At 42.2% G+C, this 144179-nt stretch overlaps 2 protein-coding genes and 4 long non-coding RNA genes across 12 annotated transcripts in view; 3 read left to right on the top strand and 3 right to left on the bottom strand.

Moving 5' to 3' along the window:
* MID1 (midline 1) overlaps positions 1 to 36578 on the top strand; it is a 285842-nt gene extending 249264 nt beyond the window's left edge. For all 5 annotated transcript variants that reach the window (XM_081197048.1, XM_081197049.1, XM_081197051.1 and 2 more), the window contains 8 exons: positions 6110 to 6205; positions 15731 to 15838; positions 20513 to 20661; positions 26194 to 26321; positions 26734 to 26877; positions 33222 to 33383; positions 34093 to 34300; positions 35312 to 36578. In XM_081197048.1, the coding sequence (XP_081053174.1) occupies positions 6110 to 6205; positions 15731 to 15838; positions 20513 to 20661; positions 26194 to 26321; positions 26734 to 26877; positions 33222 to 33383; positions 34093 to 34300; positions 35312 to 35660 (1344 nt within the window). In that variant the 3' untranslated portion in view covers positions 35661 to 36578. The remainder of the gene's footprint in view (positions 1 to 6109; positions 6206 to 15730; positions 15839 to 20512; positions 20662 to 26193; positions 26322 to 26733; positions 26878 to 33221; positions 33384 to 34092; positions 34301 to 35311) is intronic.
* The window catches only part of LOC308588649, a 45368-nt gene extending 2916 nt beyond the window's left edge, over positions 1 to 42452 (bottom strand). The window contains exon 1 of the long non-coding RNA XR_014008861.1: positions 41820 to 42452. This is a non-coding gene — a long non-coding RNA (uncharacterized lncRNA). The remainder of the gene's footprint in view (positions 1 to 41819) is intronic.
* Positions 14268 to 34084, bottom strand: LOC308588635. Its single transcript, XR_014008846.1, has 3 exons — positions 33628 to 34084; positions 23776 to 23901; positions 14268 to 14879 (listed from the first exon to the last, which is right to left on the bottom strand). It is a non-coding gene; the product is annotated as an uncharacterized lncRNA (long non-coding RNA).
* Positions 42453 to 47974: 5522 nt separating the features above from the next.
* On the top strand, positions 47975 to 52665 carry LOC308588638. Its single transcript, XR_014008849.1, has 5 exons — positions 47975 to 48097; positions 49483 to 49778; positions 50702 to 50807; positions 51001 to 51151; positions 52390 to 52665. It is a non-coding gene; the product is annotated as an uncharacterized lncRNA (long non-coding RNA).
* Positions 52666 to 101143: 48478 nt separating this feature from the next.
* CLCN4 (chloride voltage-gated channel 4) lies at positions 101144 to 141813 on the bottom strand. 2 transcript variants are annotated; one of them, XR_014008820.1, is made up of 13 exons: positions 141690 to 141813; positions 134633 to 134784; positions 133733 to 133832; positions 131634 to 131821; positions 124236 to 124358; positions 123721 to 123927; positions 123539 to 123619; positions 121748 to 122293; positions 117617 to 117803; positions 116827 to 117225; positions 114397 to 114613; positions 109318 to 111177; positions 101144 to 102246 (listed from the first exon to the last, which is right to left on the bottom strand). XR_014008820.1 is itself a non-coding variant. In XM_081197027.1 (12 exons), the coding sequence occupies exons 2-12, from the start codon at positions 134774 to 134776 to the stop codon at positions 111087 to 111089; spliced, it is 2283 nt and encodes a 760-aa protein (XP_081053153.1). In that variant the 5' UTR covers positions 134777 to 134784; positions 141690 to 141813; the 3' UTR covers positions 109299 to 111086. The 2 variants fall into 2 exon arrangements, 1 of the variants encoding a protein (XP_081053153.1); XM_081197027.1 differs by lacking the exon at positions 101144 to 102246 and having other exon boundaries at positions 109299 to 111177.
* On the top strand, positions 138267 to 140507 carry LOC308588631. Of its 2 annotated transcripts, XR_014008840.1 has the most exons (3): positions 138267 to 139014; positions 139130 to 139594; positions 140354 to 140507. It is a non-coding gene; the product is annotated as an uncharacterized lncRNA (long non-coding RNA). The 2 variants fall into 2 exon arrangements; XR_014008841.1 differs by lacking the exon at positions 140354 to 140507 and having other exon boundaries at positions 139130 to 139704.
* Positions 141814 to 144179: the final 2366 nt, after the last annotated feature.

Here is a 144179-nt window from a genome sequence, read left to right as displayed (position 1 = left end):
TGAATTTTTCTGTCCTTTTTGTATATAGTTAAGTCTTTATTACCCAATCTACAAAAAAGGGGTGCTTTCAAGAGTGTGAGAAGTCATACTAAAAGGCTACAGCATCACAGATTGTGCAGCCTCACTGTATATATCATCATCATTCAAATAAGGCTTTTGGAGTTGGACAGCAATTAATTTGTAGTGAAGCTAGGGGCTTTTTTTACTTAGCATATGTATGTTATCAGGCTTTAAGTGGAACTTCAACTCCCTATTGTCTGTCTGAGCTTAGGAAGATTATAAGGTTGGATCCAGAATTAGTCAAGTTTAGAACAGACCCGTTTATTTAAATCAGTAGGAATGAATATGTCAATACCAATGGGGTCAGATAGAGGTTGCCTAAATGTGACTTGCATGTCAGAGACCTCCGTCCCAATGGAGTGTTTTCGTTCAGGGCACTTTCCAGATACATGAGTTGCAATGTTGAGGCAGACAAAATTTTAGGTGCTCTGGTGGTTCCTAGATTCTACTGATGCTTTTAAGAGTAGTAGAGGAAAAGTACTTTGTTAAAATCTGTTTAGCCTTCCAGCAACTTCCTCAAACACCTGTGCCAGTTTAATTGCCCCTGGAATGGCACACTATGGCTTAAACTTTAAAGTCGGTGTGATTAAATTTTAGCTACCGCATAGGCAATTCATTCATCACCTAAAAGGCATTAATTATATGTTGCATAAATACTGTAGGCCGGGCTATACAGCTAATTATTAGCAATGATTATACTTAAAACTATTCTCTGTGTGTCTATTGATTTGTAGTGATTTCACACTTTTCTTCTAGATGGACAACATATTTGTCTTCTCTGAGTTATGTGGGTATTAACCTGTGTTAGAATCTGACTGTGTAGGGTAGGATAATGAATGTATATTACTTGTTACGGATGAATTAACTGATGGGGGAATTGTATATGTGATTAAGGAGGCAGAGGACCAATGAAACAGGCAAAAAGCCTGAGGACAGTTCAAAATTGCTGTCTGGTTTTTCTCTCTTGAGGTCAAGGATCAGAGAAATAACTGTTTTGGGTAGGGGAAAGACATTAAGCAGAAACAGTCTTTTTTTGATGAAGATAATGTAACTTTAAAGGACTTATAAAGCATGCTAGAAATGGCCAGAAAAAGAATTCTGTGTTCTGCTCATGGCTTAATCTCTTCATCTCCTCTGCTACTCTTGAATTTTACATGTAAGTTTTAATAAGAAAAATCAGGAGAATAGAATATGTATTAATTTAAATAGAAAACATTAAACATTGAGACTGTAGGCTCTTTTGTATTACATTTTAAATTTTAAAAAAACTAGTCCTGGCCAATTAATCCACTCCATGGTTTCTTATTGTGTTTTTCCCTTGAACTGCCAAGGCATCTTCTATTATTAGCCATATCAATATCAACAGTGTTATTGTCCCTCAGCATCTCTAATATTAAGCTTTAGGCATTTGAGGCTTGGCCTAAATTGACCCACTGCAAATATAGCTGTTCCGTAAAAGAACGACTACAGAGAGAGCCAAAATCCTTCCGAATTATACACCTCCAGGCCCAATTTTCACCAAGTCAAAGGGCTTGAATAAAATATAATAAATCATAGTTTTAAAAAAACATTTGTTCACCTATTCACTCTAGTCCTTGGTAGCCACCCTTCTTATCTCTGAAGCAGGGCCTAATTTAGCTTCTCTGTCCTATGAATCTCACATATAAAAATAGAAGATGCTGCAACAGAACATTTTAATCTTAAAGAATCTATAAATGATGCTCAAAAATTTATATACATATTGTGGAAGGTATCGTTCAAAAATCTGTGGGGTAACCAATGTGATGCCTTCCATATGTGTTTTGATGACAACTCAATGAACTCCAGCTACCAGGGTTTCCCAAACTTGGATCTCCAACTGTTTTTGGACTACAGTTCCCATCATCCCTGACCACTGGTCAGGCTTGCTAGGGGTGATGGGAGTTGTAGTGCAAAAACAGCTGGAAACCCTGGTCTCTGGTTAGAGATTATGAGTATTGTAATCCAACAGCATGTGGAGGCCGCACAATTTTGGCTGTTCTTAGGTGTTTCACATGAGTATTATGAAGGAGACTTTGATGGTTAAGATGTGAACAAGTACTCAAGCAGAAGTCTTCAGGGTTGATTCACATTATATCAACTGAAGATAGGAACGGAAGTAATCTACAGTTGCTGATTTCCATTCTCATCATTCCTAAAATCCTTTTCCCTGAAATCTGGCTTGCTATTCATTGTTCCAGAGGTTTAGTAATATATATGCTAAAGCCTCCGAGTGGATGTTGGCAGCTGTGAAACAGTGGATGGGATTGTAAGCGTCCACATGGGTCTGCCAGACTGAGAGATGAGGTATTAAATAAATAAAATAGTAGATAAGAAATATAGGGAAGGTAACTTCTGCATCTAATAATCCCAGTCTCTTCCAGAACTAAAATAAATGCCTTTCTTTCTTTCTCCCCAGGGAAATGGTTTCTTCCAAGTAATTCTTTAGGAGTGAGGCAGGGAGCAATGGGATGGACAAAGAATAAGCAAAATTTCAAAATCTATATGCAAAGAATTCTAAAAAATCATACTTTAAGAGGAAAGTAACAACAGAATTAACCATGACTAGGCAGTTAACTGTGGGACGCGGGTGGCGCTGTGAGTTAAACCACAGAGCCTAGGACTTGCTGATTGAAAGGTCGGCGGTTAGAATCCCCGCGGCAGGATGAGCTCCCGTCGTTCGGTCCCAGCTCCTGCCAACCTAGCAGTTTGAAAGCAACCCTGCAAGTAGATAAATAGGGACCGCTTTATAGAGGGAAGGTAAACGGCGTTTTCGTGTGCGGCCCTGGTGCTGGCTCGCCAGACACAGCTTCGTCACGCTGGCCACGTGACCCGGAAGTGTCTTCGGACAGCGCCGGCTCCCTGCCTCTTGAGCAAGATGAGCGCGCAACCCTAGAGTCGGTCACGACTGGCCCTGACAGGCAGGGGTACTTTTACCTTTAGGCAGTTAACTGCAGCTCCATTGCTGATATGGCACAGTGGACTTGTTTGACACATCAGTGCACAAATAGTTGAATGAAAACTATTCTTTATTTATGTCATATTTATTTCATAACATATACTGTTTGATTGTAAAAAGAAAAAAAAGCTCAAAGTGGTTTGCAAAAACAAAACCACACATTTACACATTATGAAAGATGGACAAGCAAATCATCAGTTAATAAAATATACAGAGTGATTATAAAACACACTGGACACCTGCTGTGGTGCAGGCATCAAATAACTGCGCTAACAGATATATTTATTTACTTTTAGAAAAAGTATGCCCAACCTTTCAACACTTTATGACCGTATCTTGCTTTCTTCCACACACACTGCTTCTTTAGATTGTGGGTTAGAGTCACATCAGTGCAAAGCAGCACCTCAGTTGCAAGTACTATTTGATATAAGTCAAAGAAAATCCAAAACTTCTATCCCTCAAAAGGGAAACAGAAAACAAGTACTAGCAGTGCAATACGCAGAGAGTATACCTAAAATGGAGCAAGAAACAAAAGAATTCTATTCTACAAAAAGGAGTAAATGCTAGCCAAAGAACTAGATGGACATAAAGGAATTTTAAAAAAAATTCTAGGAAAATAGGCACTTGGGAGAAAGGAATTCCATTAGTAAAAGAAACAGATTAAATTACCGGTGATACAGCACTGAACTGAAAGGACACTGAACTCCTTTCAGTAGGGAAAAAATGTTGGGCGTGATGAGTATCATCCTTTTTCTTATTAGGAATTTTAAAAGCCCTCCTCTTATAATTTCATTTAACAGGGGAATGCTGCAAAAAGGTGGTCTAGCTGTCATATTAATCCAAATTAAATCTTTTTAAAATCTTTTTAAAATTAGTACCGCATTATTTGTGGTTTTAATTCCACAGATAGTTTAATTGCTTTTTTATTAGTAAATTTTTAATGTTTTTAGCTAATTGTGTTTTATTTATTTTACTTTAACTGTGCTTAATTTTCATGAGCTGCCCAAAGTCTTGGTTTTGGGGGGGGGGGAAGCAAGATATAAAGAACAGCAACAACTATTGCCTCGGGGTGGATATTTATGTTTTCTAGTATCATGTTCTAAGGGGAAGGGGAAATCTGAATCCAACACCCAAGCAATCCAACAAAGCCATTTATTTTCATGTCTGAAAGGAATTGAACTAAGAACATCAAATGAAGGTCAGTGTTGTGTAATGGTTAGAATATCAGACCAGGGAGTTGCAAGTAAACTAATCAATATCTCTCAGCCTAACCTACCTCGCCCTTATTGTGAGGATAAAAAGGGTAGAGGGCTATGATGCGGGGGGGGGGGGACTTAAATAAAATATTTGGGGGGTAAGCCCCGCCTTGCATAATCAATCACATGACACAGTGAACACACACCATTTGAATGGCAATGCCCATCAGTTTTGGGAAGGCCCAGCTCCCTCAAATATTTTATTGGGGGGGGGGAGATCCCTTGGCCACTAGGAGTTGGCTCCTATGCTATGATGTATGAGTATGTAGTTCCTTGAAGAATAGGAGAATTTAAATGTAGAAGCGTAAGAAACCATTTTATGAGCTATAACTAGGATGCATACCACAAATTGCTATTAGCAGAATCAATATATCAAGGTTAATGGTACCTTAAGTATGATAACATTGAGCAAACATCTGAATTTAATATAATAAGTGAAATAAATTATCAACAAAGCATTCTAAAAATAAGTCAAGTGTAAATCAAATATTATTTTTGTGGTGGGTTGTGTTTTTTAATTGTGTGGTTTTGGCATTTAATCTAGTTAATACTTTATATTATCCTCAGTCCTTGGCAGATAAGCAGATATTATGCTTTCCCAGAGAGAAACACAATAAACACATTATATTTGTAGCAGATTTTCCAGTGAAATGCTTCAAAAATAAAAGTTTTCAAAGGTCTCGACCTCAAGGGCATTTATAAAATAAACAGGGATGTGGGAAGCCGCCATATCATACCAGGCTAGAATATTTGTCCACCTGGCTCAATATTCTCTGCTCTGACTCCGGGCAGCTCTTTCATCACCTAGTGCCAGGGTCCCTTACAATGGCAAGCATTGACGTTCCCATTCATGTGCCCAGGTGAAAGCTAATAAGGATCATTGTGTATGTCTATGAATGATTCAGATGTGTAGCCCTTTTCAGGGAACATGTGGAGGGAGACAATTGGGACTGTGCAGACTATTTCTGCTCCTGACCTATACATGCATTCATCTGGGAGTCTGGGAAGACCCTACATACCATCATAGGCCCTGGTTTGGATCTCACGAAAAGAGCCTGTATCCTGAATATGCCTAAAGGTAAAGGGACCCCTGACCGTTAGGTCCAGTTGCGGATGACTCTGGGGTTGTGGCACTCATTTCACTTTACTGGCCGAGGGAGCCGGCGTACAGCTTCCTGGTCATGTGGCCAGCATGACTAAGCCACTTCTGGCGAACCAGAGCAGCACACGGAAACACCGTTTACCTTTCCCTCCAGAGCGGTACCTATTTAGCTACTTGCACTTTGACGTGCTTTCGAACTGCTAGGTGGGCAGGAGCTGGAATCGAGCAACAGAAGCTCACCCCGTCCTGGGGATTCGAACCACTGACCTTCTGACTGGCAAGCCCTAGGCTCTGTGGTTTAGACCACAGCGCCACCCGCATCCCTTGAATATGCCTAAGCTATAGTTAAATTGAAATGCAGAGGTTGGAAGTGGCTACAGCAAGCAGAATCCCACTCTCAACTCCATGTATTTATTATCCACAGATTTTTACCATCTGTGTACAGGGCAACGTATTTGACTAATTTGAAGTCAATGGAAGTGTTCCTTCTGTCAGTAACCTAGTTTAACCATGTCTGGTGCCCAGTATTTTACACATTCTTGGCTAAAACTGAGTCCACTTATGTGCTACATCCAACAGTGCAACAGTGCCCAACTTTAGACCGATTTACTGCGATCTTGGATGCTTTTCCATGTATGTACTGTATTTAATTATAGTTAAGAATGGTGCAAGATAATAAATCTCTCTTCTTTTTCATCTTTTTTTAAAAAACAGCAAAACTTGGAAAGTAATCTCACCAACCTTATCAAGAGAAATACTGAACTGGAAACACTTTTGGCGAAATTAATTCAAACTTGCCAACACGTGGAGGTGAGTATTTGCTTGTGTGCGTTCGTTTTAGTTACATATGTCATTTATGTGTTGAGGTTCAATGTTAAAATGCTACACAGAATTGGACCTAGTAGAATTTTGGTATTCTAGTTACAGAGCCATCAGGAAAATGCAACATTTCCTGTAACATTTTAATTTTAAAAGCCCACACAACCATGTTTACATGGGGGGGGGGGCTTTCACACTTTTCACATGACAAACATAAGTTTGCTACTAAGTGCACCCTCCCATGCATTCAAGAAAAGGAACCTGGCAGATTGTACATCCCTAAAATAATATTTATTTATTATTAAAAGGGTATTATATGGGCAAAAGTAATAATAGGCAACAAACAGCATGAAAGGTACCACTGCAGGCTTTGGCCCTGCAATGCCAAACCATCGGGGAATCATAGAAATGTAGAGTTGGAAGGAACCACGAGGATCATCTAGTCTAGGGTTTCCCAGACTTGTGCTAATTTTGGACTACAACTCCCATCATCCCTAGCTAGCAGGACCAGTGGTCAGAGATGGTTGGAATTGCAGTTCAAAAACAGCTGGATACGCAAGTTTGGGAAACACTGATCTAAGTTCATGCAGAATGGTGAGTCAGCCCCAGGAGCTTCACCAGATTCTGGTATGAGCTGAGTATCCTAGAAGCTAGTACACAAAGGTTCTGCAACAGATGGATTGATGTGGACAAGGCTTCCTGGGAATAGGAAAATGAATTCCATATTTACCATGTGTTGTGTCACATTCCAGTTCTGTATTATGGCAGTATTTCATAAAGAGTCACATATCTTCTGATTTTGTGTGGACCCCTTGAGTACCTTGATGGTTCATTTGGTGTCAGAGAGCCAGGAATACTTTGAGAAAGATCAGATTACTATAAGAAATCTGTGTGTTCTTGGAGAAAGTTTATTTAATCTGGAGGGTCCAGAATGTGCTATTCAGGAAGAAATACGTTCAAAGTACAAACCTGAAGAACTAGATAGATGGTCTTGACCTACAGAATGTTGCAGCTGTGTGACAGGGAGAGAAGGAAATACCAAGTCCTTACTGAACAATTTAACTATAATAACTCATGTATCTCAGTTCAGCCCCAGAATGACAAGTACAGTGATCAATGATTTGGTTGTTCTTGATCAGATCCAAGCCATTCCCCTGGCAATAAAAGCTTAGTAAGCATTCAGTGTAGTAATCATTCACCAACAACTTCACCACCGTTCAAATCACTGAGCTGGTTCCATATTTGGGAAACACAATTATTTGCCACCTGTGCTCCTTCTCTCTTATTATTACAATTCCTATAATAAACCGAAATCGTGCTATTAATACAGTCGTACCTTGGTTTTTGAACAGCTTAGTTCTTGAACATTTTGGCTCCTGAACGTTTGGCAGCCAATCAGAAGCCACGTTTTGGTTTCCGAACATTTTGGAAGTTGAACGGACTTCCTTTGACTTCCAAAATACAACTGTACTTATTATTCATATACACTATAGGTGACATCTAGTGATGTCTGCCTACTCACACAATGAAAATTTGCCCCTGGCGTGCGATTTCTGCTCGCATCCGGGAGCAACTACAGAAACAAGCAAATTTTAAAATAGAAGTAGTGTTGGTCCAGGACTGGCAATTTTATTATTAGACTGGTATTCTTCACTAACTGACATGTAAAAACTAAATAAATATATATTGTGGGAAGCCATTGTTCGGTTGATATCAGTACTTTGCAGCATGTGTCAGCAAAGGGCATAACCTCATATGTGCCTACTGTGAAAGACAGCAGTGTTTGTTGTATGTAACCAACCATTTAAGAAGTCCTGGCTGCAAAGTGGGGAGTTCAGGTTTTTGCATGTTTATTGCAGCCTAGTAGCAGCTCATCTCTGAGAACACAGAGAGCTGCATTTCTGAAATAGCAGATCTTGTGGAATTGTTGAGGCTCACATTCCTGAGGGCCACAGCTTTCAGTTACATCATCCTTCATATTAAATTAATATTAAAAAATCATATCCTGATGCACATATAGAATTGATCTCTGGTGCACATGTTAATCCTGGTGCTCGTATAGAATTTGTCTCTGAGTGAACTTCTTTGATTTAAGTGTTACTGATATCTGTGGGACTTAAAAGCACTTGCCTGAGGGCTGGATTGCAGCCATTTTCTTTTTCTAATTTCTGGCGAGGCTATTGTTTTTTAAAAACAATATTTTTCTCATTGGCTTAATTTTTATCTTTTATGACCTGAATATAAATAATCTTCCTTTTAATTTTATCCTAGACCCAGCAATTCTTCCATTATAAAGATACAGCTGCCATACTGTAAGCAGATGTGTTGCTTCCCTTTGATCTTAATTTTACAGATTCCTCTCCATTGCCAAGGCACAACAGCTGCATCTCTCATATATCACTTCATCCTATTTTCCATAAAGTCACAATAGGAAGCTAAATCCACCTTATTTACGTGCTACTATGAGGACAGAAACCTCTGGCTGTTTATACGAGTGATATTGAAGCCATTTTTTAAAAAAGCACACCAGCTCTTTGCAGATGAAATGAAAAGGCTACATTAACCGGAACACAATTTTTATTTTAAAACAGCTCCTTTTGCCATTTGGCTCAATACGAAAATAACAGCAGTGGCCACATTTGGGTATTCATCCCTGGCTTCACAAACCATGAAGAACCTGATTTGCACTAAGCCAGAGTTCCCAGTTTTATCCAAACCAGTTAAATCAGAACTTGGTTTTATTATCATGGTTTGTTACTCAATATGAAATATGACAATAGAGGGAGGGGCCAAGGAGGCGTGTGTGGCCATGATGCTCGTCTGTAGCTTCATAAAACATGGTTTATAAACTATGATTTACAAGCCATGAGTGATCATCTGGATGATACCATTAAGTCTGGTGCATGCAAGACTGAAAATAACTCTTAGAATGACTTGGAATACTATATATTTCAAAAAGACACTTCCACGTATGAAATATATGAAAACCATAAATAAAACATGTGCAGCGCTTGGCTACGTTTCTCATACCCCAGCCCTAACACCCCATGTGAACATGTTAATCTGTGGCAGTTCCAAAATGCACATGCACTGAGTGAATATTCAGCATAAGCAACTATAACATGATGATTTGCATGGACAGCCTGGTATCAAATCCTCCTGTGTGTTTATCGTGCACATTAAGCTGCGCATTTCTTTGCCGACACCCCCACCCATCATCATTGACCTCTGCTAATGGGTGGGAAGAAACACCAGAGGGGCAAATTCAAAATGTGACTGCTATTTTCACATGTAGCTCTGCCCTAATTTCCTCCTTGCTTTTTAATCTGTTAGCCAGCTATCTGCCCCTCAAGGCTGGCAACAACAATCAGGGTGAATTCATTATTACATGGGAGTTCCTGAGGTGACTCACATCTCAGATATTCCCCGTATAATTTCTCAAAGGAATGGTAGAAAACTGAATGCTGCTAACAGTCTCCCTCCTTCTCATTGCGGAGCCTCATTTGTGATGGTGAGGGGGGCTGTTTTTAAACGTTTTAGGGTTTTATGAAAAGCATGTATTATTTAGCCAATAGAATGGAGTTGTTTCAGTCTGTTGCACAGCAACGTAATCAGAACACAGCTGTGGAAAAATCTGGAACAATTAGCGGAGAGGAGTGGAAGGGAATATATTTTCCTGTAGATGATTTAAATGCTTCCAATTCAGCCAATGTTTTCTAACACTGATTTAAACACACACACACACACACACACACACACACACACACACACACACACACCATGAATGTTCTTACAGAATTTTGTCATTTCCTCCCACCACCCTTGATTATAGAGAACAAGAAAGACATTTCATGTATTTCTTCAACTCAGCTGTGCCACTTCTAATGGAAATATATATTTAAATTGCTTCAGCCTAGACTCTGTATATAAGGTGTAGGTCAAAAACGGTTGTTTATTTTATGTCCAAATTCTGTAAACCCACAAAAACAAAGGAGGGCCGGTTATGTTCATAAAGCTGTCCTTCACTATGACAGCATCCCCAAGATAGGCAAATCTTCAGATCGGGATAATATTACCAGAGCCAGGCATGTTAGTGGCATTTAGAGGTACCTGGGGTTTCTCTTTCTTGTCCGTCAGCCAAATTAAAAATCCCCAAAGAGCAGTGGAATGTGAGAGACTGAAATAGAGATGGAAAAAGTTTAGAAAAATAGTATTTCATTACAAATAATGAAAATGCCAATACTTAAAAAGGCTCCAGCTTCTTCAACAAAGAGTTCTTTTAAGTTTCACGGCTAAGTATGTCTCCCTTCTGTTTTCCATGAAATGGGCTTAGAAAACTTCTTGTTTGTGGTTTAACAAAAATTAGAACTATGCGGGCTGGGTTCTACCCAATAGACTCCATTAAACAATAAGAAGCCTTTGTTCACTGCAATAAAAATAATGCACACTGTGTTTTCATTATGTGGCCCAGTGCCAGAGCTTTTACTTTTTCATTCACAAACTGAAATTTGGGAATAATTTAATAGAATCTGAAGCAAGTTTAGAAGCAGAAAAGAAAGCAGCCAGCAGGAAGGATTTGATGGTAATCCTGTTAATAGGTCATGTTGATCAGAACATAGACTAATAATCCCTTTTTATTATCTGATCATTGGCATGTATCATTTGAAATCCAGAATGTTGCTTTGGAGGTTGTTTTGGCACACACTGTACCAAAGCATGCGTGATGGATCTTTGTATAGTGTGACAAAGTAATCAACAGTGTGTTTTAATATTTAGGTTCACCTTAAAACTAAAAACAGAAATGCCAGAGTCTTGCTCTTTCAGCATCTAGAGTTTGAGAAACAGCATGTGCTTATAAGTGCAATACAAATCTCTTAAGAGAAAAGCAAAGGATGGGAGAAGATTGAATTTAAGTTAATAGAAAGTAACTGAAAGGGGATAAGAAATTATTAGAATTCATTCTCAGAATAACCATTTCAGTTTATAGTTGCCTCAAGGTATCCCTGAACCAGTAATGAGTAATGGTAAAGTAAACAACCAGATAGCCACAAATTGAAGTGAACTATCATGACCCTTAGAGTCCAGCCACAACTAAGGTAACAGAGTCCTCTTCTGAAGAGCTAAACTAGGTTCCTAGCTCTGAGCCTGATGCCGGTGTTTAGGTAACCAGTGACTCCCAAGCTGGCATGCCATAAGGTCAGGATCCATAGAACCAGAACCAGGACCCATACAGGCACTTTCCCCTGAGGAAACCAAGCATCTTCCACAGTAACCTACCAGTCCCAGTAGCTATGAAATGCTTATCTTTAGGCCTGTGGATTGGCCCTTTCAGAGATGCTAGTTTTTGAAAAAGGAGCTGAGCTTAGGAGAGGTGCTGACCATTCCAACATGAGCAGCCACACCAGCAGAATACCATGGCCAATGGTATCAAAAACCATGGAGAGATCAAGCAGAATTAACAAGGACATACTCCCCCATCTCTCTTCCAACAGAGGTTGTCATACAGGGTGACCAAGGCAGTTTCTGTGCAAAAGAAAATGGATCTAAGCCCAGGTTGGACTGGATTTTGAAAATCAATTTCATTCACACAAGCCTGGATCGGGCCATGACCACCTGTTCAGGAACCTTTTCCAAAAATAGTAGATTAGCACCCAGCCAGTAATTTCTTAGATTTTCTGAATCCAGAAAAGGTTTCTTAAGGAGTGGTGCTGTTTCCTTGAACCCAACAGAGCCCACCCCCATTTCACAAGGAGACATTATTTACCTTCCTGACCCAGCCAGGTATTTGAGTTTAAAAGCATAGGTACATAGAATGTTTGGTCAAATTAACAAATTTAATTTGTATATGAAGAGGTAAACAGAGCACTAATATTGCCTGTGCAATTTTAGCATAATCATATGGGGCTTCAAAACAGGGCTGATTAATTATTTTTTTGTGATTTATTTTTTCTTGATGCATTTCTATTGTAATATGGAAAATCTATTATCCTTCTCATACTAACCATATCATAAAATAAGAATGAAAACATCTGCATACAGATGTGTCTTTAACTCCTTCATTTCCCTTGTGTATTTAATATGAACAATTAGCAAACATTTGTCTTGCTTCTTTTCCTTTAGCCCTAAGCATAATTGAGGTTGTTGTTTTTTAAAATCTTTGGCAAGATAAGCAATAGAAAACTGCTTGAAGGAAATGGAGTTCATACCAATGTGGTGATAATTAGTGATCTCTTTACACAGTGCCTAAGCCCTTATGAGGGAGTTCAGAATGTTTATCTACCAAGCTAATGAGAGAAAGAGATAGCGTGTGGTGTTTTGCCAATTATTGTGGTGTGATTAATTATGTGGCATGTATTTCATTTGGTTTTAGTACAAGCAAGCCATTATGTGATTCTCATAAGAGACGTTTTATTACAAGTGTAGATATTGTATATGAGTTTGTAAATTCAGCTGGAATCAGAAATAGGCATTTACACACACACAAATAGACATATATCAGGAGAACCTCACATTCTGTGCAATTCAGCAATTCATTTCTTTCTTATAGGTCAAGCAGCTGTGGGGAGGGCAGGCAGTTGGGAGCCAAGAAAATAACTGTTTAAACTCTTTTGTCCCTAGTCTTCTATTGAACCTCATGCAAAGGAGCCACAGGAGAGTTGCAATCCATAATGCCATTATTCATAAGATTCCCATTTTCCATTAAGAATTTTAAGAGATCACACACAACAGCAGTTTGACAGCCACAGGCAAACCATGGTTTAGTGTTACGGGTGGAGCCTGTCCCAACAGCTTGGCTGTGGCTTTACTGCCAGCAAAACACAGCCTGAAGTCAGATTTGTTGTTGGTTTGCAAAACTTGGTTTTCAAGGGAATGTACTAAAGCTAGCTACAACCTGAATGAGAAATTCAACAGTTGATGGTGGTAGGACTTGCTGTAGCACACGCCTACCAAATGCTGCCTCAGCAAGGGCATCTGGGTTGATTTTAGAAAGATACGTCTCAGCCATTGGTACCTATTTAGACAGTTGCTTGTGATTTGCCAAACATTTGGAGTAGATGACCCTTGGGGTCCCTTCTAACCCTTCGATTCTAAGATCTGCTAAGGATTCTATGTCCACCATAATACTTTCAGTTTATGCCCACATATTACTTTCCCTAGTTAAACAGAGATGTTTATAAGAAGCAGCAAAATACATTCCACTTGGAACAAGAATGAATGGTTTCTTTTGCCTTTGTCATGGTGTTGTTTGTGTGCTCCAGCTCCTTACTTATACTCTGGGAATCGTGCATTTCTTTATGCTTTTAGACATCTTTTTTTGCACCAGTTTTCCCCTGCACAAAGGAGTCACTCAAAGCACCTTACAAATAAAAAGGAAACAGAAAAGCAGCTGTAACCCAATAATTGAAACACAAACAAAACTAACAAGCCAGTCTTAGCAAACAAAGTTTAGATTTACAGAATAGTATCTATTCTCCTTTGTTTGTTTGTTCAAATTCATTATCTTCATTCAGAAAAAGGTTGGAGAAATTTGCCTAAAACTACACAATTCACTTAACAGCACATCAATGCCATCCTTATCTAGTATTTATGCTGGAGCAACCTTTGAGGTTATGTTTTGCAGCGGGTTAATGTTGCAAACAGTTAATATAAGACCTGCCTGAGATTGCCAGAGCCCTGAAAAAGGAACGCTTTGGTTGCACATTATGCAGCCAATTAGTAGACCATAGACCTCTACCTTTCCAGCCAAAGTGGTTTTTGAGATTTATCTGTGTAAATGTCAGAACTGGATCACATTTCCCATTACCTTTCCAAAATACTAAGGAATCACTGAGCAAAACACACACACACACACACACACACACACACACACACTTACCTGTCAGAAGCTGAGCTGCTGTGCTATCACATGAAAATGTTTACAAACAGCCTTACTTCTCAGTGGGAAGTTGTCAGCTTGTCAGAATAGTTGACAAAGTGCAGGTATTTTAAGATAGTGAAAAGTTAGTGTGGCATGGCGGAAAAAAACATTAGATAGATTCTGCTGGCTAGATGGGGAGAGTTAGGCAGCATTCAAACAACACATTAGTCCATTATCCCAATGTTTCCTTACATGATAATTTTTATGTGTGCTTTCACACAACATAAAAGCCACTCCTGGAAAAGTAGCAACAGTTTTAACACTCATTAACTCATTTCTGCATTACATGGTTCCAGGAAGAAGAAGAAATGTTTTCATCCCTGTTATCCGGGAAAACTGTGGGAGTTTTGTGCCATAATTTCCCCATGGTTTTCCTGGATGACACAATTTGATGAAATTTGGGACAGTGTTTCAACATGTGGTCCTTTCCTGCCGTTTTCTTGGGAGAACATAAGGGCACATGTGCATAAAGGGTGATGTCAGGAGCTGGAGTCAAGCGTAGGTCGGCAGTCAAAGAAAAACACGGTGCCAGTGAAGTTAACTCTTTATTCAAGAAACCAAACCAGCGCAGGCCCAGTGATCCTAGAAATGTCTCCCAGTAGGTCTTTCTCCAACAAGGCCATTGCCAGGACTGAATGTCCCCATCATCTCCCCGCTTCATAAAGCTCCTATTCTCCAGGGTCTTTCCTAAGCAGTCACAAACTGCACCTGCACACAACTGTTCTGTCCTCTTCATCTCTGCATGATCTAGGAGTCCAGGAGGGAGGCGAGTTAGTCGCAGCAGGAGGGGAAGACTCCCTAGCTTCTTCCGCAGCCTGCCTCATCTCTGTCTCCTGGTACCCCCTCCTCTCCTGTCTCTGAGTCTGGACTGCCCTCTGCCACAGCCTCTTCCTGCTCACCAAACCCTGTTACCTCTTCTGCTTCCAACACCTCCCCCTCCCAGGCTGCTCCTCCTTCTCCCTCTGACCACACATCGTCATCCCACCACCAGTCCCCTGGCTATGAGCCTTCTTCCCCTGGGTTTGCCCTTGAGGGTTCCCCAGTTGGTGGCTTCCACCACTCCTCTGCACCCAACCAGTCCACAACAGGTGGTGACATGTTTGAGGATGTCCGCTGCTGTGTCACACCACACTAGCTAGCTAAAATCTTCCAGATGGAAGCCATATGAAGGAAATAATCTGTGACTCATTATCAGTTAAATGACAGGCCCTTCTTCCCATGGTGATTTGTGAGGTCATGGAGAGACACTATTAAGTCACTGCCATCATGTGAGTCACATCCACAAGTGGCATGTGTCAAGGTTAATGCAACTAGTGGCGCAGTTTCGTGCAGAGAGGATTATCGATTGATATTCCATTCTGTGTCCCTAACCCACCAGTTTCTACTGTAAAAACTTACATGCGTGTCTTTGCAGGTCCCTACTAAGTAAATAATGTTATAATTCTTATTTTTGCTAATTTCAATGAGAACTAGTCGTTCAATTTGTTACTTTGTGAAAATTAAAGTGTCTAAAACGTGACAAAAGTTCAGTGAAAATGGAACTTGGTTTTACATCATAGACTGATGCTTTTTTATTTTTTTATTTTTTAAAAAAATAGGTGAATGCGTCCCGACAAGAAACTAAACTGATGGAGGAATGTGACCTGCTTATTGAAATAATCCAACAAAGGCGTCAGATTATTGGAACCAAAATCAAGGAAGGGAAGGTAAGAATTTTTACCTTGGAAGTCCTCAAATAGATTAACATTCTTGATAAATGCTTTATGTTTTGTGACTTCTCTGACTTCTTGTTTTAGTATTCTGCAAAATATACACAAGCCCTTGAAAACTCCTTGGCAGTTACTGCATTTCGTAGAAAGAAGTGCCTATGCTGTCACAACTCATTAAGCAAACGTTCAGTCACCATTTAAAATCTACTGGATGCTATAATGTTGATAGTATCTTGTGCAATTTTTATTTTGCTGTTATGCTGTCTTACTGTTTTAAAAATGCATGCACAGTTTCCCACCCCCCACCCCAAGATGGCGGGAGATGTGTTTTTAGTTTACCAAAACTGCTAATACTGCAGTGCTTTAGCAAATACATTTTGTGTGCAAACTAAAATATGAAAGTCTTGTTGAAAATGCTAACCTGAGATATCATAATCTTCAGAAAAAAATTATTCTGTAGATAATGTAATTATTTATTAAATGTATGTATACAAAGTAGCTTTGCCGACATGAACCTTAAAATCAAAACAAAGGGGAAATCATGGGGGAAGACCAGGAGAATCTGAGAACAGTAGTGGAAAATTACAGGTTATATGTTACAGAAGGGAGAAGGCAATGAAATATTTTAACGCATTGCAAGGTAGAAGGGGTTCAAGTTAAATGCCATTCCTTAATCACTGTAGTACAGCTATTTCTGATGTCAGCCCATTGTGTGAAGTAAGTATCAGTTATTCACCCAAGCTTTAAATTGGTTACCTAGCTAACTGTGAAATCAGTTTGACCATGATTCCTGTTGCTTTTAAGTGCAAGCCATTCAATCTTTAACTGCTAAAGTAGCTTGAAGAAGTCAAACATAAACTCTCCCTGTGTGGGAAAAGGCTTTGACAAGAAATAAAGTCAGGGGCAGGTTAAATGGTTCACTTAGCTGTCAAGATATTCCAATTAACTTAAAATAAAAAGCCCTGTAGGCAAGAGCTGACTCAAATATGCTTGAAGACCACCTTTCCCCAAGTTTTTGTTTGACAGGCCCTGAACTTCTTTATGCTACAGATGGGTAGCCGTGTTGGTCTGCCATAGTCCAAATAAAAAAATTCCTTCCTGTAGCACCTTAAAGACCAACTAAGTGGTCTTTATGCTATTAGCAAAATACAGCTCCCTCCAAGATTTCATGTGACAACCTTCTGTATAATCTCCTTGGTTACATGATTGCAGTGGAAACCCACATTTTTGCACCAAAGTTCATGGCAAACTTTCCATTAAGTCAGGCAGGCCTGCTCAGACCCAAGGTTTGTGCTGAAGAGAAGGAAAAGGCTTATTAGTATTATTATTGACAGAAGTGATTCTTGTTCATTGCTTTATGCCATTGGGCTATGAAAGAAGTGCTTTAACAAGCCTGAGACGCTGCTTTCTCAAACAAGGCTTGTACTTATTCCCAAAGTCTCTTTTTCTGCTGACAGCAGAAGCACAGTTATTTTCCAACGAAGGGCAGTGTGTCAGTACATTTTTTCCGGCAAATTAAGCAGGTGTTTCACCAGCTGGATTAGCAGTTTGACCACATGGTTAAGCAACCCAGCAGATTTGCCATACCCTGCCTCTAGGTTTTAGCCCTTCATGTGGTCCCACTGCAAGCTTAAAATGTAACACAAGACATTTCTCTGGTAATGTGCTGAGAAGTAAAAAATGATAAGAATGTTTGCCCACAATGCTAAAAGAAAAAAGCCTGGTGCTCTTCCAATCTAAAAATGTAGCCTGGCATCTACATTGTATGGATTTTGACATGCCACCTCACCAAGGCAATTGGGGGAGTTGAGGTACCCTTTTGTAAAGGGAGAAAGCTTTCTGCTGTGAGCTTGTATAGTTGTAATATTTTTAACATATAAGCTGTCCTGGGGTTATTTATGATGAAGTAAGTATAGAAGTTTATTGAATAAATGAAATGTGAATTTTTAGCATTGCCTTTGGTAAAGTTGAAACCTGCACAACTTTTCTTAGATAATTTCATGGAAGCTCAAATATATCCAGAAATGAGTATCAAAGGTCTGCATGGTTCAGCAAAGAACAGGAGGAAATGAGATATAGGCTTTATCAACTGTTTCCAGATATCTGCTGTTGAAGTTGCTTTTGCTTTGTGGGATTATTGCATTTCCACCTAGAACTGGGTCTGTTTATATTTTGTACCTGGGTAAAATACAGTTATTTCCCCCAAAAATGCTAATAGCAATGTAGAATTTATCTGTGTGACTGTCACACGTACTCCCTAGCAGTTAAGTGACTGCATTGCTTATCCCGTTTTTGGTATTAGAGTATTTTAAAAACAATCACCACTTTCTGTTTGGATATTCAAACCAATTAGGCTAATACTTAATGAGTTATCACCTCACAATACTTTAAAATGTTGATCCACCAAAATACAGATTTAAGGAACAAATGTAGTCTCTGCTGCTGACTAGAATATAAGTATAAAAACAGTTACTACCGTATTTTTCGCCCTATAGGACACACTTTTTCCCCTCCAAAAATGAAGGGGAAATGTGGGTGCGTCCTATGGGGCGAATGCAGGCTTTCACTGAAGCCTGGAGAGCGAGAGGGGTGGGTGCGCACCAACCCCTCTCGCTCTCCAGGCTTCAGGAGATCCCCAGCGCCAGCCCCACAAGGTCGGGGGACAGAGGGAGGCGGAACGCCGCCATCCCACTGTCTCCCGAAGTGGTTTGGAGGCTGACGGCGGGGAGAAGAGCGCTTCTCCCCGCTGCCTGCCCCACCACTCCGGGGACAGCAGGGAGATGCAGCACGTCTCCCTGCTGTCCCCGGACCTGATCTCAAGGCGGGCGGCGGGGAGAAGAGCGCTTCTCCCCGCTGCCTGCCCCGCAAGCTCCAGGAACAGCAGAGAGACGTGCTGCATCTCCCTGCTGTCCCCGGACCTGATCTCAAGGCGGGCGGCAGGGAGAAGAGCGCTTCTCCCCGCTGCCTGCCCCACAAGCTCCAGGAACAGCAGAGAGACGCGCTGCATCTCCCTGCTGTCCCTGGACCTGATCTCAAGGCGGGCGGCAGGGAGAAGAGCGCTTCTCCCCGCTGCCTGCCCCACCACTCCGGGGGCAGCCGGGAGACGCAGCGCGTCTCCAGGCTCTCCCCGGACCTGATCTGAAGGTGGGAGACGGGGAGAAGAGCGCTTCTCCCCGCTGCCTGCCCCACAAGCGCCTGGGGGGGGGAAATAAAATTTTTTTTCTTTATTTCCCCCCAAAAAACTTGATGCGTCCTATGGGCCGGTGCGTCCTATGGGGCGAAAAATACGGTATTTAAAAATGTAAGGGTGTTTTAAAAAATAATCTACAGAACACTAGTGTTGTTGGCAAGAATAATCCTTTTAAATGTTTTTTTGTTACTTCATCACCTATAAGAGGGGAAGGCAGGAACCAACCAACATTGACTTCCTGGTGTTTCCTGTGGCACAATCCAGGGTGAACTATAGATTCTTTAAGGCACCAATTCTAACACACACACACACACACACACACACACACACACACGGGACACTTCTGAGGAAACTTGTTCAGGATTCAGTGTAAATGGCAGTCCTCATTTTTCTAAAATGAAATAGAATTAAAGTGGTTTTGACTTAAAGCTTACTTTCAAAGAAATACTCTGATGGTGGACTGCGGACATAAATCTCATGTTTGTTGTGGCCTTAAAGTCAGGATACATAACTCTTATCTTGGTTAATTGTCTGCCAGCAGAGTCATGATATGCAATGTTTATTGCTTAATAAGTGCAACCCTGCAAGTATTTTTTGTGTTATCTTTACTATAAAATTCCAAGCTTGCTGCCAGTCTACTTAATTATCAATTTCCTGTTTTTTAAACATGTAATCAGAGCTTAATGTGTTTCTTAGGTCCAGAGTTATTAGATTTCCTTCCTCTTCCATTTCCATTTGGAATATCCAGCAATGTTGATGCTAATGACACTCTGCTGAGGGGGGCTTCCTGTGATCTGGGGCATTGCAGGACAGTATCTTCTATCAGCTGTAGATAGGCAAGCTTTAAATTCACAACTTCAGATAGTTTCCACTTACATTTCATTAAGTGCCTGCCTGCCCCTGCTGCAAAAGTTGTGTGCAGTATACACATTTTCCATTCAATCACAGACAAACATCACAGTGTTTTCTACTTAACTAAATTCAACCCAAGACAAAGCTGAAGAAATAGAAGCATCTGAGGCTTAACATTTATTTTATTGTCAGTTCACATGAATTACTCCTTTCAGTCAGGTTATATTCTAGGGTCACTTTTCCCCCCCTGTAAACAAGCTCAGGAATTTATAGCAATATGTAGCACACCTTGTAAGCTGCTTTGAAAACATCATTTTGGAGGAACTGGCCATCACAATAGACTTTTGTTATCTGAGAAGCAGAGACCGATGGGAAGTGACGTTTCCTGCCATTGGAAAAATCTGCCAGCTGTGCTTACTTTGGATCTCCCCAGTGAGGAGAATAAAGCTTTTACTTGGAACAATATAGGCTCAGAGAGAGCAGGTGTAAATGGTACTTTTGCTTCTTAGTTAAGCCACTCGCATTAGCACCCAATTTATGCTGTGGCCTTGAAGAATGGTAAAATTGTAGAAAAGCATGGTTTTTGAATTCATGCACCTGACTTTTTTTTCTTCTCTCCCTTTTTGCAGGTGGTGAGACTGAGGAAACTCGCCCAGCAGATAGCTAATTGCAAGCAGTGTATTGAGCGCTCCACTTCTCTGATCTCACAAGCTGAGCAATCTCTGAAGGAGAATGATCACGCACGCTTCTTGCAGTCTGCTAAAAACATAACAGAAAGGTAGTGTCACAAGCACACAGGGACAACCCTGCTGGGTCAGGCCAGACAGTGAAACATTCTGGTTCTAACAGATTCCAGTCAGGTGGTTCTGAAGATCTTCTAAAGTACAATGTGGCTAATCCTCCACTGTTGCTTGTCTCCAGTGGCCAGTACAGTCATACCTTGGAAGTCAAATGGAATTCGTTCCAGAAGTCCATTCAACTTCCTAAAACATTCAGAAACTAAAGTGTGGCTTCTGATTGCCTGCAGGAGCTTCCTGCAGCCAATTGGAAGCCGCAGAAGCCTCGTCGGGTGTCCGTCTTCCAAAAAAAGTTCGCAAACCGGAACAATCACTTCCAGGTTTGCAGCGTTCAGGAGCCAAAACGACTGAGTCCAAGGTGTTCAGGATCCAAGGTATGACTGTATTCAAAAACAAAATGCCAAACATTGTTGAGAAAACTGCTTCTGGAAATACATAGGAATCTGCAAGGCTGTAGATGCTTCCACATACAGTGGTACCCCGCAAGACGAATGCCTCGCAAGACGGAAAACCCGCAAGACGAAAGGGTTTTCTGTTTTGGAGGCGCTTCGCAAGACGAATTTCCCTATGGGCTTGCTTCGCAAGACGAAAGCCCATAGGGAAATCTCCGGGGACCTCTTTTAAATGCTGGTGGTGGGGAGCAAAGCCTTTCCCCCCCTCCGGCCTTCAGAAGAGGTCCAGGAAGGCCGGCGGGGGCCGAAAGGCTTTGCTCCCCACCGCCAGCATTTTAAAAGCAGTCCGGGATAGCAGGGAAGAGCTTCCCGCTATCGCGGACGGCTTTTGAAGGCAGGCGGGGGGGAGCAAAGACTTTCGCCCCCCGCCCGCCTTCAGAAGAGGTCCAGGACCTTTTCTGAAGGCGGGCGGGGGGCGAAAGTCTTTGCTCCCCCCTGCCTGCCTTCCCGGGAGAGCGGAGAAAGGCAGCGCGTTTCTCCGCTGTCCCAGACGGCTTTTGAAGGCAGGCGGGGGGGGCAAAGACATTCGCCCCCCGCCCGCCTTCAGAAGAGGTCCAGGACCTCTTCTGAAGGCGGGCGGGGGGCGAATGTCTTTGCTCCCCCCTGCCTGCCTTCCCGGGAGAGCTTTTGAAGGCAGGCGGGGGGGGGCAAAGAAGAGGTCCTGGAAGCGATCGTGCGCGCATCGGAGGAGGAGAAGCCTTGATCTCGCCGCCGTACCTGCGCTGCTTAGCTCCTGGATGCCCGGACCAAGGAGCAAGGCGCCCCGATCGCCTGCTTTCTTCCACCCCAGCCCCCTGCGGGATCGATGCCTGGAGGATCGCCGCCTCTGCAGGGCTCTCGCCCGGAGGTTTCCTTCCGTGAGCTCCAGGCACCGATCCGCTGACGGCGCCGGCGAAAGGGGCCCGCCCACATCAGGACGGGAGAAAGGGAAAGGCATCACAGAAAAACGAAAGCCACGCCTTGTCCCTTTCGACCGGTTCAAGTCCCTCTCTCCCTTCGCGGAGGCTGTCAGAGTAAGCACGGCTTCTCTCTCACCGTCTGGGCTGCGTCTCATTCACAACGGTGTGCTGAATGCAGAGGGAAAGGGCACCTCTCTGCTCTGTCCCCAGGCGCAGCGTCTCGATCAGGTCCTGAGAGGGTCGCTGTGCCTTTAAGAGTTGCACGGAAGGCAGAATTCCGTGAGGTGCAGCTCTCCCCCCCCCACACACCCCGCACGCGGGAGCAGCTGCTGCATCGTTCACCGTTGTGAATGAGACGCAGCCCAGACGGTGAGAGAGAAGCCGCGCTTACTCTGACAGCCTCCGCGAAGGGAGAGAGGGACTTGAACCGGTCGAAAGGGACAAGGCGTGGCTTTCGTTTTTCTGCGATGCCTTTCCCTTTCTCCCGTCCTGATGTGGGCGGGCCCCTTTCACCGGCACCGTCAGCGGATCGGTGCCTGGAGCTCGCGGAAGGAAACCTCCGGGCGAGAGCCCTGCAGAGGCGGCGATCCTCCAGGCATCGATCCCGCAGGGGGCTGGGGTGGAAGAAAGCAGGCGATCGGGGCGGCGCCTTGCTCCTTGGTCCGGGCATCCAGGACCTAAGCAGCGCAGGTACAGCGGCGAGATCAAGGCTTCTCCTCCTCCGATGCACGCACGATCGCTTCCATCCGAGGCGGAGGCGCAGGCGGGCGGGGGGCGAAAGTCTTTGCTCCCCCCTGGCTGCCTTCCCGGACGGCTTTTGAAGGCAGGCGGGGGGGGCAAAGACTTTCGCCCCCCGCCCCCCTTCAGAAGAGGTCCAGGACCTCTTCTGAAGGCGGGCGGGGGCGAAAGTCTTTGCTCCCCCCTGCCTGCCTTCCCGGGAGAGCTTTTGAAGGCAGGCGGGGGGGGGCAAAGACTTTCGCCCCCCGCTCACCTTCAGAAGAGGTCCAGGACCTCTTCTGAAGGCGGGCGGGGGGCGAAAGTCTTTGCTCCCCCCTGCCTGCCTTCCCAGGAGAGCTTTTGAAGGCAGGCGGGGGGGGCAAAGACTTTCGCCCCCCGCCCGCCTTCAGAAGAGGTCCAGGACCTCTTCTGAAGGCGGGCGGGGGGCAAAAGTCTTTGTCCCCCCTGCCTGCCTTCCCAGGGGCTTTTACATCGCCCCGGACAGCGGAGAAGTCCTCCGCTGTCCCGGGCGATTTTAAAATGCCGCCCGCCAGCATTTTAAGATCGCCCCGGACAGCGGAGAAGTCCTCCGCTGTCCCAGGGTTTTTTAAAATGCTGGGGGTGGGAAGAAAAGCCCTCCCCCCCCCAGCCTTCAGAAGAGGTCAGGGGACAGACTGTCCCCGGACCTGGTCTGAAGGCGGTTTCCATAGGAACGCATTAATTGATTTTCAATGCATTCCTATGGGAAACCGTGCATCGCAAGACGAAAAACTCGCAAGAAGAAAATACTTGCGGAACGAATTAATTTCGTCTTGCGAGGCACCACTGTATTTAATAGAATGGTAGGACTGATGTTAAAAATATTGCCCTCCAAGTGTTGCTGAACTACAACTCCCATCATCCCTGACTGTTAGCTATAGATGTTTCTCAACCCTATCATAGAAGAGGGTTTGACAAATCATAAAAATGTTATACTATCAGTTTGGAGAAGCTATATCTAATAAGCAGACAACAAAATACTACTTACATTTCACATCCTGTTTTAACTGGGCAAAAGCTTCATTTCAAACTCCAGGTTCTTTAAGGATCCCAAATTTCCTGCAGCTATTTGAATTGGGTTTCTTTCTTTTGCATCATGGTAACTACATTTCTGCTTTAAAATATAGAAAATAGCAATATGCTGTTGGGTTGATAAGGTACAGAAAAGAACAGAACAGAACAGCCCCTGAAAATGCATTGCTAAGAATGTGCACAGCGAAAACCTTGTATTACTTCTGTGTTTTCATTTGGGTCAACCATTTCCTCCAATGGAATCTTTCCTCCCAATATGGAGGATATATTTTTGTCAGGATTAAACTCCCTTTCCATACCTGTTTTGATCCCAGTAATGGGGTCCCACTCCCCTGGCTGCAAGTTATGTTAAAAAACAAAAAACAAAACTGTGCATGTTAAATGCAAATACACAATTAATGTCAAATCTAGTTTGATCCACACACAAGCTTAGGTCCCAGACCTAATTTTGGATTTTTTTAAAAAAAATAAGGATGGTAGGCTCTATTAGTTAACCTCAGGAGCATTTGTAACCAAGTTGTGCTTCCACATACATGGGAGTCAAGACATTCAAAATGGTTTCTGCTTGGAAAGTATTGCAAGCACCATAGAAATCTTATTAGTAGTTGCACCCAACTAAACCGTGTACAGACAATATTTAATAAATAATTATACTTCTGCTTCAAAGCCATTTTGGCAAGTAAGTGGTATATAAATGAGTTAATCATAATTATAAGGCAGTAGCTACATGCACTCCTCAGGATGATTGTGTAGGAGCTACCAGCATGATGTCTGCTTTATTTAGACAGCATGTTTGCCTTACATGTCTTTTTTTAGAGCTAGGGAAATAACTGAACATGGTTTGGAATAAGTGGCTATTTTTCAGCATTCATCTGAACCAGAAGAAGTTACCCAATTCATGAAAATGCATAATTCATACTAAATTTTAGATGTCATAAGCTGAGATTGAAGTCATTACCATGAGTTTTGAACTTGAATTTTCAGTACTAGGTGGAGAATTAAATCTTTCATTTTGGGAAATCGGACCACTGGAGCAATCAAAACATTTTGCTTTAGTATATATTATGAGTGCAATTGATTGAAAGTGTGTAGCTGCTTCCAAACAGGCAAGATTGGCTTATTCCCCACCATACAAGAAGGAAGCTTATTCTCTATGCCTGAGTGAATGTGAATTTTCTTTTGAATCTTCTCAAAACACAATAATCCACTTACAGTTCTGGTATGCGTTGTCGTGTCTTTGAGATCCCCGACTGAAAACTTCATTGCATTATAAGCTTTCTTACAGTGTTGAGACTTGTCCAAAACTAAATACAAGCTACAAAACAAACAAACCTATACAGCTTCCCACCCCCACTGACATTAATGAAATATTATGGCTTTAGCTTCACTCAGCAGATTGCAGAGTTAAAATGGTGTGGCTGCTATAAGCTGGAGAAGTGTTCTACACCTCTCTTTATAGAAAGAAAATGTGTGAACACCTGGAATAGCATGCTAGTTAGTGGAGCTGTGTTAAGAAAAAGTGCAAAAGAACACCTGCCAAAATCATTTTCTACAAGAAATAAATACTGCATGCTTCTGCAGGGTTTCTTGAATGGTATGAAATAAAACCCTCATTCTGATGTTTCTTTCCAGCACGTTTAATGCTTAAGCTGAATACCAGTCAAATTTTCAGCAGGATAAATAAGCCCCATTCAGTTTACTGTGTTGCAAAAAAGATATTGTGATGACCAAAAACGGGGCCATTGTTCACCTCATTCGCCCCAGTCTTAACTTGAGATGCTTTTTTTTTTTTAACAAAAGCAACATAAGTATGACATTACTTTGAGTAGTTTTGATGCTTGGCAATATGACCCCTGCAGTGAATCTTAGAGCAACTACAGGTTTGTTTGAGCTGAAAGAATATTTCTTCCCTGTGTCTTCTTTCTAAAATAAGATAAGCTGGGGCTCAAGACTTTCTAAATTTGCCTTTTTCCATTACTAGCAGCAGGATGTGCCGCCCGCCCCCCCCCCCATCACATTGGCTAATAGGGACTGTAGAGTACTGCTTTGCCTGCAGGAGGCCTCAAGTCAAGTCCCTGGCATCTCCAGTTAAAAAGAGTAGGTAACAGTTGGTGTTACCAAGACCTGAAGAGCTACTGCCAACCAGAGTAGGAAACACTGCACTAGATAGTTTGTCTGACCTAGTATAATATGGACTTTTTCTGTGTTCCAATGGCCATGGGAATATTTATTGCTATTTGGTGCAGTAGAAACGGCATTCAGCACACTTCCCTCCCCTCCCCACTTGTGTTATGTATGTTATGTACCCTAGACATCGAAATAATTTCCCAGCCTGAACCCAGGCTCTAAATAAGCCCTGTTTCTTCCACTGCAGAGTCGCCATGGCAACAGCATCTTCCCAGGTTCTAATTCCTGAAATTAATCTCAATGACACTTTTGACACCTTTGCGCTAGATTTTACCAGAGAGAAGAAACTACTGGAATGCCTTGATTATCTTACAGGTAAGATTCTAGAATGTATAGTGTATGTGTATGCATAGATCGATTTGATTGATCGATCGATATCTCTCTGTCTATTTGATTAACCCACCCAATGCCCAAGCCAAAAATCCATTTACATCTCTAATCAATAAAGTTGTGGCTATTTCTAACCAAGATCATTGTTTTTTCATCGCATCTTACATTTAGCCACTGCCTGGGGGCGGGGGGCAACTGGGCCCACAACATATCTAGCCATTTATTTATTTCCCTGTGAGTCCCTCCCCCTTTCCCCCCAGAAAAAAGCACTGTGCATAGCTGACAACTTTTTGAACATAATGCGAGAAGAAGTGAATGTGATAAATGGGATGAATAATTGGAATGAAGGGGGGCAGTTATGTGACAAATGTTAACAGTTGCTTTTAATTTTTCACAGCTCCAAATCCCCCAACCATTAGAGAAGAGCTTTGTACAGCTTCTTATGACACAATCACAGTTCACTGGACGTCAGATGATGAATTCAGTGTGGTTTCCTATGAGTTGCAGTATACTATTTTCACTGGGCAAGCTAATGTAGTTAGTAAGTACAAATCATTTTATATCTCGTGTTTGATTTTGATTTCCAACAAATCACAAGCAAGTCCCACCTTGGTAGCTCAGTCGATAGAGCAGGAGGCTCTTAATCTCAGGGTTGTGGGTTCGAGTCCCACGCTGGGCAAAAAATTCCTGCACTGCAGGGGGTTGGACTAGATGATCCACAGGGTCCCTTCCAACTCTACAATTCTATGTCTATGTACCAAGTCAAATAGAAAGACCCTAAAGCCGTTCCTCAATTTATGTCAATGCTTCATGTTTTGCCTGTAATGTATACAGTAATGTATACAGGACAGTGGCAATACTCTCATCAGTGTGTTAACAATACATCAACTATAGATACAGCAATAGAAATAAATCTAATGGGTGAAATCCAAAGCTTTCTTTCCATTTTTGGGGTGGCTTTTGATCTAGCAGAGTCATCTACTAACATAAGGAAATGGGAGGAGATTTACTCTGCAGTGGTCTAGATCGGTGTTCCCCAACCTTGGGCCTCCAGCTGTTTTTGGACTACAACTCCCATCATCCCTCGCTAGCAAGACCAGTGGTCAAGGATGATGGGAATTGTAGTCCAAAAACAGCTGGAGGTCCAAGGTTGGGGAACACTGGTCTAGATGATCCCTCAACCCTCTGAAATAGTTTTAGGGCAGGCATGTCCAAAGTCTGTTTCGGGAGCTGGTCGGTTTAATCTGGCCCTTGTGGCAGTTTATATCCTGGGGTTAAATCCTAAAAAAAGCACCTTACCAACTTCAATCCTAAAAAAAGAAGCTCAACAACTTTGGGGTAAAATCCTTCACTTCATCAAATCTGGCTCTCTTCGGGAAAAAAGTTTGACCACTGGTTTTAGGGGGACATTGGTGGTTGCAGGAAGAATGGGGAATTGAAGAAAGCTGCTTTTCCTTCTCTTACATTAATGGATGCCTCTGTGGATAAAAAACCATTCTGTAGGTGAACAACATCATTAGATTTTACGCAGAGAGGTGTTTTGTTTCCTTTTTTGTTTTTTTAAATCAATCTCATTTCCATAATGGACCTGTTTATTTTATCACAGATCAAATTTAACTTGCTAGCCCTCACTCATCAACATCATGCATCTGTCAAATATCATTATGTCAGTGATAAAGCTATACAGTTTCTATTAGTTTATGTTATTTAAATTATTGCTTTTTCTGAAGTATTTAGTGATGACAGAGCATTACTTAATGCTGAAGGTGAAAAGGTTTGGGTTATGGAGTTTGTGTATATATTTTATAAGCCATGTATTTTTTCCTCTGAATTATTTTTCTTCTCCAAATATTAAATGGGAAAATTTTTTTTTTTGTTCTTGTTAGTAGTAAGATGTGGTGCTTTTTATTTAATTGTTACTGTCTGTTTGTGTATTTTGCTATTTATTTGTGTTTATGTGGCATGCTTTTATTTTTGTATGCAACCTTAGACATTTTAAAGTTTTTTAAAAAGCAGCTGGTCCATTTTATAAATAAATCTGTTCCTAGAGATTCTTTGTTGAAATATAGGATTGCGCAGTCATGCTATTTATGCTAGTTTGGACTGAACGTCAGGAGTGGAGTAGACTTCTGCATGCATTCTGATCTAGGTTCTAACATTGATGACCATTTGCTATTTTGAACTATTGTATCTCCAAACTTGAAGTAAACTCTCTATTTACTGATGGAAAGGCATTGGCTGAACCAGTCAACAGGTGTTTTAGTTTCATGGTTCAAAACTTAAGACACCTCAGTAAATATAGTGGTGTGATTTGAATTGCGAATTCTAAAATATTGAAAGCATATGTCTAAAAGCTTTCATGAATTTTCCAGATAGCACTTAATTTACATCAATGATGTCTAAATGTTTAATGGAGTTGCGCAGGAAAAAAAAATATATGGAAATCTTCCTTAGGCACTTGAAGTCTGCAGATAGCCTGACTGCAAATAATCTTAAGAGTTCTGCAAAAGAATTAGAGCAAAATAGATGAAGTGAAGAAGACACGGAAAGGGCTAGATGTTTCTTTGGTTAATCGCTGACAAGAAGAGAGAGCTAAGTGATAAGAAGCTGCGCTTCATTCTGTCTGACCCATTTCTATGCATGGTACTACGCTGACGGAAGGCAAACTGGAGGATGGCGGGAAAGACATTAGGTCAGCTGAAAAGCACTAGGGTAGAACTTTAGAACAAAGCTTCTGCATTGTGAGAAAGCCAGTGAAGGATGCTAGTCTCATCTTTATGAAATGTAGCTTAATATTAATTCAGTATCTTGTCTTAAAGGGGTTGGGAGGCCAAATATTTATTGTATGTCATGGTTTGACTAACCCAGCAGTTATACCAAAATGTGGGGTTGTTAATTGCTGCTTATTGCCTGTGTGGCATATACTAGTCAGAGTGTCAAACTAGGACCAGGGAGATTCAAAAATTCCCATGTGCAAGGTTCTTAGATGGCGGTGTGGTGTTTGGTGAGTTTTCCAGTTTCCCTCACACCCTTGTGCTTATAGAAAGATTCCTTTTTTGAGCAGGAATCAGACTTGTGTATCTCTGGAATGTATTTACTTTCCCGACTGGCTTCTTTTTCTTGCTGTTTTCAAACTTTTGCTCTAGCCTGGGAAAACAAAACTGACCTATGGAGAGGAAAAACCTTTTCCTGTGTGGATGCTTGTTGCACCAATATTATTACTGTAACTGAAACAAGTTAAAATTTCCTTCTTACATTTTTGCAACATTGTGGTCTTGCAGTTTATAAACCAGGAGTTTATTATTGTTTCTCTTTTTTGAAAGTGACTAAAATTTGCTAGTAGTCACAGATAATCTGCAGCCAGGGAGTGCATGGCTCATGCTTGAGAGGCTCATCATCTTTGAAGAGGAAGAAGATAGCATAGCAGACCATGTGCAACTGCCATGGATTCATTCCCTAGTGACACCATGAATGTATCATTCTTGATATATGGCCGCACATTCAACTTAGCTTGCTCACTGCTCCGGAATTTGCTCTGTAGAACTGAATAGTATTTAGATGTGAAATGTATTTAGTTGTGTGTGATTATTTTTTAAAGGGATCACTTCAGAGGCTTAATTTCTTTGGGGGTGGGGTGTAATGCAGAGATGGATTCAGATAAACAAGGGGTGAAATTTGTTGTCAAAATGGGGTTATATCTAGACAGGCTTTTAGCGTGCCTCTTGCCATAATGTAAGAAAGGAAGAGCTTCACTGTTTGTTGAAAGCATAGATTCCACTGCGATGGGAATATTTCTGTGATTATGAACTCATCATATGATAAGGTGCCATAGGTTCTGAATTTCCTGGACATAGCCAGCTCATCAACATTTGTGTCCGGATTTTCACATTTTGAAATATGGCAAACCCTATCATATGAAGATTTATCTTTGGTACTGTGGATTGTATCCAGTTCTAACCCTACTCAGAATAGATCTATTGACATTAATGGTCATGGCTATCCTAGGTTCAGTAATTTAACAGTGTACTTTGAATAGGACTTAGTTGGGTACAACCCGTTTGTTCTACAGAATTAACAACAGATTGAAGGCATATTTACTCACAATTATTTCCCAACACTAAAAATGCCATAGGGTATGAAAAAGTGTGGCCTTAAGCACATGCGGCCAGCACATACATCTATTTTAAGCAGTGGCTCTGTGTCCATGCAGAAGTCTAGTCACGTGAACCATTGCTGATGTACAAATTTATTTTGTAGACAAAATTGTATGGCTGTAATTTCCCACTCCCACAATGAAGGCTCCCCTTTGTTAGCTACAGCATGCGAAAGAACTTAATACATTCATGGCGCTCCATTTCCTATAGTTGATAATGGAAAGTATTTGGAGAAGTTATTGGGTCAGTTATGTGGGGGGGGTGTCCCCCTCTTCCTAAATGAACATTCCATACAATGATGCATGTGGATTAAATTGTACCAGACCAGAAAATATGCATGGGTTCTGCAAAAAAAAAAAAAACCTTGAAGAGCTTTCCTGAAAATCTCATATTGATTTTCCATTGACATTTAGTTTATAGTATTTCCCCTGTGAGAAACATTCACAAATCATTGATTGGTTGGTGGGTGTTCAAAAACTCATGAACTCCTTGCCCAAACTGATATTAAAATAAATAAATGTAAAAGACATTTCAATTAAGTTCCTTTTGAAATAGCTTTGAAAACAATTACTTGTCTTCTGAATGCTTTGGAATCAAAGTTACGTAAGTAATACTTCATTTAGCAAGTAGCTGTGCATGATGTACTAAAAGTTACAAAAAGCAGAGCAGAAGAGAGGACTGCACTGAGCATATGCTATCATCACATTTTTTGAAACTGTGCCTACGACGGTTTTTATTTATAAAGAAAACAATCTTCTGCCATGTAGCCACTACACTGGTAAATTAAGAAACAGCCAGCTTTTGGAAATCCTGAAATAAGACTTTGTTGAAGACGTCCATTGATCTTATGGATGCTGCAGTTTGATTTCCAATCCCCGCTTGGGTAGACAATTATCCTAAATCCTTCTTATGTTCATTTGTTTTCTTTTAATTTAAAAAAATATTGGTGGCTAGATGCAGAAATGGTTATGCGGGCAAGGGAGACACTGGTGTCAGAATGCAGAAATTATTTTGCAAGTTAGCTGGGGATTTAAGAATCATAATGGAATGGGCATTCGGATGTGCATTCAAGGTAGTGCATTCAAATTTACTTCCCATTCATAGGTAGTGGTTTAAAAAACCCCAAAAACCCAGGAACCTACCTGTACATTAGGGTCAGCCTCTGGCTCCCTGCTTTTTATCATCAAAGACCTTATTTTTAATAAATGCATTAAAATACCCCCTTGACAATTTTCAAAATGTATCTGCGTTCAGCAGATTTATTTTTTCCTAACCTAGTGTGAGACCTGAGGGGAAAGCTTCATATATGTCTGTCTCCTTCTCTTGATACACTTTTTCCACTTCCATAAATGAGATTTGTATTTTAAGTGCCAGAAATGATCAGGAGATTATATAGTCTTCCTGTGACTTTTGCACTGTGGGTGTTGTTCATTGTCTTGCTGAAACATTCCATTGTCCAGCAATAGGGGGATTTGCAGTGAGAATATTTTTTTCCCCATCTGCTTTTTGAACTTCAATAGCAACAAATCCTGGAGAAGATGTTTTATGAATGATTTACCTCCAGATTGTAAAATGAAAAAAGAAAGAAATCCTTCTTCTCTTCCTGCCTCCAGTATCTCACAAATCCAGCACGATAACCTTGTTACAGTCAACGCACTATTCCAGTCTCTAATTTGCATTCCATTCATTTTCTAAAATGTGGCTTTAAAAATGCATTATTGTACCACATGTGGGAACTTGCTCTCCTTGTTTTAAAGCCCTGCTTTTTGAAATCAGAAACCTGAATTGACGGGCAACAGTAGTACTTCACAGCTGCTACTTCTGCTTGTATGCCTATGGCTCATAAAACTGGAAGGAGTCTAAATTTTTGTCTAGTTCAATGTCACAGCAGTAGCACAAGCCTGAACTGTATCCTACAGACGCTCATCTAGGGAAAGAGAATGGAAATACAATTCTAGCCCTGTTCAGCCTATGCCACTGGGTAAGGGAATTTATGAGCTGCTAATTTTAATTTAACTGAACAGAATTGAGGACACATCCCTGCCCTCCAAGACAGTCTCAAAAATGTGTTGGGCTAAGCCACAAAATATGTATAGAAACTGGACCAGGACATCCTCAAATGTCATCCATATTGACTCAGGAGCTATAACTGTTTCCAGAGAACCCTTCTGCACTGAGCTACTTTTCTTGCGTGTAAGGTGATCTTTTTTAAAAAAATAATTCATTTTCTAATGTATATAAAACATAGAGAACAATTACAACAACAAGATGGGAATTAAAGGATGAAAAGCTAAACTATAACATAAGAACATAGAATGTACATGAGTTACAATAACAGAGTCCAAGTAAAGACTATCAACTTTATCCGATCAAAAGGTTGTTTGGGCAAGGGGACAGGATTGGCAAATAGGAGACAATTCACCATGGACCTCTCAGTTATGAAAGCTACACTACACTCCCATTTAAAATGCCAGTTTAAAAATGTGTGGGTCATTTACAGTTGGCCACTCTGAACAAGTATTTGCGGTTTGAAATCCTTTAAGAAATAAAGCGTGAATCTGTCCTCGGTGAGTGGACAATTCAGTTGGCCGTGTTCTTGCTATTTAGAGAAGCAAAGAGCTTATTTACTTTTGGATTCTTCAGTGACATTTTTCAGGCTCACCTCATTGTTCAGGTGCATTCCAGAAATTCCTCCATGGATTGGACTAATGGTTTTGATTTGAAATTGCAGGTCTGTGTAATTCGGCCGACAGCTGGATGATTGTTCCTAATATCAAGCAAAACCACTACACGGTGCATGGCCTGCAGAGTGGCACCAAGTACATATTTGTTGTGAAGGCCATTAATCAGGCTGGCAGCCGAAACAGTGAGCCAGGAAAGCTGAAGACAAACAGTGAGTAATGTTGCATCCACCCCTCTGTGCACTTTGTTTCCCCCTCATCCCAGTTCCACTCAGCCTGAGACACTTCAGAAAGATACAGAAGACCTCATATTTTTAGCACTTTCCTCAATTGTGGGCCATTTGTTTCACTCGGCAGTCATGGCTGCTAATGTCCTTCAGCCTCTGCATTCATTTATGGAAACTAATTTAGGCTGCCCTCCTCCTATAAAGCCCCGATTTACTCTGTAGAACTTACTTTTGAGTAGACATGCATGTCCCTGCCCATCACACTTCACGGTCTGTGTGGAGGAATGAAGAGGGCTTCAGATGTCAATCAAAGTCTTCAAGGAGGCTTATCCAGAACAAGTCAGCCCTGGAGGCATGAAAAAGAATAGTTACTTCCTTGTGAATAGCAGACAGTTTCAAACGCTCCACTTTAGTGTCCCAAGAACCAGAGCAAGGATGGGGGCTGTGCAGATGCAACATGGCAGGCATGATTAAGAATGCGTAGCCACCAGGGGCAAAGAAAATCCTGTTTCTTCTGCAGCACTGGCCCTAAGCATAGTCCTTGGTTTTACACTCAAAAAGGAGCAATAGCAGTCATTCATTTAAACACAAGGACCATCACTCACAGATCGCCAGCAGCTAAATTTAATCTTGTGCAACAAACAGGCTTCAGGATGCAGCACTCATTCAGTCTTTTATCTTGTTCCAAATCAAGGCCAGCCATTTAAACTGGATCCCAAGTCTGCCCACAGGAAGCTGAAAGTATCTCATGACAACTTGACAGTGGAGCGTGACGAAACCTCTTCTAAAAAGAGCCACACACCTGAGCGCTTTACCAGCCAAGGGAGCTACGGGGTAGCGGGCAATGTATTTATTGACAGTGGACGGCATTACTGGGAAGTGGTTATCAGCGGGAGCACATGGTAAGTACAACACATGTTTTCCTTCATTTTTGTGATGAATAGAAGCTCGAGATTGACTGCATTTTCTTAAGTGATGAAATAACTATGGTAGGAAAATAATAATAAACATTAAACCATTATTTAATCTCCCTGCCTGCCCGCCCCCCAAAAAAGTTGGTGGTTATCAGTAAACATAATATGTGATATTCAGCACCTAAAACACTATAGTAGCCCAAAGGTAGCTGCAATACCATCTCTGTCCATAGACTCGCAGCTTATTCTGACAAGACCTTCAAAGACAAGGATGGATCAGGCTTCCACCTCAAACAGGTTCTGGACTGGAACAGAAGTGGAGATGGCTCTATAGCTTATTTTATGGAAGGTCCTGGGCCCATTCCAGAAGCACATGGAGTTAGATGCTCCCACCTCTTACACCTGAAAGCCCATGGCACTCCAAGCATGTACTTGCCAGTGCAGCTGCATAGGTCTCCCTATAGTTGCAACAAATGCTTTGCATCTCATTTCCTGCCCAGGAATCAAGGGATTTGTGGTCCAGTGGGAGATTTCTGGGTGCAAAGATACGTTGTTTGCCTCCTTTATAATCCTCTAGGCACCAGTCAACTTCTTTAGAGACCATCTCCCCATTCCCTTCCCTGAGATAAGCCTTCGTTGCAATCCTTGGAGTCAGGAGGGCTAGCACCCTGAAGAATTTGTGAGCCAAGCAGCATGCTGTCTGGCCATCGCTGGTTTCAAAGGAGGGTCACAGAAAAGGAAAGCAAATATCCTATGCAATTGCATTGTTACAGCAAATAATATTTGTGGCAGTAAGATGTGCATGACCTGTCTTTCAGATTGTAAGGAAGAACATTAATTAAATATGTGTTGACGTTTTTGGTTAGCCTTCAGTTCATGAGAGTACGAAAGGCACAAACAGAAAGAGGCATGCATGTTACTGCAGAGCACAGTAGGTTAAAGTGCAGAAGACTGCATGAAATGGAAAGTGCATTTTCTCAAAGCTCATTTGTTTTGCAGGTATGCCATTGGCATTTCTTATAAGTCGGCGCCAAAACACGAATGGATCGGGAAGAATTCTGCCTCGTGGGTTCTTTGCCGCTGTAATAATACGTGGGTAGTGAGACATAACAGCAAAGAAATTCAGATAGAGCCTGCACCCCACCTTCGCCGTGTTGGAATTTTGTTGGACTATGACAATGGTTCCTTGGCCTTTTATGATGCTTTGAACTCCCTGCATCTTTACACGTTTGACATTACATTTGCACAGCCTGTGTGCCCAACGTTCACTGTCTGGAATAAGTGTTTGACAATAATAACGGGGCTTCCCATCCCAGACCACTTAGATTCCACAGAGCATATGCCATGATTGTTGCTCAACAGAGATGGATGATGAATGTCCAGTATCCCTCATATATACTTCCCACCGAATTTTGACTGGAAAAAAAATATTAACAGAAATGCATTTCATACAAAAGCGACCCTAAATGCTTCAAGCCAGGACTGAGAATAATGGGATGACGTTGTCAGTCTTTACTGTTTCTTTTGTATTAAAGACAAGATAAGGCTTTAATAATTTCTCAGAATGCTTTTGTATTTAGTCTCTTTCAGGAAAATTTATAAATTATTTATATATTAAAAAAAGAAAGAAAAGGAACCCTAATTTGGATATTTGCATTTGGGCACCTCATAAGAATGACTTGTTTTTGCACATTAAGGGCTCTGTCACAAAGATTTTATTAGCTGTTCCCCGTATTTTGATTTTATAAAAGAGAGAACAAGTTGGAATTATTTGAGAGGAAGGATGCAATACGAATGGCTTCCGTTTTTGTTCCTACGGTACTTTCGTAAGTGCCGCTTTTATGACATGAAACACCTCTTCATTTGGAGCACATTAACTTCTACATCGAGAAATGTCAGCATTCTAAATCAACCAGCAGTCAACGTTATGGATCGCAATTTCCTTTCCTACTGATCTTTCACCTTTGTCACTTTTTAAGGATATGTACATTTGATTCTTTTTTTGTCTCAGATAACCAGGACAATTGAGAGAGGTCTGGCTGCATTTTAAGTATATAAAAAAAGTACCACTCGAAGATCAAGTTCTGGTGGTACTGATGTGGATTCACATCATTTGAAAGGTACCGGGAGCACCCACATATGCTGTGCTGCAGATGGGCTATGTACACCTGATTAAAAACTTAAATGTGAGCATTTTGTTTTATTATGTTATATAGTGTATCAATAAAAATAGCAGAGGTATCTGTTTGTAAACAGTGCCAGGAAAGAGGCTGCACTTGGGTGTATCATTGTGTTGCATGCTTGAAGGGGCCTAGGGCTCTGTCTACTCCTGCTATACACTGAGCAGCAATGTCACAGGAGTGACATTGCCAAGGCTTATTTGAATGTAGTGGAAATGAAATCACGTATTTTTTCTGACCCTGTGCTTTTGCTCCTCCTGCTTTTCCACCTGTACTCGGTGTACACACCATATTCAGCGTGTAACTTCCCTATCTGCAGTACCCCATCAACCTGTTCCACTATCATGGGTCTTCAGTGAAATGGATACAGGGACAGAAAAGCCTTGTCCATTTCAATAGCCGTATAGATGTGCGTGTAAAAACATGTACATGCACATCAGCACAGGTAAGCTTGGTAATTTAAAAAAAAGCAAGGCATGTATAAAAATCACCAAAGCTTTTCTTGTGGGGAAGATGAAAAATATGCTTTCTCTATAACACATCCATCCACAGGTGGGATGACATAAACACAAGAAGACTGAGTGTGATTTTAAATAGAAGTTCCTGACTAGGCATCAACTGATTTAAACACCTCACATGAGAACATTTAAATGTGAATTTCTGTTTCTTATACAGGCACCCCTAACATTACTCCAAAATGATTTATGTGACACATGTGAAATCCATTCAAGGAGTGTTTCGTTTTTAAAAAGATAGTCTGGGTAACAGGGCAGAGAATAAAAGGTTTGAAGAAGACCTCGTTTAAAGCGATAGGCAAATAAAAATAAGACAAGACGTTGATCATTTCCCTAATCTAATGCTTCCCTGTAATGTGCTTGGTAAAATGCTGGAATGCTTGGAATTCTCTGCAGATCTTTGCCCTGTATAAATATGACAGCATTAGTCTGTGCGCTAATCTCTGTGTTGGGGGGGGGGGGATCAGAAAGTACACATCACTTCACTTCACTGCATCTACAGATATTAAACTAATTAAGACTGCTATCCTATGCCCACTTGGGAGTGAGTCCCATTGAACTCAAGAGGACTTATTTTATAGGACATGAGTATACACTGCAAAAATAGTTTGCATTGGTATTCTCCTGTTTCTTTTACAATGAAGCTATAATGAAGTTTTAACTTTTCTTGCCTAGGATTTATTTTTAAAGAAGCATGGCCCACTTTTTAATGGCAATTGTACAGTGAGATTTATATTCCAGCACTACATTTAAACAATTACATTCCTTTAGCGAAACTTTGTATGAAATTAGTGTGTCTTGTAGCAATGTCTGTTGCACAGATCAACTAGCTACAAATTTAGGCTGTTGACTTGTGTGTGGGTGTGTTTTAAGTTAAAATGTAGGTGGAAGAGAAACTCTTAATCGCATCATTTGAACTAGAAAGACTATGGGAAGAATTCATCAAACCAGCTGTTTTTATGCATTCAAACATCCATGTAAACATCCGGGGCTTGCACAAACAGCTCCTTAAAAAGACATTTTATCTTGAATTTCTGGTCTGAAGAGTTCAGTGTTTTACTAAGGGCTTTTTCCATGCAGCCAGACTTGAGGTGAAGGGGCCATGCATGCAGACTTGGTTGGGGATGAGGCTGATCATGCGCTCTCAGGGTTGCAATCCTTTTTTAAAAAAAACATCTACTGGGTCGTAAGCCACTGAACACAGTAGGATTTGCTTCTAAGCAACATGCATATTGCTGTTTCACTGAACAGCATCTGTTTTAAATTGATTCCCAAGGTTCTACGGCACTTTGTGAACTCTATGCAAAAAAGCCAAAGGAAAGAGAATGCCAGATGTAAATAAAAGTGGGAACTTGAATAGGGTGTGTTAGGCCTGAGCTTAGCTTACGAGCCCCCCCCTTTTTTTTTTTCCTTTTTTTTGCTTCCTGTAAAAAGCCTGCCTCACTGAAAAGGTCCCACATTCCTATTTAACAGTATATTGTTGAGAGTGGAACAATAGTTCCTTCCCCCAAAGAATGTCTCTTCTGTTTTAGTAAACCCAACAGTTCCCGCCCCCCATTATTGCAACTGGAAAACAGGATCTAACTTCCAGAAACAAATTATTAAATTTTGAAGGGAACAGAGAAGGCTAGAGATTATATTACTTCATGCAGACTGAGCAACTGCTGCTAACGCCACTATTTCCTTGGTCTGTCGTTAGCCTAGGAAAAACCAAGGCTGTCTACTGCTGTTGTATATGCTATTCCCTTGTCACTTTGGAGGTTGAATGTGCTGTTCTTTGGACGCTGTCCATCCCTAACTAATACCCCATACGGACATTATCATGTTGGTGAGCAAGATACAGTAAATCGTGTGCGTCTTCTAAGCAGGTATGTTTAAGTTGACCAAGTTCCTTGGCTGTTTTTTCCACAAGGACAAAGAGGGAGAGGGCAGGTGCGGAAGAGATGTGGCCACTCATCCCCCCCCCCTCCCCGCTTTAATCCCCCAAGAAGGGATAATTTTATTATGCTGCGGGAATGTCTTTCAGCTCTCTGCTCCTGTCATGTGAATGACAGTGGTATTAATAAAAATGTCTTTGTGAGAGAGCACTTTATGAGAGGGCAAAAAGGGGTGAAATGCTGTGAGAGACAGCTCACAATTAGATGGCAGGTGGAAGCTTGCATCTCCCCAATAGCTGGGTGTCCTGCCTGCCCCCCCCTTCCTTTCCCCCCTGTCATAAGCAAGCCTGCACAGATGAATCCATCTGTTGCTTTCTTGCCTGAGCCTACCCTGCATTCCTAAAATCAATGCTTGGGGATGTGTTTGAAATCCTAAACTACACAAAACCAGTGGGGTAGGAATGCCTGTTCCCCCCCAGGGCTTGAGTTCCGTCTCGCTCAAGCCCGGATTCCAGCGGCCCTTGCTTCAAAGCAATTATTCTTGATTTACATTGGTGTAAGTAGGGAAGGGGCCCAGACTGTTCATCTTGACATTCCAAAAAAACAAAAAAATTCACATAAACATAAGCCCCACTCTGCAATATGAACACCAGCATTCTTCTCCAAATGGCATCTGCTTAGCAATTGTTAGTTTTGCTTTTTTAAAGAATCATTGGAGCTGATGGATGGCTAAGCAAGCTTGCTGTGTGGCCTGTAAGCAGTTCCCCTACATGCCAAAGATTTGGGAATGCTCAGTGGTTAGCTATGAGGGAATGACACGCATGGGTCTCTCAACCACTCTCCTCTTTACAGGTTTATGTTGTCTCATCTGACAAGAGGTTAATCTTGCTCTCCAGTTACGCATCCTGGTAGAACAGAGTGAGAAGGGGGTTCTCCATTCAAGTTGGTTTCCCAGCACCGAATTGCAGCTCTGTTCCTCTCCCCCAGACAGGAATATAGGTAAAGAAAAGGACGGGAGCTGGGGAGATTGTCCAGGGAAAGGTGCATCTGGCCCTCCTGTGCCAATGTTCTGAGAAACAGCCCTACTAGAAAAGCTAACCAACAAACTGAAACTGGTATGGCTTCACATAAACAGCCCAACAAGACAACAACATGAACACTCCAACAGCATACAAATTGATATGGCTAATCTGACCTAACACCCCACCCTCCTCCCTTTCACACTCACAAACAAAACTCACTGCAATCAACTAAACGCAACCATAAATGCATGCTCTGGGCTCTCCAACCTCTGGCACAACAAACAAAGCAAAACAGATAAATAAAGAACCAATTCCTCCAACGCTGACACAAAAACTGCACATACACTAAGCAAAAGAATGAGAAATCGCTACACCCTTCTTTCTCAACCCCCCCCCCCAATGTCTATGGCATCAATGCCTCACACCAAATGTAACGGACCTGTAGAAAGGACTCTATGAATTGAAGACAGAGATGCATGTTAACTATGAAAATCCATTGATAAGAACTTTGGGTTTTTTTTAAAAAAAAACCTCATGTAAATAAAGCATTTTAGTGCAAATTACTCCTAAGATACACATTTTTGTATGCAAAATTGCTTAACATGCCCCCCCCTCTTTTTTAACCAAAAAATGTTTCTTATCTCTGTAACTCAATGTATAAATATAGGAGGAACAGCTTTGGTTTGGTGCCAGTAATAGAAAGAGGCACAGCTTTTCTACAGCTCCCAAGTCCCCCCCCCCCAGTCATTAATGATTGCATATTTTAAAACATTGTAAAAACTAATCCTGGTAGTTAGAGCTTTTTTTTTTAATAAGGGGGAGAAATACTGTTCATTTTTATTTAAATGAATGAAGCGAGACGGCACTTGTCAGCTAAAGTAACAAGAGTTCATTTGATACAGGGATTTGGAAATAATTCTGTAGATTCTTGCTCAGGGTGTCTCCTTTTATGCGTGTTCTCATGCATTAATGAATTCTATAATCACCGAACCAAATTGCCTTTTTTGTGGGGGGTGGGAAGGGGAATTGAATGGGATCCTGAGGTCCCAACTGCTTGTATCCTTTAGAGATCACATGGCATTTTTTTAAAGAATGGCAGAGAAGCAGCCCCACTATTCTGGCTCAATGCCTGATTTCGTAATTGTATCCCAAAGGTCTGCAGACAGGTCCCTATATGCTTTATAGAAAGCCCTGGGCTGAAGAGGTCATCTTCTCAGCAGGCCTTTTTCACTTCCCTTGGCAAGATCTGCAAGAACTTAGCAGCAGGGTGGGCTGAGTGCAAATGAATGGAACATTCTAGGCCCTGCTCGAAAGCACTCCGTGTGAACTGCCTTTGCCATATCTTGCCAAACTGAATAGTTCCACTTTGTGGGAAAGCCTCACCACCTCATGGAGATCTGGACTTCTTCCAGTATTCAGATGGAGAACAGCAGACACTTTGCTATGAGAGGAGACCCTCCAAGCATCCCTATTTTCCAGGGACAGTCCTGGATTAGTATGTGTGGAGTTATGCTACCCCCAAGCCAAGGAAATAAGTAACTATACAGCCTTTAAAAGACATCTGAAGGCAGCCCTGTATTGGCAAGTTTTTAATTGTTTGATGTTTTACCATGTTTTTATATGTGTTGGAAGCCGCCCAGAGTGGCTGGGGCAAGCCTGCCAGATGGGTGGGGTATAATTATAATAGTAAAAGTAAAGGGACCCCTGACCATTAGGTCCAGTCGCGGACAACTCTGGGGTTGTGGCTCTCATCTCACTTTATTGGGCGAGGGAGCCAGTGTACAGCTTCCGGGTCATGTGGCCAGCATGACTAAGCTGCTTCTGGTGAACCAGAGCAGCGCACAGAAACGGCGTTTACCTTCCCGACGGAGTGGTACCTATTTATCTACTTGCACTTTGACGTGCTTTTGAACTGCTAGCTGGGCAGGAGCAGGGACCGAACAACGGGAGCTCACCCTGTCGCGGGGATTTGAACCGCCGACCTTCTGATCAACAAGTCCTAGGCTCTGTGGTTTGACCCACAGTGCCACCTGCATCCCACTTATAATAATAATAATTATTAAATAAGATGTTTCTAGTTTCATCAAAGGAACGTTGGATGGTATGTGAAGCAGTGAGATGTAGTAGCCCCAGACTCAAATCTCTGTTCATCCATGAAGTTCACTGGTAAACCCTTGGACCAGTCACCAACTCTCAGCCTAACCTACCTCACAGGGTTGTTGTAAAGTGAAACTCTTCCTCATAACCAGAAGAGAATCATGAGGGTTAGTCTGTGGCCAGGAAAATGTGCTCTGCATGATCAGAGTCACCTACTCCATATGTTCCAGCAAGGCAAATTGTGGCTCTGAAATAGATTATGAGGCTAGACCTGGGGTCAAATCAAGCCCTGCCCTCTGTGTTGTCTTGAACCCTCCTGACACCATCCTTGGCAAATGTCAGAAATAGCATTTTTTTGGCTCACATAACTATCCTAGCGTGTCTTTTGAGAATGCAGCCGGCATTCACCTAGTCAACCTTTCTGAATTCACCAATCACCATTGATTAATACAAGTGTCTGCCATAGATTAAATCTGCTGGGGGGGGGGGATTCAAATAACTGCCCCGTTATATCAACCTGACAGTAAGTGTCTGACACGTTTTGTACAAAGACGATTACTAGACCAAAGCCAGACACAGCTTTGGGCAGGGCTGGGAAGTTTATTATTTCCCCATCATTATATGCTAGTCGGTGTCAACCTAATAGTGGGCCTGGTTTCATATTGCTTGAGGTGGTAGCTATAAAGTGGTGCTCTGACCTCCTTTGGGCAGTCTCTCCTCATGATCTCAACTGTTAGGAGACAGTGGAGCTGTGCACTGTTGCCTCACAAACACTTGTGTCCCATGCCAGCTCTCCCCACCCATGTTTTACACAGAGGAAAAGCCCACAGAACCCCCAAAGTCTGCTCCTGTGAGCCAGAATTCTGTATGTTCTGGATTCTTGCTCATGAAGGAGGCCTGGGAGCACCTGGTAGGTGTCTCCACCATTTCAGGCATCCCTCCGCCAACACAGGAACAGAAGTGGAAGAGTTGGTGCAATAAACAACTGACGAGACAGTAAGACATGGGTGTAGACAAGGGGGGAGACAGGGGAGCAGCTCCCCCCCCCCATCAAGTAAAACAAAAGAAATGCTTAGCTGATCAATCACGTCAGTTCTGTCCCTCCTAACAAAAATCTTGGCTACGCCCATGCAGTAAGAGTGTGCATGACCTCATGATTTGCTTCCACAGGACTAATTTCCAGAGCTTAGAAAGTTCATTTTAAAAAAGGGACCAGTTCTCCTTCAAGTTCAATGTGTCTGAAAAGGAACAAATTCTGGTTCACGTTCATCCCTTTATAAAGGCAACTAGTTCAACTCACATCCAATTCAGCATTGAGGATGTTACAAGCTGCTATGCTGGCATATAATATATACTTAAAGGGGAGCTCACCCCATCGCGTAGATTCACACTGCCAGCATTCTGATCAGCAAGCCGAAGTGGCTCAGTGGTTTACGTGCCCGAAGATTAAGGCTTTCTGGGAAATGATATATAATGAAATGAAAAAGGTACTTAAATGTACTTTCCCTAAGAAACCAGAGGCCTTTCTCTTGGGCATTGTCGGCCAATTGGTGTCTAAGAAAGATAGAACTTTTTTATGTATGCTACAACAGCAGCAAGAATACTTATTGCAAAGTATTGGAAGACACAAGATCTACCCACTCTGGAAGAATGGCAGATGAAGGTGATAGACTACATGGGACTGGCTGAAATGACTGGCAGAATCCGTGACCAGGGGAAAGAGACGGCGGATGAAGATTGGAAGAAATTTAAAGGTTATCTTAAGAAACATTGTAAAATTAATGAATGCTAAAATGTTGAAGTTTTAGACAAAAGGGGATTACAGCTGTAAAAGATTAAGTAAAAGAAAAGAATAAGGGAAAATTCGATAAAACTAAGGGGTAGGATTTGTTGAAACAAATTTGGGAATTGGGATGCAGAAAGGGGAGGTATGGGGAAGTCGGTGAACTAAGGTTTAAGAAAAAAGGATTTGAAGTTATATATGTTTTTTATGTGTTTGTTTGTTTTGTATTGTGTAATGTTTGTGTTTATAAAAAATGTGAAAAACCAATAAAAATATATATATAAAAAAAGAAGTGGCTCAGTGGTTTAGACCAAAGTGCCACCTACTCCACTCTGTCCCAGCTTCTGCCAACCTAGCAGTTTGAAAGCACACCAGTGCAAGTAGATAAATAGGTACCGCTGCGGCAGGAAGGTAAATGGTGTTGCCATGCGCTCTGGCACTCATCATGGTGTCCCGTTGTGCCAGAAGCAGTTTAGTCATGCTGGCCACATGGCCCAGAAAGCTGTTTTTGAATGAACACCAGCTCCCTCAGCCTGAAGCAAGATGAGCGCCACAACCCCATAGTCGCCTTTGACTGGACTTAACTGTCTAGGGGTCATTTACCTTACTTAAAGGGGGCTAAGGAAACATTTAAGAAAACACAGGTGAATATGGTTTGTGAATTGTGTGGTGTAAGAAAGCCTACCTTAGACTGCAAAACTGATAGATGTGAGTGAAGCTCTTTAGGTTTTCTAAGGAATGACTTAGAAAATCTAGAACGTAGATTTATCTTTAAAGTATGTCAGTATGATGAAACAAGATATATGCAGCTAAAGCATAGTGTAAACCAAAACCACCTGAGAGCTGGAGACAGACTAAATAAAATTTAGTCCAAGTTCATTTATTTTCAACAAAATGATTGACAAGAATTTTCTGATAAGAAAAATAAATAAACTCTAATCTACCATGTGGGACAAAAATGGGTTTGATATCTTTATTAAAAAAAAGCTTTGCCGAGGTTGCACTGTTGGGGAGTTGTAATAAACAGGATGTATTCATCCTTTTGCCTCGCCTTTCCTCCACTATATAAAAAGACACAACGGTGTCTGTTCTTTACATTAAATATATGTTGGGAAGTAACACCATTGCCCTACAAATCTGTTTTTTACAGTTCAAAATGAGCGTCACCAGCATGTGAAGAACCAGTGTGGTGTAGTGATTAAGTGTGGTAGACTTGTAATCTGAGGAACCGGGTTCGCGTCTCCCCTCCTCCACATGCAGCTGCTGGGTGACCTTGGGCCAGTCACACTTCTCTGAAGTCTCTCAGCTTCACTCACCTCACAGAGTGTTTGTTGTGGGGGAGGAAGGGAAAGGAGAATGTTAGCCGCTTTGAGACTCCTTCGGGTAGTGATAAAGCGGGATATCAAATCCAAACTCCTCTTCTTCTACTACTACTACTGTGTTAATTTGATGTTGTCTACATTTGTATCCTACATGGCCCCCGCTGAGTTCAGGGTGACACACATAAATGTGACTAACCTCACAATATCCTCCAAACAACCTTGTGAGGTAGGCTAGACTCAGAGAGCAAATGGCCCAAGGCCAGCCAGTGAACTTCATGAATGACCAGGGATGTGAACCCAGGTCTTCCTAGCCAAGGCTGAGCATGCACAGGTTACTACACTATAATTGTCAGCTGATTCCTAATCAATTGGGTAGTAGCTGTGTGTACATGTAGATAGAAATCTCTGGTGGGTGGAGATATCTAGGATTCAGTAGAAATTGGCAGGGTGAAGCAGGTGGGGCAGCATTCCTTACTTGGCTTCCCAAGTGCAGAGGTCACTACCAGTAACTGAGAGGGGAAGGGCACAGGTTGGCATGGTACAGGTGCAGCAGAACCAATCTGCCACTCCTGCTGCTGCTCCTGTGCCACTACTGACCACTACTGTTAGGATCAACACAGTTGCATTTTTGGATTCTCCTTTGGAGCATGCCTCCACAGTGAACTCCCATGCTTCCGAATGTACTGCTCTTTCACTGGGGTTAAGGGATGCTAGAACAGACCAGAGATGCCTGTGGCTTCATTCACATGCCAAGCAAATGAATCGTGCATGTGTCAGCTCCCGGGAAAGATGGATTATGCAGGATTTCTCCACACCTCTCTAAATCAATTGTATTAAGGAATTATCTCTGAGTCATGAATTCTCCACTTGAAAAATAAGGAAAATGTTTAATAACAGCTTTGCAACACATTCCTGGACACTTGCGTCACAGATGCACTCTGTGCAATGTCCGTGAGGCTGCTCAGCAAGCCCATGCCGGAGGGAGAGCAAGCAGCTAGTCACCTATTATTGCTTTTCCAATGAAGTGCATATAATTTAGCCGAGCCAAGTATAATAACAGGATTTATGAAGCTCAGACATTTTTCCTGGCAGCAGCACACCTACAAAACATGGTTAATCATTCTTCAAACTGGCATTCCTTATCATCGTGTCGGTCATGGCGAACTCCTATGGTATTTATAGTTCTCTTATGAGGTTGCCTTGTTTTCTTTCCTCAGTCAGTCAAGTCTCTAAAGGTTGCAGGATTCAGGCCGTGACCCAAATAGCATTTGTTTCCCTTTGTTCTGAGAACCTATGAGGTTTAGAGCCCACCAGCACCTCATTCTGTCAACTCAAAACTTCATTTAAAAGTCTGAGAACGCAGCCATTGGGTGGGGGCGGAGAGGTGAAATCCATGAATTTTTTGGAATGTTTAATCATAAAAATACGACTTAAAAGTAAAGGTACCCCTGCCCGTACGGGCCAGTCGTGTCCGACTCTAGGGTTGTGCGCCCATCTCACTTAAGAGGCCGGGGGCCAGCGCTGTCCGGAGACACTTCCGGGTCACGTGGCCAGCGTGACAAAGCTGCTCTGGCGAGCCAGCACCAGGGCAGCACACGGAAATGCCGTTTACCTTTCCGCTATAAAGCGGTACCTATTTATCTACTTGCACTTGGGGGTGCTTTCGAACTGCTAGGTGGGCAGGAGCTGGGACTGAAAGACGGGAGCTCACCCTGCCGTGGGGATTCGAACCGCCGACCATGCGATCGGCAAGCCCTAGGCACTGACGTTTTACCCACAGTGCCACCCGCGTCCCCAAAAAAATTACAACTTACTCTAGTTCAACTCTCTATTCCTTCTGCTGCACTGAGGAAATGCTTCAATATGACCGAATCTAGTAATAATATTTCGAAAATGAACTGTTGCCAGTTGCGTAGCGTGGGTTGTCAGCACCCGGGGCAAGGCAAGTAATTTGCGCCCCCTAACCCATGGATTTGCGCCCCTAACCCGTGGATTTGCGCCCCCTAACCCTAACCCCCAGATGTTGCGCCCGGTGCAGCCGGCCCCCCCTGCACCCCCCACGCTACACCACTGACTGTTGCTGACTTTGTGATAGTAAGAACTTCCTTCTACCACGTCCATCTGGTTCAATAGTGTCTGTGATGAATGGCAGAGATCTTGCCCAGTCCTGCCTGAAGGTGCCAGGGATTTAATCAAAGTAGATGCTCTCACACTCTCACCAAACGGCTCCAATTGTGTGACTCAAGCCTCATCAGTTTCATATAATGTTGTTCTAGGAGAATCAAATTCTCATTATTCTAAATGATCTCTCATTATGAGCATGCAAACCTGCACTTAAGCCAGGGCTCATTGCTGTGCCAGCCTGGAGCTGGTACCACAACTGATCCAGATTGAGCCAAATCATCCTCTCCCCACAACCTTCCACTGTGCCTGACATGAACAGCTCTACTAGAGATCTGGTAGTGGTTCTGCCAATCCACAAAGCCCTGCCTGCAGAGAGGGAGGTTAGAATTATATCATACTTCATAGTGAACCCTCCAATAAAAAGAACACTCGTGCCATTAAAAAAGTCTTAAGAAATTAGGCTGGTAAATCTTAAATGCTAGAAATTAGTGGATGAGGTTGACTTGAAGTGGTGCCCCGTTTTTATTTTCTGAGGACATCATTAGCTGCTTATCAGTGATCAGTTCCCACATGGCTGAACTACACTGGCAATGCCAATAATATGGTTCTCTCCCCCCCCCCCCCGAATTGTCACTCCATGTCATAGTTTTGTTACTGAGCAACAGCATGCACAATTGGTGGAGTGGGAGTGGCCAGCCAACCAGAAGAGTCTCTGAAATGTACTTGCCTGGAGGCAGAGTTAACATCTGAAATCAGGTTGAGTCCTAGAGTTGGGCAAACGGCATTCCACGTTGTCCGTTGGTCCAGGGGTCAGGGAATCCAATGATCAAGGGTTCAGGGGTCAAGATGAGCAGGAAGCAGCAAGGTAGGCCAGGAACCACAAACATTGTTACCAGCATCAGACTGCTGCTGGCAGCTCTGCTTAAGAAGACTGAACCCAGCTGGTTCTCATCAACTCCTTCTCCTCAGTGTCCTTGAAGGCTGATCAGCCACAGGTGGAGTCACTCTGCCTTCTCCCCCTTCAGGCTGCTGTTCGGCAGGCGAAGCTGACTCCTGGCCCATGGTGCCCCAGTGTCTTGGATCAGCACTTATTTTGTGGGGAAAGCCCACACACTTGGTTCCCACCCATGTGGTTGGATTACTCACACATAATCCCAGCTATGTGGGATCCCAGCTACCTACTGTTCCCACGCAGTTGAGAGAAGGCATATGAGTTTAAACAAAACTGGTGCAAAACAGGAGAGTATAATTGACTATCCCATTTAATACTGTACTATTTCATTGAGAAGATTCTGCACTCATAGGATTACAACTGATGCTGTTAAAGTATCAGAAAAAATAAAATCATTTGTCTTATTTTGGTTTCGGGAGCAGCCATTTTTTTAAAAAAAAGAGAAGAAACATCATAAAAAGTTTCATAGGGATTTTCATCCATGGCCCAACTTTCTTTTCTCTTGCCTGTAAGAGACACTACTAAAGAAGTGAGGAATTTCAAAGGGAAAGGTTCGTAGTGATGGCATGTCTAGAGGTTTATTTTATATTGTCCTATTCCAAGAATGCTCTAAACATGCTGCAAGAGCCACAGAGATGCTGCAGTGCTCTCTTCTCATTGAATAACATGTAGCAGCCTCTATGCAAGTGATGTCATCATGTTGTGCAATTGCACATGATTGGCTGCATCTGTTGGAACTGCAAAAATGCACATTGTGATGTGTATGTCGGATATTATCTGTCTCTTAGCAAATGGGTTGTTGTTTTTTAACTCAAGCTTGTTCTGTCATGCAGAATTATGAGGTCTTCTCTCCACATGCACTAAACAAAAGGAAAGACTTTTATTTTACTTTTCTAAAAACAGCCTCACATATTTGAAGGCTTATATCAGTGACTTAGAGACAGTCTCTCTCTCTGCAGTGTTGGTGAAATTAAAAAACAAATATTTTATATGAAAAGTAATGGGAGGGAACACATATAAACACTGAATCATCTTCTGCTCTTAGTGTTTATCTTAAGATGTAATTTAGTTTAATGGTAAAAAAAAAAAAATTCAAAGGAGAGCTCTTTCAAAAAGCCACAGCTCTTGCTCATACTTCCAGATGTATACTGACACTCAGCTTTCAAAAGCATTTAGGATATTAAATGTCCTTAATCATTTTAACGGTGGTTACATTTAAGCTTCAGGATCCTTGTCTTTTTCTAGACGCCAGCTTGATAGCCTGTTAAAAGCTCAGGGAGGCTTTCTACATTTTCCAGTGAACTCCTGGAAGGCTGTGTAAAAAGCTCTTTTGAAAACCCAAACCCAGTTATGGGTGCTTCAGAACTTTGAAAAGTTGGCAGGAAAAAACTCTTCCTCTGGAAAGCTCCATGCAGGCAAGTCTTTAGCATATGTACCGCCGGGGTGCAAAGATCCGCCCTGCGCCCCCAAATTTAGTTGGGAATGCCGTCGTTGAGTCTGACAAGTGCCGTCGTTGTGAATGACAAGCACTGCAGCTGGCGCGGCACATCTTTGGTAAACGAGCACACAAAGTCGAAAGTCCTTTAGTGAAACAGTAGGTATACATTTCGGTAATACCTAGATATATATGTATTTTGTTTTTCTAGTTTGATCAAAATTATTTATTATTTCACAACAGGTAGATAGTTAAGAGCTTAGGCAGCTTCAGCGGCGGGCACCTGGCACCTACCAGAATTGGGCGCCTAGGTGCCCCGCACCCCTTGCACCCCCGGGTAAAGACGGCCCTGGCTCCATGTGTGTATAGGGAGCTTCTATGGAGTATAGGGAGCTTCTATGGCGTTGACTATCTCATTCACTTCTATTATGCCCAAGCAGGGCCGACCTGTCCATAAGGTGGCCTGCAGCAGCTGCCTCAAACAACAAAGATTCAGATTCCAGTAAGATCTGACAAGAGCTCCACAAGATCTCATGGAGCACTTGCAGGATCTCACCAGAAGCCGCACCCTGCCAAAGCCTCATTTCTCCTGTGCACCGCTCCCACCTCTCCCCTACCCATACCTGGAGAAGGGGCTCCAGTAGCAGTGGCCTGGTTCCAGTGATATCTCACAGACCTTTGGCGAGATCTTGTCAGAACCCAGAAGCTGCCACTGCACAACCTTCGTAAGTGAGGCCTCAGCAGGGGGGAACTGAGGGACGGCACGTTCCCAATTTGCCTCAAGCAGCAAAACAGGATGGGCCACCGCTGTGCCAAAGTGACACATATGCAAGGCCACCCTTCCATCAAGATGAATAGACAGCTCTTGTAAACGAGAGTATACGGTGTGTTCATCACATCAGGGATCTTCCCAGTTGCTGGTATAGAAAGACAGTGCATTTTTCAGATTAATTGAAAATACTGCAATAGGTAGTTATAAAGGAAGTTTGCATAAATCATTCATTTAAAGTTATTTCAGTTATTACCTCACTCTTTTGTCAAACAGCATCTTACAGAAGGCTATTGGGATATTTCTTTTCCAGGGCCAGAGCTGCTGGACTTCAGCAGCAGAACTGGGTCAGGTGTTTCCTCTGCCAAAAAGAAAAAGAAAAATGAGAAACGTTTTGCATAAATTATTCTCCTGATCAGGTAATCCACAAACAAACAATGGAGGCTCTTATGTGTCTGGTTTAAAATTTTAATCTTGGTCATAAAAAAATAGTACCCCAATGGTTCTTGAAAGCTCTCTTTGTGAAAGAGAAATTTAATAACCTTGCTGCACGTAGACCAGGTGTTCCCTACTAACAAGCTCTGGTGATAGAGAGATGTTTCATTTTGACAGTGACGTCTCTGAGGTATTCGATTGCACTCAAAACATCGTCCAGATGTGATATCTCCCAGGATTACAGAATATCTGGTCAAACCATATAATTTTATTACACTACGGGGTTAAACATACTGAATGGCAGTGCCAGGGAACATTTGGAAACACGGTAAGCTTGATGTTCAATGTGGGAAAATTTCAAGGTGTTTAATGGCTTCATAAAATGGCACACTTTTGTCTCAGCCTATAAGATCAGCAGTAAATTCTTGCATTACTGCTGCTGTAAAATGCGGTAACGGAAACCCCAAGTTGTATTATACGATGCCCCTGAGGTAAAAGTAAGGGATAGTTTTCCCTTAGAGTGGCCATAGGAAAAGCCATTAATTACTGGAACATTGGAAAGATCTAACCAAGGTTTAGCCCTTTTAAGCCCTATTGATTTAAGTGCAGGCCTACAGCTAACTTTTTCATGCAACGACAAACAGCTTTGGACAGCTTTGTGTCCAAAAACAGCAAGGGAGATCAGGAAGAACCTGTTATGTGTAAGGTCACAGGATGAAGCAGCAGTCTCCCAGCACCACTTTCTTGGACTGACCAGAAAGGATTGGAGCCACCTCAAATAGTGCCTCCCATTCCAATCCTAGATACCAATTTTCGGAGGTGAATGAAGCAGAATTCACCGGTGCCTTTTGCAGGTTGACAATATGTTCATTGTTCTGTTGAAAACAAAAACAAAGCTCCGGTTCTTTGATACTGGAAAATGCCCTGCCAAGAGTCTCCAAGTTGTTGTCTAGTCATGATAAATTTGTACAGCTTTCAATCTGGTGCTCGCTGGCAATGCTCTAACTTTAATGAAATTCACATTGTGAAAATCCCACACAACACTTATAACTATCAGATATATAGGTTTATTTTTAGTAAACACAATGAAACTGTATACTGTATATCCAAATGAATGACCGGCCACAGTTGTTTCCTGAAGTAACTGTTGCAGGCAGAACCACTGCCAGGCTATTATCCTTTTTGTTTACTTCTACACTTTTTATTACCAGTAGCAATAGGTCCTCCTTATGGACAAGCATAGAATAAGCATGCTGAAATGGTAACATGCTCTACTTGCAGAAATAGATGACGTATAGGGAAATCAGAGCACAGAGTGAGTCAAGAGAGTGATATGATCACCAATGTAGTCCATTAGAGTTGTCACTATGGGATCTTTAAGGTTCAAATCCAAGCTCAGCCTTGGAGTCACTGAAAGGCCTTTGGCAAGTCAGTCCCAAGCACCGTAAGTTTTGCAACGTGTACCATAAAAAAGTTAATGGCCAGCTTCTAGGCTGACAGGTCTCCTGCCAACATCCCACTATAAAAACTACCTCCACCCCAAAGCATATTCATTTGCCTTAGCAGAGTCGAAAGGTGAACCAGGAATTGAAATGAGTTGAAAGAAAATCAACATCTGCTGGCAAGATCTGGAGCTCTCAGCTTACCTCTCTTTCATGTCATGATAAGTGAACCTACAATCAAAAGAAGGGATGGGCAGCAATCCCAGGACAATAACCTGTGGATCTTGGTTGTGTAAACAAGCCATCGCTGAGTGCTTGCGAGGAAGAATGCCAGACCAACCAAAATCACTGATTTACAGCCAGGTCCCATTTGTCAGTTCCTGTATCTAACCATTAAAACATGCCGATTTCAGCCTTGATATTACTTGCAAAGGCGAAAGAAGAAGATTCTGCTGAACTTTGGGAGTCAGAAATGGAGCCACAGATGGAGGTTGTGGCCCTGCAGGAACATGAACCTTTGGAATTGGCAATTGACTTTCGTAAAAATCAGACTCGGAAAGATGAAGTTTCGACTGGACATGGGGGGTTGGATTGACCCCCCTGAACAGGGACATATGGACTTTCCGAGTGTGGTAGTGGATTGTGAGAGGCTTGGAGATATGGGGATCCCAAAGTTTGGAGGGACTTTGAAACATGCATTTAAGTACTACATGGAACTCAGTTTGGACTGTGGAAAAGGGACCTTTTGGTTGGAAGGAGGTAAAAGCATTATTAAATTGGAGACCACACGTGTGAAAAGAAAACATGAAGAAAAACAGTGGAAGGGACATGGAAGGGATTTAAGAACCTCGGATATAAGATCACCAGGTTAATGTGCTAGCTTAATGGGATAAATGGACTGACAAACCCGGGACCTGGGGGAAGGGACGTTGGATGAAGACTTTTATCTTTTGTTATTAGGACAATTTTATATAATTGATGAATATTAGAAGGATGCATGAAATGAAATTGCTTGGCTCTGGTATAAAAGTTTAAGGGATTAGGAAAGAATATAACAGTTAAGAGACGTTATCAAAAATAAAATTTAGGTTAAGGTTTTTTATAAGACAATGAGGAGAATAGAGTAAGGTAATGTAATGAAAGATTAGAATAGGGTAAAAACTTGATGGTAAGGATTTGCTGAACTAACAAATTGAACTGGAATACAAAAAAGGGAGGGATGAGGAGGTCTGGGTAAATAAGTGTATGAAGATATGTTACAAAAATTAATGTGTTTTTAACTGTTTCTATTTTTTATGTTTTTTTCTTTTTTGTTTTTTCATTTGTCTTGTTATAATTTGGAAACTTTAATAAAATATCATTTTTTTAAAAAAGGATATTACTTGCAAAGGCAAACATGCTATTTCTAATATGTAGTCAATGAAATCTGCTCCCCCTGCCCAGCATTATCATTGTGGCAGGTGCACTGCAATGTCTTGGGCTATTCTGTGCTTTCCATATGTCTCTTTCCGGCTGTCTAGCAGCCTGTCCCTCTGCAGGACCTCGGAACGCAAATGGAGTTTGGCTATTACCTGAAGAGTTTGATTGATTGGCAGGGCCGCCACAGGGTTCAGAGAACCCAAGAGTGTGGGGTGTAGCAATCTGTCTGCATTGACAAATGGAGCTTGTGTAAGCATTGGATGCCATGACAGGACCACTCCACCATGAACTTAGACCTCATCTACATACATAGATGAATCGCCTAGTGTAGAGTTGCTTGGAATTCAGGATTCAAGTAGGGCAACGTCTTTTTCAAAAAGTCACAACAATTTATCCACATGTGTTGATTAGAACCATGACTTAACTCATTTGCCAGCATGCCGTGTTTGACATTGCTTCAAGGTCCATGTAAACAATTTCTTTAAATAAGTCACAAGAGGAGTTTAGCAGAGAAGTCGGAGAAATGGTGTTAGTGGGAGAACTGAAAACGAGAGGAGTTTCGTTCATCCATTATTTAAAAATAAATAAATAACTTTTTAAAAAAACCATTTCTCATATATCGTGCACACACACATACTTAAATACCATTCTTTTATCACATTCTCCACTAAAACCTGGTGGATGTGTGTTCATTTTGTTCAATTTAACATCTGCTTTTGACACTTAAGCCATATGATATTCATTCGCCATTTATCATCTTAATGGTTAATCATGTGGCTTGGTGTGTATATTAGATTTAAGTTTTTATCTCCATAATCTTTTCTCTTTGCCATGTGTAGATCAAGGATTTCACATTCTTTGCTTCAAATAATGGCAAACCTCAAGGCTCAGTACCAGTTCCTATATATCTTTGATTATATTCACGTCCCTCTTGAAGTGTTGATTGGGTCATATGGCTTTCATTTTCCTTTGTGCTCTGATGATATTCAGATCGGTGGTTTCTTTAACCTTTCCTACTGAGGTCAGTAACTGTATCTTTGAGTGTCTAACAGCTGTCTCCTGCTGGACGTTTTATAACTTTTTGACATTAAACACAGACAATTTGGAGGTTTGGTTAATTGAGGCTGACAGTTTCCATTGTATGTTTGGGTCAGATTTCACAGAGTAGCTCAATAACTCAATAGCTAGGAATCAGAGTGATATTCTTGCCACCAGCTTGTTGTTTTCATCTAATACTTACATTCCACCCCCCTCCAAACCCATAATAATGTCACCGCCAATTATTTAATATCTCAAAAATTCACTGCATTCACTTATCAGGAAAGCATTGTGTTATCATCAGCTAAGACCAACTGGCATTGTATTTATTTATTGCAAGAGTAATCCACAGCATGGTTAAGCAGTGACAGGATGTGGCAGAGCAGTGTAGCCACTGCTGCATCTACCGCTCTATCACACATGTCAGGGGGTGGGATAGCTATAGCAATGGAGCTGGCACAGATTGGGTCTTCATGCTGTCAAGTAACAGCATGGAGGGGAGTCTGCTCAGGATCCAGCAGATCAAGGGTCAGTTCCTGCCCTGCTGTTCCAGGGCTTTCTTCAGGCTTTCTCTCCAATGTTTGCCCATCTGCATTTTTCAGCAGGTGGAATGGGGAGCTCTGTGATAGTTTAGCTGTTCTGAGCTGGGTGAGTTGAGATCTCTGCCCCATTCTACACTCCCCAGCATAGCAGTTCTATACCTACTGACGCAAGTCATAGTCCACAACATCTAGAGGTCACCACGTTGACTACCCCACTCCGCTTTACTGAATGGAGCTGATGGGATTTGTAGTCCAAAACATGTGGAATGCACCAGGTTGAGAAAAGCTAACCAAGGAAACACTAGGTCTGCATATGGAAAATGAGGTAAACGGCCAATATAAATCTCACACGTCAAATTACAGTAACTGAACGACAACTACAGTTTTCTGATTTCTATTTGTATAATTTTCACTGAGCCAACTTGTTTAGTGCAGGGTTGAATGGGGAAGCTTACCATTCAAGCATTTTCAACCATTAGCTGGGATGTGCTTTGCTGGAACTCTGTATCTTCAAATATCTAAATGCCTAAAAGGAATCATTAACTATAGATCCCGTGAAATACGTGTGTTTGTTTTTCGTGTTTAGAGCCTATGATTCTTTTACATTTATCGCTCTCTTTTATATTTATCTCTTTCTTTCTATAGTAAAAGCATTCTTAACCGATGAGATTTAGCTTGCTTTGGTAGATACGCATCATTGGTCTCTAGTTTCCTCTCTTTTGGACAAAAGTCCTGACATTACTTAAAGTGAGGAAACTTTACCAAAACTTTGCAATTCTTCCAAACTTAGGGAAAAGTTTGATTTAGATTTCCTTCCTCAGGAAACTGAGTATTATGTAACCAATAAATAATGGATCATCGTAAATGTGTTTTCTTTGTCCATTAGAGTCACATTGTTTTTGCATGTCAGGTTAGGGTTCCTACTGGGTCGTGATGACAGGAAAGAACTGTTGTTAAGACAAAAGACAAAATAATGCATTGGGCTTTTGGGGAGTTAGCTCTGGTCTTCAGTGGTTCTTGAGAGCTGCTTGGCTGCAACTTAATTTTTGACGGTGCCTCGGCTGGGCTGTCAGAATTTTAAACATTCCTTCCAGGAAACATTTTCTTTGATTCCACAGTTTGGCAGCAATAAAAATGGGATCTTAATTTAGAAGCAACAAAGGAAAGGATGGGTTGATTAAATGAGAAAATGTGAGAAATGCAATGCAGAGGGAGATGGTCACTAAGCATAGGATCACCTATGTAGAACTCAACCACGTAGGGAATCATTTTAGTGGGTATCAGAATGTAGTCCACCACACTATTTCCCTGCGAGGAGATATAGGTAAAATTCCCAGAGCCTTCCCAACCGGTTAGCCCGTTGAGCTACATCAGGGCCCTGGTGGTGGTCAGCTTAGTGAGTCGCAGACCTGCCAGATTAATTACTGGATCCCAGGATCTACAGTCCCAAAAACAGATGTCTGGGAGAAGAGAAGTATCCAGGATCCCCCATGCTTTTGTGTACACTTCCCACCCTTGGCCTAGGCAGGCATTAAAGTCTCCAGTCAAGATGATAGGTAAGTCAGCACAGCTGGATTCCAGATTCTCAAGCACGTGTGTAGTAAGATCGCATTGTAGGTTCTTGGCTGTGACAGTGGGGGTGGGAGGGATATACACATTGAACAATAACATTCCTTAGATGAAATTAGGGACACTTCTCACTCCCCTGCTCATCCTCCTCTCTGAGCTTGGCAGCGGCGATGGCAGGGAAAATAGAGACATTCCAAGATCAATTCAGAAGCTGGGATGACTTTCATAATTCTGAGACTGTCCTTGGAAAATAGGGACACTTGGAAGGTATGTACAACCTGTTATTGTTTCCTCTTACTGGTGTAGCATATGTTGTGTCATAAGGAGAGTCAGTTAAATATTTATTTTCTGCCTCTTAGATTTAGAAGATTGGAAAGAAACCTTTGTGCTTCTTTCCACACAGTCTTTGTTCTGCATAGGAACCATTTTCGGTCAACCTGCCCAGAAGATAAGGCAACTGAAGAAAGGCCTCAAAAACAGGGTGATGGAAGGAAACTGTTTCACACATGGAATCAACTGGCCCAGTTCCCAACCTCCATTAATTCATCCTAAGATTGGAATTAGCCCATGTGCAGAGGCTCCTTTCCAACTTCAGGATCAAAACACCAAAACAGGGAAGTGGGGGCAAGCAGACATAATCAGTGGGTTGAACACTTCTTCTTCCACTCACCCACCCATTATATTGGTAAAATATAGCAAAAAGGGTGGGTTGAAAGGGAGATGGAAAGAGAATGGAAAGCTGTGGAAAATATCTCACAGATGCAGCCTAATGAAAGGAAAGGGTCATGGGTTATATCTAGAGTAGGATTTGTGCTTGTGCAATAGGACCTCCCCCATTCTCCTCCCCATGCAGCCTCAGAGGAGGACTGATTTAGGGGGCACACAGGGGGCAAGAGAAGAGAAAGTCCCTTTGCTTGAGCCAGTTCAAAGGGCCACAACGGATGAGAGGTGGGTCAGATGGCTAACCACCATTGAATCCAGGCATGTGCTAATTTTAAGATATTTGAGTTTGTTAGGTTTTTAGAATCAAAAACAAAGACTTTAGAAGCATTTTCCATGGCAACATAGTTCCAACCAGAAAATCCATTTAATCTCCTGCCCCATAATAAACAATATACCATATTTTTCGCCCTATAGGACACACTTTTCCCCCTCCAAAAACGAAGGGGAAATGTGTGTGCATCCTATGGGGCGCATGCAGGCTTTCGCTGAAGCCTGGAGAGCGAGAGGGGTCGGTGCGCACCGACCCCTCTTGCTCTCCAGGCTTCAGGAAGCTCTCCGCAAGCCTTGGAAGCCCGCGGGAGTTTCCGTCGGGCTCCCTAGGCTTGCGGATAGCAGCCTGCATCTCGAAGCCTGGGGCTTTGGTTCCCCGACCTGGTTTGGAGGCTGGAGGTGGGGAGAACGCGCTTCTCCCTGCCGCCAGCCCCACAAGCTTGTGGGACAGCGGGGAGGAGCAGAGCGCCATTCCGCTGTCCCCCGACCTGGTTTGGAGGGCTTCCCCCTCCCCAGCCCCACGCCTGGGGGGAAATAATTTTTTTTTCTTTATTCCCGCCCCCCCCCAAAAAAAAACTAGGTGCGTCCTATGGGGCGAAAAATACGGTAGGTCCAACAGGGGAACAAGATGACCAACCCACTTTTGAAATGGAGCCAGTCCATATCAGACACAATGAAAGAACCTAACAACATTTTGAGTCATCTGTTTGCAAAGCAAACAATACTTTACATACGGGCTCTTAAGTGCGTGGAGCAGCTAATTATACTGAGTAAAAGATAAAGGGATGTTTCACACCAGCACCAGGGTCATTAATCCTCCAGGAATTAGAAAACTCCCCATCAGCACTTAAAATACTCTTAAAACTAAATTAGCATCACTTAGCTAGCATGATGGCAGCAGACAGGAGATTTATGTCACAATAAGCTTCTGCGGACAGCAAGATCTTCAGAGGAAATCAAACATATCCACATAATATGTGGGGATTGGGGGCACAGTCCTTCAATGGCTGCGCTTGTTCCTTTCTGGCCAGGGACAGAGGGTGGCGCTGAGGGGGGAGCTGTCATCGTGCTACTCCTTGGCAGTGGCAGAGAGCAGGTGGGGGCGGGGCTGGCGTGCGTCCTGGGGGCCCCAGTGAAATTAGACTGGCCTCAACCAGAGCCAGGCCCTTTTTGGCTGTGGCCCCAGCCTGGTGGAACGCTCTCCCACAAGAGACTAGGGCCCTGTGGGATTTGACATCTTTCCGCAGGGCCTGCAAGACGGAGCTGTTCTGCCAGGCCTTTGGCCAGGGTGCAGTCTGACCTATTTTCCTTTGTATAAGAACAAGCATGAAGGAGGCCTCCCAGCCTGTTCACAGGTCCTTATACGATCAGCGAAAAGAGTTGGTCCTGGCAAGTATTAACCGCTCTCAATCTTAACCTGATAACTGCCGCTTGTCCAGATTTTAATTTGTCTGAATTAATTTTAAGATGTATTTAATTAATTGATGCTTGTTCTTATGTATACTGTGTTATTTATATGACATTAGCCACTCTGAGCCCGGCTCTGGCCCGGGAGGGCAGGATACAAATAAAATTTATTATTATTATTATTACTAAGCAAACCAAAAATGAATTATGATGCTTAGAAATATTGTGCTGGTCAGGTTACATTGACCAGAATTTTAAGGATCTTGCCAATGAAGGTCATTGTTATAATAATCTTAGGATTTAACTGATTTGAGGAGAGAGGAATAGAATGAAAGAAGAAATGTTTATAAAAGGTAAAGATAAAGGTACCCTGCCCGTACGGGCCAGTCGTGTCCGAATCTAGGGTTGTGCGCCCATCTCACTTAAGAGGCCAGGGGCCAGCGCTGTCCGGAGACACTTCCGGGTCATGTGGCCAGCGTGACAAAGCTGCTCTGGTGAGCCAGCACCAGCACAGCACACGGAAACGCCGTTTACCTTCCCGCTATAAAGTGGTACCTATTTATCTACTTGCATTTAGGGGTGCTTTTGAACTGCTAGGTGGGCAGGAGCTGGGACCGAAAGACGGGAGTTCACCCCACCGTGGGGATTCGAACCGCCGACCTTGCGATCGTCAAGTCCTAGGCACTGAGGTTTTACCCACAGCGCCACCTGCATCCCAGAAATGTTTATACCTTCAGTTTAAAGGTAAGAAGACCAGACATTTCGGTGTATGGGTGTTCCATAGGCCGGAGAGATGTCAATCCTTTTTAAGGGCCCTCTCATATTCTAGTTTCTACAGTGGAGATTCCATATTCCAAGCCACATATCTAGAAATTATCCCTTCCATTTGTAGTTTTGATCTTGCATTCCAAGTGTCACATAGGTGAAAGATTTCTCCTCCTTTATTTCAAGCCAGGTGGTAGGAAAATTGGACCAGGAGTAGATTCCAAGGTTCTTGACTCATCCCAAGGTTCAAAGCAGAATCAATAGCTAGAGGGCAGATCGGAATAAACAGAACTGAGATTGCATCTTGGCTCTGCATACACAGAAGATCATTTGGCGTCATTCCAAAATAAAGTAGGCATGATCAGGCTGTGACACCTGATAACAAAGAGATGCTGAGCAGATAATGTCATGGACATCAGTTTGGCATGGGCACTGGTGTGAGAAATGTGGGAACTCTCGATCCAAATTCCCCACTCGGTTGTGAAATTCATTTGGCCAACTCATGATCTTTCCTCTTCCCTACTTCAAAAGATAGTTGTTAGGACAAAATACTGCACTAAGCTCTCTTGAATCCTATTCATCACATCCACAAATGGATACCTGTGAAGAGAGCTGCTGCAAGTGTGAAAAGGGGGCATGAAAATCTTCTTTGCCATTTCTTCATATCACGTGCTTCCCTTAGTAAGCTGCAGTCATATTTTTCTTGCTCCAGGGATGCCAAATGGCATGTTACACCATGATTTGATGCAATCTGGGGTGGAGGAAAAGTCTTACCCACAGCATGTAAAAGAGAGCAAGATGAGAGAATGCAACGAGACAAATAATTTATAATTACCATAATTATTTTCATGCTGGAGGGGAAGTGAGTTCAAACTTGGGGTTTCTTTTTCTCCTAGGGGAGCTGTAGAAAGATTTGCGTGAAACCTTTGTAAAATGTGCCAGCATGTGAGAAGGGGGAAAGCATCCATACCACAGAAAGCAAAAATCCATCAGTAATTATTGATACTAATGTGACTCAGAAAAGCAGGGTCAGTTCACTGGAATATCTCCGCTAGCTTTAGGTTGAATTCACACAAACAAAAGAAGCAGTGTTGAGTACCTCTTTGGAGGACTCTCAGGAGCAAGTGGCTTCTGCGCTGTTTACATTACATCCCCCCCTCCTCTGTTTTTTAACTGCAAAAGGGATCACATTGTTCAAAATCATGAGCAGCTATCCCAACTTATTTCAAGCCTGGCTGACACAAGCAGCCTGAACTTCGTCTACATTTGGCCAGAGGCATTCAGCTGGCTGCAGCAGCTTCTATGACAAATGCTACATACAAGTAGAAAGCGCTTTCGCCAGCTATCTTCTGGGCCATTGATGCCGTCAGTCTGCCTGGAAATTGCTCATAACCTTGCCACGATGCTATAATTTCCTGTCTGGAGATGAAAAGGGATCTCTGTTCTGCTGGAAGCTGTGTGAGAGTGTGGGCGACGATATTAAAGACCAACCTTCTCCAATCTGGGGCTCCCCAAATATTTTGGGCTGCACCTCCCATGTTCCTTGATCACTTTCCATGCTGACTGGGGCTGACGGGAGCTGGAATCCATGACATTTGGAGGCACCAGCTTGGAGAAGGCTGGTGTGGAGGGAAAGCTAGAAGAGGTACAGTAGTGGTTAGAAAACTGATCTCTGGAAGGTGGAAGTTTTTGGTCGTGCAGAGGATGTTTCCAGGCTCCATCTCTGAACCAGGTCCAAGTCCCATTGATTTCTATGGAATATGCCTGGCTGTGAGTCAGTGTGTATGCTTATGTTATTTTTGCCACATACAAATTTAACAAGTAGTTTACTTTCACATGCTGATGAGGGATTCATGACCAGCTACCAGAGGCAGTTTTAGGGCAGTGCCAGCAGTTCACTCAGACTGAGTGATGATGGAGCTAAGGAGAGCATCTTCTCAAAGCCTGGCAAACACCTGCCTTGCTTTGGGAAGGAAGTGTGAGGGCTCTGACAGAGTCCTAAGGTCTTTCTGCTTCCTTCCCAAAGCTGAGTAAGTGCTTACTGGGTTTGGGAAGCAGGTGGGAGGGCTTTAGGATCCCACCTGAATTGCATTTGCTATATCATGCTGTATTTCGGAAGACTTCAATTGATTCCTCATTCAGGCATCATTTCCAGTCATGGAAAACTTCTGTTGTATAATGCTGTGAATGTTCTTTTGGGCATTCTTACATTTCCCCAGTGGTGATGTCTCTTTTCATATACAGTCATACCTTGGTTTTCAAACAGCTTAGTTTGAAAATGGATTCTGTTCAACTTCCAAGGTACGACTGTACTGCTAGGCTTCCTTGCCACATAAGTCAGAGTTCTCCTTCCATACAAAGCATTGTGTCAGAGCACTTAATCAGTTTCCATAAGCACTTTAGAAGAGAAAAACTGGTCATCACTGAATAGAAGAGATTTAAAATATTTTGGAACAGGGATGAACATTTATGCATTACGTATATTACTTAACCCAAGTGTTTAAGATGGAAGGAATTATGATGAGAGGGTTTGGCATCTAGGAGAGGAAGTGAAGTACACTTAACTAAATCAATTGTATAAGATAGAGTCATATATAAAACACTTGCAACATTTTTTATATATCCTGCATCTTTTCCACTACTATTACTGTATTTGATGATGAATTAATAACAATATGAAATTCATTCAAAACTGTTTCTAATGCTGTATTTTAAATTATTGTGGCACACCCTGGGACCTTATGGTGAATCAAAATAAAATAACAACAACAGCAGTGCAAAAATTACAACATTTTGACCCTCTTTATATCATATAAAACTAATTCTATAGCTATGTACAAGTTACTAACAAAAGAAGACCCTACTCAGAATGATCTTTGAACATGAAAACCGTAAACAAAAAGGGAGCCTGATCCAGCTTGCATTTTGAATTTAATGCTGCCAAAACTCAGAATCAATCAGTTTGTAAGTTCAACCTAACACGTTTGTAATTCTTGAGTATATTAGGAGCCCTGCCTTTCACCCAACCAGCTTTAATATTTTTGTAATTCAATCAGATACTGATGAAGAGTAAATCCATAGTTCCTTCACCTGTGGAGACTCCATGGCCATACAATTTGTGCTATTTCTGAAGGAACCAAAAATGTTCCTTTATTATCAAGATGCTCTGAATCTTCCTCACCAGAAGGCAATGACACTAACAGGGACTTACGGGCTCATGTGCAAGGCTGCTCCAGTAAGAAAGACCAGCACATCATAGGGGGATCTGCATCAACAACCTATAGGACCTGTGCTTGGCATATTTATTTTCCTGGTTAATATGTCCTGAGCATGTTAGCAAAGCCATGAGTAGCAACTGGCTGAAGGACTCAATTTCATCAGGAAGATCATCTATAATTAGACCGTGTCAACTAGATTATTCAGCACTTTCCCCCTTTTCTTGATGGCATCCAGAACATCCTTGATTAGAGGCTCCCTTAATTATGAATATAGGTTGCCCACTCTGCTCTTATTAGGCAACATGTCAGCTTCACTGTATTAGCTGTTCTGAGAGTGGGAGATGGAAAGAGAAGTTGAAACAAATTTGCATCCAGGAAGGTCACAGGAATTCCTGCAAGGGCAAAGCAACTAGTTAGAATGCTTCTGGTACATTGTCTTTCCTTTTCCAAAGTGCTTCATGACACGTACATACTTTATCTTTCCCTCAAGAGATAGATTATATTTAACATTTCTACAGTGCACCTTATACCTCTGGCAAAATAACTCTATAAGACAGACTCCTTTTCTATTATTTACACCTTTATTCGTGGCTCCCATAAAATGCCACTTGCTCGACTAGAAGTCTTGGAGCTTTTAATGGTTTCTACCATTCTGCTTCTTTGTTCTTGATTGGGTAGGACATATCTGCACAACTTGTGTGACCTTCTAACTATGTATTAGGGCTCACCAAGTGTTGGACATCATAGTTTTTGCAGTCCCAGGAAGCCATAGACCCAGCAGCTCTGGGTACTGTCTGCTTGTTGTTCCATATTCTCAAATTTAGGGTTCTCCTCAACGCTACCATTGGCACACATATTCAGTAGAACTCTCTGCCTGCAACAAATCTACCCGCTTTTGTGTGATTTCTGCAGTCAGGGACACTTCGCTTGCCTTTGCCAAAGTAAAAGCGTTCATTTCCAGCAGTCTGCCTCTGATTTTGCAATAATGTACTCCTCAGACAATTTGATTCTTTTTTTATTGAGTCAGCAAGATCTCCATGTTTGGTTCAGTCTTTGCAGATCATAACAAAATTGAAAGAATTCTTCATTTTGTGTTCTTGTATGAGAAACATACTTCTCAAAGGCCTCTCTCCGCCCCGCCCCGAGTTCCTCAAACTTGTTTACCGCAATGTCATATTTAGACTTTTTAGTGAAAATGTATTAAAGGAACCAATTGTTTGGAGCCCTGCAAGATTCAATATATATTTAAAAACTTCCCTTACTCATATCAGCTCCATTCATTTCCATGAACAGGTCAAACTGCTATTTAAATCTTTCCCATTTGTCTGCTTCATGGTTGGAAAAATTTAACATGCTTGGGAATTTAAGCTGCTCTGTCTCTCATCTTACTATTTCTGATTTCCTAGTCACTCTGTGGACCTGGATCTCAGTTCTAATAACATATGTTATTCCTTGTATTATTAAGCAATCCTGGGTACTATGGTACAGGAACATCACTTTATTCTGCTTTGGTACAAGAGTTTGTGCACTCCACTTCCTCCCCTCTCTTGCAGCACATGTGTCTCACCCTCACAGTTCCCACATCTGCTGTTAAGGAAACTCGAGAGAGCATCTGCTGGTGGAGAAATCAGGCTCTTTTCAGATCATTTCTGGTGAACATGGAACACTGATCTCAGGAATGCTATGTGTCTTGCAAAGCCATGCACCACCAGCTACAAGCTGTGAGAGATTTTCTGTCCAAGCACAAACTGTGACTCAGTGTGTATCTTGCTGTAGCTTTACCATTTTTCCTTAGGGGAGAAGCTCATGACCCTTCAACCCATTATTTGGATATGAACAGTCCTGCCAACAGTTCAGATTTTGATAGCCTATAAGCAAACTGCATTCCCTGTCTTTCCCAGTCCTGTTTACTGTTACTTTGCAGTTAGATGTTGTGACAGTTTCTAATTTGAACCTAATTCTGCTCTGATGTGGCAGGCAGTCCAAATGAGTTGTTTTTTTATGAGCATGCCACTACTGGTGGTTAGCCTGGCGCAATATGTTTTCAATTTTTTTCGTTGAAATTAAAACATTTGAGCAGTTTGTGGTCAGTGAATGCAGCCAGTTACCCTCGCTGTGGAGAACCACAGAAATACTGAAGGAATGAGTCATGTTCAGAAATAGTGCTGGCATCTTTTTTAAAAAAAAGGTAGTAGAGATCCAAATCTTTCTCTCTGACAAGCAGATTTCTTTATCTTCTTCCTTCTTGTCACTTCTAAGTTTAGAAACATTCCATTTTAAATTCAAGTGAAAATTGTAGTTTGCCTGGTTTGTTTCATGGATCATTCACATAGCACCATCAGAAAATAGTATTTGTGTCTATATAGGGCATAGAGGTCCAACAGCTCTCTTGGAATGTTTTGGAAAGAGTTCCTCCATTCTGTTTCACCTAGTCTTATTTAACGAAACCATGTCTCTGAATTGCAATGTTCTGCTGTGGTTGCTGTGCAAGAAGAAGCAGCAGCCATTGCCGACTCTGGGATTGCGCAGTTGAAAAGACCATCTTACTTTGTTTGTTACATTTTATATAGCTCCAATATCTTTAGTGCCAACTAGTGACATTTACTGTAACTGCGCTGACTTCTCAAGTATCCGGTTCCATACAGGACAGAATGCCAACCACTGGAAAACAACTTGCGCTGTGCCAGAACCTGTCCTCCAGTTTCTTGAAAGCCCCCACAGACACAAAACAGGCTTCTGGTTCTTTGCCTCATTCACACGCCATGTTTTAATTTTGGTGGGGTAGAGCAAACCTTATGATTCCAAGTTGGCCAAGCGTGGCGTCTGTTTTTCTTTCCATTAAATATCTGAATAGGGAACAATCACACAGCATACGGTTCAACGATGGAACTTTGTTCCACAAGAGGCAGTGATAACCATTGACTTGGAGGCCTTTAAAAAAGGATGGAGCAACATGTATAATAAGGCTATCGATGGCTACTAGCCATAACGGCTATGTTCTACAAATGCCTCCAACTACCTGTTGTGGGGAGATCCTTTTGGCTTGATTCAGTGGAACACTCTGCAATTACACCAGCTTTTCTTGATCTGAAAAAATCACCATAGGAGAAATCATTTATGATATCTTTCACTGGATTTTAATTGGTGCATGGGATGATAGGAAGGCTGGATAACAAGTTTCCATGCACTTGCTGATTTGGATGTTTTGTTTTTTTAAAAAAAAAATCCTTTAAAAATGAAAAGAAATACTTTGCTTTTTTAAAAAAAATAGCAATGCCTTCACAGGAGACCTCAGCTAAGGATGCAACCACCAGAGAGATGATCCACAAAATGTAGGACATTCACAAAACCCCTTGAAAGCAAGGTTAGCCCAGGAGAACATCACTGAATTTTTCTCTCCACTTTGATAATTTTGAATGCAAATTCTGTCATTCATTGAGGAAGAATAGTGAAAAGTAGTAGTAGCAGTGATATTTTGGGTACAGCGCTAGGAACAATTGTAGGAGAGGGTTATTGCCCTTGTGTTCTGTTTGTAGTTTTCTTATAGGCATCTTTTGGGCCATTGTTGGTCATTCTAGGTAAGCCTCTCATATGATCTAGCACAGTGGTTTTCAACCAGCATGCCGTGACACCCTGGGGTGCCTTGAATGATGGTCAGGGGTGCCATGGGCAACACTGGCCTCTGTCCCTCTTTCCTTCCCTCCCTCCTCTGATGCCCTCTTGTGTCTCTGCCTCCCAAAGGCTTGCACAGCTCTTCTTTGCAGCAGCCCTGGCACCTCTCTTTGGGGCGGGGGGGGGAGCTCAGAGACCAAGGGCGGTGGTAGCAGCTGCCCAGAGGACTCCCAAGGAGAGAGGAGAGGAGGCTGAGGGAACGCTCCACAAAGGAGGGTGTTTGAAAAAGGGTAAGAGGCTGCCATAACTGGGCTCCTGAGCCCCAGAGGGGTGCCACAGAAAGAAGGTCAAGGGAGCCGTGGCCTCAAAAAGGTTGAAAACCTCTAATCTAGCAGGCTTCAGCTCCTCAGGGTAAAACAGCCTGCAGGTCTTCCTTTCTGCTATCCAGTCCCAGTCCTCCCCCTACCTGGATATCCTACTTCCTTTTGATTATCCTACTTTCTTAGCCACTAACCGCTCCAGATACTTCCCTTCCTAACCCACCCCAATTCCAAAGATCCCAATTCATGTAATACTTATGTATTACATTCAAAATAGCACAGCTTGTCCAACAGACAGGTGTTAGATTGTCTTTACATGTATGATGAATATGCAAGCCCAACTTCCACAACTCCCAATCCCCTTTCCAATCTCCCCTGCTCTGTTTCAGCCCTTCCTGCAGCAGATCCTTTTCCAGCCCATTGAGCCCTGTGACAACTCTTGGGCAAAGCACAAAGAAAATAACATTTATCTCCACTGATTCAATTGAGTATCTCTCTCCAATAGTGCCATTCACTGTACTTGGGGGTTGGGGGAAAGTTCCTGACTGCTATTTTTAAAAGAACAGCTTCTTTTGAAAATCAGATTTCCAATGAGTCTGGCTAGCATCTGGCTATTAAATTGAATCCAACGTAGATCAATTTAATTCAGCAGCAGTCTAATCAAATGGCATTTTGAGATTCTGCCTGCTGAGGTTTCATTTGTTCTTGATTCCATGATCGAAATTTCCTGAAAAACCAAACACTGAAATGCCAAGTTCACATTAGTAATAGTGACTCATTAATTCATTAGTAGCTGTTGTGGCTAAACCACGGCAGGAAACATTTAGGTTAAGTAGCTTCAAAAAAGGCAAAGGAATCACTGCCTTACCAAAGGAACTTGCACTTCCACTCAGCAAATGCTGTTTCACGTATTCTGTATTTTCCTTTTTATGCAGTGTTGTGTTTTGATAACTTAGGCTGCAATTCTAAACCCGCTGACCCAGGAGTAAAGCCAATGAAATTCAATAGGACCTTCTTCTCAGTAGACATGGTTAGGATTGTGTTGCTAGTTTCTTCATTGGCAAAGATCACAAAGCAGGTTTTCCCATAGCACAGTCCTATAGGTAAGTGAAGTTACCTACAAGATTCTCATAGACCTATGGGACAGCTTTAACCCTTCCTAAATGTCTGCCTCTGTGAGCCAAAGCTTCGGGGGGGGGGGGAGATGTATTTATGCAAATTTGTTGTTATTTCAAGTTACACTGGCTTATTGACAATTTTTTGTAGACTGAAAAAGTGACCTTGAGCATAAGGTTTCATTTAAAAGATGTATTTGGCTCTGAGCTGAGCTGTACAAATTCCTGCGGATAAATTAAGATGGGTAGATGATGACGTCCATGCCTGGGAATTCCAGCTGCCAAAATAAATAAAGTAATATATTGTCCATATCTGCCTTTGGTCATTTTCTCCAGGACACATTTGAGTACGCTGCAGTTTTACCCTCACTTTATTTGCACCAGAAGTGCAGTTGTCTGCTTTAAAGCAGTCTTTGAAAAGGATTCTCCTAAACTCCTTCCACAATATTTGGATTCGTGTGTTTATTCTAGGATTCCTGACAGTGGGATTCAGTCCCAGTAGCTACTGTCTAAAAGCAATGGAAGGGGTGGCACAACATTGTAATATTTCTTTGTGTGGATGTGCTCCAGCAGACTAAGTTTACTCACATGCTCCTTTGTTATTGGGTGTGAAGAGAGATAAACAGTTCAGACCAATTCATGAAGAAGGCTGAATGCTCCACCTCAGGTATCAAATTTAGGACCCAAGTTTAGGATAATAATTCATGACAGATGGGTGCCAGGTAACGTGGCTGATTTTATGGGTGTGTTAATAGGTTTGTGTATGTGTATTTAATTTATCTGAACCCTGACATTCATAGTATGGGGAGGCACTTCTGGAAGAAACCTGTATGTTTATGAAATATACTCGGAGTCGAGTGTGGATTTCATGCTCTTTATTCAGCTCATAGTAGTGAGGAATGGAAGTTCTCCTGAAATGTCTGCTTTATATACATTATTTACACAATGGGCCCCATGTGATTGGCTAATTCCGGGAGTCTCCTGTAGGCCAATCAGGTTTGCGGATTCACTTCCACCTGGAGTTGGATTGGGTGGCTCCTGCGGACCAATCAGACTGCTGCCTTCTGGATCCTATTGTTCTAGGACTAATCAGACTGCTGCCTTCTGAATCCTATTGTTCTCAGACCAATCAGACTGCTACAATTTGGATCCTATTCAACTCGGTACATAACAGTTTATCTGTTAACATTCTATGAGGGCTTAACACTGGGTAGTTTCACAACAGAGCCACAACAGAAAACTTTTGAACAGCATTCTTTATCAAAGTCTCAGGTAGACTTTTCCCACCTAGAATGGCTATCAGAGCAATGCCCACTCAGCCCCTTCTTGGATTCCCCTTCAAGGAATCAAAACTGTGTTAGAGGTGTTTTAGGGTTGCCTGACTCATGTGGGCTCCAAGCTGAAGGAGGCGGCACAACAATACGGTAGAACGGAGCTTGAGAGGCAGGGACCCTGAATTTTAGTGTCACACAGGGCACTGCTGAAATTGCAGAGCCAAAAGTCTGCTACTGACTGGATTACTCTGCCTAGCTGGATGCAAATCTTTAAAATTGCTAGCTTACAAAAAAAAAAAACCCACACAAACACCGAAATCAAACCCAAACCTTAAAGAATTGCTGAATTTACAACCATTTGACAATAATTGACCAGTCAATAGAATGGGCAAATCACCAGTCCTTAGCCACTCATCATCAGATCACAGTGACTGATTTCCTCCAAACAGGTGGATACATGCAAGGTGCATTAAAGGTTCCAAGATGCTGTAGCCATCTAGCCAATGGCTCCAGGAAGCCTGCATTCAATGCATGTTCCCAACGCTTCTTGTGTTCTGCCTCTGACCTCATTGCCAGAGCAAGTGGCCAAATGTACTTGGTAGAGCAACCTAGTTGTGTGGGGCAGGGGAGGTAATCTTTTTGCTGTAAGGCAGCGGGAAGGGGGACGCTAAGGTTGGCCTTTGCAAATGAGTCCCACAGCATTTCTCTGCCTTATATAGCTGGGCTTTGGTCATGGTCAATGTCTCTGCTGTCAACCGAGTAAACTGCTTTGACCGGGTATACATGCCTTTGAAAACATTCCACGAAGCTCTCTTCTATTTGGATAAGGTTTGCAGCTCGTTCCTACTGGGTGCTATAAAAGCAATGCTTTGCAATAGCAAAAAGCCCGTGGAAATTAAATTTTGAAAGCAGAAGAGAGAAGATATGGTTGGCAACCTTTCCCCACTATTTTACTGTCAATCGGGCATTGAATAAATATACTAGGTAAGTGGAAACTGTGCTCAACCAGTATTGTCCAGCTGTTTAAATATTGTTACATGTAGCATAGCTCTGCTAAGTGTGTGAGAGAGAGAAAGAGAGAGAGAGAGAGAATGAGATGGCGGCAGGGCAAGAGGGAAATTGTTGCCATAGCTAACTTTTCCTTTGTGACAACATATAATAAACTTGTAGACAACGAATTTCCTTTCACACTTCCTTTCTGGTTCCACTTCTAAGGGACACATGTAATCGGAATCTAAGGAAATGGGGACTATAATTTTTTCCAGTCATTTTTTAACCTCTGAAACCTGACGCAGTATTTCCTGTGCTGATTGGCTCTGAGAAGACACCTCTGTTAAAGTGCCCCCGTGATGTAAACCTGTAAAGGCTCAAAGTTTAACAGGGAGGAAAAGGACAAGCAGAAGCTAGCCAGCGCAAATAAACCAACGGCATTTGGTGCCAAAAGCACAAATGCAAGAGAAATTCATACCGAGCTACAATGTCCTCCTCACAAGCTAAGAAGGCATTTGAATGCTGATCACTAGAGGCATCTGAAAACAGGGTCTTTTGCACTTCACTTGAGACCATGAAGTTTGTCTTATAATAAGTGGCTGGCAGTCCAGCTCAGAGTAAGTGGGTAATCATATAGGGACAGAGCATCCACTATGCACACAGAAGCTTCCAAGTTTAATCCCTGGCATCTCCAGGGTCTGGGGAAAACCAGTGATGAAATCCCAAAGAGCTGCTGTTGGTCAATGAACACAATGTGGAGCTAGAGGGGTATAGGGTAGCTTCTTGTGTTTGTAAGTTGCATGGATCATCGAATTGTAAAGTTGGAAGGGACCAAGAGAGTCATCTAGTCCAACCCCTGCAATGCAGGGATCTTTTGCCCAATGTGGGTCTCAAACCCACAACCCTAAGATTAAGAGTCTCATGTTCCACCAAGTGAGTTATCAGATGGGCTATGCAAGAATTAATGTTAGGTTGGGATAGTTCTAGTGCCTCTTTTTACTTGGATTTGGGGCAGGAGACATTTCTAGTTTTAGCAAATTTTGTGTGCACATAAACACACGCACACTTATAGAATGTAGGCTTTGTTTACTATTACATTGGTCATAGTGAGAGAATGGTAGACGGTCAGGTAACAATGCAAATGATCTAAAAGGTTTTGCTAGATGAAGGAAAAAAGGTCTCAATAAGAAGGATGATGGGACAATGACCAAAAATAGGGTCAAAGTAAGACTTATGTCAAGATCAGTCACATAATATCATGCAACAATATACAATATTTTACATGGCAATAACTAGCGAAGTGAAGGTACAGACAAAAAGAGAAGACAGATTGCATGATTATTTTAGAGCTGACAGGATGACCCCAATGTTTTGGTAAGTTGGGTTTTCCCATTAGTTAAGCGTTGAAATTAATTGCATTTCCTACAACATTTCTTTCTATGCCCGTGCACATTACAACATTCAAAGACTATAGATACCCCTTTTAAATAAATTTTCATGAGTTGCCACAGCTAATAAGGGAGTAGATAATGTGCTTATTCTTGAAATGTCTTATTGCACTTAGTACAAGCATAGGTGCTATACTCTTTCCACCAAGTCAATGACAACATTTCCCTTTGATCATGCTCTATAGTTCTAATTCAATGAATTTCAAAAAGGAACAAAAACAGTCTTCTAATGGAAATGGAATCATACTCATAGAAAGGAGCAGGCTGGGATTTGCGGCTGTCCAAATACAATCTATTTGCTCTAACTAAAGGGAGTTTATATAGGTCTGCATAGAAAACCTCTTGAGTGAGAGCAAACATAGACCTCTTATAAGCTTAATACTTAATCTGTACAAGAGATTTGAGTTAAAGGTTGCTGTTTGAAGTCTAGTTACTTAAAAAACATCATCACTGACTCTCACGTGCTCTACAAACAATAGGCATCTTTAGGTTATTCTTATAATGGGAAGTTTGATCTTCTAAAACTGACTAGCATTGTTTGTGCATTAATATTCTCCTGCACTCTTATAATAACTAGGTACTATTATACATTTATTGGTGATAATTGCATCCATAAACATTTCTATAATTACCATTTTGATATGTTGGCATTTCTTCTATTGCCTGTTGACTTTTTATTTAAGGAACTTTGGCTTCAGTTGATTCTTAGTATGATTGATGCATCTAATTATACTTTTACATTTTATGAAATATCAAAATATCTGAAAGCAGGCAGCTGACATTATCAACTTATTAATTGCAGGCAGATGGTGATAACCATACATAATACAAATTGCATTCTGATTTAAGCCTGCTGGTGTTGGCTACATGCCATAACCTACACCTTTCATACAGCTTATTTTGGGTCACATCTTCCTAAACAAGCGTCTCTAAAGTTAATTTTTGAATTGCTTCTCTTAATGATTTGTTTTTAAATTGTTGTGTTATTTATGCTAAACAACTGTGTCGTTTATGCCAATAACTACTGTGCAGTAATTTTCCAATTATTCACTTACCTTCATTTTTATCTCTTTTTCTCTCGCCTTGTCATAATTGCTCAGATTTGAACTCAATTAACCAATTAATTGTCACAGTGCCAAGTTCAATAAGACTTTTCAGCTTCTTTCCAGATGTAATTTGCTGAGTCGTTTCTATATAAAGGAATGGCATGAAAAGGAGCCCTCAACACCTCAAATGAAAGATTATCCTTGTGGCCAACTACTCCTTATCAATATGCTATCCATTAAGTTTAATCCATGGTTATGTGTCTGAAGCAGAACCTAAGCCTGACTTAGAAATATCTGTATTAGAAATGCTCTACTATACTGCCTGGTTCTTGTGGTTCTTTAGTTTTTAAAAAACGCATCTGGTTCCCCAAAGTCTCTGCTTCTTTTAAGTCAGAGACAAATGTTTAAATGGAGACATGCTTTTGCAGATGGAGCTTTCAGCTTTAAAAAGAAATAATCAGAAAGGGTCTCTCTTCCAGGAAAACCCAGCCATTTAAATGAGGATATTTGTTGTACCAGAGTTCACCAGCTAAAGTGTGAATCAGCCCACACATAGTTGCATTAAGAAAATGATGAATATCATAAACATGAATGCAAGGAGTCTCATTTAACAGACAGAGTAACAGCCCAATCCCATGCATGCCTAATCAGAAGTAAGTCCCAATACTGAGGTCAGCAATTCCAGAAGAAGAGATCTTGTTAAGTCCCAATACTGAGGTCAGCAATTCCAGAAGAAGAGAGCTTGTTCTTCCCACTATACTCAAAATCTGTTCGGTGGACTGAGAAGAGTGCAATTAACTGTGTCTTCCTCTACATTGCAGTACAGTCCCCTGAACCCACGCAACAGCTCTTTGATAGGCTGAAAGAGGTAAGGTTAAAGGTATATGAACCCCTGGACGGTTAAGTCCAGTCAAAGGCGACTATGGAGTGCGGCACTCATTTCGCTTCAGGCCGTTTGTCTATAGACAGCTTTCCGGGTCATGTGGCCAGCATGACTAAACTGCTTCTGGTGCAATGGAACACTGTGACGGAAACGAGAGTGCACGGAAATGCCATTCACCTTCCCACCAGAGTGGTACCTATTTATCTACTTGCACTGGCATGCTTTCGAACTGTTAGGTTGGCAGGAGCTGGGACTGAGCAACGGGAGCTCACTCCATCACAGGAATTTGAACCGCCGACCTTCTGATCGGCAAGCCTAAGAGGCTCAGTGGTTTAGACCACAGTGCCACCCGCTCCTGGAGCTGAAAATGGTATAATTTACATTGCACCCCAGCAACAAAAACTGCACCATGTGGGGATGGTGGGATGCAGTTTTGGGCCCTGAGCAACAGGGTGCATATGATATGCAGGATTTCAATCTAAGAGATTGATTTAGATTATTAATGTGACAAGTTAGCAATGATTTAAGACCCACTGAAATACACGGGACAAGCACAACCTACTTAGTTCGTACCAACCCCTATATCATTCATTTGTTGATTTATTTTATCCGTATGCCACATGCAAACCACTTTGAGCATGACCTCTAACAGTGGAAAAAGGATGCATTTCAAACAAACACTGCCAAAACATGGTGAAAATTTCACAATAACATAGCAAAACAAAAAATATAGTAACATGCATAAAACCCTATTTCAGTACCGTAAATATAAAAAGGTTACTTAAACAATGTGTAACATCCAGTAGGAAAATAACAAGGGAGCTTTACAGTTTCATCTTAGTCCTACAGACAACCTTCCCATGATGTTGCTCAAGACTCTTAAGCTTATTCTGTTGTTAACATCTGACTTTTTACTTGCAGGGCAAAATGATCTTAGATTATATAAAAGCATACCGTAAACATCATTGCCCTCCATGAAATAGCACAAAAGATTTATCATTCAGTTTTGTAGGACAGTTCACAGATCAGGCTTTCTTCCTGATACTAACCCCACCAAAATCAGACAAGTGAGGTTTTAGTCCACGACCAGAAACCCTGGAAGTAAAAAAGTCTGGCAGCCAGATTCTTCTGGAGTGATAGAACTGATTTATCTCTGTCTTTATAGGCCTTAACAAGGCTGCTTCAAGACACCATATTCTTGATGTTATTTTGTCTCTGAGAAACTCTAACCATCTGCAAGTTTTTATAACTTGGAGCATTAGCTGGCTGCTCCTCAGACAGCCATAACTTTACAGATGGCGGTGTGTTTGACAGCAAAAAGATACCTATTGAAAATCCCCAAATATCAATATCAAAGCATTAAAGGCTAGTATGAGAACATTTTCCCATCCTTTCTCCCTGCGGCTGTGTTCTAACATTTGGTTAAATTTGTTTTGTTTTTCCACTGTTTCCCATCTGCAAGACTTGGGCGCTGTCTTTCAACTTTGCAATTCTTACAATGGTCAGCATTGCAAAAACTGTTAAGAGGGACAAGCTTGCCTGCTTGTTTTTCTTCTCTCTCTGGTCCATGGAATGCTCTCGACAGCCATTGCCTAAGAGTTACACTAAAAGAGGGCTGCTCAGTGTTGTGGGTGTTTGCGGAGACAGCAGAAGGGACATCCTTCCTGTTACATGATAGTAATCTGTGTGTCATCCTGAACAGAAGAAGGCATCCTAATTCCACAGGGTAGTCAAGTTTGTCAAGAAAGCCTGCAGCAAAGCTAAGACTTGTGCTAGCTGGAAAATGGGTGAAGCCCCTCTCTGAGGTCAGAGTTGGGCAGAAGAACAAAGGCCCGTAGCAGAGTTTCAGGGTTGCAGTTTGCCTGGTGTAAGCAAGAGGAAAAATAGTTGTGTTTCGCAAGCAGTTTGCAAGCTGGAGAAAGGGCAGGAGTCAGAGCAATGTAGGATGACAGTCTGAATCTAAGACAGCAGCCATGGGACAGACGGGACCCTCTTGGAATGTAATGCTGTGAGCCCCTCCATCTTAGGCTCAGGTTGTGAATATGTGTAAATAAACCATACATTGTGATTTATATGACACCACAATCACTTCCAAAGGAAACACAAACCCTGAGTAAGTGCCTGGAGCCATGGAATATCACACTGCTGTGGAGATTGGCATGCAGCAGGATCATAAAATTAAAATCCACAATGCTGCCCATACCAAAGTACACAGACATGCCTTGGGGCTTTTGTAATAATTAGCATCCTTCTGCTCCAATAAATATCATCCTCTCTATTTTTACATGTTATGCAAAACATTTGGACCAAATGATATATATCTGTTGCTCAGAATACTTGGGGGGTATTTTATTTTATTTTTTAAATAGGCCAGCTATTCCTCCTGCCCAACAAGGGCAAAGAGAAAGACAAAACATCTGTCAAAATGCAGTCCATTTTCCCAGGTGCATTTCTTTGAAATTTTATTTTGATGTCATCTATGACAAATATATGATACATGATGTATTCCTCTTGAGCCAGATGTAGCCATTTTTACTGCTTGGAAAAGCGAAGGAGTATGACTTTGCTATCTTTTTTTCTACCTGCGCTGCATAGATTGCACACATCAATTCCAGTCCACTGTAGACAAGACAACCTTTACATGATCCCCAGAAAGTGTATATCACCCACAACTGCCTTTCTTTTTTCATAATAACCCATCTATCAGTGAAAGTCTCTGTTACTGAGCTGTATTGGGTTTTATACTGAGTTATATATGGGTTACCTATCATGGAAGTGCTGATGATTCTCAATTTACAGATGCTCACATTGGGGGGGGGGGCATTACCATCTGAACTATGCTGACTTGTTGATCTTTCCAAACTTTGAGGAAAAGTAGGGCACATATTGTAGGCAGCAAGTTCTAGATGAACGCAAGTAAAAGGAACAGAGACAGCCACCATTTAGAGGACATTGTTATGACTGTTTTTGTTCCAGCTGGTTGATGTGTAGCAGAGGAATCATTTTCAAATCCTGGCTGCAAGGCTCTATGATATTCTTTATTCCATTTTCATTACTGGAATTAAACCTAGAAGTGGGTAAGGTATAATAAGGCCACGGAATGTTAGCAGAGAAAGGGGGATTAAGATAGAGCACAGAACTGTGATTTGATCTCAGCTACACTGGTGAGTTATTGACTATATGGACTCAGCTACACTGGTGAGTTATAACGTTTAAAATGTGTTATACAAATGTGACGTCAGAGGGCACTGTTGAGCAGTGATCCGTTGCTAATCGAAAACTGTATTGAGAGCTATATTTTATAGCATATTTTAAATAGTGTTTTTCAGATCAGTGTCGATCCAGCCCTAGACTCACGGGTCTATAATATTTACTGAAAGTTTCCTTGGATCATAGAAATGTGACAGTTCATGATAGTTTTCTGAAATTCTTAGAATTCCAAGTGGTAATTTTATAGCTGAGTCATATACAACCTTGTTGCACAAATGTAACATCATGCTTATAGGTACTTAAATGTACTACCTGTGGACCTAAGTTCTATTTAAATCCTCTGTGCCAAAACACAGTTTATTGTGTCTTTCTTTCTGAACAGCTTGCTTGGTTTTATGAGCAGGTTTTTTTTAATGTCCTTGCTGACCTCAGTATTGTGAACAATTAATTATATTCTGTAAGCCCTTGGATGCCACTGTCTTAAAAAGATAAACGGCCAACTAGTCCTAACCACTACATATTTTGGGGGCCTTTTCATTTCACCTTGGAAAAAATAGCAAAATATATAATCTGTGGATCAGCAGTTCTAAAAGAACTTAATCCACACAGGAATGCAGCATTAAACATGTCCTTCAAATCTCTCTGATGACTAAACACATCATTTGGAATGACATGACAAAAACACAGGAAACATGATTGGGGGGAGGGGGGGAAATAGCTTGAGCTAACATCAAACGTGGCACATGCACCGGGCATTTTCAGAGGGATTTCCTGTATACTTAAAAGCTGCAATGATTTGGCATGCCTTGGATCTGCAGCTTCTGACCCACCAAACACTTAACGAAAGCAAAGGGTTGAGCTCATTAAGTGAAAGGCCAGGTGTTTGCAAAGACAGAAACTCTCAGAAGAAGCTAATAAAAATCTGGCTTTGCCCCGTGAAAAGAAAACCTGAACATTAGCAAGAAATGTAAATCAGAAATTGGAGCAAAACACATGGAAATTCAATTATTCCAATGGCAGCCTCGTCCCAGGGGAAGATTTTAGCTGCAGTGGCACAAGCAACGGTTTTTGCTGTTGTTGCTCAATTTCAATCTGCTTCCATCTGGCTCTGCTCTTTTCTCTGCAAAGCACTGATTTGTGTTAGGCTTGTAGCCAGAGGCTTAGTGGTTGGGGCCACCATGGGGCAATGTGAAACAACAGTTTAGGGGGAAATTATCTGCTACAAGTAGTCTAATAGGTTCAAATGACAGCTAAGATCCATGTTTGCATGTTGTTATTATTGCACATACTTTAAATGAAATACAAGTACAGTTTAATTCAAGTAAAACCTTAGGTTCAAACTATGCCTCTGAAAATTTCTGATACTTGGAAAGCTGTGTTTGAAATAATACGTAGCAGTCATCCAAAAGCTTAATAGGTGAATTGTCCACATAGTGTTTCTGCACAGATGTCCTGATATGGTTGTATCTGCAGAGTGCATTGATCAGTTGGGTATGTAATGGGTCAGAGGATCTTTTAGGTATCCTAGTCCCAAGCTGCCTAGGGTTTTATATCCCAAAACCAGCACCTTGAACTCAGTTTGGTAGCTAATTGGCAGCTTTCTTTTTATACCTCTCATAGTTTCTTCCTGTTTCATTCTGTCCAGTACTTCAGTGTCTTCAGGTTCTACCTAGATTCCCAGAAGAGATTCTACAAGTTTTATTTAGTTATTTGTTGAATTTATATCCTGCCCTTCCTCCCCAAGGTGCACCTAGGTTTGTGCCTATCATGTGCTTGATAAAGGTTATGTTTGGGCTAAGACACCTGCAAAACTGAAGACATTTTGTGTCAGCCATGACCCTACCTTTCTTCGAAGCATTTCTATTTTACAATCAAGTAACTGATCACTGTTGTTTTTTGCTTCAGCCCTGAGTACAGCACCTTTAATGTGTAACAATCCCTTTTTCTCAGTATCACAAAGTACTTACAAAGCTCCTTTCAGTTTTTGCCAGACTATCTGTTTTTGATTCAGCAAAATGTATGTGCACTTCCATGAAAATCTACAGTTCATTATTTAAAACAAAACAAAAAACCAAGCAGGGAGATCTTGTTGTTCAGATGAATGAGTGTGTATCGGGAATGAGAGAGCTCCAAAAATATACAGCCGGAATACACTGGGCAAATAATGTTACAGCATAAACAAATTGATCCCCTTCCCTTTTTTCTCCTTTTTGAGGGATAAAATAGCAGGCTTCTAAAAGTTCCCACGAGAAATGAGAACATAACAAGAGCCTGAGGGGGTCAGTATCCTGTTATCACAGTTGGCCAACTAGATGTATATGGGAAGTCTGAAAGCAGGACTTGAACACAAGAACATTCTCCACTTATTTCATACCCTCAAATGGAAATAGGGACATTACTCAACCCCACACCCATTTCTTGTCCCCACCCAAGGATGGCTTTCATAATTGCAGGACTGTCCTGGAGAAGAGGGACACTTGGAGGGCATTATATTCAGAAGCTGATAGCCATTGATAGGCCTACCCTCCATGAATTTGTTTCATTTTCTTTTAAAGCAGTTGGTGGCCATCACTGCTTTGGTACTTCCAAGACAGAAGGGAGATCCTACAAACTAGGAGATGCCCATAAGGAATAATATTTAGGGGGAGAGCTATAGCTCAAGAAGAGAGCATCTGCTTTGCATGCGAAAGGTCCCAGGCTTAACCCCCAGTATCTCTAGGTAGGAATGTCCCCCTATCCAGTGTGTAATCTGGGGAACCAGGTTCGCGTCTCCGCTCCTCCACATGCAGCTGCTGGGTGACCTTGGGCCAGTCACACTTCTTTGAAGTCTCTCAGCCCCACTCACCTCACAGTGTTTGTTGTGGGGGAGGAAGGGAAGAATGTTAGCCGCTTTGAGACTCCTTAAAGGGAGTGAAAAGCGGGGTATCAAATCCAAACTCTTCTTCTTCTTCTTCTATCTAAAACCTTGGAGAGCTGCTGCCAAGCCAGTACAGACTGTGCTGAGCTTGACGGAGCAATGGTCTGACTCTGTCTGAGGCAGCTTCCAACATTCCTAAGAGAGCTTCTGTCTGTGGAGCCAGGATAGATGAAGATAGATAGCCTCCTAGGATGGGCACTTCTCTCAACAGGCTGCAGCTGACAAAAATGGAAAGGAACTTTGAGGTACAGAGAGGAAAAGAGACTGTCGTTCTATAAAGGTGTGCCGTACTTGGGATCAATGTAAAGAAGGGATCAGTCACTTTATTGTAAAATAGCTCTGCTTTAAAAGAGAGGGTGGGTCGCACCCACAAAGTGGTGTCTTCTCCATCCAGAGCAAAGGCTGGACTGAGGCCAGAGTGTTTTCGTATGTGAGACTTGCAATGCTTTTTAGCCTGGAACAATGGATGTCGCTAATGAGGGATTGATAGTGGAATACAGCCATTTTTAAATTGAATGCATATTCTCTGGCCAAGGTAGACTCCACATTCTATTTACAGACAAGAGAAAGCAAAAACGGGTTTCAACTTGTTGTATTTTTCAAGATTCGCTTTCTCAGTAGGGCAATCTCACCCTGCCCCAGAAGGAAGCCTCTTTAAAACCCATTCATGCAATTCCTGATTGTGTGGAATGGTGTCATGTGGAGGATGGGCGAGTCTTCCTCTTGTAGCACAATCCTGCACATGTTAACTCAGAAGCAAGTCTCACTGTGTTCAGGGAAGCTCACGGCCAGGTGAGTGTGCACAGTGTTATACGCAACAAGGACACTCATACGAGTGAAGTCTGCTTCTCATTTTAATTCATTACAAAAGACGTGTGCTTCATCTATCAGAAATTTGGGAGACACTGCTGAAAGCTTTGAATGATGTCATTTTCATGTATGTTGAAATAAAAGCCAAGCTATCACAATTATTTCAGTGAATTAATCATGTCTGTATAGCTTTCAGGAATGATGTTTATGTACAATACAGAATAATGTGTCCCAAACGTTTGGTAAGGGGCGCCATATGTTGAAGAGTGAAACCCTGTTGTCATGTTCAGCAATCATGTCACTGTTATTTTTGAAAGGTGCATTCGCAGTGCAGAGTCAAGTTATTTGCTTTTTCATTTCATTCCAAGTAGAGGCTACCAAATCCCCCACCCCCACAAAAAAAACCCAGACTTTTAGCTATCATTGATTCATAACGCATGTCTTTAATCAAGATAAATTTGGCCCTGATTTAAAGAGTGTGCTAACCACTAATGTATGTGCAAATTCAGATAGCAGAGGAAGGTTGTTCCTGGCCCTTTGCTGAGGAGAATACAGCCAATCAATCACTGAAGTTTATTCAGGGATGGTATATTTTTGCTCAGAGACTATTTTGATCAAAGCTGTATTCTCTCAACTGTCATTCCAGTAAAGCTGAGCAAACAGTACCTCCCAGCTGAAATTATACAAAAATATCTGCTCATTGTACATTTGTTATCAACGTGTAGAGAAAACGAAGCACTCCTTTTGCCAAAATCCCCTTTCTAACCTACAGTAAAGGTAAAGATAAAGGTACCCCTGCCCATTACGGGCCAGTCTTGACAGACTCTGGGGTTTGTGCGCCCATCTCACTCTATAGGCCGTGGGCCAGCGCTGTCCGGAGACACTTCCGGGTCACGTGGCCAGCGTGACAAAGCTGCATCTGGCGAGCCAGCACAGCACACGGAACGCCGTTTACCTTCCCGCTGGTAAGCGGTACCTATTTATCTACTTGCACCCAGGGGTGCTTTCAAACTGCTAGGTTGGCAGGCGCTGGGACCGAGCAGCGGGAGCGCACCCCGCCGCGGGGATTCGAACCGCCGACCTTTTGATCGGCAAGCCCTAGACGCTGAGGCTTTTACCCACAGCGCCACCTGCGTCCCTTCTAACCTACAGTTTGATGGCAAATAACTTAGGAGGGTAATAAAACAAATCGAAGCCAAATACATTCAGTCCAAAACAACTAGAAATGAGAGGTGAATAAGCTAGCTGATCTTCCAGTAAAAGTAAACAGGGCTACATACATGTAGGCTTCATGTGGCTACATGAAATGGTTGCACACCACCCCTATCTCCAAGCGGTGTAAGATTGCAGAGGTTCCAGGTGCTTACCCAGGGTTCAGTTTCCTTGAAATGCAGGACAGTGGATATATATACAACCTTAGCCTACAATAAAGGGGCTCACAGCATCAAGACCCCATGAGGTATTGTTTCTCTCATAGTCATAGCCTTGGATTCCAGAACAGATCACTCTGTCTGGCTTCTGCATCTTCTAGCTCAGCTTCCTCTCACACAACTTTCCCTGTTGTCCTTCTCACTACCAGCCAGGTGAGGAAGTGGGGCCCATCCATTTGTCCTCTACCATAGAGCAACTTCCTTCCTTCCTTTATACTAATGACCCATACTTAGGGACCATTATGGCCCTTGCCTGGCTATTTCAACAATGGCATCCTCCATTTTAAAGCTCCCTGGAATTAGATGGGAGACTCGGGCCCTGCAAACTCACAACAGTATGTAGGCACCACATGAAGGATGGGAAAAGACAGTAACAAATTCCACCTGTCCCCAATTGTATGATTTATTGCCCCCCGCCCCACCCTTCACCCTATAGTCCTAGGGTTACAACATTAAGACACAACATTAAAAACAGTTTAAAACAAATTATGATCATAAAAATAAGATGAGTCCTAAAAAATATACACCTCAAGTTTCAAAAGCCAGGAAGAAGTGTGCCTTCAGCATTCTCCAGAAGCTGTATAACAGAGGTGGAGTTCCACAGCTTAGGGGCCAACACAAAGAATGCCCTCTCCTGGGCTGGGAAACTACAGTTCCCAAGATTCTTGCTTTACATGTATGATGTGCAGGCAGCCTCTGGCAGCCTCAGCCCATCTCTCAGTCAGTAATATACTGATGACATACAGATAGCCTGCTACACAGGGCTGTTGTAGCAAGGGCTCTTGAAAGGTATACAAAAATAATGTACTTGAAGCAATTTTCAAACTCTCTATAAATGCTTTGTATTATTATCACACCTCAGTACAAAAGATTGCTTCTGTTTGGAAATGATTGACCCAAGAGGCCTTTAGCTTTTCCATAGAATGGATGTAACTAATTGCCTTGCTTTCATGTTTCTTTTTCCTACGTAGATGCTACCTTGAGCTAGGGATGAAATGTGGCTTTCTTGGTTTCCTTAGGCACTCTAAGCTTCTCTAACAGCCTGCAAAGTGGCAATTGTGTGGGCGAATTCTCCTCTCGCTAATTATAGCTGAGCACGGAGGACCACAGTTTCCCTCCATGGATCATTAGCAGATAGATATGCCTAGTTTGTGTGGCACCAATCCTTTAAGCCTTCATAAATATTCAGCTCATGGTCTGGAAGGGAAACTGTCCTTCTCTGGCTAGCATGCTCAATGACTCATAGAGAGGTGTGAAACGGTTCCCAAATCCCAGCCCCATTTGGAAGGATGTGCAAACAGCTTTAGACACACAAGGGACATCTGTGGTTTTAAAGGATAATTGTCCCCCTCCTCCCAAATTCTTCTACTTTGCACTCTCACTCCCTCTTTCTCTCTCTCTCTCTCTCTTCATTCTCTAGTGGGTTTTAAAATAGCTCTCGATGAAAGCAGAAAAGCATCTCCTTAGCCTGTCAGTCTAGAAAGTAGATCCTCAGGGACATTTGCAACACAGTGGAAATTACTGTACTTTGGGATTGTCACTGCAAAAGATTAACGGTAAGAAGTCCAACGTGTATGTTCTGTGCATTTTAAAACAAACCTATGCTCCAAGTGCAATTATAAATCACCTGCAGCAACTCAGTGGAACATAGCACAAAATGGCGGCCACTGAGTCAACTCTCTAACCAAGATGCGAGGCTGATGAAAGACGCTCACACAGTGGACCCCTGCAACAAAAACCTGCCGGGTTCATGATGACAACCTTGAAATGCTTGATAAGAAATGTTGGCTTCAACTTGCTCTGACCAAGTGTCTCTCCTCTCCTCCCTTTTAGCTTTGATCAGTGTATGCATTAAAGGCTGACAGTTTTAAAAATGGAAGCCCTCAAGAGCTCTCTTCTCCACCGCCACCTTCCACAGCCCTCCAGTTTATCTAGGTATTCTCCAGGGAATCAAACATGACAGGCTGCAGAGACCTCTAGCCTGCCTGGTTTCCTTCTCGCTGCAATCTTTTTATCAAATAGCCGAGGGATTATGAGTAAATAAAACTGAGCACATCATAAAACCAAAGACCTTACACCGATGATGAATAATTGGCTATATGCTGCTTCCAGGATCACAGGCGTAATTCAGCTTGACTGACCTGGGATTACTGGCTTTGAGTGCTCTTTTTCTGCACTCCTACTTCCAGTGGACTCTCCCCACTTCCTCTTCTTTTGGGATTTGCCTACCTGATGCTAAGAATCCCCACTTTCTTTAGCTGCATTTCAGACAGAGACTAAAGATCCCCACACCTCAAGTGTCTGAAAACAAGTTTGTAGGTTTCTACTGTGTGTGCGTGTGTCACGTTAAAGTCAGAATGATAACTTTAACTTGCTTTTAAGGGCAATAGCTTAAATTTGTTGTCGTAAGCACACACACCAACAATTACAATTCTATATAGTATATGTATATATGTATATTTGAGAGTAACCCCATCAAATCCAGTGGGGTTTATTTCTAAATAGATTTGAACAAGATTGAGAGTTCAAATCTGAGGTAGCCATGGTGAAAACTGAAACACATCCGATTTGTTTATCCATCATCGGCTCCACCCACCACCAGCATGACTCCCCCAGAAGATAAGGAAATTCAGCTCTTGATATGGGAAATAGAGGTTATTGGTGGGGATTTATTTTCCTAGCAACTTCTTGGTTACAATAGCCCAACTATTCTCAGATGTTTTAATCCTAAAGAAGCACAACTGTTTTGGCATATGTTGTTCAAACACGGATTGGGCATTTGCTGAGCTTGCACTGATGTGCTCTGTTATGCACAAATAGCTCAGAGAGTGATAAATCTGCACCCCAGACTCAATACCAAGTCTACATACCATAACTAACATCCACATATTTTTTTATCATGGTGGACATTAGCAGCTGTCAAGAAACTATGAAATTCCAAAACTTCCAATGACAAACTTCAGAAGCCAACAAGAAGCCTACTTATGGGCAGTCCACATAGTGCTAACTTGAGAAATAGTGTGAGGCTAATGTATGCATGGGTCGTATATTGCATGTGATATGGCACATACACTTATCATCTGTCCATGTGTATGCACCATATGCATGTTCCATCTCTCTTATGTGCCAAATGTGTACATTGCATTCTCCTTGTGGATATGGCCTGGGACTTGCTCCTGAATCCCACTGAGTATTAAAGACTACAGTCAGAATGGTATTGTGAACCATCCCTTCGTTCCTCATCAATGTGTTTTGGATCAATTTAGAACAGAAGTAACTTGAGCTGCAACACAACATAAACTCTGGTGGCAAAAGCACTGAAACAGATCAGTCCACCGATTCGTAATGGTTGCTACTGCCCCAACTTTGTTCCGGGTCAGCCCAAAGCCAACATGATTCTTTGTTAGATCTCAGCTGACACATTACTGTCGGCCAACATGAGTTACAAACTGGTCCACATTCCTTTCTTTCAATCATTTATTATCATGAATTACATTGTCTTTAAAAAGGATAAGAATAAAATACTCTCTGGGAAGATCTGATGAGGCCACTATTTGGTTTGTGTGTGTTTTAAATTAAATACAGACATAGACAGGCAACAAAGGTTCACAAGTCCTCTTTAGTTTGAGTACTTTCCCCCACCTGCACAGCTTTGGCTTCAAAATCTTGGGAAAATCACTTCCACTCTAAGGTTTCAAGTTATTCTAGGCTCGGGTTGGCCCACAATTCATGCAATCTTTCTTTGTGGTGCTTTGTTATTCTGTTTGCAGACTCAATCCAATATTGCTGAGTGAAAACATCAAAGTCCCAAAACATCAGCCTTGCATATTATATGAAATTATTCGTATTCCTGTTATTGAATGCATCTGAATGAAATGTAAGCGGTATGTATCTATGATGTTTGGCCCTTCAAAGTGTGTTGCTTCAGAATAAAGACAGAACTAAGAAGGAATTATATCCCTTAAATCAGCCATAGCATAGCATAGCTTGTGCCAACAACATGCTGCAATACTGCGCTTGCTTACTCAGAATTAAGCCACACTGTGCTCTGTATAGAGATTACTCCTAGGTAAGTGGGCTTTGGAGTGCAGCTTAAGCTAAAAATCCCCAAATAAGCAGAAATAACTCCTGCCCAGTTGTGGGCAGCTGTGTCATATGCAAAATTCAGAAGATTGCATGGCACGGCAAGTGTACATTTGAGACATTTGACGTGGCTTGCCAAAGAATGAATCCTGCGTGGAAACATGGCTGCACATGACCAGCAGCTGCTGCACTGGAAGGCAGCCAGCCAACAGCAGCAGTATGTAGCCACATGGATCTAAAAATTGTTCTGAAAAGGGTAGAAGCCTTGGCAAGCTTGGTCCTGCCCAGATCATTAAAATCATGAACATAAGGGATTTCTTTTTTTAATATAGATAGAGCTTTGGTATATGAAGTATGGAACAGATTTCTCTTGTCACTCATTCTATTACATAAATTTGGAGATATTAAAGAGTCATGGAAAGGGGGGGAGAAAGGTAATCTTGATATTAGAAGTCAATATGTTACTAGACTTCACAGGCAAGTTTTCCAAAATATTTTCTGGGGATTAATCTGGTTTACAGACTCCGTCTTCTTCTGCATTTGCTTTGATCTGAGACTACAGTAGCAAATGCATTTTCTGTCTGTGCACGATACACTGCATTCTTCTGCCCACCTGCCCATTCTCTTTGAACTCCATCTCACGTTTCACATACTTTTTAGATTTGAGATAACTACAGAACATGTTCCGCTTAGAGGTTGCGCACAAGTCAAGGTTCCTGAAGATGCATTTCCACGCTCTTCATATTCGAGTGGAAGAAATGAAAGACAGAATCTCATCTAAAGTAAATGCACAGTAGATGGCAACGCAACATTAATTTCCTTTCACTCAAGTCCTGCAGCTCTCTGGAATACAACCATGGTGGCCTGAGATACAACCATGTCATCCATCTTCTAACCTGTTTGGCAGCCTTCACCAAGCTGGTGCCCTCCAAATGTTGTTGGGCTGCAATCCCCATGAGCCCCATCCAACACACTTTGGTTGGCAAAGAATGCTGCATGGTATCTTTGTGTAGCTACACCCCCTAAGTCCCACTTGACTCTGTGTTTGAAAAGTGTTCCCATAGCCTTAAGGCAAATGTGAAGTGATGGCAACGTTTTGAATGAAGAGGTGTTTTGTGTCCTAAGAGCTGACAGGGCGTGCCTGCACTATACCTGAATCTGGGGTAGGGGGGAAATGTCAGTTTCATTATAGTCAGGGTCTCTGACTAGACAGTGTGTTATCAGAGATCAGAAAAACCTATTGAACCACTGCAATAACTTATCCTGGCTATAAACAAGTCAAAATGTTAGAAAATACTACAGTCCACAGTACACTGTGTTCAATACTTCAAAGGGAGCTTCTCCTTCATCCACATTTCAGAAAGAAAGAAAGAAAGAAAGAAAGAAAGAAAGAAAGAAAGAAAGAGAGGAAGGGAGATGGGGGAAGCAGGTCAAAGGTTGAGTGTTTGTAAACTAATAATCCCCAGATGACACAGGGAAAGGCTCTATATAAATCAGCATATTTTTTCCTTCTCCCTTTCTCTTCTTGGATGTACATTGAAAAGTGATTTGAAAAAATAACTGGCTTCTAATGTAAATGTCAGCGGTCAGACTGTGCTGATTATGAGAGACTGGGGGCAGGGGGAGGTCTGTTCCACGCAAGGATTGCTTTCCTAAAAACAGATAATGCATTTTGCCTCCAGATATTACAATGGAAAACAAATTATCATGGACAAGCTTCAAGTTTCCTTTTACAGTGCAGCATATCCACTCGCACACAGTGATGCAGCAATGGTTCAGGCAACTAATATCCCTACAGGACCTTCTGCTTCCATTCTCATCACTCTCGCTTTCAAGGAAAATAATACACACTGAGAGATCCTTCTGTTTTACAATAGGGTGAGGGCTAACGGATTAGGTAGCTGTGGAAAAATCCCGTTATTTGATCAGCTGCGACTACTTCGCTACCCCCTTCTCAAAAAACATTGGATGTTATCTACCAATCAGATATCAGCTGCTACTTTACAAACTTCTTGCAAAAGATGTTAGAGCCAGTGTGGTGTAGTGGTTAAGAGCGGTACTCTCGTAATCTGGGGAACCAGGTTCGCTTCCCTGCTCCTCCACATGCGGCTGCTGGGTGACCTTGGGCCAGCCACACTTCTTTGAAGTCTCTCAGCCCCACTCACCTCACAGAGTGTTTGCTGTGGGGGAGGAAGGGAAAGGAGAAGGTTAGCCGCTTTGAGACTCCTTAAAGGGAGTGAAAGGCGGGATATCAAATCCAAACTCTTCTTCTTCTTCTTCTTCTTCTATAGCAGGTGGCCACATGGGCATAAATGAGACTTCCTCATTGGCCACCGCGGAAAGAGGTTCAGATGCTCAATAGGTCATGTGACAGCATTTTTTTATTATTATTATTTTTGCTGATTGTACTACAGTGAGATGGTTAAGATCAACTATGGAATAACCCATCCTGAAGGTCTGCTGCTAGAGCATGTCAATAGGAGGTCTGTGCAGGCGTGATGCAGAGATCTCCTTAAACTTGCCAGCCTTTCGGTAGATGCCCTACCTAGTTACGCTTTTAAGCCTGGAAGTGCATTGCATTAAAATTAATAATAATAATAGTAATAGTAATAATATTATGAGAAGCAGCCATAGATGCCTGTCATTTCCTGCAAAATCCTTCCAATTCTTTCATATCCAAGACATAATATCATTTGTGTTAACCAGCTTTCTCCTTTCAGGTACAGTTCAAGTTATTGCCTTCTCAGTCCATCCCAGGCATCTGATGAAGTCAGATTATTTCCAAAAAGCTTGTGCCACAATAAACCTGATAAATCTAGACAGAAGAATCTTGTGCCCAAGATTCATCCTCTGCATGGCGGGACAGTACAATGCAGCTTTTCACACTGCCCACCAGGTCTGCCTCAATACTGCTAGACATCCACACATGATATCTTCTCTCAGCCAGCTCTGAGAAATGTGATTGGACACATTGGACGTTACAGGCAAATGCCCTGTTCAAACATTATGCCCACATGTAGATGCCCAGCGGTCTCTGTGTGCCACCCAGTAGGTGGGCAGATCCTGCTTTCCTACCACATGTAGTGAGGCAAAATTCAGTCAGGGCCACAAAACTCTAATTTTCTGATGCTGCAGATAAGCACAACTGCTCTTCTGGAATCTAAGCAGTCTGAATATGATCTGCTCTAGTCCTTAAAACATAATACAGTGGTACCTCGGGTTAAAGACGCTTCAGGTTACAGACGCTTCAGGTTACAGACTCCGCTAACCCAGAAATAGTACCTTGGATTAAGAACTTTGCTTCAGGATAAGAACAGAAATCCCGTGGCGGTGCAGCGGTAGTGGGAGGCCCCATTGACTAAAGTGGTGCTTCAGGTTAAGAACAGTTTCAGGTTAAGAACGGACCTCCGGAACAAATTAAGCTCTTAACCCGAGGTACCACTGTAATTGTTGGCAGGAAATTATGTCACATTTAGACTTTGGGGTTAAATAAATTAGAGGTTGCTAATCTAGCGACACCAACAGGACGTGCTTTCTTTTACAGACAAGTTGAACCTGATTGGGTTCAGTGGATCTAGCTTTCTTTGTCCACTTAAGTGCACATAGTTTAATGTATAGTTTCTCAGAAAGTAGGAATGAGGCATACCATGTATCTGGGTTTAATTATTGATCCCACTTAGTGATGTAAATGAATTACATGTTTTTTTCAGAATTTTTAGAATTCATACCGGAATGCTTAAATTCAGTGGCAAATGCTTCGGAAACATTCTGCCAGAACTGCACAATGTTTTGCCAATTCTTGTACTCCAGATCATGCTTCTGAACTTGCTTTCCATAGAGAATTCAGGCATTAAGAATTTCAGGCTGATAAACCGTGGGCTTTTGCCCTGCCCTGCCTCTCCTCATATGCATGATTTCAGTGCTTCTATCCTGGCTTGTTGAAACCACCATTTCCTCTGAGCTTGGTTCACACAAAGATTCAATCTCTGCATATTAGGGATATGGAAGATCAGCTGGAAAAGAAAAATTAAATCAGGGTTTCCCAGTTTGGATGCCACAAGAAATTGTGGTTGAGCAAGCCAAGATAGTGAGGCACATGCGAAGGAGTGGAGGAGCAAGGAGGGAGTCTATGGTCACAGGGCTCATTCTAGTTCTAATCATGGTTTCTTAGTCCAAGATTGTTGCAAGTGAATCAGGCCACTTTGTGTTAAGTATCACTGCCTGAGAAAAGCCTAAACAAAACTCAAATAGTACTAACAAAGAATAAAACCCCATTTAAAAATGTTCCTGTCTTCTTCAGGCAACATTAGTGCCATATGGTTCTCAGAAGATTCCACTTCAAGTAAACAACTTTGCTCTCCTTCTCAAAAAGAACACAAGCCTGTTTATCTCCTGAGTTGTCCTATTCAATAGCTTTTCTTTTTCTACAGTCTCTCTGTTCATAATCTGGAATGTATCTCCTTTTAATGGGGCCACCAGGTAGGAAGCGTACACTAAACACTACGTGTCTCCTTTCAGCCTATTTGATGTCAAGCCTACCGAGTTCAATGATGTACACAAATGGCTCCATATCAAAAGATAAGACCTCCTCCTCAGAGACTGTGGGCAGCTCAGAGCTTAATTGCCTTGCGCAGTGAGGAGCTTTCGCTCCTTTCCTCCTCCGTCACGTATGTGCTGTGGCTAATTGCAAGCTTTTAGGATGGGGGCAATCATTTCTAAGCCTCATCTTGAGCTCGTTACGAAGGCCCTTATGTCCTGCCTTTTCGCATAAATACAGAGTGTTTATGTGCCATTCATCTACAGAAGAGGACTTGTATCAAGGGAGATGGTAGCCCTTGAAGATATTTATTTTAATACACTGGCCTTTCACTTTTAGAAGGTTAGAGATTTCTCTCATGAGGCAGAAAGCCCCCACAGTGAAATTCAAACACTCTTGGAAATCTGGTTCATTTGTATTCATTAAATTGCATATATTTAATGCCCCCCCTTACACACCCATAATTTAACTTCATTTTTTAAAATAATTTTTCTGTTACAAAAATACACATTGCCAGCCTCTAATCTGATGCACTTCAAAAGTTGGCACAGTGTAGTGATGGACTTTGACTGATGACACACTTGGTTCCAGCTGGGCCATCATGAAGCTAACTGGAAAACCTTGGGACAGTCAGTCACACACTCTCAGCCTAACCTACATTGCAAGGCTGTTGTGAGGATTAAAATGAGGTAGCCTAAATCCTTGCCAGCCTAAACTCCTCAGAGGAGGAGTGATATACGTTTGTGGAATAAATATAACCATCTGTTTCCAAATTATTTTGCTGGCGTTGGAAGGTGATTACATTTTGGTGCCCTTTCTGAACATCTTAGTGGACATGCATATTTTTTTACATAGGAAACTATTGAATTCAGTGCAATTCTGATAAGCTACCATGGGATCACCTTCAACTGAAGTGCATGGGGGAAAACACGTGCCAGGGTAAAGCTCAGACTTGCTGGTAATTTTGAAGGAAAGGACCTTACAAATGTTTTCCAATTCAGTTTGCAGGACATCCCAGGCATGGCTGAGAACTCCTGTCTGAATCACTGGCCAGTTGCTGCCAGTCAGTGGAAACAATACTGCACTAGATGGGCAGGTAACCAGACTCATTTATAGGTCAGCTTTCTGTATTCCAGTTAATTATTATTCATTGTTTATTTATTTATTGCTGTGTTGTTTTTTAATTGTAAATAAACACATATAGCATTTTCCCCTACTCAGTACAGTAAACTGTCTAGTATAGAATCTGAAACGTACCATTTTACTTTCAATGAAAGTTACCCTGTCTTAAAATCTGCTTTTATTAATGTTCTTCCATGGTTATGGGTGCATAAAAGTAGTTAATGTGTTACATATGGGAACTTAAGGCATTAACTCCTCTCGTCCATATTGAGACAATCTAATATTTATTTGCAGGGGAAATTACATAAAATGTAACAGGGCAGTAGTACTAATTTTCCTTGTGTGGCATTTAAAAACAACAACAACGCAGAAATGATGCATTTCAGGCATTAAAGCCAATAAATTTCTTTAATGCCATTAGCTTATATAAATGTAATAAAAACTGTCATAAAGCAAACGGATGCAGTACACCTCAGGGAATGATATTTTAATTGTCATAAAACTGTCATCCAGATGAAGTGGCTAGCATAATACTTATCTCCACAGGTTCTAATGCTGTTCTAGTGAATTGTGGTAGAAAGCGGGCCACTTCCTCTTCACTGATGGTTCCGAACAAGTAAGCAATCTATTTTGGAAGTGTCCTGCTATGGGGTGGGGAAGGCGGTTGCTAAATGCGGTTAAGTGCAGCTTTAGAGGTCACATAAAAGCCTAACTTCTATCACTCTTAATTGAATTTTCCCTAAATGCTGCATTCTGGACACAGCCCCCCAGGCTGCGCAAGACGTCCTGAAAGAAAAAGGTTTTAATTTGCTTTCAAATATGGCGACTTGGCCAAGTGAGCTCGTGTACCAAGTGAAGTCGCATCTTTCATTACATGCAAACTGCAGCAAGTCATCAAATTTCTGAAATGTGTTGATACCTAATGCTTCTCAACGTTCTCAGAGCACCTCAGTATCTTTTGGGCTTTGTGTCCCCAGCTTCAAGGGACAATGCGAAAGTATTCCAGACTTTTTAAAGAAAAGTGTTAACTTGTCTTATACGTAACTAAACTTGTCATACTTTGATTCAGTTTAATTAAGACCCAAACAACAGATTACCTACAGGTTATGCCTAACTTGCAGCTATTTCTTTGGGTTTTCTGTGTTCAATCTTGGGTGGGGGGGTGGTCCTGATTCTTATTGGGACAGCAGCATGCACACAGCTATGAGGCTTAGAAAACAAATTCCCATTGACACCAGTGTGTTTATATCACATTGCCTAGGGAACAACTTGCACCTTAATATCAGCAAGACAAAGGAGATGGTGTTGGACTTTCGGAGGAAGAGATGAGAACTAGCCCCGCTGTACCATCAGGGTGGGCTGTGTGGAGACAGTCTCTTCCTTTAAACTCCTAGGAGTTTATCTCAGTGAAGACCTTACTTGGAAAATCAATACAACCCAGGTGGTTAAGAAAGCCCAACAGAGACTCCATCTCCTCAGAGTATTGTGAAAGAACAATGTCAATCAATATTTGATGATCTCCTTCTACCGGTCCACAATAGAAAGTGTCCTTTCATACTGCATCACGGTGTGGTACGCTGGTTTGACATCAACTGATAGGAAGTGCCTACAGAGGGTGGTAAATACAGCACAAGGTATTATGGGCTGTCCCGTGAATCCTCTAGATGACATCACGGAAGAACGTTGCCTCAGGAGAGTGAGGAAAATTCTCAGGGATGATTCACACTCTGGCCAGCACTTTCTTGATCTCCTGCCCTCGGGCAGAAGATATAGAAGCATGATTAGCTGCACCAACAGGGTAAAGAACAGCTTCTATCTGTGGGCTGTTAGGCTGCTGAATGAAAAGATAACAACAGGGCAACTGACTTTTGGGTTTGGTGGCTGTGCGTCAGTAAACGAGGGGAATTAAGACTAAGAGAGCTGAGTGGGGGGTGCTCGTGTAATCTCACTGTATACAAGTTGTACAAGTGACAATAAAGTATTTCAATTTCAATAAATGATCTCTTCTTTGGAATGCTGCAAATTATATTGCTATATAGATATTAGATTTCATCCAAAGCTGCATGAGAAGCGTTCCGCTCATGCAATAGGATCCTGCTTAACTCTCGACATGCCGACTCCCATAATTTACTCCACAGGGTCTCCCAAAGTCTGTTTCATGAGCAGAAGAGCAGTACTGCATAAAACCCATTGTTATAGAAATAACACTTTGCTATCATTTGATGACAATGACTTGAGAATGCAAGGACACCGTGTTCACAATGTCACCAGTATTTGTGAGTTAGATTATGACACAAAGCAGAATAAGTAATAAGTGCTATTTTAAGATGTCAGTTTTAAATTGAAGAAATAGGTAGGATAAAAAAGAAACGAACCCTTTCTATAGTATTAATATTTTTTTAATACTCAAGGGTAAATCTTATATATTAAAATGTGAAAAGGATTGCAGCAGACACCCCTAATAGAAATATGAAGTTCTGTTTGTCAAAAGATCCAGATTTTTAGTGTGTTTTGATTTTAAAGCAACCTGTGTAAAAATTGTTGTATTGTGTTATTTGAGGCATTCAAGTTTTACAGCAGTGCAGTCCTATGGATGCAAAAATAGGTCCCATTCTGTTAAATGTGACTTCTTCTCAGGTAGGGATGGAAGAGAAATTCCATGGAAACCTTTTAATGCAAAACTACCTAATGCAAACTCCCCAAAGCTATACAGAAACTGAAATCCGGCTTCTTCTTTGAAATTTGCACTTCTCTGGATTTTGCAGTGCAGTTATCCAACCCAAAAAATGTTTACAAGCAGGAGTGCCAACTTGGCTCCACCGAAATTTGTGGGTGCCTGGCCACTTCATGGGAAATCTTGTGGGTGATTGGGCACCCAGGAAGTTGGCACTTATGTTTACAAACATGCATGCATAAGAGGATACTGTATAAAATCCATATATTCATGAAAATAATATACAACATGCATTATATTGGGGAAATTTGTTTGGAAAAATGTGTCTGTTAGGAGAAATGCACACTATAATGCTGACAAATTTTTAGAAAAATGCTATTTATCCATCTTGACAATGCTGAGAGTGGCAAATGTTGGTTTGGAAACAGCATAAAGGTTGGCAAACCATTCCCCCCCCCCATTTCTTGTGACAATATTTAAAAAGGAATTTTAAAAAATGGTAATTAACACTGGGAACCTATGGAACAAGTGGGACCCGCAACTAATTGTATTCAGAGTTCCAGCCAACCAGTAATAACCTTTTCCATTCCCCTCCAAACTGTTTTCCATTATTCACCCCAACCCACCAACATTCAACTCCATAGCCACTGGGCACCTTTAGTCTTTATTATTACAAACAAACACTGTGTATCAAGAGAGAGGGGGGGCACATATATTTTCCCTAGACTGGGGAAGACATGTTTCCCCCCCCCCCAGCTCTTGCTCCCGTTTTCTTTATCCCTGGAAGAAGATTAACTCTTCAGGATGCCTATCATCAAATTGCATTGGTCCAAAGGGGATTCTTATGCTCGCAGGCATCTGGCATCAGCGGAGAGTTTAATCTTTGTGCATTGACTGTCACGCTAGCACTGGAAGAGGACTTCAGGCTTCAAGCCGTGATAGCCCTCTTTGAAAGGAGCTCACCAGCTGTCAGTGAGAATTTTTAAAACATCCCCGCTACAATAGCCTTCCAGGCACTGATGGGCAATGTTGAAACAAGGCTTCATATGGTGGAGAGGTCATCAAGCGAGAGGGGATTTGCAGCAATGTAACGGGAAAATGTTACATAAACAAAAGATCATTCTAAGATGGACGTTATTGATCTGTTGCCCTAGCTGGAGCAAACAGGAGTGAATACCATCCATCCAATTCTGCCTCCACACAAAAAATAATATTTTTGATGTAACTCTCAGACTTTCATGTAGTCAGGGGAGTATTAGATTAGTTTAATTAGTAACATTTAATGCATGGTCACGATTACTCCTATACAGATGGTTCACAATTTTGGTTCCAGAGTATATGTCACGGGATCCACCAAACTCCTTAAAATCCCATGTTTTGTTTAGAAACCAGTGTGTCTAGTGCTCATGAATGCTGAACTAAGTTACTGAAAGCGAGATTAATCAGAAAAAATCCTGTTTATTTCAATCAACTTCAAAAGGTAAGGGTAGGTAAAGTACCCCTGGATGGTTAAGTCCAGTCAGATGTGACTATGGGGTTGCAGCGCTCATCTTGCTTTCAGGCCAAGGGAGCCAGCATTCATTCACCTACAGCTTTCTGGGTCTTGTGGCCAGCATGACTAAATGGCTACTGGCACAACAGAACACTATGACGGAAGCCAGAGCGCATGGAAACGCCATTTACCTTCCCACCACAATGGTACCTATTTATCTACTTGCACTGGTGTGCTTTCAAACTGCTAGGTTGGCAGGAGCTGGGACAGAGCAATGGAAGCTCACCCCGTCATGGGGATTTAAGCTGCCAACCTTCTGATTGGCAAGCTGAAGAGGCTCGGTGGTTTAGACCACAATGTCACCTGCATCTGCACACAGTTTTTAAAATGTAGTAGCCTGTTTGTTTTTGTTTGTTTGTTTGTTTGTTTACTTAATGAAAGTATTTATTTCCCACCAGTTCATACAATAAAATATGATGATGAAGAACAGGCTTTCTCAACCTTGGGCCTCCAGATGTTTTGAGACTACAATTCCCATCATCCCTGACCACTGGTCCTGCTAGCTAGGGATCATGGGAGTTGTAGGCCAAAAACATCTGGAGGGCCAAGTTTGAGGAAGCCTAATGTAGAACTATATACAGTGGTACCTCAGGTTACATACGCTTCAGGTTACATACGCTTCAGGATACAGACTCCGCTAACCCAGAAATAGTACCTCAGGTTAAGAACTTTGCTTCAGGATGAAAACAGAAATCGTGCTCCAGTGGCACGGCGGCAGCAGGAGGCCCCATTAGCTAAAGTGGTGCTTCAGGTTAAGAACAGTTTTAGGTTAAGAACGGACCTCTGGAACGAATTAAGTACTTAGCCTGAGGTACCACTGTATAGAATAAAATAGAGAACACTATGAAAAGTGTGTGTGTGTGTGTGTGTGTGTGTGTGTGTGTGTGTGTGTGTGTGTAAAATTAAAGTGGCTTATTAAAAAAATTAAACAGTTACATAGCCCTGTCTACATTACTTACTACCTGATGAACCTCCATTGGGAAAGCATTCTACAGAATGGGATGGACAATACTAAACACGCAACTTCCAATGGTGCTCAGCTGAGCTCTGTAACATGGGGAACAACTAGCAGCCCCCCTCGAGATAACCTGTGACTAAGCTGGCATATAACAACTCAGACTGTACGTAAGGTGTACTGGACCCAAGTCCTATGTTTAGTTAGGAAACATATGGCACCTGTTGAAAAGACAGGTGTCAGCTACCCAGATACTGGTAGCTCAGTACTGAAAGAGACAAGACACTAAATCTTTAGGGGAATTGAAAAAGATATTTGGCATGGAGTATTAAGGCAGAAAATATTCTATTATAAGGCACTTTGGAAAGGCATTGCAATGAGTGGGGGGGGGACCATTAAATTGTTGACGTAAACATATCCCATTCTGGATTTTTTTAAAAAAAATTATATATAAATATTGGAAAGGGAGTCCTGGAAGTAATATAGATTATAATGAAGAACATAAAAGCTATTATTATTCTAACTAACAAACAAGTACAACTGGAACATTTAATTACTGAAACAATTGTGGAATTATAAAAATGTATAGCTGAACAAAGAAAACAAGCCTTAATCTACTCTCTTTAAAAACCAACTCTTAAAAAGGAGAGACAGAGGGACAATGTAAAGGTCTCGCCCAAAGTAGCCATCTTAAACCTTTATAAGGATGTGTAAGTCAATGGCACCATTTTGAATTGTATCCAGAAACAGACCAGGTGCCTGTGTAGCTATTCCCAAACCAATATAATTTATGTTCCATTCTCTCAATCTCCGCGATTCATCAGAAGCTAGCCTCTATATTTTAAAACTGCATTTTCCATTCAAAGGGAGCCTCACACAGATTACAATCAAGTAAACTAAATGCTACCATAATAGAATATGCAAGAAATGTTTTGTTTTGTTTCAATACTTAATTCACTGTTATAATTAAAACAATCATGTATTTTGTTCCCATTTTTAAAAAATCGTGTTCATTTCATTATATATTCGTGAGACTTACCTTCATTTCACTAGCCCCACGTGTTTTCCTTGCCTTGCATTCCTCCAGCCCCTTTCTATCTTCGCTGTGAGTTCTGGAATATCTGCTCTCTGCCTTTGCTGGCCTTTTCCCACCTGACCTGGAAGAGCGAGGCCCTGACTGGCAAGCCAGTGGGTGGCAGTGAGAAGGATGGGAACCCACTGAAGTCTTCAAGGGGCCCCCAACGTATTAAGCAGCACAACTGATTGCTTCAACTTGAATTTGTAGGGTGTGACTGCACCTCCACTTCTCACACATCCCTACTAGGTTTGGGAGAGTTACTGTTTTACATGCGCAGGACTAGAGAGCGTTCCTGGTTTTCCTCTCTAATGCCAGAGTTGGATGAGAGCCCCAGATGTGCAGCAGCAGACAGCATGACAACACTGAAGGATCACTGCCCAGTTTGCTGCGGAGGTTGCAGCAGCGGTGAGTGTGGTATGGCAGCAGCCCTCCCAACATCACTGTTCAGGCCTGGAGTGGAGCAGGGCAATGGAAAGATCAGGGCAGCACTGATGGGAGTGGTGGATTGGCTCCGCCAGTGCCTCCATGCAGGCCTGATCTCACTGGCTCCCTTCCTCTCCCAAGCCCCATCCATGTAAGCTGCTACCCTGTACCCCTGGTTTACCTGGTGGCAAGTCCTGCTGGCATACACAGTATGTCAAGTCCAAAGTTCAACTGTCAGGAAGCATGGTCCAAGGTCAATCCACATAAGCCAAGTCCAAAAGTCAGGCAACACAGTTCAGAGTCAAACCCAAAGCACAGTCCCGTAGAAGTTCCTGGAGTATCCAAGCCAAGCATCTCAGCTTTGCTCTCCTTCCCTCTCTTGAGTCTTGATTGTAGCATCTGGGCTTGATGAGGCATGTGACCCTCACCTGTACTAAGCCTAATCAAGCTGAGGAATCACATACCTTCTCCCTGAGCTAACAAGACCCACCTGGGCTGTGGGCCCTTGCCTGACTTGGCCTGTTGTTTCTTCAGCTTGTAAACCACTTTGTGTGTATAGAAAGGCAGCATACAAATTAAAAGTGAAATGAAATAAAGTGGCTTTATATGTCAGTGAGATGACCACATAGGTGGTCCTCATCAGTGACTGATTGCCACAACCTGAATGGGTACTCCTGTTCCAGGAAAGACTTGTCCTAAACACAAGTTTTGCACATATTACAACATCAAATCAAAGCTTCTCCACAGCTTTTCTGGGCAATCTAGAAACACTCATAAAGTTTTGATGAAAATGCATCCGTTGCACATTAAAAGCTACAGAAACAATTAGGTAGCCAGTTCCATATTGTTCTAGGATTTTGGTTCTCTCTCTGTGTGTGTGTCTCTCTCTGCTGTATTTTCCGGACAGGATATGTAGTCTAAAAGGCCAGGCCCATTTGTGCTTCTCCTTTTTCCTCAAAAGAACCAAAGCACTTTATCCAGCCATCCCATTTCCTCTGTCATGCTCACAGTAAAATGAAGAGACATCATACCCAAAAGTAATTTGTAATTACAACTTCATACTTCAAATGGTTGATAAATGTCATCTACTGTGACAATGTCATCTGCTACAAAATTAATAGTGTGTGCATAATTTGCTAGCATTCTAGGACTGTTATACTGAGTGTTTGAATGCCATCTAGTGGTCTCAAATGGCGATAGTCTTCTGGTTAGTGGACATCCATGTACATGCTGCAGTTCTCAGTAATGTGCAATATGAATTTTCCATATAAATTAAATGTTCCACCGAGTGTTGCTTTAATTACATATCATATCAGATAGTGTGTTTCTCACTGAGCGTGTTTTATTGCATCTGCATATAAACAGAGTACTAAATTACAAATAGCTGTTCTACCATCTGAAAGTGCCATATTTTTCAGCATTATTCAAGCATGAAACTGCTGATTTAGAAGCAATTCTATTCATTTGGAGATTAATAAGGGATGTTGTTTCCTATTGGTGTTAATCAGCTCAACAATGCTAACACCACTGTGGCCATCATCAAATTCTGCTGTTGTGGTTAGTGTGCTTATTTTGCGTGCCTTCAATTGAATTGTCACACACAATGTTTTCCTCTTCAGGACATCTATTTACTTACTTATTTACAGTGGTACCTCGGGTTACATACGCTTCAGGTTACAGACTCCGCTAACCCAGAAATAGTGCTTCAGGTTAAGAACTTTGCTTCAGGATGAGAACAGAAATCGTGCTCCGGTGGCGCGGCAGCAGCGGGAGGCCCCATTAGCAAAAGTGGTGCTTCAGGTTAAGAACAGTTTCAGGTTAAGTACGGACCTCCGGAACGAATTAAGTACTTAACCCAAGGCACCACTGTATTTCAGAGTTCTTATACCCTGGCAATGCTTAGCCTAAACTCGAAACAGCATCAACACTGTCAGGTTTCAAAGGTCTGAACAGATGTAAATATATTTTCACTTGTTGCATAAATATAGATAATGTTAAGCAGAGTGGGTGTGGGGAGGATTTGGCCCTTAAGATGTTGCTATATTACAACTCCCATCAAACACGATCAATGCCAAAAAAATGGTGGAAGTTGTAGAGGAGCAGCATCAAGGTCAAGAACTCTTTTGTGATTTTTCCTTAGTCCTAGACAGCGCATTGGATTATTGCAGCTGAGTTTAACAAAGTTTGTCCGCAGGGCCAACAGCACTTGGTTAGCTGCAACAATATGTTTGGGCTCCATTGTTGTGGTTTCAAGGTGGCTTGTAGAGCGAAATAAATGGACAACTGTTCCTGGCACAGCTGTGTTTGTATGTAGAGCAACACACTGTGAGTCACGGTCTTGCTGCTCTCCCACAGGAATGCCATTGTTAGCAGAGAAGGAAGCTGAGTCACCAAAGAAACACTTAAAAGGTTGTTCTGATGGGACTAAATTATGGCACACAGAAGTGCTGCCGTTCCCTTGTATTTATTTATTGTTCCTATTGAATACAAACAGGAATTAGCAAACCATCCTAAAGCCTGGCCCCTTCAAAATGGATTTGTATTCGAAACACAATGACCATCGCGTTCCTACTTTCCTGCCACGCTCAAAAATGGAAAGGGGGCTTGACTTTGTCTTTGAACTTTAATCACAGAATTAGGCCCTGTGAATCAGGCAACTTTCACTCTGACACGTCACGAAGGGAAATGTTGCATCCCCATGTGCTTCTTTTCTTACGACTCCCTCAGGAGGTTGTGGACTCTCCTTCAGTGGAAGTTTTTAGGCAGAGGTTGGATGACCATCTGTCATGGATGCTTTAGCTGAGATTCCTGGGTTGCAAGGGGTTGGGCTAGATGACCCTCGGGGTCCCTTGCAACTCTATAATTCCCTTTTAAAACAGAGAGGGAATCTGAGGGAACACAGAATCCATACCAGCTTTCTTCTTGATGTCCCATTGTTCAGGGGATTATTATTATTATTATTATTATTCTTTGCATTGCATGAAGTTTAACCTCTGAAAACAAGTGTGGGGGGGGCAAGCAAGCATTCATACTTGAAAAAGGAGGTATCAGAATAAAAGTCAGTTGCATGTTCAAGATAATCTGTGCTTTCAGGGATGGTGCTGCTGCACTGTGCTGTGTTTTCATTTTATTTATCCATTTGAAGATGGGTACAATCGTCCCTTCAACATGTAAGCCAAATTTTATCCTTAGATTCTGGTGTTATTGCATCCAACAAACAGATCATTTAAACCAAGGTCCTCAATTTCCTTGGCCATTGATAAACTTGTTCCATGAAATAAAAGGGCTACAGCAGTGATGGGGAACCTGTGGAGCTTCAGGTGTTGCTGAACTACGATTCCCATCAACATTAGCCGGCATAGCAATAGTCTATACTTTTGAGGCCTAGAACTAGGTTGCTATTTTCTACATAGATAAAGATAAATGGAAAGAAGTAATACAAACGTCCAAACTGTTTCATTGGTTTCTGGAAGGAAGTGGAAGGAAGATGAGAGCTTCTGGGTTGCTGGCAGCAGTAAGTGTCACTATACGTTCCAGCTTCTTTAGGTTTGCTGCACATTATTAACCAAAGTCAGGAAAAGAAATCAGAGTAAAAGAGAAAAAAAATGATTGTGTCATGCAAGCTGCCTGGAGTGTGCTTTATGGAAACAGTAAACTTCAGGTTAGGAAGACACGCAAGTATTCTGGTTGCTTGGTTACACAGACAGGCTGTTGTTTGTTTTGAATGCGCAGACTACCTATCCTACATGCTTTTTCAGGGAAAAACAATTAAGAATGAGGAACTGTCAAAGGAAAGGCTCGCCAATTCAAAAATCTTCATCTAGTCACTATACTGTGTCAATTTTGCCTGTGGAGGTAGCTTGGGCAAAAACAAGCTCCATGTGAAAAACTCAAGTTAGCTTGTCAGAGAAAATGCTAGTTGAAGAATTTTGTGTGGTATGGTAAGTTTCCCACATGCAAAAGCATATTGGTTTTGAATATTATAATGGTGCCTGCCTGCCCACCCAGTCCCGTAAGACTCCTGCAAAGAATTTTGCTGGCTACAGTTCTACTCACTGTATGCAATCCTGCCCACACTTACCTCGGAGTAAGTCCCATTGACTATAGTGGAATTTACTTCTGAGAAATGAGACATGGAATTGTGCAGACAGAATTAGAGTTCTCAGGAGAGAAATGCCATTTTAGTCATGGGACGTACTGAAAAAGATCAGCCATTTTGTTATCTTGCACGGACCTAAGCCTCAGAAAGGCCTTCTCCCTTCATTTTTTAAAAAAACTAGCTTTTTGAACAATATAAATAAAAAGGTCATCTCCCCTTCCTCTGGCTTTCTTTTGTAAACCACATGGATTTGTCACCTAAGTGAAAGAGCCTGGGAGAGGGGAACACCCTTTTCCTGTGGCTGAGCTCAGAATTATGAAATACCAACATGTTCAACCCAAACCCCTCAGTAACTTAAATTATTTGAACTCGCTGCATTCCATGGCAGTTTGTTCCACCCACAAATTCTCACCGCCTTGTCCCTGAATGCATTACTTAAGCACTCAGAAATCACTTCAAGTTATGTCACAACCTCAGCATTCGGGTATCATGGCCTTCCCAATTAGCATGCTGACCCATATTGGCAAGTCTTTGTGGAATGATATATTCATAACAGGAACACTGTGAAGCATCAAACAGCCAAGGAAACATGAATTATTGCTCTGGTCATATTGCATTCCCACCCACTCTTCTCCCCAGATATCTCACCCTGCTGTAAGAATTTAATATTCCCATTTTGATGCACTGTGGGGGACACATTCCTCATAATGGAACTCACCAGCAAACAATGTAAATATGAAAACTGGTGGGGGGGGGGGAGGAGGTGTTGCTTGATGGTGGGTGATGGCAATACATATTTGACAGAAGCAAGTGATTCCCGGCACTTAGAAGAATTGATTGTAACCTATTTAGCAGTCTGGAGAAAGAGTACTTAGTTGCTTCTCTCTCACTTTTTCTCTCTCTCTCCTGAGCTTTCAGCCAACTCTGCTTGGATTAAGACAGGCTACTTAATCTTTAAAATATGTGTTTCCATAACAAAGGACAGATCATGCATAAATTCTTCATATGGCCGTGCAAGCCAGAGATGGAGAGCAGGGCCTATTGGAAACACACACACACACACACACACACACACACACACACACGGTGCTGTGTGTGCTAACATTGTTTTGTTCTTTCTGAAAAGCAGCCTGTTGACAGGGCTGCCACAAAAAGCTACCCAATTAACCACTTCGGGCCTGGGAAGAACGAACAGCAGTGTTATTTCTCCTTTCTTCCTTCCTTCCGCCTTTAGTCATGGCTGGGAAGCAGTAGTAGTGCTGGGTGGTACAGGGCAGAATGAGTGGGGAAGGAAGAGTGGGTTAAAAATAAAAATGAAAAGGGTATTTTGCCTTCTGTTTAGGGTTGTTCTAATCTCTGTTTGCTAATGCCATCCAAAATGCAGATCTAGTGATTGTATGTTTCTGAGGGATGGTCTAACCATAGGAAGCAAATGATTTATGTTAATAATTCTGCGCCATCAGAGTTACACTTTGAACTGGATTAGTCCCCTGGCTGAACGATTAACCACATCCTGTTCTGAAGAGAAATAAATGAGGCTGTGCTAGAATTTAGATGAGAATCCTCATTGCTCTACTTTCAGAGTGGGAAGAGGCAAAGGAGTCGTACATGAAAGGGATAGAAAGGTGAGAAGTATTGGGGGGGGGACAGAAGAGTCATAGAATTGTAGGGACCACCAGGGTCATCTAGTCCAACCGCCTGCAAGGCGGGAAGCTTTCACCCAATATGAGACTTGAACCCACAACTCTCATATTAAGAGTCTCATGCTCTACCAAGCTGAGCTGAAGAGCACTTTATTCCAGAGTAAATGGGTAAGGATACAACAGCTTTTTGTCTCTTTCACTGCTCTAGAACCGGGCTTGACTAGAGTGGCCATAGTACATTAAAAGGAACTAACAATACAATTTAGATCTAGGTTTTTCTCCTAGTGGAATTTTAGAAGCTATTGCTCATGGGCTCAGAGGCACTGTTCAGTGCAGGAGCTTCAGGTTCAGGTAGGAAAGGCATTCGTCTTTTTACCTGCCAGTGACATGTGGCTATCTTTTGCTCATAGTGAGCTTTTGAAACAGGACAATGTGATGAAATGTCTCATCCAGCACAGACCATAAGACTCGTTGTTATTTATCCTTAACTATTTTAAATTGTTTTTGGCATGCCAGGCCAAAATTCTTACTTACATCCTAAGGAACTTAGCACTTACATTCTAAGGAAATGTCTCAGATCATTTTTACTTCGCTTTCCTCTCATTATAAAGAACTCTCAAGTGCAGGCAGCAAAATCGAGAAATGAGGCCACACCCTAATGAACCCCCCCCCCCCCGCACCCATATTGTTTTACTGGAAAAATGACAGTCTTATTTAAAACATTTTTAATTATTATTTTTACTTACAAATGATGTGATGCTTAATATCTCTTGGGGTACATTTGACCACAAAGCCAGATTGAGGCAGGATTTTTTTCCATGCTGATTTTCACAATTTCTTCTATTAAAAATATTACTTTTATTATGCTGTTATTCTAATAAATAAATTTGTGTAATACATTATTTATTCCTATGTTTTTTGTCACTTTGTGGGAAAGTAAAATCTTATGCTTTATCAGTTAGGTACATCCAAAACATGCATTGCACAAAACTGCGCACCAACCATTCATCAGTCATTATCAAATGTTTATTCACCCGTTTGATCTGACATAATCTCATTTCCATGTATCAAAAATCGTGTAATGTACTGCATTGGCATAAATTAAATACACTTTTCCTGATCAATCTCAAAATTAAGTCAACCGTGCTCAGTGACAACACAATTTTTGATCCTCAGAATCAATTAAATAACAAGGGAGTTGGATCAATATATTATTGAGTCCTTCCAGTAATTATTGAGCTCTGCTGTGCAATAATATACAGACAGAAAAATAACACTAGCTGATAATTGTGGAAATATTTGCTTACCCAGCAAATAGTCATTGACCAACATGGCTAATGTTGACAATCTTTAAATCACTTTTATCTGCATGTAAAAATAAGGGCAGTGAGAGCACAGGCCAGTCACATGTCATTACAGACTTCCATTCTTGGCCTGTGACCGGGTGGGGGAATTCCCCAAATAATAAGTCCTTTGACACACAAGGCTCTGGATTGTTAGGAGGCTGGATTTTTTTTTTATGCTTTCATCTGTCTCTGGGTAATTTGATTAGACACATATTATCAACTGATAGATTAATTTCAACTGGATTTTTCTCTGCATAACTCTCCACTGTGAATCCCCCCCCCCCCCCGAATGAAATTCGTGGGCAGAAAACTTCATAGTGGCAGTATGTCAAACAAACATGTTTGATTTCTGTATCCAATGACAGAATTAGTACTTGACAATGTTTGGCAATTGATGCGCATAGATACCAAGGATCTTAATGTACTGTTATCTGACCATGTGATAATATAGCACTGTGGTTTTCAGATTCTCAGGGAACGTTTTCTACCTTGTACTGTCTGACAAAAAAAGCATTGCCTATTTACCACACAACTTAGATACATTACAAAAGCTTCTAGGCCAGATTTAGGGGATTCAGGAGTTCATCAGCCCCCAACAATCCTTTGTAGTGTGCAATTCGTAAAAGATGAGCAGTGGTTGGCCAGCTATCTACCAGGAGAGCCCGTCTGTTATTATTGATCTTCAGGTTCCCCTTATACCCTTCCTTACCTGCAAAACAGGATTGAAAACCACTTGATGGCTGCAATCATATTTAACATTTGACAGCCTTTGAATGCAGCGGCATTTTTAATATTACAGGGTTAACTATGAGATAATGTTCAATGGTAATTTGTATTTAACAGTTGTCCATTTACAAATCATATTTGACATTTCTCAGTGTCAAAAAAGCCAAAAAATCTCTGGTATTTATATTCAACTTCTGAAGATAAGAAATTTCAGACTTGAAAATGTCATACTATTATGAATGGCATAAGTGAAAGGGGAAAAGGCAAATTAAAAATACTTACAAATATTAATTTCACTTGGTGGATGCAGATTTTTTAAATAAGGTCTCATCATCTGCAAAAAAGGGACAATCTTTGTGCTTAAAGATGGAAAATGTTATTTGTTTCTAGATACAATTTATTTTCTTACTCCCTAACGTATAAAGTAGATTACACGTACATCCCGAATTAAAATTTATTTTCCTCCCTATATTTCAAGGAAAGGAGACCTGTACAGAGGATAAATAGTTCTCAATAGCCAGACCAAAAATTACAGATAAAGTCAGAGAGGAAGTAGATCATTTGACTCTCTATTCAAAATTTAGTTGCTGAGTAGTAAAAATACAAGAATTCCAAAATAAAGTGGCATTAATTTGTGTTCCCTTTTTAAGATGCTGCATTTTATTGCTATTAGTAATTTTGTGCAAGCCACTTTATTATTTTATTTTTAAAAGAGCAACCCATAAATGAAATGAAATAATATTTATGCACACCTGGTATAACATGAGGCAATTTCAACAGTTAATATATATTAACCAAGAGACGTAAAATGTATCTACATAAAAATGTACACCTCTTTGTTAATAAGCATGTACCAAATTCTTCTGTGTGGACCTCTTGCGAGTACATGCAAGTTTTACCTGCACATGTAAACTAGCAAATAGACATTTCAGTGAGTCCTTTTCTCTTGTGTTTGGAATTCAGAAATACAAAACTATGTTCTGAGAAAGAGCTGCTCTGAAACAGGTAAAGATGCCTCCCAAAGTTACAGAGAAAAACAAGCTTGCGGCCTGTGCACACCCTTAATATTCAAATAAATAGTGTTATGGTGCTTGTAGTAATTTAATTGTGAGCTAGAAAACAGAGACTTTTCAAGCGACCCACATCATCGCCACTGCCTTGACTATTATATCATACCTCACTCTTGCAAGCTATACTTTGAAACAATGTGCTTATCAGATCGACCTGAGCATCAGATTTCCTCTTCCTATACTTAATATCTGGGGCTGTTCCACAATATGATATTATTTAATTATCCGTATTTGGTTCAGAACAATCGGTTTGGCTTTTGGAAAACTTAACTTTGTGTGTGTGTGTTTTTCTACAATTTATGGCCCATGGCTAACTTGGCTACCTAATAAAGGCTTGGACTTCAGTTTTAAAATGGTTGCATTGTGGCTTGCCCAGGCAGTCGCATTAAAATATGAAGATAGCTAGGTCACGTGTCCTCAACCCACGTTTGCAGGTCCATTTGTCTGCTGTGGAAAGGGATAATTTTCAGAGGAGTTAGGCATTCCCACCCCCCACCCCCATAATGGTGTGTCACACTTGGGAAAATTATTACTATCTTTGGGTGCCATTTTTGTACCACCCCACTCCCAAGCTGATGAAAAACTATGGACTGACCACTTTGGCCCAAGTCTTGTTTCATACTTCTAGAGCATGGTTCTTGTGACTGCCATGCACTGATGTTTCTTAAATGCCACCTCCATGCTGTTACAAGCAATTTAATCTCCACGTCATGAACACTGCAGTAAGGTAATTGTTAGGCATAGCCCACAGCATACCCACAAATGCAGTAGATGCCGTATAAATGCAGTTCAACCATCCATAAACAACTTAAACCAAAGTACTCATTTATGTTGATGAAATTACAGGCCAAGGAGTCCACATTTACCAATTTGCAAAGCTGTCCTGTAGTGTCTCTACTTCCCCAAGTTTGTGGAGTTCTGAAAGACATTTTGGTATCTCACATTCTTCTAGTATAAGGCTATCCAACAATGGTGATCTTCTGGTGTCATAGACTACAACTCCCATCATCCCTTACCACCGGCTTTACTGGCTGGCTGCTGATGGGAATCATAATCCAGCAACATCTGAAAGGCACCGTTTTGCTACCTCTGTTCCAGTAGTACCGTATTTTTCGCCCTATAGGACGCACTTTTCCCCCTCCAAAAATGAAGGGGAAATCTGGGTGCGTCCTATGGGGCGAATGCAGGCTTTTGATGAAGCTTGGAGAGCGAGAGGGGTCGGTGCGCACCGACCCCTCTCGCTCTCCAGGCTTCAGGAACACATCCGCAGCCTAGGCAGCCCTACGGGAGGTCCGGCAGGGATGTCTAGGCTGCGGATAGCAGCCTGCCGCCCGGCGGGCGGGGCGCCCTGAAGCAGAGCGCCCCCCTCACCAGGCAGACATCTGCAGCGTGGGGAGCCTTGCCGGAGTTCCTGGCAAGGCTCCCCATGCCACGGATAGCAGCCTGCCGCCCCGCAGGGGGGGGCGCCCTGATGCAGAGCGCCCCTCGCTCGGGGGACAGCAGGGAGGCGCAGCGCCGACATCCCGCTGTTCCTCGACCTGGTTCTGTTTCCCCGACCTGCTTTTGGGGGGGGGGAAATAAAGGGATTTTTTTCCCCTTTATTTCCCCCCCCCCAAAAAAAAAAACTAGGTGCGTCCTATGGGACGGAGTGTCCTATGAGGCGAAAAATACGGTAAACAATATCAGCCAAAGAAGCCATAATAAAACGAGAACTGAATATCACAAAACATTTTTCTACCTTTCTTTGAAGAGATAAAACTTTCCCTATGACTCTTGTGCCCAAGAAGATGCAGAGATTATCTTTGCTGTAACAAACATCACAGGTGTCAGAACTTTCAAGTCTGCGAAAAGAACTTCCAACTGGAGGAAGAAGAAATTAGCTAGAACTGGTACAGAAGTGCATTCATTATACAGAAAACATGGTTTACAAAGTATTTTACACTGCAAAAAATTACTGTGGCATAAACCCAAAAATGATGCAATATTTGCATAGAGAAGTAATAAATATTAACAAATTTGCTGTGCATTAGGAAGGATAAAAAAAATCCTATTGATAAAAATACTGAAGCTCATTTCCAATTATCTTTCATGACCGAGTGATGTGCCTATGGTTCAACTATTACATGTCATGAGCCTGAAAAAAACTGTGATAAAATCTCCAGGACGTAGTCAATTGCAGATTTTACCACTGTGGAAACAGTGGCCCAGTTTGCATGGTTTAGCATTACATAAATAAACTCATGCACTCTCCTCTCTTCCTCCTGCATAGCCAAGATGAGGGCTTGGGCAGTGTTTAGTTCTGCTTACATTAAAGTCCTTGCTTGCAGTTGCATATGAATCAGAGGTCATGGTTTGTTTTTTTCAAAAGCAACTTCTGGTTAATGTAAAAGCCAGGTTGCTTTAAAACTGACCAAAGTTACTTGTAAATCATGATCTCTGGTTCATGCAAACTGGGATTCTGTAAGAGAAGCATCACCCAAGTCATATTCTTGCTCATTCCAGCCTGCACATGCAGTGTTAAACCAAAGTTTAGCATTACATGCAAATGCAGTCAATGAGAAGAAATATTCACCATGTAAAAACGACAGTCAGAAGTCACATCATGGCAATTTCATCACCTCAAAAATGAACGTGAGAATTTAGGTTGGATAAAACTTAGTAAACGAAGCCAGTTTTACAATGCTGAAAGTCAACTGAAGCACAGCTTTAAATCTACTTTGTCTATCTACAAAAATAGGCAAAAGCAATACATTTCTTCATAAAATTATACATTTCCTGAAAATACTTTAGCATAATCCATTAACAAATAAGTGCTAAACTTAGGAGAGGAAAAACACGTCTAGCACACAGTTGTTTTGAACACAACGTTTTTGCATTTGTCTTAATACTGTATTTATAAATATGCTTGCTATTTTTCTACATCACCCTATCGAGTTGGTGGCATTCCTCCATGCTTCCCATTCCTTGTCAACACAAACCATTTCACACCTATGCATGCACCAACCAAGCAGTTATAAGTACCTTGGTTGCTACTTATATGTAATTCTGTAGGATCAAACTTCTTGGTGACTTCCTCCCCACCCTCCCCTCCCACAAACTATATCACAGCACTCACATTTTGACTCAAGGCTGATCACGCAGTAGAGTTTCTCTCCCCCCTATCAGAGTTTACGTGCAAAGGGGACAGGGAAAACAACTAGGTGGTGATGGCTCCTGAGGAAACTACCATGGAAGGGAAGAATTGGAAACTCACCATGGGAATAAACGTTCCCATGACAAGCGCAGCATTTAGCCCAAGCCCATCTGCAGGTGCATAGCATTCCCAAACTCTAACGTTGCATTCGCTCCCCCCGTCAGCATTTTCCTTTGGTTCTGCCCTGGATATGATTCCATCTTATTTAAATCTCATTTTAACAAAACGAAACAAAACAAAAATGAAGTACTGTACAAAATCCACATCTATTAGTCCAGTAAAATTCCCTTGAAAGCCTGTCCTCTGGGATCAGCCTAGTTAAACATGATGGATTCAGGGTCCTGATTAGCCATTTGAGCCATATGCCTTAACACGTCCTTTTTTGTTATGATGCCCAGAAGCCTCCTAAAGAAGAAGAGAAGGAAAGAAACAGAAAAGGTCATTAATCATGAGTCTGTCTCATCTGCTTCTCACATTCTGCTGCAGGCAGAACTTCACTACAAAGAAACAGAGCAATTTTTAAAAACCAGAAAATTGGAATATTAAAATTTTTTGGTTCCCACTAATGAATACACAGATTGTTCAAGAAAACTCACAATACAATACAATACAATACAATACAATACAATACAATACAATACAATACAATACAATACAATACAAAATACACATAACCATACTTTTACTTTGGGTTTTTCCCACCACCACATTTAGCAAAATGATAAATCTACCATACTTCCTCTAGCTGCATTCCTGAATGTATGCTAAGTAAGGCTGATCCTTGGGCAAGTAAGAACTTATGCCACTTGACATCATCTCTCAAACCTCTTTCTGGAAGAGTTTCTGGCCTGTAGGCCACAGCAAGCTGAGCTCAGCCCAAGCCAGACCACAAAGAGATGGATGCATACAAGAATCTCAAATGACTTGCAGCCTAAGGCCTTTGAACTGTGACCTGAACCAAGTATCGATGGGCATCTTAAATGAAAGATTTATTGAAGGCAACTGGATTTTATCCCCACAACCCCCTGAAAAAAACTGATGCAATCTCTCAAGGATTATTTCATTTCACTATTCATACACAACCACATATGAGTGTATTCATGTTTCAGCTGTAGGCTGCCATGTCAGTTGCAGAAATGTAAACAGCACAATAGCTTGTAGGCAATAACAAAACAGTAGAATCATTCCATAGAATCATTCAGAAACTTACTCCAACAGAAAAAATATTTTAAATCAATGTTGATTTATAAACAGTTTACTGCTGGAAATAGTATTTCCTTGTAGGTTAACTGCCAAATTTCAAACGTAGATCAAATTGTCAATTTTTAGACAACCTACCAATAATCAACAAAGGAAAGTTAAAGATTTCAACCTTTCTATTCAAGAAGACAGGGGGAAATGTAATAAGAAATATCTCCCCCACCAATGTTGTGGATACAACTGTCAGCTTTCATACACAATGTCTGGGAAATGGCTCTCCAAAAAAATTTACAGTGCCTTATTTAACAGGATACGGCAATAATAGCTCTCTGAATTTACTGACACATTTGGTCATATGCACACCATATATTTAAAGCACATTTATAGCAATTTAGCACGGGGAATTTTCCCCAAAGGATCCTGGGAACTGCAGTTTTTTGGGGTGGGTGTGTGCGTTTTAAATTTTGAGAGTATTTGACTTCCCCACCTGTCTGGAAAGCAGACAAGAGTTTGGTTCTTGATAAGTGAAGTTGACACACTAGCAGTTTTAAGGCAAAAATCCAGTGAATTCCTCAAGAACCAGAGTGTTTCCACTGTATCAGAAAAGTATGAGCTGTTGGGTTTAGAAGTCACTCTTCAATACCACCTTGCCTTCTACTTCAACTGTGAAATGAGCACTCAAAGCACCCAACCTTGAAAATGTTCTTTATAGCCAGGTACATCAGTTGTTCCACCACTGAAGCTTGGCCTGTGTCGTGACTTCAGACTGTTTAGAATCCAATTTGAGCTTCTGAGGGACATACTCTGCATTCCTCGCAAGGTCACGGTTTCACTCGAGTTAGCTTCTGTCTCTTATTTTTAATTCCTCACCTTCCTGTAGGCTCCTAAGTCATGTGCACTTTCCGTTCGTGGAAAAACAAACCTCCGCTGCTTAATTCCCTTCATTTGTCATTCAGTTCAGGATTTTCATAAGCACTTTAGGCGCAGTTAAATCTAGCTAGAAGCTCAACACACAAGCAAAACATTTGCTAACAATGACATTCTGCTGGCACTCCTCCCCAGCAGCAAAATATTTGGCAGTCATGCTGTCTATAGCCACAGTTTATTAACATGCATTATGAATGCTGCTCTCGTCAGGAGAGAGAGGGGTACACAACTATGAGCTTAAAGGAAAAATATTTTCAAAGTGATAAAGAATCTTTGGTAACCTGTCAGGCCCAAATTTGTATATTCCCAGCACCTGCCCTTGCCTGTTCTCCCTTCCAAGAACATGCAAGTGGAAACCTCCATGCTAATACCTGTTCACTTAGGAGGCCCCACTTAAAATGTTTTATCTCAGTCAAATAAAGAAAAATGGAAGTTGCATTGGCACAGGATTGTTTCCGAGTTCACGTTATCAGAAGTCTGTGGTGCAAAAGCTGGGATGTCCACCCATTTCTCTATCTCACAAGGGCTGCCAATGCTGAAAATATTATAGACTGGAAGCTCTCTTGCACTCTGAATCTGGTTCTAACACCACTGGCTCCCAATATGTTTCTGAGTACAATTCAAAGTGTTGGTGCTGACCTTTAAAGCCCTAAACGGCCTCGGCCCAGTATACTGTACCTGAAGGAGTGTCTCCACCCCCATCGTTCAGCTCGGACACTCAGGTCCAGTGCCGAGGGCCTTCTGGTGGTTCCCTCCCTGCAAGAAGTGAGGTTACAGGGAACCAGGTAGAGGGCGTTCTCGGTAGTGGAGCCTGCCTTGTGGAACGCCCTCCCAACAGATGTCAAGGCAATAAACAACTATCTGACTTTAAGAAGACATCTGAGGGCAGACCTGTTTAGGGAAATTTTTAATGTTTGATGTTTTATTGTGTTTTTAATATTCTGTTGGGATTCATCCAGAGTGGCTGGGGAGGTCCAGCCAGATGGGCGGGGTATAAGTAATTTATCATTATCATCATCATCATTATGTTCACCTTCCATATGGATGAATTAACTGTTCCATAATTATTATTTTTTACGAAGTATCATTGTATTACAATTATAGCAGGTCACAGGTTGTTCTTGTTTTCATTCCCAAATAAATGTATTCACCTCTGCATCCCTCCATATCCCCAACCTTTGTTTCTAGAAGTAGGTTCGGAAACAAGTGACATTTGTTTCAGACAGTTGCTCCTGATTTTCCTTCAGCTTCGTAGCCTGAAGACTCACCCAGGCCATCCATAATTTTTCAGAAACAAACAATAGTTTTCTAGTCATAAATAGGAATGATCAAGCAAGGTTGTCTAAAGTAGTTTTCTACTACATTATATTTATGTGGACAGCCTACGAAAATCTAACGTATCCAATGAGCAGAGCAAAATAGCTCCGACTTATTATGCCAGCATCTTAGCTACAGACCCTTTTTTGCCTGCTCAGTTACATATATCCAGCCACTTACCCACTGCGTGTGACAAGACACTGCCTGAGTCCAAGCTTCCGGAAAATGTCTACCACTGTTTCCATGGGTGTGTGGTCTGTGACAGTAAAGGGGCTCAGATTGAGAATACGCCGGAGCTTCAGGGGGTGAGGGCTGTTTGCCGGCACTTCCGGGGGCTCTTCAGTGAAATAGATAATGGAATTGCTGACTACACCATCCTGCCGCTGCCTTGCGTTTTCTGCGTAACAGATAGATAAGGGAAAATACACTTAAAATGAATGCAACATCCATTCTCACTTCCAGGTTTGGGCAGACCATTGTTTGCCATGATGTTCAAACTGAGCAAAGGGTAGTTCTAAAACAGAACTGAAAACCCATTTCAAACTATGGCTTCCTGTTCTAGTTTAGAGACAAACTATATCCCCCAATTTAGGTAAAACAGCAATCTAAAGTTTACCTGAACAAGGAAGTAAGGCGACGGGGAGGAATCAGAATGCATGGAGGTTGGGTCTGTTTAAATCATGACTCTTTAATACTGATTTTTTAAAAGTGTACAGGACCTAAAGTGATTACTTAGGTGTGCCTGAGATAGTTTAATGCCCTACATTGTGGCAACAGTCCTTATTTGACTTTCAAAAATAGTTCTCTTAAACCAGTCTTGTCCAAAGTCCGACTTGGGGCCTAAATCCCGCCCACCGGTCGTTTTAATCTGGGGTAAAAATCATTAAAAAAAACCTCAACAACTTCAAAACTTCAGTCCTAAAAAAAGGTCAATAACTTCACTTCATCAAATGAAGCCCTCTTTGAAAAAAGTTTGGACACCACAGTCTTAAACAAATGGCATCCGTAAGTACCTATATTGCAGTACATATTATATACTATATATTCTAATAATGGCTACTACTATATCCTTCCCACTCTAATGTTTGCATAGAAATCCTCTGAACAATTATTGCGGAAGGATGCACTGAGAGGCTAATGCCCTATACCCTCTCTCTCTCCTTTCCCTTCTATTTCCTGTGTGCATGCTGAAAGCTCAAGGACACGGAAAGCCATCTAAAAATATCCTGTGTTCAAACACAAATCCTAACTAGAGCCAACAATTTTTCCTCTTGATTGATTTGAGTTGCGGCTGATCTTAAGAAGGGGCCTTTATTACAAGTGTGTGTTTGTATCTATACACACTTCTTTTCCATCAATCATGGAGCACAAATGTGACTCTAACTTTTAAACTCCAGAAGCGCAGGTTTTCCATTGCAATTCAGTTGCATTCTGTTAAAGGACCGCTGGACAGTTAAGTACAGTCCAAAGCGACTATGGGGTACAGCGCTCATCACTTTCAGGCCACGTGAGCCAGCGTTTGTTCACAGACAGCTTTCCAGGTCAAGTGGCAGCAGGACTAAACCATTTCTGGTGCACAGAAACGCCGTTTGCCTCCTGTAGCATCAATGGGCTTAAAACTGCCAAATCTAAAGCTTTGTCATCTTCCAATTTATTGCAGTTCACATAAACATTAACTTTTGTACTGTCTTTTTATGATACCCTTTATTGAAATTGCAATGTGCTTCCTGTCACCTACACCAATTCCACCCCCCCTTGCACATACATTTCCCAAAGCTCAAATATAATCTTGTCAAAACCAGTTTATCAGACTTAAAACTTGGATAAGGTATGGGCCTGGGGAGGGAAAGAGAGGTAGAGAGAAATGAAGCATATATAAACTCTCTTCAAACAGTATATCCCTGTAATGCAACTTTTGCCAATCTTTTCTGATGGGAGTTGCAGTTCAAAACATTGGAAGGACACCAGACTGGCAAAGTACAGAAGTAATAAAAGAGGGAAAACTATGCTATGATGCTAATCCTGAAGGAATCGATAGGTTGTACCCAACATCCTCTATCCACTAGCACAATGACTCTTGTGCTAGCCGATGGAGGAGTTGCGGAATGAGAAATCCAACGCAACAGTTGTCCTAGCAGAAACTCATAGTGAAAGAGATTGCACAATTTACTGCGCAATGGCATTAAAAGCAACTTGATTATGCATTCTCCTGCAAAACACATTTGCCGCTGCATTGGATACAACCCCAACTATACTCTTTAAAGCAGAGCTTTAAAAGGAGGCATAAGTCCTACTCAGGCATTCAATGCGTACATGATTCCAACGGCATGACGGTGGAGCAGGAATGTACTCAATGGCTCTGTCGCCTCCGTCACTTTCCACACGTTGGTAAGGAGCCTGCTCTGCAAGGAGTGAAGGCAGCAGGGCCAGGCAACAGCGGCCTCCACACTCTCCCTACCTAGTGAATCACTGAGATGACATGCCAAGCTTAGGTCTTTTGAGACCTGATCCCTCATCCCTACACAGCCCTCTTACTCCTCTCCTCTGTTCTTCTTCTATGTCATCTATAACAGTAAGCATATCTCTAGACAATACAGACTCGTTACTTACTTATGGCAAGAATCAACTCCCGCCTCTGTGCAAAGCCTATAAGGCGTTCAGAATCTTTAGAAACCACCACTGGAAAGCCGTTGTAGTCCGTCTCCTTGATTAATGTCTCCACATCTTCCACCGTCATGCTGTCTTGGGTCAGGACGGAGAGAGGCGGCTCTCCACGCCTAGGCCTCATAACATCAGTGGCCAGTGTTCTGTGGGTGAACTCATCCTTCACATCCAGAAACGGATAGCCGTTCAAATGTATGTGTGCCTCGTAGATCCCTTCTTTGCCAAAGGCATCAGCTACCCATTTGCTAGTGACAGCTGCAGCCATCAAGGGTACTATGTACTCCAATCCTCCTGTTAACTCAAACATGATCACGACAAGCGAGACTGTCATTCTGGTGACTCCACCTGTCGAAAGAGTGAGAGGACCTTTGGTAATGGAAATGATTTGCAACATACATGGGTATCATTAGCAGTATACCAGGATAATCTACAAATCCTAAATCAGAAGCACTGTTGATTTTTTAAATATAAAGTTTATTTAAAAAAAAACAACCCAGGCATGATAGAGGTTAAAACTATTTTCCATAAAGTAGCATTGCATCAGTAAATACATCCATGAATGTATTTCTTAAAACTTAAAAAAGATCCCAGCAATGAATCCCCGTTGTGGGGATTCGAACCACCAACTTTCTCATTGGCAAGCCCAAGAAGCTCGGTGGTTTAGATCACAGTGCCATCCATGTCCCTATTTAAATACCACATTAAATACAACCAAGAGAAAAGTCACATATTGTACCTAAACAAGCTGCAGCTCCCACCATGGCGTAAAGTCCTGGGGTCACACAGTCAGCTCCTGGCCTGCACCAGTTCCGGAAGATGATCCAGTCATGGTGATGGTAGGCCAACTGCTCCACTCCGATCCCAACTATTCTTCCAGCAATAGCTCCCACAGCCATACTAGGTATGAAGAGTCCTGAAGGGATCTCAAATAACATAAGCAGAAGTGAAAAGTCCGATTCTCAAAAGGTCAACTTGACTGCATACCATGAAGACGATTTTAAAGTACAATAAATAACTTGCGAAAGCATCTCATGCCAAATTTTAATCCACAATCTGTCTGTGGATAAGTTTGTTATATACCACACTTAAAAAGGATACCTAAGCAGATGGGTAGCAATGTAAGCTTTCAAAATGAGAGTCTACTTCTTCACATGTGGCAAAATATAAATCCAGCCACAAGTTAGGGTCACATCGACAAGGCAATGTTACCAGAATGACAAGGGAAACCAGCCATACTTTACCAGCTCCCTCTGACATAAATGTCAGAGCTCAACAGCACTGAGAGGGCCACAGGTAGGGGCGCCTTCCTTGTGGAACGCCCTCCCTTCAGATGTCAAGGAGATGAAGAATTATACAACTTTTAGAAATCATCTGAAGGCAGCCCTGTATCGGGAGGTTTTTAATGCTTGGTGTTTTTATTATGTTTTTAGATATGCTGTAATCCGCCCAGAGTGGCTGGGGAAACCCAGCCAGTTGGGCAGGGTTTAAATAATAAAAATTATTATTATCACAGCCCTTGGGTTTTAAGCTTTTTATTTCTTAGTCTTTTATGATACCCATATATGACTGGATGTATCCAACTTCGAGAGTAGTGCCTAAGATTGCCGTAAAAGCATTTCAGCTTTGCCTAATTTCATTTATGAATTTAGCTATTTTACATTGTCTTTTCTTTTTGTCATACAGCTCAAAACATGCATGCCTTTCCCCCTTCCTCCTCCTCGTCAGAATCTGATAACGATTCAGGCATAGTGAGCAAGAAAAGAATTATGTCTGTTTAAAACTTCTGAAAATGAGCCCCTGTCATTTTGGCATACTTTACAACTTTATTACCGCCCTTTTCTGTATAATTTAGATTGGATTTGAATTACATGTCAAACGCAGCATAAAAATGTTTAACAAGGAGCCTGGCTTTTCACAGGTGAAATCAGGCGGTTCATTCCTGCATCCCTGCTTGTCAAGAGCTTTGTGAATTACGCCTTTCCTTGCCTGGCGTGCAATCAAGTCACCAGTCAGAATAGCAGGCAGAAGGTGAAATGAAAACATCAGTCACTCCACTTGCTTGCTCCATCCTGGCAAGATATACATTGCATATTTCATAATAAAGCTATTTCTCAAGCCAAGGCAAGTGTTTGTGCGTGTGTAATGAAATTGTTTAGCATCAAAGTCTGAATCCCAGTACCATCTTATTAAAGTCCAGTTAGTACTACAGAGATGAAGCGAGAGAAGCTGTTGAATTCAACAAGGTTTGCTGCCCTGTAAGCAGGGTAGGATTTGCAGCCTTAGATGTCTTCAGTGCGTAGGCTGACAATCTTAGTCTTCCTGAGGACACGGTGGGAGAAAAAACAAAATCTGAATCGGATTTCTCCTTTCACATTTCCTGTGAAATGCAATGTACAAAGTGGGAACTAGCACACTTCCCATGAAATAAGATGTCCCTGTACAGTGGTACCTCACTTACCAACTTAATTAGTTATGGAGATCCATTTGTAACCTGAAACCGCTCTTAATATGAGGCACGCTTTTGCTAATGCCGCGCCGGCGCGCGACTTCTGCTGGCATCCTGGGGCAAAGTTTGCAACCAGGATCATCTACGTCCGGGTTAGTGGAGCTCTTAACCTGAAGCATTCATAAGGAGGACAGTACGTAACATGAGGTTCCACTGTATTTGGAGCAAGCACAGATCATGAACTCAGATTTCGTGCGAGCTTATTCTCCATGCCAGAATTACAAAATTAGGGGAAATTATTTTAATTCTACTTCGCTTCCCTCTGCTTCCTTGTAATATGTGAAACCATTTAAATTAGCAGTAGTAAAGGACTAAGTTATGAGGCACCTTAGTAACTGACAAGGGCCAAGCAGCTAGACCTCTTTCCTAGATGGGACGATATGCTGCAACATTTTGTTGCAGCGCCCACTCGTATACAATAACAACCTTACCATTATTAATAAACGTGACTAACAACAAATTAACAGAGCATTTATTTATTAATTATTATTATTATTATTATTATTATTATTATTATTATTATTATTATTATTATTATTTTTATTTTATAACCCACCCTTTAACACATAGGTTCTGAGGTTGGTATACAACATTACATTAGGATACAACATAGCAGTATAAAACCATAAAATATCTAAACTGAGAAGCCATTGTGTGTCTCTTGATGCTGAATGTTAAGTTCAGCATACAAGTATACAGCATGCAAGCTTTTGCTGACATAGAAATAGCTAGCTCACTCTAAGTTATGTTCCCAAAGCTAATTTAACCTTTTCATGCTACACGACATGCATATCTTTTCCAACAGTTAAGCTCATATTGAATTCCCAATCTTTTGTGCGTGGAAGTTTTCATCTGTAAAAATTCCTCACCACACCTAGCCAGAAAAACAGGAGGTCTTAATTCAGTATTAAAATAAAGGTGATTTTTACAAATAAAGAAAACAATAAAAGACAAGCAGAGGAGAACATATAGCATGTTTTAGTTTAATAAGGTCCATTTCCAGTTCACGGCCGTGGAATGAATTTTTTGAAATTATACCAGAAAAGTATAAATGGAAAAATTACTTCAGAAAAGATTCTCCCCCATGTAGTGTTTTTGATGGTGAAGACTGGATCTGGGGCTCTGACATTCTTACTTTGGGTCTGGGTCTGGTGGGCCAGAACAAAAACAGAGAGAGGCAACTATGCTGAGCCAAACAACCATACTACGCAACTGGTTTTTGTGTGTTCTTCAAGTTATGTCTAATACTTGCCCTGCAAACCTATCCAAGCTAATATGTGAGTTTTGTTTGAAAGCAAGCTCGTGGGATGCACACAAAACGAACTCTTAACAACACACACACACAAATTGGAAGGTCTTGGCACAAGAATCCACAATCGGTCAAATCAAAAAGTTGCCACAATCAGATCATAAAGGGACCTCATGTGCTGTCAGCAGTTTAGGCATTCGGAACAACTCTGTCCAATTGCACATTCTCCCCAGCCTTTGGACACCGTCCAAAACAAAATTAAAATACTTCCAGTGTAGTTTTTGCCAATGGCATGACAAGTTGATTAGGCTGCCATTTAACATTGGTCAGCTAATGCAACAACTTTACTTCCTGTCAGCAGCCCATAAGTTCTTATTTCAATCCAGGGATTTCAGAAAAGCTTAAGGAGTCTAGAGAAGGGGGAAGCTGAGCCTTGCCAGAATGCTGCCATGTCAAAAATTCCTTCGACACAAGAAATGGGGAGGTGCCAAGTTGCTCATGTTACACTATTTGTGAATTGGGTTTATACAGTTTATCCCCTTGCATCAGTTAAGGGATGCACAAAAGAGATGGGGGGCGATGTATGTCTCCATGTGCCTCCAGAGGGAAGAACGTCTCACACTTGACATCCAATTGATTTGACTACCCAGAATGCAATGGTTTCTAAGCTCTATTCTCTGAACTAGAATGAACTGTGCAAAAGAAAACAATGGTTTCAAAGTGAACATGCAGCATCTTAGTGCACACTGCCAAAACAGTGGAGGCTTCGCTCCTGCACTGCTGGGATGGTGTGTCTTCGCATTACAGTCATACCTCGGGTTAAATATGCTTTGAGTTGAGCGCGTTCGAGATGCGCTCCTCAGCAACCCGGAAGTAATGGAGCGTATTACTTCCGGGTTTCGCCACTTACGCATGCGCAGACACTAAAAATGACGTCACGCGCATGCGCAGACGCGCCATCACTAGTTACGTTTACCTCTAGATGAGAACGAGGCTCCGGAACGGATCCCGTTCATATCTAGAGGTACCACTGTACATCTAAACCACTTTTAAAAAAAAAAAAAAATTGGAGACCAGATTGCCACAAAATTGACACAGACACTGCAACTTACCTTCATACCAAAGGTAAATATTGTGATGATGATTTTAAAAACCAGAGCCAGGGCGAGTTGCCACATAGCCATGTACACTCCAATCCCAGCCGGTCTGTCAGGAATATCATCCACAGGCCTCGTCATATTGGGGTCGTTTATGTAGTCGCAGAGCTGCGAGGACTCCAGAGCGCCGCAGTCATTGAACAGTTCTGAGATGAGCTCGCTGGTGCTCCTGCGAGTGTACGGATTGGGGAAAGCAATGATGGCAGTGATGGCCGTCACCACGATGACCTCTAAGACCGGGTACTTTCCAAGCTTGGTGGTTTTGCGTCTCCTGCACCAGGCGATGTTGCATCGGATGAAAAGCGTCCCCCACAAACCTCCAAAAACTCCCAGCAAAATGAAGGGGAAAAGTTCAGCCATGTACCAAGGCGTGTGATACTCCACATAAAACAGAACCAGGCGGCTGTTTCCGAATGGATTGATGGATCTCAGAGTAAAAGCGGCAACAAGGGCAGCAAAAAAGGATCTCCAGAGTGTCTTCAGCGGAAAATAATAACTCACCTGAGAGAAAATAGAATCAATCAATAACAACCAGGGTGTTTCCCATTGGAATTCAGCATTAAGTTACACAGTGCATTTTAAAACATGCCCATATCCATTGCTTTCAAAGGTACAGTCGTACCTTGGAAGTCGAACGGAATCTATTCCGGAAGTCCGTTCAACTTTCAAAACCAAAACACGGCTTCTGATTGGCTACAGAAAGCTTCTGCAGCCAATTGGAAGCCGCGGAAGCCCCATCGGACGCTCAGCTTCCAAAAATAGTTTGCAAACCGGAACAGTCGCTTCGGGGTTTGCAATGTTCGGGAGCCAAAACGTTTGGGAACTAAACTGTTCGACTTCCAAGGGACAACTGTATTCCCCTGAGATTTGTGAGGGAAAGGGTGCACTGTCTGTGTCACACAAATCTTTAAAAAGATCCCACCCACCCCCACCCAGACTCTGGGAGAGGACAACAGAAAAACTGTGCTGTATTAATTTTGCGATATCCATGTATATTTATGCAAATACATTGCAGAGGGGAATCAGCTCTTTCACAGACTTTGGGATGGTGCTGGGGAAAGGGAGCCAGCAGTGGCAGCTGCACCAGAGTAGCAGTGGCAGCCTAGGTAAAGGGACCCCTGACCGTTAGGTCCAGTCGTGGATGACTCTGGGGTTGTGGCGCTCATTTCACTTTACTAGCCGAGGGAGCCGGCGTACAGCTTCCGGGTCATGTGGCCAGCATGACTAAGCCGCTTCTGGCGAACCAGAGCAGCGCACGGAAACACCGTTTACCTTCCCACCGAAGCGGTACCTATTTATCTACTTGCACTTTGATGTGCTTTTGAACTGCTAGGTTGGCAGGAGCAGGACTGAGCAACAGGAGCTCACCCCATCGCGGGGATTCGAACCGCTGACCTTCTGATCGGCAAGCCCTAGGCTCTGTGGTTTAGACCACAGCACCTACCCATCTGCTAAATAGGGAACTGGGAGGGTCACTACTCACAAGTTTCTGAGAGTTTTTTAGCAGACCGCTAGTCCCCTCAAAGAGCTATTAATTCCTTGAGCAACCAACCAATCCCCTTTCCTAGCAAATTATGAGAATTGTAGCTCTGTGCAAGGAATAAGGTCCTCCTTACAACTCACTGCACCCTTAACAAGCCACAGTTCCCAGGTTTCTTTGGTCTGGTACGGATGTGGCCTGAGTGTGGCCTGCCCAGAATCTTCAGGAAACCTGTGGGTTTCTGCATAGCCCAAGTTGCTTCTTACCTCTTCTAGGCTAAAAAGGACACCACCGATTGGTGCTCCAAAGGCAACAGAGACACCGGCAGCAGCGGCAGCTGAAAGCACCTAAGCACGGAAATAATGACACACACGCAAGTTAAAGAGTCTGTGGAAAATACACATAAGTTTACGAGGTGAGGCGAGGAAATTGCAAAGCCCGACGTTACCTCTCGTCTCTTTCCCTCGTTCTTGCTGTACTTGGAGAAGAGGCTGCTGAAAAAGTTGCCACAGCAACAAGCCACGTGCACCAGCGGCCCTTCTTTGCCAAGGCTGAGTCCGGAAGACACCACCAGAACCAAGGTTACTGTTTTGATTAAGAGGGTCCATTTGCCCAGGTAGCCCCTTATAATGAAACCACTCAAGATGGTCTTTATCTGGAAGGCAGGAAGAACAAAAGTGGTTGGCAGCTTTAGATTTTGTGAAGCCGATGCAAATTTTGAAGAGGTGTTGTTGTTTTTAAGACTTGTGAAAGCTAAGTCTCTAAAAATACAAATCAGATGTTACTTTAACGCCAAAAGGCTTCTTCATTTTCACTCCCGGTTCCATCTCCTTTTGCAGATTCCCCCACGTCTTTTTCAAACCTTCACTCTAAACCACCCTCAAGCATTGGAAATTAGGAAATTACTCCCACCCCCCATTTTGAAATGCCTGTCAATCCAGAATGAAAGCAAAAAAATCTTACCTCTGGAATTCCAGAGCCGCAGGCGTAGGGAGCAAAAACCCGGACAAGGGAGACAGCCAGGAAAGCAAACAATAGAGCCCACAAAATGTAAAGAAAATAATTTAGAATGTAAGCGCTTGCACCCTAGAGGGAGGAAAGAGGGAGAGAAACAAACCAAGAACAAACAACTGTTAAACCAATCCAACAAGTACTATGTTTCTGCTAGTTGCTATATAAATAAGAGACGCTTTGGGGCTAGGTTTCTTCCCTGAATTTAATGACAGGGCTATTGCAGCAAAGAAAGCCCACCACTTATGCAAGGTTACATTCTGGGGATCACACCTGAAGCCAAAATCACATATAGTCAAAACACACTAGGTGCAATGGCAGGTGGGATTGCCAAAGAATGCATGCCTCCTATCTATCTATCTATCTATCTATCTATCTATCTATTTGCCAAGCACATAAAACTGAATGTGTGCAAGTTAAATGCACATAAGTTGAGGGCTTACTGTATTTATTACATTGTCACCGATCTCCTCCAAAGGCAGCAGCCAATGGCTGGCCAGAAAGCAAGGTTCTGCCCTCCTTGGGGGGGGGCACAAACTGGCTCATTTGAAAAACCCTTTTGGGTGGGAAAACCAGCCCCAAGATCCCACCGGTTGAGGGGAATTCTCTTTGAGGGGCAAGCAAATGTGCGTGCCCAGGCTAGTGTGGATGGTGGCCGAGAGTGAGGGGCCACAACCATCACCCACTGGGAAAGCGCTCAGCGGCCATTATTACATAGTCATTGAGTTCCTCCAAATAACCCGTTTATTCAGCCACCATCCCAATTTGCTTGCACATAGCTTAGGCAGTCTGTACTAAGCATTCCTTCCGATTTATGGGGTGGTTGTATGACAATGAGCATTCATTCCGATTTGCTTGTGGGGTGTTTATACATCTCCCTATTGATAATTCATGCACCCCACACTTTTCAATGCAATTTCCCATCACTTTCCTAGCTGCAAAAAGTCTGTTTTTTTCTTAGCATTTTCTGTGTTCGAGTGACACCTCAATTTGCAGTTGCATTTGTATCCCTCCAGCCACATAGCGCTGGAGACGCCCAGTGTTTCTCCAACAGTACAAATATCTGCTTCTTGACTGCAGTTCTGCACACACTTAAGCAGAAGCCAGCACTGCAGAACTCAGGGAAACCTACATCGGGGTTAAGTTGTCACATAACTGGGCTACATATTATCTGTGCGGCACCCACAGTAAAGCAATTCATACAGAAAATGCAGCTGGGGGTAGGAAACACTAAACTCTTTATAAATACAGTGCAGTTCATGGCCGCCACAACTATACTGCAAACCATATTTAAACAGATGCTAAACCACTGTGGGAGCTGGCACGACATTTGGAAAATATTCATTAACTGCCCAAAAGAAAAATTGCTCAACACATGTAGAAAAAGGTCTGCCCCATAATCCCTAAAAAGCAAGGGACACAGATACAAGCAGTCAGGAGGGAAACTTGAATTGTCACCCAATCCCTCCCCACACAGTCAATAGTGTTTTTCTTTTTTAAGATACTGTAATGGGGAAGTAACCAGATGTAAGATACTGCAAAGGGGAAGTAACTAGATGTAAGTACCGTATTTTTTGCTCTATAACAGGCACCTGACCATAACACGCACGTAGTTTTTAGAGGAGGAAAACAAGAAAAAAATATTCTAAACGAAACAGTGGATGTATGATTTTTGTGGTTCATGCTGTGGCCACAGAAGTGATCTGACGGTGAGTTTGGGGTAGCCCAATGCAAAAATCCTGAGGATCCATGTGGAGCCATGCTTTGTAACCACGTTTTTGCGCCATTGCAGCCCCATGAAACAGTGGGTGCGTGTGTGTTTTTTGGTGCAGGCTGTAGCCATGGATATGCTTTGTGATCTAATGGTGAACTTGGGGTGACCCAGTGCAAAAATCCTGAGGATCCATGTGGATCCGTGCTTTGTAACCACGTTTTAAGTGGGGAGGAAAGGAAAAGCATTCAAGGGACAAGGAGCACACGTGGGGTGTGTGGAGAAGGATGCTGCTAATAATGCAGAAGAGGGGTTTAAGGGGAGAAGGAACATGCGTGGGGTGTGTGGAGAAGGTTGCGGCTAATAATGCAGAAGAGGGGTTTAAGGGGAGAAGGAACATGCGTGGGGTGTGTGTGGAGAAGGTTGCGGCTAATAATGCAGGCGAGGGGTTTAAGGGGAGAAGGAACACGCGTGGGGTGTGTGGAGAAGGATGCTGCTAATAATGCAGGCGAGGGGTCTAAGGGGAGAAGGAGCTCGGGTGGGGTGTGTGGAAAAGGAGCTTTTCAGTGAGCTGAGCAGGGAGGGGGGAGGGAAAGAGCACTGTTGCTTTAAAGGAGCCAACCGGACAGCAGCCACTTACAGCAGTGTAAGCAGCTCCTTTCCTCTCCCACTTTGCTCCTTCTCTCCCTCTTTGCTGCTTTACGCAGCTAATGGCGAATCCCCTGCAACCCAAGTCCTGCTCAGCGGATCAGCTGAGACGCTGGGAGAATCGTAATTTCCCCCTCTCTCTCATCCCGTGCCCTCCTGTCCCCAGCAGCCTTTTTAAAAACTTTTTTACTGGTTTTCACTGTGCTCGTGGCTCAGAGCCCTCCTGTGCCCTGCCGTCCCTCTGCAGCCTCATTGCTCCGTTTAGAGAGCGCACGGACCTTTGCTAGCTGAGGCTGCAGCAGCTGTTGCTGGCTACGCGGCGCTTTTCCGGCTCACTATGGCTCCCGTCTGTCCCTCCTCGCGTGTAAGCGGCTGCAGCCCGCTTTGCTGCCATGGCTCTCCTTCCCTCCCTCCTCCTCGGCTCCTCCCCCTCCTCCTGGCTGTAAAGCAAGCAAAGCTAGAGCCATGCAAAGCCCTGCAAGCGGCTCCCGCTTTGCTTGACTGATGGCAGCCATGGCTCCGGTCGAGTGCATTCGCTCCGTAACACGCACAGGCATTTTCCCTTACTTTCTAGGAGCAAAAAAGTGCGTGTTTTGGAGCGAAAATTATTGTAACTCTCAGTATGAATACTGCTGGACTACAACTCCTATCAGCCCCAGCCAGAATTCCCTTACGGTCATGAGAGTTGGAGTCATGCAACCATTTGGATACCCCTGAAGTAACCCTTACTGGCAAGAGGCGAAGGTTGTGCTAAGAGCCACAGTTTAGTGGGAGAGCATTTGCCTTGAGGGCAGAAGCTCTCTGGTTTAATCGCTGCCCATAGGGACTAGGAAATACTCTGACCTGAAATCCCGGACCAGTCCAACAAACTCGACCGGCCAACTGGATAGCTCAACTGGTTAGAGCATGGTGGTGATAATGCCAAGGTTGCAGGTTTGATCCCCATATTGGACAGCTTCATATTCCTGACTTGCAATTCCATAATTCTATTCTATGAATGTTCCCAGCTCAGGATATGGCAGTTTCCTGTGGTCCGTACAACGGATAAGGGAGGATTCCGCTAACAGCTCATCTAATAGCTGGGTCCTTAACCCCTTGTTAAATCACATCGAATCTATGTGAAGCTCCTTGTACATGAATAAGAATGGCATTTCACCATAGGATGGCTCCAAATGATTTAATGCTGCAAAAGCTAAAAAGGGATTACCACTCAGCAGGCGTGGGTCCGCCCACACCTCCCACTAGTCCTTTTGTCTTACCTATTTGCACAGAACAATTATTAATTGGGTGGCTCTTCTCACCAATTTTGACAGCTGGATTTGCTTATCCCCAGCTAAAGAAAATATTAATGGCATCTCTGTTTTGACACTTACTGAAGCCGTGAGTAATCCTTATTGCCACAGCTGAAGAGCATTTGTTTAAATTTCCCCATGAATGTCTTCCCATAGAGCTTTAAACAAGAGCCAGCTATGGCAATAATCATTATTCCTTTACAGGATGGGTTTTGTTTGCAAATCACGGTCCATTCCAGTGTGAATAGCCTTGGAGTTAAGAGAGGCTGCTCTTGAAAATTTGGTTCTCAAAATACTTGGAAGAGAACCTCTTTGTCCTCTCGATGTAGCTAAACTGTTGCTGGGCTTGGTTCCTACCACTCCTACCCCTTAAATCACAGATATAAAAACTTAAGAGATATATTTTAGAGAAAGGCTAGATAGGCTGCCTATTTTCGACAAACCTAAATCTGGTGGAACTGGTTTGAGAATATGCATTCTCTGACTTCTGGGTTGGCGCCTCTGGCAAAGGCGGATTTCCTCCGATCGGGAGGAATCCGCTCCGTGGAAAACAGGGTTTGAACTGCCACGGCGAGGCGGAGACCCATCAAAAACCACAGGCGGGAGAAGCCCGTGGATGTGGGATTCGGCTGGCACCTTTGCGCCCCCCCTACTCGCGGAGAAACCCTGTTTTGGGGATCCGGAGCAACGTGGGGGTAAGTGGCGCGGTGCTTTGAATCGACTGCTTCTTTCACGGAGTGAAGCTGCATTGCTGTTGCCGGAGAGCGCTGACTTTTTCCTGTGGACAATTGGATTTTAAACAAATGCCCGTGAGTAGAACGGAAAATTGGACTATGAAATTTCTTAATTAGGCACCGAAAGCGGGAAGGTCTAAACAGGAAGTCCGCCTTCCGCTTTTGTAGATAGATTGAAGCAAAGACACAGCAAGCTATAGTTTAGAAAGTCGTGTGTAAAGGATTAAATTTTCATCATTTAAAATTACTGAACCCCCCTTGGAAGCAGGAAAAAAGGGGGGAACCTTTCTTAGACTGTTTAAACCTGCAGAAGAGAGAGTAAAGAAAGGCAATTTCCCACCGTCTTGAACCTGGGAGCGGGGTGTCAGGACAGACGTTTTGGGGAAGTTCATTGACTGTGGACAAACATTTTTGACAGATAGTTAAAAGAAGAGAAACATATTGACTCCATTGTTCCCTTTCGCATTTAAAAGGAACAAAATATCGACAAAATATCCGAAAAAGGAAAACTTTGTTGCTAGATCTGCTTTTAATAATAATAATAAAAAGATGGATACAAATAGAAATTGTTTCCCCTAGAGGGAGCTTGTGAAACTGTTATTAAAGTCAAACTGGGGAGCTTTGCAGCTGTTAAGATTAAAGATCGTGGGACCAGACTTCGACCTTGAACAAGAATGTGCTCAGAGGCTCTGGTGCTTGCCTTTTGCAAGACAAGTGCTTTATTGGAACAGTTACATGAGAAGATGGATTTGATGACTGTTGCGATTGGAAATTTTGGACAGGCAATGGGTACCTATATAGAACCTACTCAGGAATCAATCCAGGAATGTGCTTTGACACATCAGATGAGGGAGGAGGTTGTTGCTGGACCTCGGGTGGCAGAGATGGAGGGAGCTGTGGCCCAGCAGGAACATGAGTTGGTGGATTTGACGAATGAACCTGGAAAAAGTCAGATTTGGAGAGATGGAGTTCTGTTTGGCTTGGAGATGGGGGGCTGGATGGACCCCCCTGTGCAGGGATGTTTTGACCTTTCAAGTCTGGCTTTGGGCCGGGGGGAGTTCAGAGTTGTGGGGGCCCTTAACTTTGGAGGGACCTTGAAACATGCCTTTAAATACCACATGGATTTCAGCGTTGACTATGGAAAAGGGGCTGACTTGTCTTTCTCTTGTTTTTTCCTTCTTTTTTCTTTGTAACTTTAAAATTCTCAATAAATATCATTTTAAAAAAGAAAGAGAATATGCATTCTCTGCTCTGGAAATGAATGTTTTGTGGCATGGAGACTGTGTGTACCCAGATCTCTCATGCTCAAAATGTTACATATGTCTTCAGCCTAAGCCCCACGGAGATAAAAGACGACCTATGTTTCCACCCATGCTTTGAGACTCAGCTTTTCCCATAAGTATCTGAATGCCCCTAAGGTACTTTCATTTCCTTTCATCAGTCAAAATCAAACCATGGGTGTTACTAGGTTCAACCTTCCTCCAAGGAACTTACAGAAGAATTTTGGCCTCAACCCCGCAAGGTGTATGTTGAGAGGCAATGGCTTGACTTGGCCAGAAAGAAAATCATGCTTTAGGGTTACACCATGCATTAGCTTTAGGGCTGTGTATTCCCAACCCCCTTCTCTGGTATGGCAGTGAGAACACCTCAAGCTTCCACTTCCATTTTTAATTAACTGAATTTTGCTGTCCGTACCCTAAGTTTTGGTTAGCCTATGGTTTACTGAAACAACCAAAGACTACCAAAGACCATGGCTAGATCCACGTGGGCTTAGTGAGTACCGTTATGCAGAAGGAAAAACAGAAGGAACATGGGATACGGTGGCTGTCTGATTTGCTTCAATATTTTTATACACCAGGCATCTGCTATAGAGGTTCTCCCTCTCTCTCTCTCTCTCTCTCTCACACACACACACACACACACACACACTAATTAAGACAATTCTGACAGGTGTCAGAATTCATAACTGCAGTGTGACAAACAGCTCTGAAGCCATGAAAAGGCACGAAACCTCAGGGTAAAATGGTGTTGCAAAAATATCCATGTATATCCATGTCTTCAATCTGTCAAATTCCATTAGCTATGACAAGCAAAATTCATCAGGCGCAGATAAGGAAGAGTCTGAAAATATTACATCCGAGACACTGCCCTTTAAGGATTGCCTACATAAAGCTAATAATTTTCCATTCTTAGTGCAAACGTTTCATAAAAGTGACAGGAGGATATAAAGTTTGTACAATAGCAATTAGAAAGGGAGGCAGCCATATTTCAGTGGTGGAGACCACATGCTCTTCATGCAAAGGGTTCCAAGGTCAATCCCTGGGGCTTTCAGGTAGGCTGGGAAAGCCTGCCATTCAAATCCCCAGAGAGTCTCTTTTGGTCAGCACAGGACATGCTAAGCTAAATGGACTAATGGACAAAGGCAGCTTTCTATATTCCTGTGGTTCCGCCAAGCATTAGACATGTACATAAGTGAACGAGGAGAGTGATTCCAATAATGCTCTTAAGCACCCTGTAACTCCATTCTCATGAGAGCCAGCATCATGCCATGGCTATAGTGCTGGTGTCCTGTATTAGGTAATTTAATTAGTTGAATTACAACTTTAATCTATGTGGAATATGATTATTATGTTGGTTGCAGATGAAAGATGGCATCGTCTCAGCTGCTGTACTTATGAGCAAAACTTTGCACACGTTCAAGTCATAGAAGCAGGTGCAGTGAGTGGCACACCCCCTCTCCTGTGAATTTCAGGTAATTTGCAGGCTCCATATTGTTTTGAACTAACTTGCCTTGGTCCTAATTAGATAAGACTTCAATGACAAAGCACACCTTCTTTCAGAAAACCAATAATCTCTCCAGGGCTCCTTTCAAGTTTAGTAGAACAAATTTTAATGAGAGTTCCTTGCTAAAATATTAACTGCGCAGGGAAGAACAGTGGAAATTATTTGAAAGGTGTAAACATACCTCGGACTGGTTAACTAGAAGTTCAGACCACTTTTGCCACTGCGGACATTTGTCCCTATCCTCAAAAGAAGTTTCGTTAAATGTCCAGCAACACTGCTCATGGCTGTACCAGAATGCAGATAAACAGACTCCTTCTTTCAGATCTGTCATCCAGTCCACCGCCAAATCGATAACTCCAGCTAATGTGCCTGGCAAGGGGGGGGGGGGCAGACATTAATACATGAAGTGTATGTCTAAGGAAAAAACCCAGACATTTGAATGTAAGAGAAATGAATGTGGTTCTCACAGAAAACCCATAAATATGAATCAATCCATAAACAGGTGGCATTCACAGTCAACTCTATGTTGAATCACCACCCCGTGGTGACCAGAATAAGAGTTTATCCCACTCTCTGACTGTATATGTAATTTATGACTCCCTATCCACAAAATTGTCTCAGGCCTGCGGGGCCATTTCAAGAACACGTGTCCTTAAAACGCACATTAGGGGGTTGAGAGAGACCTGGGAAAACAGAAGATAAAGGCAAGTTCTCTTTTACCTTCCTGTAGAGTTTACTGTGCAATGTTTCCTTTTAAATGCCATCTGCTTTTCTTGGCTCGGCACAGAGAATTTCTAAACAACAGGCTCCCCTAATCGCAAACAAGCAAGCTCGTTCGGCCAGACAAGAGTATGTTTGCAGCGCAAGTAAATATGTTCTTGTCTAGACTGCTCCATGTGCCAATAAAATCAATGGGGTCGAAACCGAGGTCAAAACTGGTGGTGGGGCTACTGTGCAGGTCTCATGCCAGGATCAGGCCACCAGATGAACAAGCAAGCATCTTGTGTGCTTATTAATCTCAATACTCACTCTCTCTTAAAATAGGAAAACATTAAAAAATAAATAAATAAAGGGATGTCACTTACATTGTGAAGACCAAAAGGTATAATTTACCTACGCTGTACATCTAAAATGTACAGTGGGTTTTTTTTCTTTGCTTTTTTTTTGGGCACACATCTGATCTGATAGCTTTTTCAAATTACATAGCACAACAGCGACATCCAGTGGTAGCTAAAGAATCATGCAGTACTGGGACTGTGTTGCAATAGCTTTATACAGACCAATCCAAAAATTAAAAAGCAGGAATTTGCCAAATATGTTCTCCAGCACTTGGGTTCAGTTTGCTGGTGCACCCAAAGAGATCCAAAACTGTATAGGCTTTTCCGTTCACCATAACACTGAAAACAGTTAAAGTTATGCACTCTTGGATCTGTATGGACACTGGCAATGAAGAGTAAACTTGTTCCATATGTACACCAAAGTTCTGTTCACATGCAAAAGCCCCTCCTGGGCAAACTATTTTAATTCAGGGATTTATTAATTTTTTATTTTCTTTATATTTTTTCAGTCATCACAGTACTATGAAGATATACGGCCTATTAACTGATAGTAAGCCAAAACACCAGTTAGTAACAGAGTTGCTACTAAACTGGCAAATGCCTGAAAATAAAACAGCTATAAAATCACCTGGCTCAGGCGATTTAAAAAAATAATAATAATACTTCTAATTCCTCCTAACCATTTATGGCTTCACCTAAAATGTTCCCAGCAATTAAGCCCGGTGATAGTTGAAATCTGTTTGTAAAATCTTATTTGGTCTACATTTGGAACAGAAATCTAAATATTTGGCATTTGAAAAATAAAAGCATAGATAAAGAGGATGCATATAATCCATTCAGGGAGCTACAAGTTTGATTCCATGTTTCCAGTGATACAACTTTCCTTTTATTAATGCCTATTTTTGTAGCATAAATTTAGTCAAGGCCAAGAAATGGGCATATTAGTGTCAACAAAACACGAGCTTATTAAAGCATTTACATTCACAGGAATATTTTCACAGAGAGTGCCTATTTCTGGTTAATAAAAAAAAAAAATCTAGGTCAATGTTCAGCATGCGATTTTACACACATATCCCAAAGCATGAAGCATAGCTACATCTTCCCTTCGGCATGCTGAAATGTTAGGGATCGCACGCATAAACTCAATTTATGCAGATGCCCTCATAGGGAAGCTGAGAATGTCTACAATGGTCAACATAGCATAAGACTTTCTTGAAAATACCTGCCAGCAGTCCTATAAGAAGCATCACAACCCATCCCGACCAGGCATCTAGTAAACTTTTGATGAACTCCCATATTGACTCCTTGCTTTTGTTTGTAATCTGGAAGGGAAAAAATGGTGTTTACTTGAAAGACATGCAATTTTTATATAGTACAGTTCTATATAACCAAGCAGCCCAACAGAAAAACAACATGTGTATGCTTTGATCGCATAATATTTGCATTTGTTTACACTGCAAATGTGTATACAGGATTTGCATGGAATACAGTTAAAGCAGAGTTTTGGTTCACATAAATGCATGAAAAAGTTAGGATTCCTTGATGAAATTTGGACACTGATATTTGATAGTCTGTCTTGCTGTAAGGCAAAAGATGCTTATTTTCTTCTAGGTCTTTCCCTTAACAGACAACCACATAATGCAGTATACATTATTTTGAAAAAATAATTTAAGCATTGAGAAAGACAGGGATCGCCAACATGGCGCTTCCAGATGTTGTTGGACTCCAAACTCCATCAGTCCCAGCCAACATGGCTAATACTCAGGGATGATGAGTGGGGTATAAATAATGAAATTATCACCATCATCAGAGTTGTAGACCAGAAACATTCAGAGAGCACCATGTTGACTATCCCTGCAGTAGTCTAAAGATTCATATTCCTCCAGAAGTGGATTTTGAAATATGCCTTGTCTTTGATGGCAAGTTCCTTCAACCTTTTCTCAAAGTATTACTTCAGTCATTTTGATTTCTTTATTTCATAACATTTTATACACGATTGTAATAAAATCTCAAAGTGGTTTATGAAAAGGTCAGACCTATCAATTTGGGTGTGTAGGGGTTAATGATCTACCACTTTAGCTATCAGAAATGCTCCCTGCTTTTGAAATATTTTTCCCCTTACCTTTCTATGCCTGTCTGTGTCACGTGACTTCTCCCTCAACCAATCAATGGTATGAAAGTCTTCATAGGTCCCAACATCGGGGAAAGGTTCATCCAAGAAATCCATCAAATTTCCAGACCCATTCATGTTTCCAGCATTAACCATATTAGTACCTGTAAGGAAAATAGAGGGACAAGTTCAGAAATTTACTCCTCGGGTACCTCTCCTTGTCATTCCCACCAACCCAGGCAAACAGAGAACATTACAGAATTGAAGAATAGGATTGATCAATACTAGAAAAATAACTTAAAATCTATTTCCTTTGTTACTCCTGGCAATGGCCAAGTCAATGATCCCAGGTGAGTCACTGACACACAATTGGTCTGATCCCAGTTTCTTGTCCAGAGCACAATTTGAAACTCCACCTTGAAGGATCGCTCTCCCACTGTACAATAGATTTCAGTTTGTTAAAGACCTAATGAAAGGTGGGTACTGAGCAGACATAACCAACATAAAATGAAGGATCCAAAGAATTATGCAACTAGTTCCACATGCTCAGGAGAGATCTGGAATTGTGTTTCTCGCAGAGCAGTTTCCTGTGGCACACAACAAAACCTCTTTTGTAATTGAGGGGTGAAATATACATTTGTAGAATCACATACAAATGTGAAAAAGTGGGGTGGGGAATCTACTGAGCATGCCTAAAATAGCCCTCTGTATTCTGCCCTTTGCATTTGAGCAATATTTTCTTTATAAGCATGTCTCTGCCCTTTGATAACTGATTATTCTGCAGTCCATAGTATCTTCAATCAGTTTCTCACTCCTACAAGTAACTTTGCACACAAGCATTTTACTCACATTAGCAGAAGATTTGTGCATGTGCTCCCCCCTTCTCTTCTGCACTCTCTAAAATCACAAGTTGCAGATTTCCATTTCATGGAAGGCAATCTCAACTGAATCTGTTGATTTGATCTTTTACTACTTATCCAAGTAGAAAACCATGTGATCAATTGCTTGGCAAACTAGGCCATATATTGATTATTGGAACTGACTCACTGACTAGCATGGGAAACATGTTTTGCTCAGTGGCAAAAAGAAAAAAAAAGAGCCCACAAGGGTGAATTCCAACAATGTCAATCTGTCCCAGAGGGTTGAAGGACCTCCAAGGGCAAGAATGGGGGTGAAAGGAGACTTTTAAAGTAGTTTATGTGCTTCATAGTACATTGGGCCAGTCTGTAATGAGCATGTTCAAAAAGATGTTTTTATTATTATTCTTAAACAGCTCAGGACCTCAATACCTCAATGACTTCCTCTGCCCATATAAACCAACCCAGACCCTGCAATAATCATCTGAGGCCCTTCTTTGTCTTCCAGAAGTCCAGAGGGCAGCAAAATGAGGACATGCCTTTTCTGTGGTGGCTCCCCAATTGTGGAACGCTCTCCCCAGGGAGGTTCGCCTGATGCCTTCATTGCATATCTTTAGGCACCAGGCAAAAACATTCCTCTTCTCCCATCCCTTAATTAAACAATCTATGGCCTTTTAAACTGGGGGGGGGTATTGTTTTTGTTTGTTACTACGTTATATTTTTGTGTTGTAAACCACCCTGCGATCCTCGGGCAGTAGAGAAAAGTATTTTTTTTAAAAAAAATTCTTAGGGATTGTTCAGATTTCACCTTTTTGTGAACAATGACAATGGCCATACCTAGAAGTGATTGTAAGGACTGCTGTTGGTGCTGGTGGGCTCTTGATACCCTCATGCAACCCAATTAAGTTTCTACAACATCTAAAAATCTATTTCTAAGTTCATTATTTGGTTGTTGTTTGGTTGACACTGAAATTGAGTACACCCCCAGGCTAAGTAGCACCTTCTGGGTGGCTAGACTGGACACTTCGCTTCATTTGCGCTTATTATTGCCACTGTTTTCAAAACTAAAGAACCTGTTCATCAGTCTTTACCCAATAAGAATAATTTGGCTGAAAGAATGAATGTATTTTAGGATTTGGTGCCCTGCAGATGCATTCAACTATACCTCACAGAAGACCCAGCCACCATAGCTATGCAGGCTGGGGATGATGGGATGGGAGCTGTGGTCTAAAATATATGGAGGGCACCAGTTCTACAAAAGGCTGTGCTAGAGCTTCGAAGAAATCCTGCATATCCAGTCTGGCTGAGCTAGTAGCAACCTGAAAAGTTGGTGAGGTTTCAAAACTATCAGTTTATAAGCTTCCTGCAACCTTGACGGCCTAGGAACTCAACACCATGCTCACACCCAACTTTCTCAAACTACAGCTACAGACACATTCCACACACCCTGGTCAGGAAACCCAAAGATTTCCATTAGCCCGATAACCAATTGTGTTGTATAACAGGCTTAGAATGAGTTTGAAATTGTTCTTTACTACTAGCTGTCCAAGGACGCCATTTTGGATCAGCTGGAAAAGGGGAGCAAGATCCAGCAAATCCAGTAATTCAGAAGGAAATATCCAAAGGTAAAAATAATACATTCTAGAACATCTTTAAGCCCTAAGATGTCTACCCAGTTGTGAAAAAAGGCAGCTGTGAAAAAAGGCAAACTGAACGGAATGAAAATAAAACTACCAGTATCATAACAATATTATACCATCCTGACTCGGCCCCAGACACACTGACCAGATGTTTGGAAGCTGTGGCTGGATGGTTACGTGGGAGCCGGTTGAAGCTAAATCCTTCGAAGACAGAGGTCTTGTGGCTGGGACGGGGCGATATGGGATTGGGGGGGCAACTCCCATCTCTTGCGGGGGCGCAATTAGTGCCAGCTCCGTCCGTTAAGAGCTTGGGTGTAATCTTCGACACCTCCCTTTCCATGGAGGCGCAGATTGCAGCTATAACAAAGGCGGCATTTTTCCATCTCCGCCAAGCTAAGCAGTTGGCTCCTTACCTCTCTCGCCCGGACCTAGCCACTGTGATCCACGCGACGGTCACCTCCAGACTGGATTATTGTAACTCGCTCTACGTGGGGCTGCCCTTGAGACTGACCCAGAAACTCCAGCGGGTGCAGAATGCTGCAGCGAGACTCCTTACGAGGTCTTCGCTGCGAGATCACATTCACCCGGTGCTATACCAGCTGCACTGGCTCCCAGTGGAGTACAGGATCAGGTTTAAGGTGCTGGTTTTAACCTTTAAAGCCCTATACGGCCTAGGACCCTCGTACCTACGGGACCGCCTCTCCTGGTATGCCCCACAGAGGAACTTACGGTCTTCAAATAAAAACATCTTGAAGGTCCCAGGCCTCAGAGAGGTCAGGCTGGCCTCAACTAGAGCCAGGGCTTTTTCGGCTGTGGCTCCGATCTGGTGGAACGCTCTGTCACAAGAGACCAGGGCCTTGCGGGACTTGACATCTTTCCGCAGGGCCTGCAAGACAGAGCTGTTCCACCAGGCCTTTGGCCAGGGCACAGCCTGACTCCCTCCCTCGGCAATCTTCGCGGAGCTCTGGCCCAATGGTTGCCAGTGGCCTGAATTAATTAATTTTATAATGAATGATTTTAGAATGTTGTTTATGCTATACTTTTATACTGTTTTATTGTTGTTAGCCGCCCTGAGCCCGGCTTCGGCTGGGGAGGGCGGGATATAAATAAAATTTATTATTATTATTATTATACAAATGGACAGTAAGACTACATTTGGAATACAGCAGACAGTTGTGGCCACCTCACTTCAAAAAGGATATTGTAGAGCTGGGCAAGTTTCAGAAAATAACAACCAAAGTGATCAAAGAGTTGGAGCAAATCCACTTTGAAGATAAGTTAAAACCTTCAAGGCTTTTTAGTTTAGAAAAAAAGTAGAGTGAAGGAGGACACAATAGAGGTTGATAAAACTATGTCTGCTGTAGAGAAAGTGGACAGGGATATCTTTTTTTCAGTCTCTCATAATACTAGAACCTGGGGACATCGAAGGTGACAGTGAATGTTAGAAGGCTCTGGCCTGCCAACAGGATTTATTTGCACAACACATAGTTAAAACCATGGAGTTTTCTCCCACAAAATATAGGGATGGCCTCTAGGTTGGATGGTTTTAAAAGACGATTAGACAAATTCATGGAGGATATAGCTACTAATCATGATATCTATGTTCTACCTCCACAGTTGAAGGGAGCATGCCAGTCAGTGGGGAAGATCTGCTGCTGCACTGAGAACCTGCGTGTGGAGTCCCCACAGGTATCTGGTTAGCCTATCAGAACAGGGTTAGATAAGTCTTTGGTTTGATCGAGCCAGGCTCTTCTTATGTTGGAAAAAAATGGCTTTCTAGGAAGATAGGAAATTGCCTCATATCAGACCATCTCCATTTTTTACACACTGTCAGTAGCCTCCAGAATTTCCCTACATGCATATGCTGGGGATTGAACCGAAGCCTTCTGCATGCAAGGCATGTATTCTACCCTTTCTCATACTTCTCCTTTCTTCTAGCACTTCTGAAGAAGCCAGACCTTAACAAATATATAGAGAACTGTTTTCTTCACAGACTTGGTTATGTTTTACAGAACAATCCTATGTGGGGTCATGGCGGAGCAGAGCAGCAGATCCATTGCCACATCCTAGAGCACTCATGTGGTTGTCCGAGGACACCCCTCTATTTGAGAACCCTCCAGCCCATTTTAGTTCAGGCCCCACACCTTTTACACATGAGGAGCCATAAATACAAGTTAAAATCAAAAACACTAAAAGCACAGAAAAAGTGTGTGTGAGGGTCACCTCAGGAGGCCAAAGGCATGTCTAAAAAATGAAGGCTTGCAGAAACATGGAATGTGCTCTAATATTAATGATAGCAGAGGGGGCTTTCTTGATACTTCTATCATCCTCATAAGTGCAAGGAAAGGAAAGGAAAGGAAAGGAGAGGGCTTCTCCTATGGAACGCCAGCCCCAGAGAGGTGCATCTAACACCATCATTCATCTTCTGTCATATGCTGAATATGCATCTGGTTATCCTGGCCTTTGACAGTTAAGAGGTAGTTTTATGGGATGCACATCATCTGGTTTGTTACTTTTAGCTATTCTGTACTGCTTCTGTTTGGAATTCTTTTACTTGATTTGAAAAATAATAATTGTATAAACAGTTGCCCCTGTTGTTTTTAATTGTGTGGTTTTATTGTTGCAACCCACACTTATTCTCACATCTTATGATGAAGGGCAGGAAAAGCAATCTTAGAAATAAATAAGAAAAGATATTTGCTTGCCAACAGAGGTCTGATAAATGGCCCTCTCTCAGAACACTGAGAGAATGTCCTTTCTCATGTCCCCACTGAACATGAGAATGTCCTTTCTCATGTCCCAACTGAACTTGCCTCAGATGTTGGCAGGAAAATTAGCATTGTTTCCGTTGTGCTTTACAAGCATTTATTTAAAACACTTCTGCACTTCTTAACATTACTGAATTTCGAAGAAGTGTACAAAGATAAAATCGAAGGCTAACAAAGCAGGATAGAACAATAGAATTCAATTTCTTCCTTCTCCACAGTGAGCTGACCAAATATACAACCCATCATCAGTGATCAAGGAATGCAAGGTGCTTTATTTGCTATGAATGTGGGAAGACAACTAAGCTAGGTAATAATACATGGTTGAAATAATTCCAGGAGTAGGCTGGTACAGAGCAGAAGGGCCTGTTGTGTATACACACTACCCAAGTGGCAATGCTTTTTAACAGAGGATTTGGAAGGAATATGGAATGGATTTGGTTATAAGAAGAATCTGTTTCTGCTGTCTAGGCCCAGGCCAGTGTAAGATCTCCGTTTCAGTGTTAAGGAACAAGCACTGGGTTCTCACTTTTCTGCCAGGCCATTCAGTGTCCAGATGACAGCAATTTGGTTACTGGACAACGAAAATGGATTCTACGCACCCTAACTGTGGCCAAGAGACAGGTACTAATGAACTGGAAGAATAAAGATTTGGTTCTGTTTATTCAATGGATCAACAACATAACCACAGTTGCAACATATGAACGGATTACCGATAGACACAGACTTTGTTTGGATAAACATACTGACATTAAGAATGAATTTTTATAGCATTTAGTGGGTTATTAATAATCATATGTATCAGGACAAAAATAGTACTTATAATAATTATTAATATTAACAAATGACAGCAATTAGGGTATTCGTTAGTGACACAGTACAACATGTGAGGATATTAAATTCCCAAGAGAAGAATTAGCATGGAAACTCTTCAGTGATAAAAAGCATGCAAAGAACTGCTTGCATTTTAACCATGAGTCATCCTTTTTTGTTCAGGCAGAGACATATTTCACCATGTCCTGACAGAAACTGAAAACTGTTCCAGTGTTCCATTCTTATACTGCTCTTTTATATTTGACCCTGTCCAACAACTGCCATCACACTAGTTAATCCATTTCCAAACATCCCCAAATACCTTACTAATAAGTAACTCTCACATAAACGGAAAATGCAAGCCAATTAATGTACTCATAGCTACAGAGGAATTGAAAAGAAAATATAAATTATATTTCTATGTCTCCCTATCCAGTGTGACAAGGAAGTCATTCAGCTGTAGCAGATAAGCACACCCACCCACTCCCAAAGCATTTCTGTGCATGGCTTAATACTGGGTGTTAATTCCCCACAAACAAAAATAACTAGAATTCACAAACAGAATGAATTACGCTAGAAATTTGATGAGTAACACTTCCTTTAAAAACACGGGAAAATTTACATTGTAATGCAAATGCTGACATCAATATGCTGTAAAGGCTGCATAGCTGCGTTGGTAATACAATCGCTCCTCTCCCGCCACCCTAATTAAATTGTACCTTGCTCATTAAAAAAAAAAAAATAATGTTAAAACACTGACAACGGATTGCCTCCTTCATCTTAAAAAACGCCCCATCTGACAACACAAATCCTGAACTCTCCAGCCGGAAGATCTGGGGAACAAGCAAAACAGCCTTTGCACCTGCCAGCACAGACCGTGCCACGCTTTTATTTACAAAAACAGGAAACCTGCTCGACAGAGGTTGATTTCAAAACAAAGCCAGAAGGGCAAAAGCCCAGTAAGTGGTGTTAATGGAGGGTGTTCTCCTCTTACCTGCAATGCAACATCGTTTAGTTCAACCCCCAAATTCCAGACACCATCCTTTCTTTCCTGCTATGGCTGCAAAGGCAGTGATGTCATATGGAGGAAGCCGTAGCAGTCACGTGACTGCGTGCTCTCTCTATTGGAGAGCTGATTGAGAGACAGGCAGCAGCCGGCGTCCAATCCTTCAGGATTAAAATCAGCCTGTTGAGAAATTTGCTTCCACCTTCGCAGCTGACACTGCAATTACTTGCGGATTCTTTTTATTTTTTTATTTTGCAGCTATGCTATTAGAGGACTATTTCATGCACAGACTTGCTATGTTCTTATTTTTTGGAGGGATATATATATATGTGTGTGTGTGTGTGTGTGTGTGTGTGTGTGTGTGTGTGTGTGTGTGTATGGGGCAGAATGTCGTTGAATTTTTTTTTATTCTTTTTGAATGAATATTCTGTTTTCACTGGACAAACTATGACACAATCCCGAATAAATTCCACATTTCAATTAATGCAGTTTCTTTTAGTACTTGTGTATAATACTTTAGTACTTGAGTAATGTGTGTGTGTGTGTGTGTGTGTGTGTGTGTGTAATAATACACAAGTATTAAAAGAAAGTGCATTAGTTGAAATGTGGACTTTATTCAGGATTGTGTCATAGATTGTCCAGTGAAAACAGAGAGAGAAACTGACCCAGCTTCAGTTTAGGATGAGAATATTCATTCAACAAGAATGAAAAATATATATTTAACAACAATAATAAAAACCCCAGACGTTAATGAGAACAAGAGCAGGATTCTTCCCAAACCAGGGAAGGATTTCTATACTGTATAGCATTCATTTCCTCCTTTTCCCTCAGTGTGCACACAAACACCATACCAGGCTAATATTTTGGAGACATAGTCTGGGTATGCCTCCCAAGGGCTGCATTTTGCCGCCCCTCCCCTTAAACTGAAATTTCCACTCTGAGGAAAGTCTGAAAGGGATTGCAGGCATGCTTGTTTGCAGGGCCAATGGGGTGGGGGTGGAAGGGGCAGGCGGGAGGGCCACTTGGCCTGGGAATCAAGCTCAAAGGCGCCTCAAATTCAGACACACTAATATTTGGGCACTTGATCGGTTTGGCGATTTACGTGCTTCAAACCAAAATGTAGCGTGCGTGCTCAGAGCTGCAAATTTAAGGAGGAAAGAGCTGTGATTAAGTAAAAGGATCTTTCATTTTGCTTAACAGGTACTGATTTTGTCATATTAAAGAGTCGATGTTTATAAATATTGATGAATGAGGGGCTGCTCCCCAGGCTGGCCCACCTACCCCCCCAACCCCCCCACTCCCTTTACACCTTGCTAAACCCTCATCCCCTCTCCCTCATTTCTTTTATGCCTCCCCAACCCCCCCTCCCCTTAACCTTGTCAAACCATACCTTTCAGCCCTCTGAAACCTCACACCCTTCCTTCAGGCATTGCTAAAACCACAGGAACCAACTCCTAGGGGCAAATGGGTCTTCGGGCCCCCCAATAAAATATCTGAAGGGGTCTGCCCCCACCCCAAGTTGATGGGCATTGCCATTCAAATGATTACAGGGGTAAGGTTTACCGTATTTTTCGGACTATTGGACGCACCGGTCCATAGGACGCACCTAGATTGGGGGGGGGGGGAAATGCTTTGGCATGGCTCTGGGAACTTGCGGGGCTGGGGGAGGAGGAAGCCTTCCGCCAACCTCCAAACCATGTCGGGAGACAGCGGGATGGCGCGCTGCGCCTCTCCCGCTGTCCCCCGAGCTTGTGGGGCTGGCGGTGGGGCTCTCCTGAAGCCGGGAGGTTGTGGGGATGGTGGGGGGGGGAGAAGCAGGCTTGCTTCTCCCTCCCCCAGCCTCCCGATCAGGTCGGGGAAAAGCGGGATAGCGGAGCGCCGCCATCCCGCTTTCCCCCGACCTGATCTGGAGGTTGTGGGGATGTGGGGGGGGAGAAGCAGGCTTGCTTCTCCCTCCCCCAGCCTCCCGATCAGGTCGGGGAAAAGCGGGATAGCGGAGCGCCGCCATCCCGCTTTTCCACGACCTGATCTGGAGGTTGTGGGGATGTGGGGGGGGGGAGAAGCAGGCTTGCTTCTCCCTCCCCCAGCCTCCCGATCAGGTCGGGGAAAAGCGGGATAGCGGAGCGCCGCCATCCCGCTTTTCCACGACCTGATCTGGAGGTTGTGGGGCTGGTGGGGGGGAGAAGCAGGCTTGCTTCTCCCTCCCCCAGCCTCCCGATCAGGTCGGGGAAAAGCGGGATAGCGGAGCGCCGCCATCCCGCTTTCCCCCGACCTGATCTGGAGGTTGTGGGGATGTGGGGGGGGGGAGAAGCAGGCTTGCTTCTCCCTCCCCCAGCCTCCCGATCAGGTCGGGGAAAAGCGGGATAGCGGAGCGCCGCCATCCCGCTTTTCCACGACCTGATCTGGAGGTTGTGGGGCTGGTGGGGGGGAGAAGCAGGCTTGCTTCTCCCTCCCCCAGCCTCCCGATCAGGTCGGGGA

This window comes from Podarcis bocagei (assembly GCF_964188305.1).
Source record: "Podarcis bocagei genome assembly, chromosome: 6".
In the NCBI taxonomy this organism is placed as follows: Eukaryota; Metazoa; Chordata; class Lepidosauria; order Squamata; family Lacertidae; genus Podarcis; species Podarcis bocagei.
Note: the sequence above shows the minus strand (reverse complement) of the source record. Positions and strands in the feature narration are given on the sequence as shown.

Bases quoted from the DNA above. Each gene is read 5' to 3' on its own strand.
- CLCN4 (XM_081197027.1), bottom strand. From the start codon at position 134,776: ATGGTTAATGCTGGAAACATGAATGGGTCTGGAAATTTGATGGATTTC. The intron at 124,359-131,633 runs GTATGTTTACAC...TCCTCCCTCTAG, and splicing joins TTCTAGTTAACCAGTCCGAG to GGTGCAAGCGCTTACATTCT. The intron at 111,178-114,396 runs GTAAGTGGCTGG...CTTCTTCTTTAG, and splicing joins TGTCTTGTCACACGCAGTGG to GAGGCTTCTGGGCATCATAA.